The 144,179-nt window shown below is 43.2% G+C and overlaps 1 protein-coding gene across 1 annotated transcript; it reads left to right on the top strand.

The window, feature by feature from the left end:
• The first annotated feature begins 81,222 nt into the window (after positions 1-81,222).
• Positions 81,223-143,069, top strand: LOC117411196 (cathepsin B-like). The gene is made up of 10 exons (XM_034018475.3): positions 81,223-81,399; positions 105,698-105,824; positions 115,515-115,600; positions 127,051-127,165; positions 130,484-130,599; positions 130,844-130,929; positions 136,463-136,609; positions 140,877-140,993; positions 141,463-141,591; positions 142,322-143,069. Exons 2-10 carry the CDS (start codon positions 105,699-105,701, stop codon positions 142,417-142,419), a joined length of 1,020 nt encoding a protein of 339 aa, XP_033874366.1. The 5' UTR covers positions 81,223-81,399; position 105,698; the 3' UTR covers positions 142,420-143,069.
• Positions 143,070-144,179: the final 1,110 nt, after the last annotated feature.

Here is a 144,179-nt window from a genome sequence, read left to right as displayed (position 1 = left end):
CGGGAGCTGATGCCAAGGCATCCTCATACCCCTCAGCCAATCGGACTGCTGCCTCTAGCGTGGTGGGTCGATGCCTGGTGACCCAGTTCTGGGTGTCCGGCCCCAGCACCTTCACGAACTGCTCTATGGCAATCAGCTCGGTAATCTTTTCTGCATCGTTGGTGCCGGGGCAGAGCCACCGGGTCACATGATCCACTAGTTGCTGGGCCACCACGCGGGGTCGCAGTCCTGGGGGGCGCTGGTACTCCCGGAACCGGCGGCGGTGTGTCTCCTCTGTGATGTCCAGCCGCTGGAGAATGGCCTGCTTCACCTGGTCGTACACCAGGGCTTGCTCATGTGTCAAGGCTTGGTAGGCTGCCTGGGCCTCTCCGATCAAATTGGGGCCCAACTGGGTAGCCCACCACTCCCGAGGCCACTGAGCTGCTGTTGCCTGCCTTTCAAAGGCAACTAAGTAAGCCTCAGGGTCATCCTCCAGCGACATCTTCACTACCATTACCCTTGGTAGGGGTACTGCTGGTTGAACCACCGGTTCCCTCCCCCGATTGGCCTCCAGGAACAAGCCATGCATCCTTTCCATCATGGCCGTCAATGATTCCTGATGCCTCCGCTCCTGCGCCTCCAACAGCGCTGCCAATGCGGTTGGGTCCATTTATAATCCCTCTTCTTGACACCAAGTGTGATCAGGTGCAGTGGTGCAGTAAATAAATCCAGTCCACACAATCCTTTTCTCCCAAAACAGTCTGTGGACTTTAATAATAATATAAATAATAACAACGAACACAAAATAAGTCCACCCCTTTACCAGCGATGGTATTGGGGGGTACACGGCAGCTTTTCTAAAAATAAACAAAAACGGGACTTTGTCCGTCCCCGCGTTCTCTGTGCGCGCAGTGCTCTCACTCCAGAGAAGCGTGGTGCCGTGAGTGGTGCTGTGCTGTGCTGTGCTGTGCAGTGCAGTGCAAGGACGTGCTCTTTATAAATCGCCGGTCCGCGGCTCACTCCTCCTCTGCAACACAAAACACACGTAATCCAAAATCATAAAAACAATACAGGCTCCGGCCGTTTGCATTTCATTCTCAGCGCAAGGGGAGGTTTTGACATAGCTGCTTCCCCTTTGTACCCAGCAAACTCCTCCCTGCAGCCAACGCGTCGCCATGATTTCTCCAATAGAGGGCTGCCCCGCAGCTGACTGCAATGGAATCGTCCTGAGTACTTGCAGCTATGCGCCCCTCCTAATATGGTCACCTTCCGGTTTCCACCTACCACCGAGGTGGCAGATCTAGGAGGCAGCTTACCTTCCCCCTTACACAGCGCCCTTTTGCAGCAACGATCCTTTCTCTCTCTATCACAGACCCTCACAATTCTCTGTGTAAAAAAGTGCCTCCTATTTTCTCTTCTGAATGCCCCTTTATCTAATCTCCATTTGTGACCCCTGGTCCTTGTTTCTTTTTTCAGGTCAAAAAGTCCCCTGGGTCGACATTGTCTATACCTTTTAGGATTTTGAATGCTTGAATCAGATCACCGAGTAGTCTTCTTTGTTCAAGACTGAATAGATTCAATTCTTTTAGCCTGTCTGCATACGACATGCCTTTTAAACCCAGGATAATTCTGGTTGCTCTTCTTTGCACTCTTTCTAGAGCAGCAATATCCTTTTTGTAACGAGGTGACCAGAACTGAACACAATATTCTAGGTGAGGTCTTACTAATGCATTGTAAATTCAACACTTCTCACAATATATCTGAGCATCTTGTTGGCCTTTTTTTTATAGCTTCCCCACATTGTCTAGATGAAGACATTTCTGAGTCAACATAAACTCCTAGGCCTTTTTCATAGATTCCTTCTTCAATTTCAGTATCTCCCATATGATATTTATAATGCACATTTTTATTGCCTGCGTGCAGTACTTTTCTCTATTAAATGTCATTTGCCATATGTCTGCCCAGTTCTGAATGCTGTCTAGATAATTCTGAATGACCTTTGCTGCTGCAACAGTGTTTGCCACTCCTCCTATTTTTGTGTCGTCTGCAAATTGAACAGGTTTGCTTATTATACCAGAATCTAAGTCATTAATGCAGATCAGGAATAGCAGAGGACCTAATACTGATCCCTGTGGTACTCCACTGGTTACCTCGCACCATTTTGAGGTTTCTCCTCTAATCAGTACTTTCTGTTTTCTACATGTTAACCACTCCCTAATCCATGTGCATGCATTTCCTTGAATCCCTACTGCGTTCAGTTTGAGAATTAATCTTTTATGCGGGACTTTGTCAAAAGCTTTCTGGAAATCTAAATAAACCATGTTGTATGCTTTGCAATTATCCATTGTCGATGTTGCATCCTCAAAAAAATCAAGCAGGTTAGTTAGACATGATCTCCCTTTCCTAAAACCATGCTGACTGTCTCCCAGGATATTGTTACCATATAGGTAATTTTCCATTTTAGATCTTATTATAGTTTCCATAAGTTTACATATAATAGAAGTAAGGCTTATTGGTCTGTAGTTACCTGGTTCGGTTTTGTTTCCCTTTTTGTGGATCGTTATTTGCAATTTTCCAGTCTGTCGGTACAACCCGTGTCAAGAGACTGTTGCATGATCTTGGTTAGCAGTTTGTAAATAACTTCTTTCATTTTGCTCTGTGAGCACTTTGTTTTGTGTTTAAAATATTTATTTTATTTTTCTATTATTTAAATAAACTGCGTCTTTATTTTGAATCTGCAGTACTAGTGTAAGTTTCCTTTTTGCTTCTGACCTGATGTCACCGCACAGCCACCCTGTCACACTGCCAAATGCAGACACCGAGCAAAATAATCTGTTATACAATGACATTCGAAATGCGTGTAGCAAAGGAGAAGCCATACTAATGGGGGATTTCAACTTCCCCCATATAAAATGGGAGAACCCGGTGGGGAGCGCGACAGACAAAATTGAAATGGTGGAAATGACAAATGACTGCTTCCTAACGCAATTTGTCAAATAACAAAGACAGAATAATTTGACAAAATAACAAAGACAGAATAACTAAAACAGAGGTCAGAGAGCCATTGGCAAACTCAGACCACAACATGGTCTCATTGGAAGTGATTTTTAAAACCCAAAAAGTAATGACTAAAGCTAAGGTTTGCAATTTTAGAAAAGCAAACTATGAAGGTATGAAACAGAGACTAACAGAAGTAGATTGGAGTAAAATAGAGAAAACATCCACAGAAAAAGGATGGCTGTTTTTTAAAAAATGTATTACCAGAGGCGCAAAACATTTACATCCCAAAAGTAGACAAATCTAAATCTAAACCAAAATGGTTTAATAGATCAATTAAAAAAAAAAATTCAGCGACAAAAGCACTTTACAGAGTGTTTAAAGGGACCAAAAACAAAGTACACAGAAAGAGTACTTGGAAATGCAAACGCAAGTCAAAAAGGAAGTTAGAAAGGCCAAGAGAGAGATAGAAATGAACATTGCTAAGGGGGCTAAAACCAATTCCAAAATGTTTTTCCAATATTATAACATCAAGAGAACATTCAAAGAGAAGGTTGCATGTCAAATGGCAAAATCATAGATGAAGAAAAAGAAATAGCAAATATATTAAATGATTACTTTTCACAGGTTTTTACAAAGGAGGACACGGACAACATGACCCACATGTCGACCTGTTCCTATCCGGTTTTAAATAACTTTAGCATAACAGAGGCAGAAGTGTTAAAGGGACTAGGAGCTCTTAAAATAAACAAATCCCCTGGGCCGGATGAGATCCTCCCAATAGTACTCAAAGAAATGAAAGAAGTTATTTACAAACTGCTAACCAAGATCATGCAACAGTCTCTTGACACAGGGGTTGTACTGACAGACTGAAAAATTGCAAACGTAATAACGATCCACAAAAAGGGAGACAAAACCGAACCAGATAACTACAGACCAATAAGCCTGACTTCTATTATATGTAAACTTATAGAAACTATAATAAGATCCAAATTGGAAAATTACCTATATGGTAACAGTATCCTGGGAGACAGTCAGCATGGTTTTAGGAAAGGGATATAGTGTCTAACTAACCTGCTTGATTTTTTGTTCCTTTCATTCTATGATGTTGGTTTTGATCATCTAAATTTTGAAGTGGCTCAAATTTGTTGGATGTGTTGATTTCTGGTGGTTGTGTTTGACGAAGTTTCTTTTTTTCCCTGCTTCTGCCTACCTGAACCCAGCTGTTTTGACCAACTTCCATCTCCCTGGTGGCTTTCAGACTGCTAGGGGTGCTGACTTCCATGTATTGCATGAATTGTGGATGTGCCAGCTCCTCAAGCTCCTGTTGCTGTCTCATTTCCTGCAGCTCAATTTTTAGCATACTTACTAGTTTAAGTCCTGGATCGTGCAGCACTTTACACACACTTGGTTGAGGTCTGCATTAGTAGAGTCATGCGGCAAATGCATAACGGAGGCAGCACCTGTATTGAAAACTGGAAGTGGGTGGCAAAGAAAGCCATGGAAGATGCCCCTCGAATCAGTGATATCATGGGGCAAGTTCAGCATGGAAGAGGGGGTCTTGGTCTCAGTTTCAGCTCCTCCTACATGGCACAAGGCAGCCCCAGCTCAATGGAGGAAGCTGGTAGTCAATGAGGTGCAAAAACCGGAGGAGAGGATGAGGTGCATAAAGGCCGTTTCCCAGGCCAAGCAGGGAGAATGGATGAGATGGGAGAGTGTGGAACAACACAAGATTGGCTGGCAAGACCTATGGTCAATGGAACAGAGCAGGATCAGTTTCCTCATCAGGTCAACGTATGATGCTCTCCCATCACCACAGAACCTAAACCTCTGGGTAGGAGAGGATCCCTCATGTCCTTTGTGTTCATCACCTGCAACATTAAGGCACATTTTGACAGTATGTAAGGTGGCTCTTAGCCAAGGACGGTTTGACCAGGTGCTATGATGTTTGGCCTTAGCATTGGAAGACATGTGTAACATGACCAATAAGTTGCCACCAGTTCCATCAAAACGTTACACACAAAAAAAGACAACATTCCTCTGCCAGGAGAGCAACCACCAAGAAAAGGTGTTAAAACCAAGCCTCGCCCAGGACAACTGGAAGCTGCTAGAGACTGAAATGCTGGCAGATGTTGGTCAACGGCTTATTTTTCCACCTGAGATTGCCACCACTAACCTTCTACCAGATATTGTCTTGTGGTTTGGATCAGCACGCCCTGTTCACCTGGTAGAGTTAACAGTGCCATGGGAGGATGCTGTAGATGAGGCGCATGAGAGGAAGAAACTGCGGTATGCTCAACTAGCCACTGAAGTGGAACAGTTTACCCAGTGGAGGTGGGTTGTCGAGGATTTGTGGCACACTCTACAACACAGTTCCTCAGAGACGTCGGATTCAGTGGCCAAGAGTTGCGTCGCACAGTGAAGAACTTATCTGAAGCAGTAGAGAGGAGCAGCAACTGGCTGTGGTTGAGAAGGAAAGATTCTGGCTGGGGATCTCAAGCAAAATAGAAACGCTGATTACAGGTAAGTAAGCTGGGCTGAGTTGAGTGGGGGACGGAGGGGGGTGATGCTGGGATGCTAGAATCACCGTCGAGCCCTCTTGAGGTGTCGTGGGCTAGTCGACGAAACACTGAGGATGGAAGGTGCCCACTTGAAGACCCCAGAGATGTACCCTACTTAGCTCAATCCAGACGGTTGTCATGCTGATGCGCTGGGGAGACCGCACTATGGTTGATCCCCGGAGCCAGCATCGCAGCCGTTGTGTGTGCTGATGCGCTAGGGAGGAATAAGCTGATCCCTGGAGCCAGCATTACACTTCAGCCATCAACACCAGACAGAAGGATATCTACATCATCGTATGGAAGGAAGCGCAAATGGACAGACACACATATGGATCACATTAGTTTACTGTGAAGCTATGTCTTAGTTGGTGCTTATCTTGGCGAGAGCCGAGTTCAGATCAGCATGAAGTTTTAATGTCCATAATGTCAAAGTGAAAAATAAAATCTACAAAATGTTCTAAATTATTTACAAATATAAAACAGAAAATAATTGATTGCATAAGTATTCACCCCCTTTGCTATGACACACCTAAATAAGCTCTGGTGCAACCAATTGCCTTTAGAAGTCAATTAGAAGTTAATTAGTTGAATGGAGTCCACCTGTGTGCAATTAAGGTGTTTCACCTGATTTCAGGTTAAATACACCTGTCTCTGGGAGATCCCACAGTTGGTTAGTACATTTCCTGACAAAAACTACATTATGAAGACGAAGGAACATTCAAAGCAAATCTGGAACAAGGTTCCTCAAAAGCACCAATCAGGGGTAGGATATAAGAACATTTCCAAGGCATTGAATATCCCCCGGAGCACAGTAAAGTCCATTATTAAGAAATGGAGAGAATATGGCTCAACTGTGAATCTGTCTGGAACAGGCCGTCCTCAAAAACTGAGTATCCGGGCGAGAAGGGCACTAGTCAGGGAGGCCACCAAGAGGCCTATGGCAACTCTAAAGGAGTTACAGTCTTCCACGGCTGAGCTGGGAGACACTGCATACGGCAACAATAGCCCGGGTGCTTCACAAAACTGGTCTTTATGGGAAGGTGGCAAAAAGAAAGCCATTGTTGAAAAAAACTCACATCAAATCTCGGCTAGAGTTTGCCAGAAGGCATGTGGGAGACTCTGAGACCAAGTGGAAGAAGATTCTATGGTCTGATGAGACCAAAATAGAGCTTTTTGGCCTCAACGCTAAGCGCTATGTTTGGCGCAAGCCTAACACCGCACATCATCCTGAGAACACCATCATGCTATGGGGATGCTTCTCTGCGTCAGGGCCTGGAAAGCTTGTGAAGATAGAGGGCAAAATGGATGCAGCAAAGTACAGAGAAATCCTGGAGGAAAACCTGCTGAAGTCTGCAAGAGACCTGGGACGTGGGAGAAGATTCATCATCCAGCAGGACAATGACCCCAAACATACAGCCAAAGCCACACTGGAGTGGCTTAAAAACAAAAAGGTCAATGTCCTGGAGTGGCACAGTTAAAGCCCGGACCTCAATCCAATTGAGAATATGTTGAAAGAGTTGAAAATTGCTGTTCACCAAAGGTCCCCATCCAACTTGACGGAGCTTGAGCAATTTTGCAAAGAAGAATGGTCAAAAATTGCAGTGTCCAGATGTGCAAAGCTGGTAGAGACTTATCCAAATAGACTTATGGCTGTAATTGCTACCAAAGGTGCCTCTAGCAATATTGACTCAAGGGGGTGAATACTTATGCAATCAATTATTTTCTGTTTTGTATTTGTAATTAATTTAGAACAATTTGTAGATTTTATTTTTCACTTTGACATTATGGACTTTTTTTGTGTTGATCAGTGGCAAAAACTCCTAATTAAATCCATTTTGCTTCCATGTTGTAACACAATAAAATGTGGAAAAGTTCAAGGGGGGGTGAATACTTTTGAGAGCCACTGTACATTTGCTTTTGTAATTTCTATATATTGTGTATATAAATCAGTGGTCATGAACCCAAAATAAACTTTTCTTAACTTTAATATAGTGTTTCAAACATATATTAACTAAATAAAAGGTCTTCATGAATTTATATAACAAACATGCACATACTGTACAGTGCTAAAGTGTACATACTGTAACAGTTACATACCTGCTGTTTTTATGTATTTATTGTTAAAAATGCAGCATTGTAGTATACTTGTGGAAATTTAACTTACCTATCAAAGTTGTTTTTAGGCTTCTTGTTAATTACAGAAAAGTATGGCAGTATCCCACTACACTTTTTATCAGACATTACTATCAGTGGTGTAGTGGTAAATGAAAGTATATAATAGGTAAAATAAAGAAGGAACAGAATGCATTGTACATTCAACAAAAACAATGTGAGAGGAGGTTCCAGATGGTCACGCATCGCCACATCTTCCAGTCTGTCCGGCCGAGCGATTGGTTTACAACAGTGGACTTGAAGGACACGTATTTTCACGTTCCTATCCGTCCAGCGCACAGGAAATATCTCTGCTTGGCCTTTCAGAGGAGCATATTCAAGTTTTTTGTGCTGCCTTTTGGCCTCTCCTTAGCCCACCACACCTTTTCCAAGTGCTTGGATGCAATCCTAGCTCCTTTGCGGCTGCAAGGGATCAGGGTGTTGAACTACTTGGAAGAGGAGCAGTGGCCCACACGGTGACAGTGACAAACCATCTAGCGAGACTGGGTCTCACGCTCAACGAGGCCAAGAGTCAATAAATACCGGTGCAGTGTACGGTCTTCTTGGGTCTCCAGCTGGATTCTCTCCCCATGCGAGCTTATCTGTCATAGAGGCTATTCAAAACTGTCTGGCCCTGTTTCAATAGGGGTCTACAGTGCAGCTAATGTTGTGTCAAAAACTATTGGTTCTGATGGTCGCAAAGATGTAGTGATGGGGGTGATACACAGCTGTAAAATGGTGACGACAGACGCATCCAACCTGGGTTGGGGTGCAGTCTGGGCAGGCAGAGGAGTCAGCGGGTCCTGGACAGGCCAGTAGACATCCCTGCACATAAACACGCTGGAGCTCCGAGCGGTGCACCTTGTGCTCCAGCATTTCCTTCCTGTGCTCCATAACAGATATGCCCTTGTGCGCACCGACAACATGTCAGTAGTGGCGTACGTGAACCACCAGGGTGGGCTTCGGTCCCCGGGGTTACACCGCGAAGCCTTTCGGCTGCAGATCTGGGCACAGAAGCATTTATTGTCCCTCCTGTGAGGAAAAATTGATGAAACCTGAAAAACAATATTAGTGAAGCCAAAAATATGTTTATTGGTGTAATACAAGAATAGAACTATTTGAAGAAAGCAAAGACAAATGCTCTGGGCCACAGCGGATGGAATCTGTGCAACAGACAATGGCTGCAATCACTTTTTAATAACATAGAACACTCCCCTATAATGACATCATTTGAGACCCTTCCCCACCTAAACCTGTGTACGTGGCCAGTCGCCAAGCCTCACAAACATTCCTCTAGTCTCTTATCTCTGAGATTCTCCCATCCACCCATGCAACCAAAGCAGAGCAGAACAGAGACCCTTTCCACAAATGCCCATAAATGGTCATATTTGCTGTCTCTCTAACCGAACTGTAATTTATTGAGACAGACCCTGCATTTCAAAATATCCCACCTAAACTCTGTGCTCAATATCTCTCCATTGAATGTACCATACATCCCAAATATTAATATGGCCTATCAAAGCTTCTGTCCTAGGTTGTCTAGATGCATTCTAGATCTTACCCGTCTTCGAATACCTGCCATCGATAGGTTTATTAAATCAATAATTCCTATAATCAACAACTTCCTGAGATAAGGTTCTTTGTGCGTTTGTTATTACAAAAATAGTTAAACTCAAAGTCATAGCACCCTTAAACAGATAATCCCAGTATGTTTTCTTGTACAGAAATTCCATATTTCCTTCATGTATCAATTCATCAATTTTGTCTTGATGAGAGTCCACTTTAACCTGTATTTCTGCTAAATGTACCTTTATCCCTTCTTCCTCTCCCAGTAGTTGTTTCAATCTATCAGTGATTTCTGGAAAGGGATTTACTTGAAGCTTATTGAAATCATAGGTGTCAGCAGCATGAATCATCATTCTCTTTGGCATAGAGGGAAAAATCATATTTTCCATGTACAGATGTTTAACAGGTGTAACACAAAAAGAAGCATTCTTAATCATACAAACTTGATTGTCTATTACATAGTTCTTCAGATTAGTAGTAAAACAATATTTACCATTACCTTGGTAAGCATAATTCAATACTGAACCATAATTCATTCTTTGGACAGTTCTAATACAATTACCTTCCGTAGAGTTAACATGTGTATTAGAAGATGATATAATACATCCTGGCAGAAATGCATTCACATTCACCACTGAACAAGTGCACAGATATTGATCCTTCTTAATCACACAACAATCCAATCGTTCCACCTGTACCATGGTACCATCATTTTTCCTTATTATTTCTGGTGGCATCTGAGTGTGTGTATATAAGATCCCATCTCTCGAGAATCTAATATTCTGAACCATTTCAACTTTACCATGCTGTGACGGGGATGTAATAGGGTCCCACTGTAATCCGCCCTCCCGATCTCGTGTGGCGTTGCATAGGGCAGCCCGAAGTCGGGGCGAACGACCTGAAAACGATCATACTGGGAGTTCTGGTGTGGTGGGTCGTTTTGCCCTGACGCGGAACCACACGGTCGCCGGGCTCACTTTCTGCAATCAGCTGTGCTGTGTTCGCCGGTTGGCTGAGGCGGGGGCATTAGCTGATTGCAGAGGCGGGGTTGGGCAGTATTTAGGCTGCGCGGTTTCTGCATTCGGGCTCTCTGTCCTGGGTTAGCAACAGGAGTTCGGAAGGAACCAACTGCAGACACAGCGCCACCACCACTAACGTGGCCGTCTAAAGAACGGCAGCTACTCTCCTTTGGAGCACTACTTTATTATTGTGTGGGACTGGTTTATTTACTCTTTTTATTTTTAACCCGGTTTTACCATAGTTGGTACTACCGGGGGTTGTTGTGTTTGTTTGCAATACCTGCTACTCTGCCTGGGTGCCGACTGTGGTTTTGGCCCTGCTGTTTTTTTTAATAAACCTCTACTCAGTTGCCAGGTGGCACTGAGGTTTGCCCACAAGTTTCCTGTGTGTGTGACGTCCTTTCTGGTCCTCCCAAAGACAACTCCCACTACCCTCTAACACATGCACATCAGATTAATTAAAAACAGGGAGGGACAAGAAAACTATGGATTGATTAGATCCATGTTCAATAGGTATAGTTTCTGCTAAAGTTGTATGGTAGTGGCAGCGGATCACAAGGACCATTATCTCTCCATTGTGTGCACACTCACTTTTTAAGGATATGTTCTGCTGGGTAGCACCTTAAACCACCCCCTGCTGTAATTATCTTGACACACCAGTGAGTTTGATTTTTCACACTTGGGCAAAAACATAACTTAATATTCACCTCAGGTTCAGCTATTTGTGATATAGCTCCATTTGAATAATAAAAATATGTCATTGCAGTTGCAAAGTAAAGGTTAGGTACAGCTGTTTCACATAAAGTCATATCTTTAGACAATTGCTGTATTTTGTCACAACCATTGCTCCAAGCATCACTGTGTGGTCCAGTGGTTAAAGAAAAGGGCTTGTAACCTGGAGGTCCCCAGTTCAAATCCCACCTCAGCCACTCACTCATTGTGTGACCCTGAGCAAGTCACTTAACCTCCTTGTGCTCCGTCTTTCGGGTGAGACGTAATTGTAAGTGACTCTGCAGCTGATGCATAGTTCACACACCCTAGTCTCTGTAAGTCGCCTTGGATAAAGACGTCTGCTAAATAAACAAATAATAACACTATGTAACACAATTTTTGTTCCTGGGTAGTAAGTGTTATTTCCTAATTGCTTATGTCTCAAAAGTATAGAAAATGGCTATTATTCCCCACAAACTTTGCTTTTGTGACCAGGACAGTGATATTTTGAAATGTACCTATTTCCAATGAGAAAACGGGCAAATTTGTGTCTTTTCGTTCACATAAAGTCAGAAAAAAACAACATATGAATCCAAATTAACATGTATTTATACTAAAGTAATACAAAAATGACTACAAAAGATTTAGAAGTGAGTAGTTTTTCAAGATTTACGATTATACTGTAAATCACTTTCACGAATCAGCCCCCAAATGTAGTCTCCCATCATGTTCTCGTTATACTGTCCTTGGTAGCGGCGTTCAAAGTCCAGTATATCTTGGTGGAAGCGCTCGCCTTGCTCCTCCCATGTTCTCCTTGAATTTATCAAGATGAGCATCAAGGATATGGACTTTGAGGGACATCCTACAGCCCATTGTGCCGTAGTTCTTCACCAGAGTCTCAACCAGCTCCACATAGTTTTCGGCCTTGTGATTGCCCAGGAAGCCCCGAACCACTGCGACAAAGCTGTTCCAAGCCACTTTCTCCTTACTAGTGAGCTTCTTGGGGAATTCATTGCACTCCAGGATCTTCTTTATCTGTGGTCCGTCGAAGACACCGGCTTTGACCTTTGCCTCAGACAGCTTAGGGAAGAAGTCTTGAAGGTACTTGAAGGCTGCCGACTCCTTATCTAGAGCTCTGACAAATTGTTTCATAAGGCCCAATTTGATGTGCAGTGGTGGCATCAGCACCTTCCGGGGGTCCACCAGTGGCTCCCACTTGACGTTGTTCCTCCCCACAGAGAACTCGGTCCGCTGTGGCCAGTCCCGCCTGTGGTAGTGCGCCTTGGTGTCCCTGCTGTCCCAAAGGCAAAGATAGCAGGGAAACTTGGTAAAACCGCCTTGGAGACCCATCAGGAATGCCACCATTTTGAAGTCTCCTATGACCTTGATGCCATCTCAGAAAAATGCAGATATGTATCCACTCAGGCAGCTGGAACTAAACTGAACTGGTGGGCTTAAGGCCCCTGTACTTATACTACTATTTATATTACTGGAAAGTTCTAGAAAGTTCTAAAAGTTACTCCAAGTTTACTCAGCACTGAATCTATCTGGAATGTTCTGGAAAATAGGTAAATTTCAAAATATCACTGTCCTGGTCACAAAAGCAAAGTTTGTGGGGAATAATAGCCATTTTCTATACTTTTGAGGCATAAGCAATTAGGAAATAACACTTACTACCCAGGAACCAAAAAAAAAAAAAAATTGTTACACGGTGTAATAATCACGTAACACTGACTGGCATTACTGTACTTGCCATATGCTATCCTATCATATCACATGCTTGCTTAGCTGAACTTTGTTTGATGTAATTCATCAGCGTTGTCACAATTAATTCACTAGCATTTATCATATGGATCTGTTGTTTAATTACATTTCTAATGAAACTATCCTGATCTTTCATTCCTGTTCCCAATATCTCTTTTAATTTTATCTTTTAACTTCTTCAATCTGAAATGTATTATACAAAGAATTTCCCGAACCAAACATTCCCGTAATGTCACCTAGTGGTTCTCTCTTCTTTCTTTGACCTTGATGTTGCTCCTTGACAAACATGCCTTGGGTTCGAGTATTATATTCTTTTAACTGTCTCTGAATCAAGTCATTGTATACACCTGTATCAACAAAAAAACTTTCACACAGTTTCTGATGTCCATTGTTCCATGAGGTGAAGTCCAACACCACTGGAATTCGAATCCATAATACTTGATCAATTAGTGATCACTCATTTCCCAGGATTCCCAGGAAACAAAGTAGTATCCACATTCTCATTTACCTGCGAAGACAAATGCAGTATCAATTCTTTGTTAACATCTTTCACCCCTATACCTTTCCTCTTCATCTGGATGATGTCTGCCCACATAATGCAGTCTGTGCGAGAGAAGAAATGTTTGCTTTTTTTTTCAATGATCTGTTTCATCATAATAATTATGATTATTAATTTGTAAGATCTCTATTGAAACATACAAAGTGCAAATCTCCCTTTGTCTCAACACAAACAAATATCTTTTTGTAATTAGAACATCACCCATTGAAAAATTAAACTACAATTGGCAATGCTTTTCCTGAATTATTTCATTGCATTTCCAAGAACCACCACCGTCAGTGTATAACATGTATTGTATACCCACATGAAAAACTTTTTTTTTTCACCAAACCGCTTTGTATTTCAAACACAGTACTTTTATTTCACAGGCCTTTCCAGTTCAAATGTCTTATTTTCTTGGTATGCCTTTCAACTGATCTACATGAAACCTCTAGTCTCACTTTGTATACAGTACTTCCACAGGTATCTGCTACAAAGTATAGTCCTTTCCAATTTAACAAAGGTAATTTTTGTTCATAATTCTTGACCATCACTTGTTTTCCAATTTGGAACTGCATTTCTTTCATAGTTCTGTCGTAGTACATTTCTTTCCCTCCTGCTCCCCCTCCTCTGATCTCTCTATCTCTGTTCCTCTGGAATCTACCACACTCTCTCCCTCTTCCTCCGCTAAGAACCTTGGAGTCATCCTGGACCCCTGCCTCTCTTATTCCCAGCACATCTCCACTCTGGCACGCACTTGCCGATTCTTCCTGAGCAACATCCGAAGAATCCGACCCTTCCTCACCAACTATGCTACCCAGCTCCTGGTCCAGGCCCTGGTACTCTCCCACCTAGACTACTGCAACTTCCTCCTGGCTGGCCTCCCTGCGTCCGCCACCCGTCCGCTCCAGCTCATCCAGAACTCTGCTGCCCGCCTGGTGTTCTCTCTGCCTCGCTTCGCCCACGCTACTCCACTACTCCGCTCGCTCCACTGGCTCCCGATCACCGCTCGCATCCAGTTCAAGACTCTTGTACTAGCCTACAGATGCCTTGACCAGACTGCACCCAGCTACCTCCAGACCCTCATCTCTCCCTACACCCCCACTCGACCTCTCCGCTCCGCCTGCACTAGAAGACTGGCTCTACCTCCGCTACGCTCCCCTGCCTCCCGAGCCCGTTCCTTCTCCACAGTGGTGGAATGACCTTCCTACAGATGTCAGGACTGCCCAGTCCCTGACCACATTCCGGCGCCTCCTTAAGACTCACCTCTTCAAACAGCACCTGTAGAACTCCTCTGTTGTATCCTGGGACACTATCACCCTTCATTTAAATATGCTTTATTTTGCTCTTATCTGCCCCCTATTTTACTACATTTAATCCTGTACTTCAGAATATTGTAATCTGCCAAGTGTTTAACCTGTAGTATTTTGTACTTAATCATATCCTGATGTAACTATCACTATTTAATCATATCCTGATGTAACTTTCACTATTATCTGCTGTATTATTGAATTGTGGTTTGTCACACTTGAAAAAAGTTATTGTATTTCTTGCTCTTATTGTATGACTTGTATTGTAACACTTGAATGTATTTGTATTTGATAAGGGCGTCTGCTAAGAAATAAATAATAATAATAATAATAATAATAGTACATCTTGTTCTGCTGTTGAGATAATCCTATGCATTTAGCTGTGTCTGCATAAATTTGAGGTAGTATCCTTTGCATTCTCTCTACATTCCACCCCTCTATCACAGGTCTACAAACCTCTAACCATAAATGTTCTGATAATCTCATTAGTCTACCAGTCATAATTTCATATGACTGGTCGTTTTATCCTGAACCCCCCTGATCATCATCAGAATAGCAGGTAAATGCCTAACCCGATAAGAACCTTGTTCTAATACCATTTTTTTATTGCCATTTTCAAAGTGCGATTTCCTCTCTCAACATTCCCAGAACTTTGAGGATGATGCACTATGTGTAATAGATGTTGTATACCTAGCAAGTTCATCAGTTCCCTGTGTACATGCCCCACAAAGTGTGTACCCCTATCACTCTCTACTGATAAGGGAAGACCCCATCTGCAATATATCTGTTCCCACATTACTCTTGCTGTTGTAGCAGCTGTACTGTTTTTAATTGGAAACATTTCAATCCACTTTGAGAATGTATCAATCACCACCAGTATGTATTGGTACCCCCCTTGTCCTTTAGGAAATGGCCCTACATAATCAATTTGTAAATTGGTCCATGGACCTTCAGATAAACAAACAGATTTCAGCTTTCCTTTTTTCTTAACTGGTGAAGGATTTATTTGTAGACACACCACGCAGTTAACACAATAATGTTCTACATCACTTCTCATCCCTGGCCACCAAAACATACAATGTACTTGCTCAAAAGTTTTCTCAAAAGCCATATGCCCCCCCTGGTTGTGGGCAAAATATAGAATATCAGTCCACAACCCACTAGGTGGTACCCATAAAGGACCCTCTAGAGAGGAGTATACTAGTACACCATTGTTAACAATCAGATGCTGGCGATAGTCAGCATAAGGACCAGTAGGAGATTTATCCTTATTCTGAATATACCCCACAATCTGTTGGTCTTGTTGCTGAGCCGTTTTAAGATCTACTGGAGTGAGAGGTTGGAGCACATCTATAGGAGACGTTGGAGTGTTTTGTTAATTCCCCGGAATATAAACATTACCATTTATAGCAGCTTGTCTTGTTGACAGATCTACTGTACAATTACCCTGTGCTTGTGGAGAAACATTAGATTTCTGATGCGCTTTAACCTTTACAATGGCTACCTTAGCCCCTGGATCCCTCTTCTGCATTAAGAACCATATTGCTTTTAATGGTCCTTCTTGTGCTAGAGGTTGACCATCAGCACTCACATATCCCCTTTTATGCCAAATTTGAAGATTCTCAGTGAGAGAATTCACTACAAAGGCTGAATCAGAATAGATGTTCAGGCTCATAGAGGGAAAGAGTGTAAGAGTTTGTAAGACAGCCACAATTTCTGCTTTTTGTGCTGAATAAAGAGATGGACTCTGATAAAGGTAGTTATCCTCTTCAGTATGGATCGCAAACCCTGTTCTGTACTGTCCCTCTTCCCAGAATCGTGAACCATCTACATAAACATCAAGAGCATTCTCAATAGGGGACACCATAAACACTGCATCAGGTGACCGGACTACTTCCTCATCACATACATGTGGCGTACCTTCATAAAGAAGTGCCTGCGGTAACATAGTATCAGGTTTATACAAAACCCAAATATTTTTGCTACTCAAATCCAAAGTCCACCTTGCAAGTCGTGCATTTGAAACCCCTTTTACTCTACCATTCAACAACATCTGTATGGGGGGGTGTGGTGTGTGTACAATGAGTTCATTAAACCCATAAATGTATTCAAAATGTTTTGCAGCCCAGCACAACGCTAGCAAGTGTCTTGTACACGCATCATAAGTTTGCTCTACAGGAGACAAAAGTCTGGATGCATAGGCCACTGGACGCAATTGCATCTGCACTTTCTGAAGAAGAACAGATGAAATGGCAAGTTCTGTAGCTGTCGTTTGAATAATAAAAACACTTGCGCTGTCTGGATTGCGTAGTGCCAGAGCACTAATGAGAGCCTTTTTTAAAGTTTCAAACGCAGCCTGGTGTCTGTTTTCCCAATCTATGCAGTCCTTCCCTGTCTTTACACCCTTCAGTAAATCATACAAAGGTTTGGCTATCTCTGCAAAACCCTCTATGAACTCCCTACAGAAGCCCACTAGCCCCAGAAATGATCTTAGTGCGGTAACTGATACTGGTACTGGTGATCTGCGTATTATCTCTATTTTATGAGGATCAGGTGTTCGACCCCCCTCACCAATCTTGATTACCAGAAAAGTGACCTCCTTTTTCACAAACTGAGCTTTCTTAGGGTTTAACTTAAGCCCTGCTTTTTCCAACAACAACAACAACTCCTCCAATAGTTGTAAGTGTTCCTCCTCAGTTTCGGTTTGCAATAATAGATCATCTACATACTGCAACAAACACTGTGGTTTTGAAAATGCAGACAATATTGACACCAGAGCCTGATGAAAGTGTGCTGGGGAATTTGCATATCCCTGTGGCATAAATGCCCAACAATATTGCTGACCACCAACCGTGAAAGCAAACTTGTACTGGCTATCAGGATGCACAGGTATGGACCAACATCCATTAGATATGTCCAATGCTGTGTAAACCTTCGCCGTGGAAGATAATGCAGCCATTACATCAGGTGCTGAGGCAACTATCGGTGCACAGATGGTAGTGTATTTGTTCAATACCCTGTAATCAATAGTTAATCTCCTTGAACCATCTGGTTTCCGGACTGGACATATAGGAGCATTAACAGGAGATAAACAAGGTTTGATCACACCTTGATGGAGAAGTGAGTCAATGGTAGTTTGTATGTGTGAGATCGCCTCTCTTGGGTAATTATACTGGTGCTGAGGAGGTGGATCCTTGCCCTGCACTACAATCTGTATGTTGTGAGAGCCCATGTTTCCACAATCTAGTTTGTGTGTTGCAAAAACTGCTTGTCTTTGCTGCAGTATAATGGAAAGATTTAAATTGTCACTCTGTAACAATGTGTCTAAATCATATCTCTCAACCTGCTTAATTGCAAACACTGCGTATGCATCTGATACATATGCTGTTTACCCAGTGGTCCCACTAGTATCCTGCCATGTATATCTGTTGCAATAATCATTATGTTTCCCCATTATGTCAGAACCCAATATGTTCCTGCCATCCCCTGTGGGACTCATCCATACTTTCTCTTTAAATTTATCATTGCCAATTTAAAATGATAACAACGAGGTTTTTGTTCCCAAATATACTTTACCATTGAACCCCTCAAGTGCAATAGTATCTTCTCCTTTATCAGGAGGTGACGGCTCCATTGTCTACTAACCATGTGTTACAGTGGCCTCCTACTGTAACTTTGACAACTGGGCGGCCCCACTCATCCCTACTCAATGGCGCCACTGGCTTGATTGAGGCCAAACATCCCTATGCAGAGGCAACCCCTTTGGGTGCCCCTTTTGCTTCCAACTTCAACATCTGCTCCTTCAAATCTTGAAGTTGTTTAGCCAGTTCTTTGTAAGGACTAAACTGCCCATTCTTTTCCCTCCTTTTCACACAAAACTTAGCTGTATGTCCCTTTTGCTCACAAAAGTGACATTTTACATCATCCATATTAAAAGGCGGAGGTCTTTCTCCTTTGTGCTCCTTTACTTGTCTGATTGAATCGCCGATACAGGCTTCTTTTTACTGCCAATGCCTGTCGGGGCACGAGCATTAAAAAGATGTGTCAATGCGTCCAACGCATTATCATAATCTGCAGTTGTTGGCAGTTGAGCTACCAGCTGTGCTCTAAAAGGGCCTGACTGATTAATCAACAGAGACACTAGTGCCTGATCATTTTTCTGTGGATTAGCAATGCCACTATAGGTCTTGTACGCATTAAACAATCTAGAGGCATAGAGAGCAGGATGCTCTCCTTCTTGTAACACAATCAAAATGATTTTATTCCAATCTGTAGTTCTACACCCCATCAAAGTAATTAAATCATCTTTCCTGTTTGCGTCTCTAATTTGTTTACGCCTCCGTGCTACTGGAGCCATCGGTGCAGAAGGCCCCACCCTTACGTTAACTTCCCCACTGTTATACCAATTCCACTCTTCCTCTACGAGGCTGAGCTCATCCCCATTCTCCTCGCCCTGATCTGAGTCATCATCTGTGTCGTCCTCCGTCATACCCTGTGGTAGAGAAACGCCCACAGCTGCAATGTGTCCCTCAATCAAACACATTTGCTGTTTAAGTTTATCAATCACGGTACTATCCCATCTGCTCTGAGAAGAAGGTGTATTGACACACTTTCTCACTAAACAATCATAAGCATTTTGCACTTTCTGCAACTGCTCTTTCAAATCCCTATTTTCCATCTTAATCACTTGCAATTGCTCTCCAATAACTCCTCTCTCCTTACGCATTTGAAGCTGGAAGTCAGCGGCCAGCGCCCCTTGCGACTCCAGACGCGCAACACTACTCGCCATACTTTTCACTTGCTCTTTCTCAAACTCATTACTATTTTTTAACTTACCTGCATTGTCCTGACATAAAGTCATTTTTTTCTGTAGTACTTTCACCATACCCTGTTGTCCTAATAAAACAGCAGCCAATCTGCCTTTTTTTGATTTAGGTACCCTTTCTTAGGTACCCTTTCACTAGTTTCAAACTGTTCTTTGCCCCATGTAATAGGGTCTTTCTGCCTTTCTATACCTTCAAACGGGTCTTCTCTCGGCCCATGCTTTGCAATGAACTGCTCCACAAGTTCATCCATTTTACACATTCTTACTACAGCATTCACCCAGCAGTTCACAGTAGTGCTTGTTGTAACAGCGACTCCCTGGACTAATGGCTGCTTAAAAACATAGAGAAACAAGAGCCCTACCTTACCCAATTAAGTTAGGGATTTACAGGTAAACAAGTTCTAAAAGAAAAACAATACAGCCAGAATACCCAATTTCGTCTGGGGTTACAGTAAATTAAACCAATAGCATTTACATAGTCTAGTTGCATCAAAAAGAAAAAGATACTATCAGAATACTCAACGTACGTCTTGAGGTTACAGTAAATTAAAAATCAAGTTTCCAGTCGGTACTTCTCGATTAAAACTAAGAGGAAAATAAAACAAAAATCAAGATCCGTAACAGATAACTACAATCCATCCCACTCAATGTATACTGCAAGTCAAGAGTATTATCAATCTCCAATAATCTATTTAATCAGGCATAAATGAAGTGATCAGTTTCAAAATATCCTGGTCAGTTTTTATCAATTTCCTATTTTTGTGTTCTTTTAAACGATAAGAATCTGCCTAACTTTCCCTTGTATTACGTCTTACGATCGACGTAAACATGTGCATTTGTTTACTTAAAACGGTACCATCCCGATTTCTCTCCCTTTGTAATCCAGAAAAACACTTTTAAACACACTTTGTAAGCCAGAAAAACAATTTTAAATACACTCACCATTAATAGTATTTTTCAGAAGTAGAAAACACTTGGACATGATAGAATGACTCCCGACCATGTGACACTCCACGACCCCCCTCTCATCAGATGAGGAATCTCGAGTCTGCCCGCAGCTTTCTGTTTCGTTCTCGATATCCCGACGAGCCACCAATTGTAGGGAAAAATTAATGAAACCTGAAAAACAATATTAGTGAAGCCAAAAATATGTTAATTGGTATAATACAATAATAGAAGTATTTGAAGAAAGCAGAGACAAATGCTCTGGGTCACAGCAGATGGAATCTGTGCCACAGACAATGGCTGCAATCACTTTTTAATAACATAGAACACTCCCCTATAATGGCATCATTTGAGACACTGCGAACCCAAACCTGTATATGTGGCCAGTCGCCAAGCCTCTCCTACATTCCTTTGCATCTGTAGATTCTTTGAGATTCTCCCATCCCCTCATGCAATCAAGCAGAGCAGAACAGAGACTCTTTCCAAAAATGCCCATAAATGGTCATATTTGCTGTGCCTGCATTCCAAAATACCCCACCTAAACTTCACAAATATCAATATGGACTATCAAATTTCCTTACACTCCGGGCTGTTTACCGAGGGACGTCACCCGTTAGAATGGCAACTCCACCCTCAGGTGGTGCAGTGCATTTGGGATCGTTTCGGGGAAACCCAGGTCGATCTCTTTGCCTCGGCAGAGATGACTCACTGCCCCCTGTGGTTCTCCCTTCACAGTTGCGGAGGTCCACTAGGCGTAGACGTCCTAGCCAACAAATGGCCCAAAGCACTTTATACACTTTCCCACTGCTCCCTGCCTTTCTGGAAAAGGTCAGGAGAGAGACAGCGACAGTTCTTCTGGTGGCCCCCAGATGGCCCAGGAGAATCTGGTTTTCAGACCTTTGCCAGCTGCTGCACAGCCAGCCCTGGGAGATCCCGCTGCACAAGGCACCCTCTGGCACCCAGAACCGGGCAGACCAGCTATGGATCTGGCCCCTGAACAGGACCATCTGTCCGCCTGAGGGCTCTCAGATGCAGTAGTTAGTACAATGCAGAATGCTAGGGCATCCTCCACAAGAACATTATATGCTTATAAATTGAGGTATTTTCAGAAATGGTGCATGGCCAGGGGCCATGACCCTATTTACTGCCCCATAGTGATTATTTTACAGTTTCTGCAAAATCTGCTAGAGGTGGGCAGGTCCCCCTCTATGCTGAAAGTGTACTTGGCAGCTATATCTGCATGCCACGTCTTGGGAGCCCATATTCTGGCGATCTGGTTTCTAAAGGGTGCTCAGCGACTGCGTTCCCCTAGAAGGGACGATCTTGCTGAGTGGAGTTTAGACGTGGTACTGGAGGCTCTTACTAAGGCCCCATTTGAGCCTATACATTCCATAGAGCTGAAATATCTCTCTATGAAGGCAGCCTTTTTATTGGCCATGACCTCCACTAAGTGGGTCAGTGAGCTGCAGGCTCTGTCTGTGCACAGTTCCTGTATGCACGTCTGGGATAATGGAAACAGGCTATCGTTACACACAAATCCTGTGTTCCTACCCAAGGTGATTGCGGTTTTCCACTTGAATTAGAGTTAGTGAGTTGAGTTAGTGGAATTAGAGGCTTTCCATCCCCTTCCCTTTGATTTGAAGGAGGATAGTAAACTGGATTCTCTCCACCCCTGTGCATATTTTGTGTTGTATGTTGTATGAGGCGTGTTATTGTTGGTGTAGGTATTGGTACACAGAGTGTGGGTTATGTAGCACAGGTGATGTAAAGTGTATAATTGTATTTAAGCATAGGGATTGCACAATCTCTCCACGTGCAGATTAAAATGGATTAAGATTTCCATTACACGAGAGTAGATGTTAAAACTTCATGCTGATTTGAACTCGGCTCTCACCAAGATAAGCACCAACTGAGACGTAGCTTTACAGTAAACTAATGTGATCCATATGTGTCTCCATCCATTTACGTTTCCTTCCATATGATGATGTAGATATCCTTCTGTCTGGTGTTGATGGCTGAAGTGTAATGCTGGCTCCAGGGATCATCTTATTTTGCCTCCCTGGCGCATCAGCACACACAACGGCTGCGATGCTGGCTCTGGGGATCAACCACAGTGCGGCCTCCCCAGCGCATCAGCATGACAACCGTCTAGATTGAGCTAAGAAGGGTACATCTCTGGGGTCTTCAAGTGGGCCCCTTCCATCCTCAGTGTTTCGTCGACAAGCCCACAACACCTTAAGAGGGCTCGACGGTGATTCTGGCGTCCCAGCATCACCCCCCTCTATCCCCCACTCAACTCACCCCAGCTTACTTACCTGTACATTAGCGTTTATTTCTTTCTATTGTGCTTGAGATCCTCAGCCAGAATTTTTCCGTCTCCCACAGCCAGTTGCTGCTCCTCTCCAGCTTCTTCACTGTGTGACGCAACTCTTGGCCACTGAATCCGATGTCTCTGAGAAACCGGGTTGTAGAGTGTGCCACAAATCCTCGACAACCCACCTCCACTGGGTAAACCCGGACTCTCCATCCTCGCTGTTCCGCTTCAGTGGCTAGTTGAGCATACCGCAGTTTCTTCCTCTCATACGCCTCATCTACAGCATCCTCCCATGGCACTGTTAACTCTACCAGTTGAACAAGGCGTGCTGATCCAGACCACAAGACAATATCTGGTCGAAAGTTAGTGGTGGCAATCTCAGGTGGAAAAATAAGCTGTTGACCAACATCTGCCAGCATTTTCCAGTCTCTAGCAGCTTCCAGTTGTCCTGGGCTTGGTTTTTAACACCTTTTCTTGGTGATTGCTCTCCTGGGCGGAGGAATGTTGTCTTTTGTGTGTAATGTTTTGATGGAACAGGTGACAACTTATTGGTCATGTTACGGTTGTCTTCCAATGCTAAGGCCAAACATCGCAGCACCTGGTTATGGCGCCAAGTAAATCGTCCTTGGCTAAGAGCCACCTTACATCCTGTCAAAATGTGCCTTAATGTTGCAGGTGATGAACACAAAGGACATGAGGAATCCTCTCCTACCCAGAGGTTTAGGTTCTGTGGTGATGGGAGAACATCATACGTTGACCTGATGAGGAAACTGATCCTGCTCTGTTCCATTGACCATAGGTCTTGCCAGCCAATCTTGCGTTGTTCCACACTCTCCCATCTCATTCATTCTCCCTGCTTGGCCTGGGAAATGGCCTTTATGCACCTCATCCTCTCCTCCTGCTTTTGCACCTCGTTGACTACCAGCTTCCTCCATTGAGCTGGGGCTGCCTTGTGCCATGTAGGAGGAGCTGAACTGAGACCAAGACCCCCTCTTCCATGTTGAACTTGCCCCATGGTATCACCAATTCGAAGGGCAGCCTTTGCATCTTCCACAGCTTTTTTGCCACCCACTTTCTTCCAGTTTTCAACACAGGTGCTGCCTCGCGTGACTCTACTAATGTCATTTCCAGTCTGACCTTGGCACACTTAAACTCCTCAGTTAGAGCGGATGCTGGTAGCTGCAGTATTCCTTTAACATAAAGTCCCACTCTGCTGAGGCAGCGTGGAACTCCCAACCATTTCCTGATGTATGACCTGATTAAAGCTTCCAGCTTCTCTACTGTTGTCAAAGAAACCTCGTACACAGTCAGTGGCCACAGCAACCTCGGCAGTAAACCAAACTGAAAGCACCAGAGTTTTAGTTTGCCTGGTAGAGCGCAGCTGTCTATGCTCTTCAACCCTTCCACTGCTTGTTGTCTAACTTCTCCCACACGAACTGTGTCCTTTAGATCCCCGTCGTACCATCTCCCAAGACTCTTCACTAGTCCTTGGTACACGGGATATAAACGGGTCTGTGTAACACGAGTGTTTAAAATGTATATTTGTATTTAGGCACAAGGATGGCACAGCACTTCACGTGCAAGTTAAATGTAATATGTGAGCACGGGGAATTGCACTTTATTGATTCACGTGCAGTTGTACCGCGACTCCAATTGAATGATTGATTAGCAGTCGAGTCTCGGTACAACTGCATATATAGATGCACATTTCATTCAGTCGGGGTTGGGTGTTCGGTGAGTGGAGAACGGGTGTGGAGAAGAGTAAACTAAAATAAAATAAAGTAAAGTAAATTGATAGTGGTTTCACTCACCGTGTTTGTGTGTCTGTCCATGTCCGTTTGTCTGTATAGTCTGTTTTGTTTATCTGTTTTATTTTGGCCTCAAGTGCCGTGTGCTGTGTTTTGTTGTTTCAAACCTTTTATTTTCTGTTCTGTTATTAAATGCTGAGCGAAAGCATTCGCTCAGCTTCACCAAACCCCAAGTCTCCGTTGTTTATTTCCTGGCTCTGGTCTGACACCACCCACTCCGGCCGTCTTTGTGACATGTGGTGTCCAGAAGAGGGATCAACAGCGCCTCCAGGACTCAGGTGAGAGCAGGAACCTCAATTTGTTGTTAAAAAAAAAAAAAAAAACACAATAAAATGGAAGGCTGGAACTGGAGAGACGGCTGCAGTGAACTGGAGGATCTCCTCGGCAGGTTGGAGGACCAAGGCTGGTGCCTTGCCTGCGGGGTGTATGGGCACACGGTGGCTGTCTGCCCCTCCCAGGAAGAGGAGGAAGAACAAGCCCAAATGAGGAAGGTGAGGAGAAGGAGGCAGAGAGGGGGAAAAGTGAGGAGGAAGCAGAGGGAGCCAAGGTGGTGCACCATGTGCATTGCCTATGGGCATGAGGACGAGGACTGCCCAGAGCAGGAGCCAGGGGAGGAGGAGCCCGAACGTCCTACGCCTGAGTGGGAGGAGCCCGAACGTCCTACGCCTGAGTGGGAGGAGCCCGAACGTCCTACGCCTGAGTGGGAGGAGCCCGAACATCCTACGCCTGAGTAGGAGGAGCCCGAACGTCCTACGCCTGAGTGGGAGGAGCCCGAACGTCCTACGCCTGAGTGGGAGGAGCCCGAACGTCCTACACCTGAATGGGAGGAGTCGGTGCATCCACAGCCCAAGAGGGAGGAGTCGGTGCGTCCACAGCCCAAAAGGGAGGAGTCGGTGCATCCACGGCCCAAGAAGAGGAAGGTAGAGTGTCCACAGTCTCCACCAGCAGAGGGTGAATGCCTGCTGGGTCCCTGTCCACCAGCAGAGGGTGAATGCCTGCTGGGTCCCTGTCCACCAGCAGAGGGTGAATGCCTGCTGGGTCCCTGTCCACCAGCAGAGGGTGAAGGCCTGCTGGGTCCCCCACCAGCAGAGGATGAATGCCTGCTGGTCTCCCCTTCCGAGGCAGAGCCGCACCAGTCCCCTGCAAGAGAGGGAGGGCCGCACCAGTCCCCTGAAATGAGGGTAGACTACACGCCGCTCCCACCTCCGCCGCCAGGAGACTACACGCCGCTCCCACCTCCACTGGCAGGAGCAGAGCAGCAGGAGCTGCCTCTGCCTCCGCCACCTTCACCGGCAGGAGACTACACACCTCCGCCACCTCCACCGGCAGGAGCAGAGCAGCAGGAGCTGCCTCTGCCTCCGCCAACCCCACCAGCAGAGGAGGAATGCCTGCTGGTATCACTTCCCCCACCAGCAGAGGATGAATGCCTGCTGGTAACACTTCCCCAACCAGCAGAGGATGAATTCCTGCTGGTATCACTTCCCCCACCGTCACGAGGAGAGGAGCAGGAGCTGCCTCTCCCTTCACCAGAATAACCAGGACTAGATGCTGGCGGTCCTCAGCAGCCCTTGCATAGGCTGCTGAGGAAAGCATGGGGAAGAACCGCCCGGCCGCAGAGGTCGAGAAGAGGGCCAACACCGGCACCCCAGCTTGTCCTGACTCCCTGCCTCGCTTTGCCCAAGGATGCCTGCCTCGCTTCGCCCAAGGATGCCTGCCTCGCTTCGCCCAAGGATGCCTGCCTCGCTTCGCCCAAGGATGCTTGCCACGCTTCGCCCAAGGATGCCTGTCTGGCATCACCTGGGGCTGCCAGCCGCTCCGCATCGCCTGGGGCTGCCAGCCGCTCCACACAGGGTGCAGGGTGCGAGGGAGAAGTGGAGCTCCCGCTGCCGCCTCTATGGCCAGGGGCTCCCCTCCCAAGTTTGCCTTCCGAGGGTCCGCTGCTGCTGCCGTTGCCTCCCGAGGGTCCGCTGCTGCTGCCGTCGCCTCCCGAGGGTCCGCTGCTGCTGCCGTCGCCTCCCGAGGGTCCGCTGCTGCTGCTGTCGCCTCCCGAGGGTCCGCTGCTGCTGCCGTCGCCTCCCGGGGGTCCGCTGCTGCTGCCGTCGCCTCCCGGGGGTCCGCTGCTGCTGCCGTCGCCTCCCGGGGGTCCGCTGCTGCTGCCGTCACCTCCCGAGGGTCCGCTGCTGCTGCCGTCGCCTCCTGAGGGTCCGCTGCTGCTGCCGTCGCCTCCCGAGGGTCCGCTGCCGTCGCCTGGGGTCGCCAGGGATCCTGCTTCGCCTGGGGTCGTCGAGGGTCCTGCATCGCCTGGGGTCGCCGGGGCCTCTGCTTTGCCTCGGGTCGCTACACTGTGGCCGGAGCTCCATGAAGGGGAGCTGCCGGCCATGAAGAAAGGTGGGGAGGTCAGGAGACCAGCTTCCCCAGCCGCATTTCCGTGGCAGGAAACACGGTGGCCGGAGCCCCACGGAGGGGAGCTGGCGGCCACAAAGAAGGGGGGGGGAGGTCAGGAGACCAACTCCCCCCGCAGCAGTTTCGCTGCCGGAAATTGGGTGGCCGGAGCCCCACGGAGGGGAACTGCTGGCCATGAAAAAGGGGGGGGGAGGTCAGGAGACCAGCTCCCCCAGCTGCACTTTCGCGGCAGGAGATAGTGTGGCTGAAGCCCCGGAAGAGGGAGCTGCCAGCCACGAAGAATTGGGGTGTGCCAGACATTCCACCATGGCCACCCCCAGAAACAACTTGCTTCCCCCTCTTCCGGGACTTTGGGACTGAGGGGGGCCATTGAGGCCATGTGTGCGTTGCACAAGGGGGGGGTATATGTGGCAAAGTGCCCCCCTGTGTATGTTATATGTTACGTGTTGTGTGTAAATGTTGGTGTATAGTCCTTGGTACACGGGATATAAACGGGTCTGTGTAACACGAGTGTTTAAAATGTATATTTGTATTTAGGCACGAGGATGGCACAGCACTTCACGTGCAAGTTAAATGTAATATGTGAGCACGGGGAATTGCACTTTATTGATTCACGTGCAGTTGTACCGCGACTCCAATTGAATGATTGATTAGCAGTCGAGTCTCAGTACAACTGCATATATAGATGCACATTTCATTCAGTCGGGGTTGGGTGTTCGGTGAGTGGAGAACGGGTGTGGAGAAGAGTAAACTAAAATAAAATAAAGTAAAGTAAATTGATAGTGGTTTCACTCACCGTGTTTGTGTGTCTGTCCGTGTCCGTTTGTCTGTATAGTCTGTTTTGTTTATCTGTTTTATTTTGGCCTCAAGTGCCGTGTGCTGTGTTTTGTTGTTTCAAACCTTTTATTTTCTGTTCTGTTATTAAATGCTGAGCGAAAGCATTTGCTCAGCTTCACCAAACCCCAAGTCTCCGTTGTTTATTTCCTGGCTCTGGTCTGACACCACCCACTCCGGCCGTCTTTGTGACACCCGCATTGCCATGGTAACTATTATTTTACCCGCACAGCTTGCCGTGGAGTGTGTATATTTTCGTTTCTTTGCTTGCAGTTTAGAAGTAAAAAATAATATAAGCGTGACTTCCACCGGGACCCAGCTCAGCTGGCCCCGCGGTTGAGCGGCTTCTGCAGGCTTGTTTCAGCCCGCCTACTCGGTGCGCTGTTTAAAAGCAGTTACACGTGCTGCCGTGGTGACTGCTATCTTACCCTCACAACCTTGCTGTTGTGTGTGTGTATATGTGTTTTTTCTTTACTGCCTTGCAGTTTTAAAAATAAAATGTAGTATGATATCCACTGGGACCCAGCTCTGCTGTGTCCCGCTGTTGAGTTGAATCCGCCGGCTTGTTTCAGCCCGCCTACTCGGTCTGCTAAGAAATAAATAATAATAATAATAATAATAATAATAATAATGCTTGGTCACCGATGCTTCGGTGCACCATTACTGTATTCTACCTCACTCAGTGTCCTCGGTGCGTTTGCACCCTTGGTGCCTGAGTGCTTCAATACATGGCTGAGATGTATGCGGCGCTGGGAGCCCCTGGCCATGCAGCAGACTCAAGCCTTGCTGTGGCCCAAGCTCAGCTGATAACCCCGGCCCCAGAGCTGACCCCACCTGCTCCGGTGGTTGCCCCGGATGTTACGGAACCTGATTTCAGCTTTGCTGAGGAGGACCATGATGTGATTATGTCGCGGCCTCCTTCCTTCAAAAGCAGACCCTACCTCCCCGGACCAGCAGTTGAGGAATTGATGCAACGCTCCCATCGAGAACGCAAGGCGTCTCGGCAGGTAGAGAATGAGACGCGGGCGTCTGCCGTACTCGCCAGGCTGTCTGGCAGGGTGAATGGTTTATCACACTGGACTGAAAGAACGCGGATTCCATGTTCCTATTCGTCCAGCGCACAGGAGGTATCTCTGCTTCGCCTTGCAAGAGAGCGTTCTGAGTTTTTTGTGCTGTGATTCAACCTCTCCTTGGTTGCCATCCTAGCTCCCTTGCGGCTGCAAGTGATCAGGATGATGAATTAGCTGAACGACTGGTTGATCTGCCCAGTCGCAGGAAGGAGCAGTGGCCCACACAGTGCAAGCCTACCTGTCGGACGACAGAGTAGCTGCCATTTGCAACCGTCTGGCCCTGTTCAACAAGGGTTCACAGTACAATTGGTGTTGTGTTAAAAACTATTGGGTCTGATGGCCTCGGCTTCATCACCCACCCAACTATGGTTACTCCACAAGCGCCCGATCCAAGTGTGGATCAGTGCCTTCGGCTGCACCCCAAGCGTGACAGACACTGTCAGATGACTGACTGTCTCGCCTATACTGGGAAGCCCTATGCTGGTGGAGGCAAGCTTCTCATCTGAGCGAAGGCGCAAGCATAGGCGTGATACACAACTGTAAATTGGTGATGATAGACGCACACAACTCTGGTTGGGGGGTGATCTGGGCAGGTAGAGGAGTTCGCAGACCCTGGTTGGATCGCTGCACATAAATGTGTGGGAGCTGAGAGCAGCCCACGAGTGGCCCAAAGCGTTTTTGTACACTTTCTCGCCTATACCAATGCTCCTGGCTTTTCTAGAAAAAGTCAGGTTAGAGAAAGCATCAGTTTTCCTAGTGGCTCCCAAGTGGCTCCCAAGTGGCCCAGGAGAATGTGTCAGCTGTTGCATAGCCAGCCCTGGGACATTCCACTTCGTTTGGATCTCCTCAGTCAGACGAAAGGCTCTCTTTGGCACCTGGAACCAGGCAGGTTCCAGTTATGGGTCTGGCCTCTGTAAGGGACCGCTGGATAGCCCTAGGGCTATCGGACACGGTTGTGGGTACGATGCAGAGCACTAGGGGGCGGACTCCACTAGGTCTTGTATACCTATAAGTGGAAGTATTTTTAAGCTTGGTGTCTGGCTAGGAACCATGACCCCATCACTTGCCTATACCAGTCATAACGCAGTTCGTGCAAGAACTGCTTGATGCTGGAAGATCACCTTCCACCTTGAAGGTGTATTTAGCGGCTATCTCTGCTTGCCATGCCCCTGTAGATTCTATGTCTCCGGGTGCGCATTTTTGGCTTCCCATTTCCTGAAAAGACACAGCGATTACACCCTCCTAGGAGGACTGTTCTCCTTGAATGGAGCCTTGATTTTGTACTAAAGGCTCTCACGAAGGCCCCGTTTGAGCCCTTAAACTCCATAGAGCTGAAGTACCTATCTATGAAGACAGCCTTCCTCTTAGCTATCAGCTCCATTAAGCGGATCAGTGAGCTGCAGGCGCTGTCTGTGCACAGCTGCAGGCATTGAGATGTTACGTGCTTAGGACAAGAGCGCTGCGTCAATCTGACCAGCTGTTTGTCTGTCACGGAACACAGACCCTAGGACAGCCCCTCTCTAAGCAGCGTCTGTCACACTGGATTGAGGACACAGTCTCGACTGCGTATAATGGTGCTGGCTTGCCCCACCTGGTAGGGTAGCCGCACACTCAACTAGAGGGTTGGCTACATCTTAGGCCCTTTTCAAAGGTGCCTTGATATTTGTACTGCAGCCAGCTGGGCTACGCCGCATACTTTCTACAGGTTCTACCATATTAATGTGGTAGACCCTGCCTTGCCTTCTGTAGGCACAAGGGTCCTTGAGGGTGTAAATTCACACCGCTAACCTCTGGGTTAGGCAGTGCTTGTGCGTCCCTCATAGGCTGCCGTTCCTTCTCCCTCGTGACAGCTCTGGTATACATTATCCTATACATAATGTTTGGTGGTCGTCCTCGAATTGAAAGGGAACATTAGGTTACTTACCGTAACCCTGGTTCCCTGAAAGAGAAGATGACCACCAACCATGAGGTCGCTTCAGTCGCCCTCACGGGTTTGATGGAAAAAGAGGGAGTTCTTCCTGTGAGTGACGGTTTTATACCCTCGGTGGGCGGGACCGAGTGTGTCATCCCAGGAAGGGGCCTTTGGCAGCTCTGGTATAGAGAGCTCAGCAATACCTACCTCAAGGGCAGGAATATCCCATACATAATGTTTGGTGGTCGTCTTCTCTTTCAGGGAACCAGGGTTATGGTAAGTAATCTAACGTTTGCCTGTGCGTATGGAGGATCGAGACTTTACGACTGGACTTTTTGGGAGAGAGAGCTGGTGTCCTGCCTTTTCTGCACCACCGCTGGAAACCCAGCACACCATCGCTACATTGTTGTCAGAAGTGGAGGCGAGGCAGATACCCTGACACTCACTTGGAAACTGGCAGGGGAGAGTGTAGAAATGCAAAACTAGACTCGCCCAAATTAATGGCATGGGCGAACCAGATTCGCCCAGCATCGATTTTGAAACTAGACTCCCCTGGGCTAGTCTGAAATTCAGTGAAAACAGTTGAAAAAACAGGTTTTGCCCAGTCATTTATGAGATAAACACGCAGTGAACTCCGTACTTTTTTAATAATGCACCAAAAATACACAACGTAACATTGAAAGAGTAAGTTGAAAAGCATGTAATTTGAAAAGTTATAGCATTAAATTGCTATAACTTAACTTTTATAGCTATAAAAAGGCAACAGTGCAAATTATTGTGCACTGTTCCAAAACAATGGCTTAAGTCCGGATATAATAAACACAGTATAAACACACACAAAGACACACACACGATCACAAGTCCAGAGTGAGTGCTAACGTGCAAGTGGTGAAATACAATTTATTTGTGTACAGTTGTGAAGTGTTGTCCAGGTTGGTACTGGCCGTCTGTGACAGGGTAGCGTTGCAGACCCAGGTGGTATTGGCAAGCAAGGAGACTGAGAGACAAGGAAGCTGTATTTAAGCACTGCTTTGCAGTTTAAAAAACAAATATAAATAAAAAGTTGAACAAAAACAAAAATAAAAGGTCAAACAAAAACAAATCTTGTACACAATAAACAATTACAAAATAACTGGCACAGGCCAGAACAAAATCCCCAAACATAGGCTGGGCATTAGCCTTCACTATAGTTTTTCCAAAAATAAAATACAGCACAAACACTCACCCAAAACTCCTCTACGAAACAAAGGATTTTCCCCTTTTTTATACCATGTGGCTGGAGCCTAATTATCAATTATTCAATTAGCTCAGGGCCGCCAAATTTGGCCCGTGGTCGTACTTGATTTGGCCCGCGGAAGGGTACCAATACAAATTAATTTTGAATAAAGCACATTAAAAAAAAAATAGTTTCTGGTTTGGAAGTATATAACACAAAAATGCTATTTGCTTGCTTCTGCTTTGAAAATGGACAACAAAAAAAAAAATTAAGTGTTTTTTTGTGAATGAGTGAGGTTTGTGATGAGTGAATCTTAACATAGCACACGTGTTTACAATAGCAGACGCAGTCAATGAGTTTTAACAGGGCGTACCTGAACTTTTATTTCAGCAGGTAAACAATATATACACAAAATAAACAGTACACAAAACAAAACCTAGTTCCGTTTTGGAACGCAGTGCTCTCTTTTTTCTTAATTTATTTATTTTCTCACTCTCAAACTTCTTGTAGCTTTTTGTTTTCTTATAACCACCAAGCCTCTCAATAGAATTTCTCTGACTGCTAATGTCACGTATTGTCAGAGTGTGCAAGATCGCGCTGCGCATATGTGCATTGTGAGCGAGAGTACGATAGTTTCAAAATGGACAGTGGTTGGTCAAAAAAAAAAAGGGGAGTACAGAAAAGAGGCAATTTCAAGACAAATGGGGTGAGAGCTATTTTTTTACCGAAGTTAAAGAAAGAGCAGTTTGTTTAATATGCCAAGAAGGCGTTGCTGTAAGGAGTATAATATTAGACGACATTACGAAACAAAACATGCATCGTCATACTGCAAATATACAGGCCTCGCACGAAATGAGACAGCAAGTGAACTGAAAAAGAAGTTACGTGTCCAACAAGATGTGCTTACAAGGGGATCACAAGTACAGGAAAATGTCACCCGTGTGGCATTGCCGAGTTAATTTGCAAGAGCGGTAAACCGCTTGCCACGGGCGAATTTGTGAAAGAATGCCTAACATTGGCTGCCAAAAATATATGCCCAGCAAAGAAAGATCTCTTCTCAAACATAAGCCTATCAGAAACACTGTCACTCGGTGCATTGAAGACATGTCCCATGACATTTCACAACAGGTGTGTAGAAAAGCTAAAGATTTTTCAGAGTTGTCTCTTGCTCTTGACGAGAGCACTGATATATCCGGTACTGCGCAGCTTTTGATTTTCTTAAGGGGCATTAATGAAAAATTTAAAGTGACACAAGAATTGGCTGGGATGCAGAGCCTTCGTGGGCATACAAAGGGAGTTGATTTGTTTGAATGCGTGGCACAGGTAATTGATGAGTATGGACTGGCATGGGAAAAGATGGCTGGAATTACCACTGATGGGGCACCGGCAATGGTTGGCAGCAGGAGTGGACTTGCCACTTTAGTCAGTCAAAAAGTGGAAGAAAGCGGTGGTAAAGTTGTCAGATATCACTGCATTTTGTGCAAAATCAATGGGATTAAAGGAGGTGATGCAAGCAGTCATTAAAATGGTGAATTTCATCAGATCAAAAGCACTGAATCACCGGCAGTTCTGAGCGATGTTGGAGGAAGTGGATGCGGAATATGGAGATGGGCTTTGTCACCAGGAAATTCGGTGGTTAAGTCGTGGCAAAGTGCTCAAGTGATTTTTTGACCTCCGAGTAGAAATAAAACATTTCATAGAAGAGAAGGGGGGTGATGTTCAGCTATTTTTGGACGAAAAATGGCTTTGGGATCTCGCTTTCTTGGTCGACATCACCAGTCTCCTTAATACACTGAATTTACAGTTGCAGGGAAAAGAGCATCTTGTGTATCAACTGTATGACAACATTAAGGCCTTTGAAAAGAAACTGCAGCTTCCTGAACGTCAACTAAAAGCTGGCAATCTCGTTCACTTTTCAAGCCTTAAAGAAGTGCATACTGGTACAAACAGCGCTGCAAGTGAAAAAAATGCAGAGTATGCAGTATTCGTCAGAGACCTGTTGGAGGAATTTCAAAGCCGTTTTTCAGATTTTAGTGCAAGTGAAAATGATTTTTCATTATTTTCCCATCCATTTTGTTCCAAAGTGGACGATGTGCCAGAAGAACTTCAAATGCAGCTCATTGATTTGCAGTGTGACTCGGTTTTAAAAGAAAAATACAGCACTGTTCCACTCCAATACTTCAACAAATATGTTGATTCAGACAAATACCCAGCCATAAGAAAGCACACTCAGAGGATGTTCTCTCTTTTTGGAAGTACCTAAATATGCGTACAAACGTTTAGTTTGATGAAACTGAACAAGTCTCGACTCAGAGGGAGCCTTGACGATTCCCACTTGCAGGATGTGTTGCACTTGTCCATAAACCAACTGAGTCCAGACGTGGAGAAAATCATGAGGTCGAAGGAACAGTTTCATACATCTCACTGACAGGTATGTATCACTATGTGACAGGATTGAAAGGAGTCCCTGTCGTAATTCGCCCTCCCGACCACCGGCAGCGCTGTGTAGGGTTGACCGATTGGGTCAGGAGGGTGAACTCTGACCATACAGGAAGTTCCGGGTCAGGAGGCCATCTTGGACCAAGGTGGAACCATGTGGCCGTCAGGTCCCATCATTGCAATCAGCTGTGCTGTTCTCGTCGATTGGCTGACGTGGGGCAGCGTGCTGATTGCAGGGGTGGGAGTATTTAAGCAGTATGGTTTTGCCATTTGGCTCCTTGTCCTAAACTGAAAACACGCGCTGTGCTTTGTTGTTTTGTTTTTATCAAACTGCTGTAATTCACAGAAGCTTGAAACTTTGGGAAACTTTGGTGGATTTCCGCAGTGAGGAAAGCCCAGGACAAGCCAGTAATCTGTGGAAGGGAGCCAAGAGGCGGTGGGAGGGAACCCACTGCAGTAGCACAGAGAAACCCAGTGCTTCCTTTGTTGTTGTTTTGTAACGAGACATTTTTGTTTATTCTTTTTATTTGAAACCTGAGTTTACCATTGCTGGTATTCCAGGTGGTTTTCTTGTTTATTTTCTGCAATGCTGGACTGTTCTATTTTTTGTTTGTTAAAATAAAATCCTGCCTGTTACCATTGATGGTACAGGGCTCCAAGAACTAAACGACACTTCCGGCTCCTGTGTGCTGTCATTTCTGGTCCTTCCCTAAAGCTCCACCCACTACCCTCCCACACACTATTAAAATGAAATACTTATTTTTATAGTTATAACAATAGTGCTACTTATATTAAAATTCTGATGCTGATCGTGTTTTTCTTAATACCGGTATATGTAGTTTACATAGTAAAATAAAAACTTCATAAGAAATTATATAGTTGCTGTAATAGGATGAAGGTGGATAGATCCCTAGAAAAGTTGTGACGTGATCATTGTACATTACATGAGTGAAACGTAACCTCAGTTAACAATGAGACTTTCATTAAAAAAAAAAACTACCATGTTACACAGCTTGGTTCTCTCTAAACTGGTTGGATTTATTATTAATTTTAAAACTTTTTTTTTTTTTGATTAGCAATGGGAAGTGTCAGACGTGCTCTGTGCAATGTTTTACAACTACTGGTTTCAAGCATGGTAAGTGTTTTAGAATGCCCTGTGAAAAGTTTGGAGATAAGAGGAGTGACAGTGAGTAATGGAGTGTGAATAATTGTATATTTTACTTTGTTAACGAGCTCCCCAGGATTTAAAAAGCTGGAGCAGCAAAGAAAGCAGCAACGTCAGTAAGAGCTGGGACTGAGGCCCAGCATCACAGCACTAACTGCAGCCACTAGGAATACGGCTAAAAGACATTGGGGATTATATGTATATCTGTTATTTGTATCTTTATTATTTAAGTATCTTGCAGAGTTTATATTGATGCAAAAGCTTAATGGAGTAAATATATAACCTTACACCTGCCAAAGACAGTAGTAGTAATCCAATGTTATTGGTCTGAGCAAGTTCGAAAAGTGTTTGGCCCTCCGGCTTCAGTCTAACCTGATAAATGTCCCACAAGGTATTAAAGTTTGGGCACCCTTGAATTAGCTCCAGCCACATTCTCACATGTATTTTTGGCAGGGATACGAAAATTAACCCCATCCCTGCCAACAACCACCAAATCACCACGTAACAATATTATTATTTACAGACAGGGCCCTGCACTGCCACACCGTCTAATAAACAAACAAGTATAATACTATGTAACACAATTTTTGTTCCTGGGTAGTAAGTGTTATTTCCTAATTGCTTATGCCTCAAAAGTATAGAAAATGGCTATTATTCCCCACAAACTTTGCTTTTGTGACCAGGACAGTGATATTTTGAAATTTACCTATTTCCAATGAGAAAACGGGCGAATTTGTGTATTTCCGTTCACATAAAGTCAGAAAAAACAACATATGAATCCAAATTAACATGTATTTATACTAAAGTAATACAAAAATGGCTACAAAAGATTTAGAAGTGAGTAGTTTTTCGAGATTTACAATTATACTGTAAATCACTTTCACGAATCAGCCCCCAAATGTAGTCTCCCATCATGTTCTCGTTATACTGTCCTTGGTAGCGGCGTTCAAAGTCCAGTATATCCTGGTGGAAGCGCTCGCCTTGCTCCTCCGAGTACGCTCCCATGTTCTCCTTGAATTTATCAAGATGAGCATCAAGGATATGGACTTTGAGGGACATCCTACAGCCCATTGTGCCGTAGTTCTTCACCAGAGTCTCAACCAGCTCCACATAGTTTTCGGCCTTGTGATTGCCCAGGAAGCCCCGAACCACTGCGACAAAGCTGTTCCAAGCCACTTTATCCTTACTAGTGAGCTTCTTGGGGAATTCATTGCACTCCAGGATCTTCTTTATCTGTGGTCCGACGAAGACACCGGCTTTGACCTTTGCCTCAGACAGCTTAGGGAAGAAGTCTTGAAGGTACTTGAAGGCTGCCGACTCCTTATCTAGAGCTCTGACAGATTGTTTCATAAGGCCCAATTTGATGTGCAGTGGTGGCATCAGCACCTTCCGGGGGTCCACCAGTGGCTCCCACTTGACGTTGTTCCTCCCCACAGAGAACTCGGTCCGCTGTGGCCAGTCCCGCCTGTGGTAGGGCGCCTTGGTGTCCCTGCTGTCCCAAAGGCAAAGATAGCAGGGAAACTTGGTAAAACCGCCTTGGAGACCCATCAGGAATGCCACCATTTTGAAGTCTCAAAATGCGTCTGCTGGATGCTTGCAGCCTCTTGATGCCATCTCAGAAAAATGCAGATATGAATCCACTTAGGCAGCTGGAACTAAACTGAACTGGTGGGCTTAAGGCCCCTGTATTTATACTACTATTTATATTACTGGAAAGTTCTAGAAAGTTCTAGAAGTTACTCCAAGTTTACTCAGCACTGAATCTATCTGGAATGTTCTGGAAAATAGGTCAATTTCAAAATATCACTGTCCTGGTCACAAAAGCAAAGTTTGTGGGGAATAATAGCCATTTTCTATACTTTTGAGGCATAAGCAATTAGGAAATAACACTTACTACCCAGGAACCAAAATTTTTTTTTGTTACATGGTGTAATTAGACACGACAAAACAAACAAACACTAAACACTCATGGTACAATTATAGTTCTCCTTTAGTAGTTCGCTCGCAACCATAACAAAGGAAAAGATTGCTTAGCCAAGTCCCCTTTTCTCCTCCAATTCGCGTTTACCACATTGCTTCCCTTCTTCCTCCAGTCGGGGGCACTCTGTTCCCTTTACATGGCGCCCTAACAGGTCAGGAGGGAGATTTATAACCAAGATTCATTCTTTCTCTGTCACATGTGTTTATAAATGCCTGCTGGAAATACATATAAAACAGAAGAAAAGTGCAACACTCAGAATGTAAAGGACACCATTTTATTAATTGTTACATAAAAAAAGAAAAAAATTAGCTTTGCCTTCATCAGAGTACAAGCAACTTAAGAAAAAATACAAACAATTCAAACATCAATCAATTACATAATTGCATAATTACAAATTTACAAAAATATGTGTGCTCATCATGAAAGAGTACGTATTTATATAAGCATATGTTCCCTTTCAATTTAAAGACGACCACCAATGACATTACGTATGGGATATGTCTGCCCATTGGGTAGGTATTGCTGAGCTCTCTATACCAGAGCTGCCGATAGGCCCCTTCCTGGGATGATGCACTTGGTCTCACCCATCGAGGGGATAAAACTATCATCCAAAGGAAGCCATTTCTATTTTTCCTTCTCAAGATGGTAAGGTAAGACCTCTATGTCTAGCTGAGTGTGTTGATAGAAAACAGCTTCTCGAGTCGAACTGAGTCGATTGTATTCCCCTTGCATTCGTGCTGAAAGCTGGCTCGCCGCTTTCCCAGAATCAACAAATTTGAAAAGACAGAGCCTTTTGCCTTTCTGTCTTTCAGCTGCCTCCTCGCTTACGTGGTAGGCCGTTCTTTGTTATTTGTCTGTCGTGTGTGAGCGACTGCCTGTGCAGTGGTTGTCTATTTCTTCCTGAGAGTACACAGTTCCTCCACGGGGCTAGGCCTCGCCGTATCCCCGCTGTTGAGTGACTGTTCCAGCCATGTTCTCCTCCACTGGGCTAGGCCTTGCCGCATCCCTGCTATTGAGTAGACCTCGCTGGCTGCGTAGGCCCACCCACCTCGGTTTGCAGTTTAGAAATAAAAAATAATAGAAGCGTGATTCTTCCACTAGGACCCAGCTCTGCTGTGCCCCGCTGTTGAGTGGCTTCTGCCGGCTTGTTTCAGCCTGCCTACTTGGCACGCTGGTTTAAAAAAAAAAAAATTCTTTACTGCCTTGCAGTTTAAAAAGAGAGTAGAAGCAGTGTGATATCCACCGGGACCCAGCTCTGCTGCACCCCGCTGTTGAGTTGAGCATACTCGGTGGGCTGGAAAAACAAAACAAAATCAGTTACCCGCATTGCCGTGGTGAATGTTATTTTTACCCAGACAGCTTGCTGTGGGGTGTGTGTGTGCATTCGTTTCTTTACTGCCTTGCAGTTAGAAATAAATAAATAATAAGCGTGATTCTTCCACCGGGACCCACCTCTGCTGTGTCCCGCTGTTGAGTTGCATTCGCCAGCTTGTTTCAGTCCGCCTACTCGGCACGCTGGTTTAAAAAAAAAAAAAGCAGTTACACGCTGTGACAAGCTGGCTTTAGTGGTTACGTCAGACCTGAAAAGAGTACACAGACAGATGGTAGTTGGTGGTGAATCTGAGATGCTGCTGCGCGCAGTGTTTTATTAACACACAGAAAATAAAAAGGTTGAACAAAACAGAAGACAGGACACAGCACTTTACGCCAAAATAAACAGACAAACAAAATGGACTAACACTTAAACAAACGATGGACTATCAGACAAACAAACACGGTAAGTAAAAATAAACAAACAAGCATCGTGCTGGTCCTACCAGCACGCAATAGCAATTTGATCTTTAGCAAGTTGATCTTTAACTTTATTTTACTTTCCTCCTCTCTCACATTCTCTACTCACCGAACACCCAACCCCGAGTGAGTGAAACATGCATCTACATATACTGTTGTGCCGGAATTCAATTACTAATTAATTATTCACTTGAATCCCAGCACGTGAATTAATTCTGTGCAACCCCGTGCTCACATATTAAATACTTTAAATGCACGTGAAGTGCAATCCCCATGCCTAAATACAATTATACATTTTAAATAACTTGTGCTACACACACCCATTTATATCCTGTGCAGCCATATCTATACACCAACATTAACACACCACATGCAACATATAACATAGAAATGCACACAGGGGCGGGGCACATTGCCATACACGTGCTGCTGTGGTGACTGTATTTTACCCTCATAACTTTGCTGTTGTGTGTGTGTATATGTGTTTTTTCTTTAGTGCCTTGCAATTTAAAAAGAAAAAGTAGCAGCAGCATGATTCCTCCACCGGGTCCCACTGTTGAGTTGAATCAGCCGGCTTGTTTCAGCTCGCCTACTCGGCCCGCATGGTCACTCGCCTGACATGGTGAATGTGTTTCTCCCATAGCTGAATTGCTGTGTGTGTAAGCCTCTATGTTTTCCTATTACTGCCTTTGCAGTTATATAAAAAAAAAGCTCCTTGAGCCTGTGCTCCACTCTGGCATACGCTATGCGCTGCCATGTTGTGTGACTGCACACGGCCCAGAACCAGGTTATCGTCATTGTGCACCGTGGTGCAGCACTGTGCGCTACCTTGTACTGCTCTCCTAATTGCCTACCGCAGCCACTCAAGTCTGTGTATCCACCCCGGTATATGCTATGCGCTACCCTGGGTTGTGTTGACTTCACACGGTTAAGCCTAGGCACCTCTCAGTGCTTCAGTGCCCTCAGTGTTTAGATGCTCCTTGCCTCGGTGCTTAGCACCACAGCATGTCAATAACACCTGCACTCGGTGCCCTGATCCTTTGGTGAACCAGTACTGTATTCTACCTCACTCAGTGTCCCCGGTGCTTCTGCACCCTTGGTGCCTGAGTCCTTCGATACACAGGTCTACACCCTCTGGTGTTTAAACAACACCCTTGGGGCTGTGCAGACATCAAGCATGGCTAAAGTCCACGCTTGCACGTCCTGCACAACGTCCCCTGCTAGCACGGCTGAGCACGGCGTTAGGAGCCCCAGGCCAGGCAGCAGGCTCAAGCCCTTGCTCTGGCCCCAGCTCAGCCGATAACGCCGGCCCCGGAGCTGACCCCGCCTGCATCGGTGGTTGCCCCAGATGTTACAGAACCGGATTTCAGGATTGCTGAGGTGGACCATGATGCAATTCTATCGCGGCCTCATGGGAAGGTGGCTCCTTCCTTCAAAAGCAGCCCCTACCTCCCCTGACCATTCCTTTGGACCAGCAGTTGAGGAATTGCTGCAGCGCTCTCACTGAGAACGCAAGGCGTCTTGGCAGGTAGCCTCAATGCTCCCCTCCTGTACTCTGGTATGGGAGAGAACGAGACACTGGCGTCCACCGTACTCACCAGGCTGATTGGCCGGGCGAATGGTTTATCACACTGGACCGAAAGAACGCGGATTCCATGTTCCTATTCGTCCAGCATACAGGAAGTATCTCCGCTTCGCCTTACAGGGGAGTGTTTTTGAGTTTTACATGCTGTTATTCGGCCTATCCTTAGCCCCCCGCACATTTTCAAAGTGCATGGATGCCATCCTAGCTCCCTTGCGGCTGCAAGTGATCAGGGTGATGAACTACCTGGGCGGTTGATCTGCCCCAGTTGTAGGAAGGAGCAGTGGCCCACAGCGATTTGTGATGAAGCATCTGTTTATGCTGGATCTCATCCTCAACGATGCCAGAGCCAATTAATACCGGTGTAAAGTACGGTCTACTTGAGTCTCCGGCTGGATTCCCTTACGATGCAAGCCTACCTGTCGGACGACAGAGTAGCTGCCATTCGCAACTGTCATTCGCAACTGTCTGGCCCTGTTCAACAAGGGTTCACAGTACAATTGGTGTTGTATTAAAAACTATTGGGTCTGATGGCCGCGGCTTCATCACCACCCAAGTAGGGTTACTCCACATGCGCCCGATCCAAGTGTGGCTCAGTCCAAGTGTGATCCAAGTGTGGCCTTCGACTGCACCCCAAGTGCGACAGACCGTCAGTTGACTGTGTCTCGCCTATACTGAGAAGCTATACGCTGGTGGAGGCAAGCCTCTCACCTGAGCAAAGGCATAAGGATTGGAGTGATACACAACTGTCAATTGGTGATAACAGACGCACCCAACCCTGGTTCGGGGGGCGGTCTGGGCAGGCAGAGGAGTTCACGGACCCTGGTTGGATCGCTGGACATCCCTGCACATAAATGTGTGGGAGCTGAGAGCAGCACACGAGTGGCCCAAAGCGTTTTTGTACACTTTCCCGCCTATACCGCTTTAACTCTTCCTACAGGTACCTCTCCACTGTAGATCACTTCCCTGCAAGGAACTATGACCTGTGGTGCCGTGACGGGGCACATCTAAGTGATGACCATGGAATGCCCATCTTTGCCCAGCTGATCTGGTGTGCAGCTTACTTTCAGCTGAAAGTTCCACAGGGGATCAAGACCACCCCTGCTGCACCCAGACGTGCAATCCGCAGAGTGACCCCACGGCTGGTGGTGAGAGGTTCACCAGCTGCACCACCACAGAGACGAGATCCTTACTCATGGGCTGAGGTGACAAGAGGACAGAGTAAGAAGACATTGAATAGTAATTGCAGCCGGTTCCACTCTGTAAGTATAACATACATTTTAAAAAATTCTTTGCACTAAGAAGACATCAGTTGAAATGTTGTTAATTTTAATTAATCTTTTTAACCCATACCACATGCTAAAATAAATTAATTGATTGGATTACTGTGTAATATTTTTTTATAATAAAAACATTAATGTTAACTTGTAATACAAAAGTTAAACTGCACACATTTGTTTCATCGAAACTAAAAATCCAATACTTAACAATAACAGGAAATATATTTTATCATCCTTTAATTCTACAGCTTTTACATTTGTTGTGCTATTTGTTTTTCTTGTTATATTTTTCATGGTAAATGCCATCAATAAAAATGCTTATCAGTAATATATTTTTATTGTCTTTTTTATATAATTAAAAGTGTGTCTGATATAAATCTCACTTTTATAAAGTGTGTTATATCTATTTTTTGTTTTTACCATCGAGTTATGATTTTCGTCCACTTTCAGGATGTGAATGATGGCAATGTTTGCCGGATCCTTGACGTAGATGTCGTGTGCTACCCTAAGGCATACAGGCCAGGTCAGAGAGAGGTGACAGAGCAGGAGAGAGGGGAGAGAAAGGGAAAGGAGAAGGGAAAGAGAAAGGAGAAAAAGATAAGTGTGACAGTTCAGAGAATGTCAGGTAGATGTGAAAGGATAGTAGCAGGTAAGATGGCAAGGAGAGGTGAGATAGGACGGACAGGACGTGAGGCAGGAGACAGAGAAGGTGAGTCAGGATGGAGAGGAAGTGAGGCAGGAAGGAGAGGTGAGGCAGGATGCAGAGAAGGTGAGGCAGGATGGAGAGGAAGTGAGACAGGAAGGAGAGGTGAGGCAGGAGGCAGAGGAGAGGCAGGATGGAGAGGAAGTGAGGCAGAAAGGAGAGGTGAGGCAGGACAGAGAGGTGAGGCAGGACGGAAAGGTGCAGGACGGAGGTCAGGCAGCACAGAGAGGAGGTGAGGCAGGACAAAGAGGTGAGGCAGGATGGAGAGGGAGGCAGGAAGGAGAGGTGGGGCAGGATGCAGAGAAGGTGAGGCAGGATAGAGAGGAAGTGATGCAGGAAGGAGAGGTGAGTCAGGAGGCCGAGAAGGTGAGGCAGGATGGAGGAAGTAAGGTAGGAAGGAGAGGTGAGGCAGGATGGAGAGGGAGGCAGGAAGGAGATGTGAGGCAGTACAGTGAGGTGAGGCAGCATGGAGAGGAGGTGAGGCAGGGTGGAGAGGAGGTGAGGCAGGAGGCAGAGAAGACGAGGGAGGACAGAGGAGATGTGGCAGGACGGAGAGGTGAGGCAGGACAAAGAGGAGGTGATGCAGGAGAGAGAGGTGAGGCAGGAGAGAGAGGTGAGGCATGATGTGGAGATGGTAAAACAAACTATAATCCAGATTTTTGTTCTAGACTTTGTCTGAAACTAAAAGGAGGCAGTGGTATTAAACATAAGAAATGTAAAGGAAAGAAAAATAATTTGGATTACAAACAAATAGCAAATGCAATACATTACTGTGGCAAAGTGGCTGCTGATTAAGACCGGATGCAGAGGTGATGCAGTGCAGAAACAATCACACATGAAAAATGTAATCCAATTTGGAAATGTTATTTTTTTATTATTACACAAATCCTGGTCTGGCGAGCAAAAAATAATCCTCCGGCAATACACCTCTGGTGTAACGCTTGGCAGGAAAATAATAACAATGATTTGTAAACAAAACAAATAATAACACGTTATCCGCTCCCACAATACTACTAACACAAATCACCAGTCCGAGTGCGTGCAGTAGGGCTCAAGGTGGGTGATAACAAATAACAGTGACTGTGGTGTTGTTGTTCCGGGTAGTGCTGGCCCAAGGCGACAGCTCTGGAGACATGTTAGATGAATGTCTAGTGAATTTACAAACAAAAGACAATTACTAACAGTGTGACAAACAAACAAAACACTCACAAATATTTCTCGTTTCTTTTTGGGAACTCTCCCGGTCCTTCCAGTTCCGTATGTCTCTGAAGCCCAAGCGAAGGGACTGATTATGAGTCTCCGTCCCCTTTTTATCCTGTCACGCATGACCCCTTGGTAAACTAATGCAGCTGCCTTACAATCAGCGGCTGCTACATTGTTTACCTTCCGGGTCAATACGTTCTTGCAACAGAGACTCACCTTCTTCCAGACTGGCCAACTCCCCGACCCGGGAAAGAACTGTCAGTCCAGCCCATCAAAAGAACTCTGTCGTCGCTGCTTAGCACCCTCACAGGTCGGGAGGGAGATTTACAACCAGACTCATTATATTTCTGTACCAATTACATAAAGGAAACTACTGATATAGGCATAAATAACATGGAATTTTGGAAATCAGTAGTAAAATCTATGAACTGACCACACACATGACCTGCAGCTTCCAGAAGGAGTCAGGTACTGCTGTCTAGAATATGGGAAGAAAATAGAAACAACATACACACACTTGCAGAGCAGGTGAATATCTTAAAATAATACAGACAATGTTAGTGCACTAGTACATTTTGAAATTGATACAAATGTTTTATCTTACGAAAAAACTGAAGAGAAATGTCAAAGAAACCAAAAAGGTAAAAGAAAAATTTATAAAAAAGACTTTGATAGTGATGAGTGGGTCACAGAACCAGTGTTAAAAATATATATTTTGTGTTTAAACATAGATAGTAGCTCGGACTCATTTGGTTTTGTCTGTAGTTTAGAGACATGTCAGTTACAGGTAAATGCAGCACATACAGGTTTTACTTTCACAGAAAACAAAAAGAGTACCCTTAAAAACTGACAGCACATAAGAAAAGTAATATTCATGACTGCAATCAAATTAAACATAGTCACAATCTAGTTAAAGAATTAAGCTCTTCAAAAATAAGTAGAGGTGTACAAACAGAGGTAGAAGATAAAAGAGAAAAATCACTTTCTGAGGCATTTGATGTTGTTGAGTTAAACTCTTTTATAGCTGTACCAAGTTTTAAAAACAGTACCGCAACACAGGAATCAACCGACTATGATCGCATTAACACTGATCTGGACAGCGAGCATAATGTTGTTGACTCTGAATTCTGAATAATACTTTATATTAACAGGAACAAGAACAGTTGACTCTGAAACTGTTCTTGTTCCTGTTAATATAAAGTCATCCCACTGGATACTTATTGCAATCAACAAGAGGCATGATGCAAACAAGGCGAAATGTACAGCATTAAAAATATGTATAATGGACTTAAAAAGTATGAAAAGGAAATTCAAAATATACTTCTCTCATTCACCATGCAATACGCCTTATTCAAGCAACGGCCTTGTTTGGTTGAAAACGAGGCTTGGTGTGCGAGCAACTGTCATGGCCGCCACAGCTACTGATAATATCACTATGTGGACGAAATCTTTAATATGTGTTCCTCAAATAAAAGTTGAAGAAATTGATAATTGAGCAGATAATAATGCGAGGATTCCAAAAAAACATACAGCAGAAAGGGTACAGCAATTGGATTGAGGGTTATATTCATGAAGTAGAAGGTAAATTAGCAAGCGTATTTGTGATCGGAAAGTGAATAAGCTACTAACCTATACTAGATTCGTAAAATATGTTTAGATCTCTCAGTTTTAGTTAGAGAATGTTTACTTTAATTAATTTTGATGTTGATATCAAGCCTCTGTATTGTTTTATGTTTATTGGTTTGGTATAAGCATGTGTTAATTGTTTTCTAAATACAGTTAGGAGGCAGGAGAATGGCTGTAGCGTTAGAGCTAAGGCGTTCCGGTCAATGAAAAAGATTGAGTCACTTTACAGGGTTCACGTAACACCATATCCGAAAACCTAGGCTTGGTTTGTTTCTCCAAGCTTAGTTCTGTTCAGTTATTAATCCCTGTGGAAGGGTGTGTGTATTCACTGACACAGGAGACAGAAGTTGTAGTCGAAACACCGCACAGGTGCTCAGTTTTATTTTGTTTAATGATCTGTACTGATTTTTCTTAGCCCGCAGAGGGCGCTGTTGTCCATGGTCTGGCTACCAACTATGGTATCCAGAACCTACGGGAATACCACGTCAGGGTACACAGTACAGTTCAGGTGCACTCGCAGGTGCTCAAAAATAATGAAAACGAAAAGGCAAAAAGAAAAAGGGAAAATAAAACACAGTAATCAAAACTACAAAAATGGTGCTGCACTTTGCAGCGTGAATTTCCCCAGTCACCGCTACCCGTAAGTCTGAGTTGATTTCAGTGTTGGCTTTCTGAGCATTTAATATATATATATTATATATTATTCACTATTATTCGCTTTGCCTCGGCATCGCGTTCTATCCGCGCTGGCCTCTCCACCGCCCGTCTTTCTTACAGTACTGTGAAAAAGTCTGATTTTCTGCATTTTTGCATATTTTTGACACTGAATGTTATCAGATCTTCAACCAAAACCTAATATTAGATAAACGGGACCCTGAGTGAACAAATAACACAAAAATGGGATACATATTTCATTTATTTATTAAAGAAAGTTATCAAACACCCAATGCCCCCGTGTGAAAAAGTAATCGTCCCCTTAGACTCAATAACTGGTTACGCCACCTTTAGCAGCAATAACTGCAACCAAACGCTTCCTGTAGTTATTGATTAGTCTCTCACAGCGCCTTGGAGGAATTGTGGCCCACTCCTCCATGCAGAACTGCTTCAAATCAGTGACATTTGTGGGTTTTCGAGCATGAACTGCTCGTTTCAGGTCCTGCCACAACATCTCAATGGGGTTTAGGTCTAGACTTTGACTAGGCCATTCCAAAACTTTAAATTTCTTGTTCTTCAACCATTCTGATGTAGACTTGCTTGTGTGTTTCGGATCATTGTCTTGCTGCATGACCCTGCTGCACTTCAACTTCAGCTCATGGATGGATGGCCTGAGATTCTCCTGTAGAATTCTCTGATACAGAGCAGAATTCATGGTTCCTTCAATGATGGCAAGGCGTCCAGGTCCTGATGCAGCAAAGCATCCCCAAACCATGACACTACCACCACCATGCTTGACCGTTGGTATGAGGTTCTTACTGTGGAATGCAGTGTTTGGTTTTCGCAGACATAATGGGGCCCATGTCGGCCAAAAAGTGCCGCTTTTGACTCATCTGTCCATAGAACATTGTTCGAGAACTCTTGAGGATCATCTAGTTGCTTTTTGGCAAACTTGAGACAAGCACTCATGTTCTTCTTAGTGAGCAATGGTTTCCGCCTTGCTACTCTGCCATGAATCCCATTTTTGCCCAGTGTCTTTCTGATGGTGGAGTCATGAACACTGACCTTAGCAGAGGTGAGAGAGGCCTGTAGATCCCTGGATGTTGTTCTAGGGTTCTTTGTGACTTCCTGGACGATTTTACGCCTTGTTCTTGGAGAGATTTTAGCAGGACGGCCACTCCTGGGAAGATTCACTACTGTCCCAAACTTTCTCCATTTGGACAATATGGCTCTGACTGTGGTTCGGTGGAGCCCCAGAGCCTTAGAAATGGCTTTGTAACCCTTTCCAGACTGATAGGCATCAACAACTTTTTTCCGGAGGTCTTCAGGAATTTCTTTTGTTCGTGGCATGATGTGCCTCTAGAACCTGTGTGCTGACAACTTCACTCTGATTGTAAGGGCCAAAGTTAGTCAGATTTATATTGGGCAGGGCTGGCCCAAATCAGGCCTGGTTGTTAACCAAAGTACTCAAACAGCTGACCCTAATTATCCCTTTAATTGGGTTGAGTTAACTAGGGGGGTGTGGCAATGTGCCCCGCCCCTGTGTGCATATTATGTGTTGTATGTTGCGTGCGTGTGTTAATGTTGGTGTATAGATTGGTACACGGGATATAAACGGGTCTGTGTGTCACGTGTGATTTAAAAAGGTAGATTTGTATTTAGGCAAGAGGAGGGCACAAATCACTTCACGTGCTGGTTAAATGTAATATGTGAGCACGGGGTTGCACAGAATTAATTCACGTGCTGGGATTCAAGTGAATAATTAATTAGTAATTGAATCCCAGCACAACAGTATATATATAGATGCACATTTCATTCAGTCGGGGTTGGGTGTTCGAGAGTGGAGAACGGGTGAGGAGAAGGAGGAAAGTAGTAAAGTGAAATAATCTAGAAGTGTTTGTACTCACCATGTTTGTTTGTCTCTCCGTGCACCGTTTGTTAAGTGTTTAGTACGTTTTGTTTGTCTATTTATTTTGGCGCAAGTGCCGTGTCCTGTTTTGTGTTTAAAACCTTTTATTTTCTGTTCTGTTTATTAAATGCTGAGCGAAAGCATTCGCTCAGCTTCACCAAACCACACCTCTCTGTCTGTTTATTTCCTGCTTCTGGTCTGACGCCACCCACTCCGGCCGTCTTTGTGACACGTGGTGTCCTGCTTGGGATCTACAGCGCCTCCAGGACTCAGGCCAGAGCAGGAACCGCATATTTGGATTAAAAAAAACAACAAAAAAACAACAACAAAAAAAAAAATGGCAGAAGACGCCATCAAACTGCGGGACTGGATTCTGGAAAATGCTGGGTTGTAGGCCCAGCCTATACCAGTAGCCGTCCGGTTCCTGCGGTTGATGGACAGCGAGCGATGGGAGGCGTATGCGAGGGAACAGACCGTAAGCACCTGGGAGGAAGGTGTGGAGTTGGTCCTCAGCTACCTGGAGGCGGTCATAACTACAACAGCCCAGGTAACAGGTCCACCAGCAGAGGAAGAATGCCTGCTGTCCCCATCTCCACCAGCAGAGGAAGAATGCCTGCTGGTTTTGCCTCCACAGGCCAAGCGGGAGGAGCCTGAGCGTCCACAGCCCAAGCGGGAGGAGCCTGAGCGTCCACAGCCCAAGCGGGAGGAGCCTGAGCGTCCACAGCCCAAGTGGGAGGAGCTTGAGCATCCACAGCCCAAGCGGGAGGAGCCTGAGCGTCCACAGCCCAAGCGGGAGGAGCCCGAACGTCCTACGCCTGAGTGGGAGGAGCCCGAACGTCCTACGCCTGAGTGGGAGGAGCCCGAACGTCCTACGCCTGAGTGGGGGGAGCCCGAACGTCCACAGCCCAAAAGGGAGGAGTCGGTGCATCCACAGCCCAAAAGGGAGGAGTCGGTGCGTCTATAGCCCGAAGAGAGGGAAGTCGGGGCTTCCACAGCCCTAGGACCCAAGCTGCCAGCAGAGGGAGAATACCTACTGGTTCCACCTCCACCAGCAGAAGAACAATGCCTGCTGTCCCCATCCACACCAGCAGAGGAAGCATGCCTGTTGGTTCACCTGCTGCTGCCATCCCGAGAGCTAAAGGGGGAGGAGCCATCGCTGCCGTCCCAAGAGCCAGAAGGGGAGGAGTTACAGGCTCAACCCCCTGAATTTTTCTGGGGGGGAGAAGGGCAGGATGCTGGTGTCCCCCAGCAGCCTCTATTTATGCTGCTGAAGGGAGCACGGCGCACACCAGCCCAGCCGCCACAGCAGAGGGAGCCAGCACCGCCACAGCCTCCCTCTGAGTGGCCAGCATCAGCCCCATGGCCTCTGCCTCCACCGCAAGGAGCAGAGCAGCAGGAGCTGCCTCCGCCACCTCCACCGCTTCCTCCACTAGGAGCAGAGAAGCAGGAGCTGCCTCTGCCTCCACCACCGCCAGGAGCAGAGGAGCAGGAGATGCCTCTGCCTCCGCCACCACCACCGCAAGGAGCAGAGCAGCAGGAGCTGCCTCTGCCTCCACCACCGCCAGGAGCAGAGGAGCAGGAGATGCCTCTGCCTCCGCCACCACCACCGCAAGGAGCAGAGCAGCAGGAGCTGCCTCTGCCACTTCCAGGAGCAGAGGAGCAGGAGCTGCCTCTGCCTCCGCCACCACCACCGCCAGGAGCAGAGGAGCAGGAGCTACCTCTGCCACTTCCAGGAGCAGAGGAGCAGGAGCTGCCTCTGCCTCCGCCACTGCCAGAAGCAGAACAGCAGGAGCTGTCTCTGCTTCCCGTACCTCCACCACAGGGAGTACGGTGGCCGGAGCCCCAGAAAGGGGAGCTGTCAGCCACGAAGAAGGGGGAGGAGGTCTGGAGACCACCAACCCTAGCAGCAGTTTCGCTGCCGGAGATCGTGGGGGAGGTCCGGAGACCTGCTCCCACTGCAGCTTCTTCGCTGCCGGCAGTACTGTGGTCGGAGCCCCACCAAAGGGAGCTACCGGCTACGAAGAAAGGGGGAGAGGTCAGGAGACCAGCATCCCCCGCAGCAATTTCGCTGCAGGAGTGGACCAGAATGCTGTCAGCCGTGCCACTACCGGCAGGGGTGCTGACAGCATTGCCAGCCATGGGCCCACTGAAGCCTCCCTTCCCAGCCCGAGACTTTGTCCTGGACTGCTGGATTTTTAAGGGGAGAGGTGGCCGTTGAGGCCATGTGTGCTTTGCACAGGGGGGGGGGGGTATATGTGGCAATGTGCCCCGCCCCTGTGTGCATATTATGTGTTGTATGTTGCGTGCGTGTGTTAATGTTGGTGTATAGATTGGTACACGGGACATAAACGGGTCTGTGTTTCACGTGTGATTTAAAAAGGTAGATTTGTATTTAGGCACGAGGAGGGCACAAATCACTTCACGTGCTGGTTAAATGTAATATGTGAGCACGGGGTTGCACAGAATTAATTCATGTGCTGGGATTCAAGTGAATAATTAATTAGTAATTGAATCCCAGCACAACAGTATATATAGATGCACATTTCATTCAGTCGGGGTTGGGTGTTCGAAAGTGGAGAACGGGTGAGGAGAAGGAGGAAAGTAGTAAAGTGAAGTGTTTGTACTCACCGTGTTTGTTTGTCTCTCCGTGTACCGTTTGTTAAGTGTTTAGTACGTTTTGTTTGTCTATTTATTTTGGCGCAAGTGCCGTGTCCTGTTTTGTGTTTAAAACCTTTTATTTTCTGTTCTGTTTATTAAATGCTGAGCGAAAGCATTCGCTCAGCTTCACCAAACCACACCTCTCTGTCTGTTTATTTCCTGCTTCTGGTCTGACGCCACCCACTCCGGCCATCTTTGTGACAGGGGGGCAATAACTTTTTCACACCTAAATAAATGAAAGAAGAACAAAACTTTGGTGTCATTTTTTCTCTAAGACTCCCTCTATATACTACTACAACCCACAAAAAAATCTGACCAAATACAATGTGAAAAATGTGCAAAAATGCAGAAAATCAGACAGGGGGCAAATACTTTTCCCCTAGTCGGGACAGGCACTACAGACTACAGCGGTAGACCACACCCTTGTGGCTCCGGTCAGGCCTCTCGTGAGCTAGCACAGCCAAAGCAGCCCTGAAACATCCAGGCAGCTTTCAACCCACCTCTACACTCTCCCACAGCTCCAATTCTGACAACTGTGCACCGACGACACCTGGGTGCAAAAAACATTCTCACCGGTTACACCCTTCAATTCCGGTTAGCCCTTTGCGGTCCTATATCGGACCTGGTCCGACATCGCAATTTTCCCTTTCCGGTCCAATGTCGGACCCTGCCCAACATCATCAAAAAGACGCAAAAAACAGGTCTCTAGTCATTTTTTCTCTGGAAAAAGCAGAGAAAATCATTCAATGGCCAAGTGAGACCGATACGAGTCGAAAGAAGCCGAACAAAAAAAAAAAAAAAGGGGGGAGTATCTCATGAATACTGATAGACCCGACACCACATAGATAACACGGACATACACAAACAAGATAGCTGCTTCCGCATCCAGCGCTCAGAGAATATCACAGACATTTGCAGAGCTTTTTGAGATGTTATAGTAAAAAATTATTACAAGTTATCTGAAAAATATAGCAAACAAGGGGTGGGGCGGTGCTGGAGATGCAGTACTGAGTGTCCTGTTGATATGTAGTGCCTTTTAAACCTGTTTTACTGTGAAAAAAATACTTTTAAACAGCGCGTCTAAAATAAACTGCGCGTGTGAAAATAAATTGGACCTGACGCGCCTGACACGCGCTGAATAAATGGACCGCAAAGGGTTAAACCGCTCCCCCCCCCCCCTTTTCGGGGAGTGGTGGTAACTGCAGTGAATGACTTCGCTCAGTCTTCAGCTCTGAATGTGGAAATACAAGCATTGCTCAGCAAGCATGCCATTCAGCAAGTAGACCCTGCTTCGATCGAGCAAGGGTTCTATTCAAAATACTTCCTAGTGCCCAAGAAAGACAACGTGCTCCGTCCTATTCTAGATCTGCGAATACTGAACAAATACCTACGGGTGTTATCGTTCAAGATGTTTACCCACTGGCACATCATCCAGTCTGTCCGTCACGGCGACTGGTTTACCACCTTGGACCTAACAGATGTGTACTTTCACGTCCCCATCTGTCCGGGTCACAGGAAGTATTTGTGTTTCGCCTTTCAGGGCAAGGCATACAAATTCCGTGTCCTTCCATTCGGCCTGTCACCAGCTCCGCAAACCTTTTTGAAGTGTATGGATGCCATTTTGCCTCCATTGCGGACTCAAGGCGTCCGACTGCTGAACTATCTGGACGACTGGCTCGTCTGCACGCAGTCGAAGGAGCGGTTGGCACAGCACACAATGATGGTCACAGGCCATCTTCAGCGACTAGGTCTGAAGGTGAATTCAGAGAAGAGTCGCCTCGTGCCAAGCCAACAGACCGAATTTTTAGGTCTGCATCTGGACCCTATCGACACAAAGAGTTGTCTCGATGGAGCGGCGTCTCTCCCTATTCAGGTTGAGAGAAACAGTGAGCATGGCACTGTGTCAGCTCATGCTGGGGTTGATGGCTGCCACCTCGTAAGCCCTTCCCTTGGGCTTACTACACCAGAGACCTCTACAGGCCTGGTTCCTTCGAACATCCGCCAGGGCGTACGCTTGGGTCCTATCTTCCGGAGGGAAGTGATCACCACAGATGCTTCCAAAAAAGGTTGGGGAGCAGTCTGGAACGGGACAGGGACATCCCGTTCCAGACTGTGGTCAGGACCTTGGAGGTCAGCCCACATCAATACTCTGGAGCTCAGAGCGGTGGACCTCGCCCTGCGGCATTTGTTGCCAGTGCTTTTAGGCAAGCATGTGTTCGTGCGGTCAGACAACACCACGGTAGTGGCGTATATTAACCGCCAGGGCAGCTTACAGTCCCCCGGTCTTCACCGGATGGTAAAATGGTTGTTGCTATGGGCACAACCATGACTAACCTCCCTTCGAGCAGTTCATCTACCGGGCAGAGTCAACCACGCAGCGGATCTCCTAGCCAGAGGAGGTCCCCTTGCGGGCGAATGGCGCCTTCACCCTCGGGTGGTAGAGCACATTTGGGAGTGGTTCGGCACAGCACGAGTGGATCTCTTCGCCTTGTGAGAGTCCACGCATCCATCCTGTACTCGCTTTCGCAGGAGACGGATCTAGAGTCTCCATGCGTCCAAATCCGGCCTTCTTGCCCAAGGTCATATCCCCATTTCATGTGAACCAGTCAGTGTAGTTGATGGCGTTCCATTCTTCCCCCTTCTCTTCCCCAGAGGAAGAACGGTTACACGTGCTCTGCCCGGCATTACGGTGTTATATCGACCGTACGAGGAGCGTGAGGCAAACAGAACAGTTGTTCGTAAGCCATGGTTCTAGGACTCTGGGTCAGTCGTTGTCTAAACAACGCCTTTTCCATTGGATAGTGGATGCTATTAAATTAGCATATGAATCTGCAGGCCTTCCGCCACCAGTGCAGCTGAAGGCTCATTCCACTAGGGGGATGGCGACATCCTGGGCCCTCTTCAGAGGGGTGCCCATGTCTGACATTTGCGCTGCAGCCAGCTGGGCTACACCGCATACTTTTACGAGGTTCTACCGGTTAAACGTATTGGATTCGTCTGCTCCGTCATTTGGAGCATCTGTGTTACACTCTATGACGCTACAGGATGCGGACATATAGAGTAATTTTACAATATGGTGTTGACTATTCCACCTTAGGACAGGGGTCATTGCAAGCATAGACGCTGAGGCACTGCTCCGCATATGCCTAGATGGGTTGCCTACGCAGTTGCGTTATGACATAAGTCTATCCTACTGCTGAGAATCCTCCCTCACTACGGCTTGGGTACACTGTTCCCATACTTGATGGTTATTTTCGAATTGAAAGGGAATGATAGGTTGCAGATGCAACCCCGGTTCCCTGAAAGAGAAAATAACCATCAAGCCGCGAGGTCGCTCCGGAAGCCTTCACAACCTGAAGCAAAAGAGGATGTGGATCTCTGCTCGCTACATATTGTAAGCCACCGGGGGGGGCTTACACGTCAGCTTGCGCAAAGGCCTATCGGCAGCTTTGCTATAAAGCTCAGCCAATTCCTACTGACTGACGGCGATATTCCATACTTGATGGTTATTTTCTCTTTCAGGGAACCGTTTTTTTTAATCGTTTTTTTCTAGTTCTCACAGTGTTTTGTTTTTTAAGACATCATGGATCTAATCTTCATCAGTGTTATACTTGATCCTGTGCAAATATTGTTTTATATATATTTTTAGAATTCCCTGAAGAACGGGGCTGTTGAGAGCCGAGGACTTCTGGAGATTTCCTCAAATTAGAAATTAGTTTTTTTCTCCCCCCAGTGCTGTTAACAGTAGTCTAGTTAGCTTAAAATTCAATTTACAAATTAAAGCACAAATAGGAAAATGAAGGGGAAGTGGCTGTTTAAACTAGACACCTGACATAAAAAGTAGTGTTGCTATTACAGTGACGTAAATCTTAAGTAAGTAACTTTATTTTCTGTACTCCCAGTGTGTCTACATTACATTGCCTGTGCTGAGCCGTTTTGAAAACCGGAAGTAATCATCTTATTGTTGCTTATTGTTGCTAGCTTCACGGAACTACTAATTTTCATGCATATTGGTGGGGTTTTGGTTTTGCCCCCTGTGACAGGCTGGCTTTAGTGGTGACCTCAGACCAGAAATGAACACACAGCACTGCGAGTGAAAATAATGAATGAAAGCGCTGTTGCGAAGTTTATTATAATTAAAAGGTTTAAACAGAAAACAGAAGACAGGACACGGCACTTTACACCAAAATAAATAGGCAAACAAAACGGACTAACACTTAACAAACGGTGGACGGACAGACACAGTGAGTTTAAATAAACAAACAAGTATCGTGCTGGTCCTACCAGCACGCAATAGCAATTGTTATCTTTTTATTGCTCCTTCTCTCTCTCCTGTTCTCCACTCACCGAACACACAACTCCAAGTGAGTGAAACGTTCATCTATATATACTTTTGTACCGGGATTCAATTACTAATTAATTATTCACTTGAATCCCAGCACGTGAATTAATTATGTGCAACCCCGTGCTCACATATTAAATACTTTAAATGCACGTGAAGTGAAGTGCAATCCCTGTGTCTAAATACAATTAACATTTTAAATATTCGTGTTCATTACCCACATTATATCCCGTGTACCAACTACAATACACCAACATTAACACACGCAACATACAACATATAACACACAAATGCACACAGGGACGGGGCATATTGCCACACACCCCTTTTGAGCTGGTTGTGAAATCAACTTTAAACAGGACCTTTGTTCAAACCTTCACTCAGATATAATGTGTGTGTGTGGGGGTTAAGGGCGAAACCAGGTGTAGTATCGAATTCAGTTCCCCATAGAATTCAGTGCCCCTGCTAATTGTGTGCATGTGCAGAGCTATCTTTTTCCAGTCACTACACATGCTCTTTGATTTTGTCAAAGCGGGTTCACGGTGATTCAGCAGCTACTGTGGAAACGCGCAGCGGCTGCCATCGATCAGCAGCTCCTGAGATAAACATGCAGTGAACTCCATAAAATAATGCACCAAAAATACACAACGTAACATTGAAAGAGTAAGTTGAAAAGCACGGAAGTTGAAAAATTATCGCATTCAATCGACAAGGCAGCAATGCAAATTATTATTATTATTATTATTATTATTATTATTATTATTGTAATATCTCAGTTTTCTAAATAAATGGCCACAGCTGGCAATCCTATAAAACGTTAGCTTCTGTGAGTTCTGTGAAGCTAGGAACAATAAACAACAATAAGATGATTACTTCCGGTTTTCAAAACGGCTCAGCGCAGGCAAAGTAACAAAATAAAAGTCCCTTATCCAGCACAAAAAATATAGTTTATGTACACATAGAAAGTGGGGTGCAATGTAATGTAAGACACACTGGGGGTACAGAAAATAAAGTTACTTACTTAAGATTTACATCACTGTAATAGCAACACTACTTTTTATGTCAGGTGTCTACTTTAAACAGCCATTTTCCCTTCATTTTCAGGTGCTGGGCACACTCAAGACACACTCCTGATAAAACTAACGATTGTGCATCCATGAAAGTGGGGTGGAATATAATGTAGACACACTGGAGGTACAGAAAATAAAGATGACACCACACTGAAATTCAATTACCTGTGCTTTAATTTGTAAAGTGAATTTTAAGCTAACTAGACTGCTGTTAACAGCACTGGGGGGGAGAAAGAACCTCATTTCTAATTTGAGGAAATCTCCAGAAGTCCTCGGCTCTCAACAGCCCCGTTCTTCAGGGCATTCTAAAAATATATATATAAAAAAATATTTGCACAGGATCAAGTATAACACTGAAGAAGATCAGATCCATGATGTCCTAAAAAACAGCCATTGAAAAAAACTAAGCACTTGAAAAATTAATTTTGAGATATGGAATACAGAGGAACATAACTTTTGATTAATTTAAAATTGAGAGGAACGGCAGTTCCTCGTACAAGTTAGAAAAACCTGTTTGAAACTACCGAGAGTCTCTATACAGCACAAAAAGTTTTCACCATGTTGCAGCGGCAAAACTAAATCACTTAGAATTACCATCTTTACCAGTATCAAAAGTCTAAAACTTTCTTACATCAAATGTGAAAAAAACGTACATACCTCTTATACACAATGAGATATAAGTCGTCAAAAAAACGAAGGTAAAATTATTTTTCTTCTTCTTCTTCTTCTTCTTCTTCTTCTTCTTCTTCTTCTTCTTCTTCTTCGTCTACTTTTTAAGGGTGTGTAGCGACTATTCAAACAGAAAAGCTAAATAACTGGACATCTACCAATCATGTGATTCCACATGTTGGTCAACGTCAAAACAAACCAGGGTAGGTGGGCTCCCGAGTGGCGCATCCAGTAAAAGCACATCACGAGTTTGAGTCCAAGCTATTCCACAGCCGACCGAGGACGGGAGCTCCCAGGGGGTGGCGCTCAATTGGCCGAGCGTCGCCCGGAGGGAGGGAGGGTTAGGTCAGACAGGGTGTCCTCAGCTCACCGCGCACCAGCGACCCCTGTAGTCTAGCCAGGCGCCTGCGGGTTTGCCTGTAAGCTGCCGAGAACTGCGTTGTCCTCCGACGCTGTAGCTCTTCGGTGGCTGCATGGTGTAAAAAGGGGTCGGCTGACGGCACACGCGTCGGAGGACAGTGTGTGTTCGTCTTCACCCTCCCGAGTCAGTGCAGGGGTGGTAGCGGTGAGCTGAGCTTAATAAAATAATTGGCCATTCCAAATTGGGAGAAAATAATAAAAAATAATTGGCAACGACTAAATTATTTTAAAAAACCCAACAAACCAGGGTATGCAAGCAGTTTGATATCCACACCATTTATATTAAACAATTTATTTATGTTTTAAAACAGCACATATTGTAGGGAAAAAAAAAATACCATGGTTTGAACTTGCAACATGACATTCTTGAGAGCACACACCTTAGCCCACTGCACCACTGCACAGTTGTTGAAATGCATTCATTTTTTAAGCTTACATCCAAGCCTGACCAGCTTTCGCTGAAAACCTGAAGGTTCTGCTCGGTTCTAGAAATTTTCGATTTCCTGTTTGAAAATTTCTAGTTTCATAAGAACATAAGAACATAAGAAAGTTTACAAACGAGAGGAGGCCATTCAGCCCATCTTGCTTGTTTGGTTGTTATAGCTTATTGATCCCAGAATCTCATCAAGCAGCTTCTTGAAGGATCCCAGGGTGCAGCTTCAACAACATTACTGAGGAGTTGGTTCCATACCCTAACAATTCTCTGTGTAAATAAGTGCCTCCTATTTTCTGTTCTGAATGCCCCTATATCTAATCTCCATTTGTGACCCCTGGTCCTTGTTTCTTTTTTCAGGTCAAAAAAGTCCCCTGGGTTGACATTGTCTATACCTTTTAGGATTTTGAATGTTTGAATCAGATCGCCGCGTAGTCTTTGTTCAGGACTGAATAGATTAAATTCTTTTAAACCCGGGATAATTCTGGTTGCTCTTCTTTGCACTCTTTCTAGAGCAGCAATATCCTTTTTTGTAACGAGGTGACCAGAACTGAACACAATATTCTAGGTGAGGTCTTACTAATGCATTGTAAAGTTTTAACATTACTTCCCTTGATTTAAATTCAACACTTTTCACAATATATCCGAGCATCTTGTTGGCCTTTTTTATAGCTTCCCCACATTGTCTAGATGAAGACATTTCTGAGTCAACATAAACCTCTAGGTCTTTTTCATAGATTCCTTCTTCAATTTCAGTATCTCCCATATGATATTTATAATGCACATTTTTATTGCCTGCATGCAATACTTTACACTTTTCTCTATTAAATGTAATTTGCCATGTGTCTGCCCAGTTCTGAATGCTGTCTAGATAATTTTGAATGACCTTTGCTGCTGCAACAGTGTTTGCCACTCCTCCTACTTTTGTGTCATCTGCAAATTTAACGAGTTTGCTTACTATACCAGAATCTAAATCATTAATGTAGATTAGGAATAGCAGAGGACCTAATACTGATCCCTGTGGTACACCACTGGTTACCTCACTCCATTTTGAGGTTTCTCCTCTAATCAGTACTTTCTGTTTTCTACATGTTAACCACTCCCTAATCCATGTGCATGCATTTCCTTGAATCCCTACTGCATTCAAAGCTTTCTGGAAATCTAAATAAACCATGTCGTATGCTTTGCAATTATCAATTGTCGATGTTGCATCCTCAAAAAAATCAAACAGGTTAGTTAGACACGATCTCCCTTTCCTAAAACCATGCTGACTGTCTCCCAGGATATTGTTTCCATATAGGTAATGTTCCTGTTTGTTTGGTAGATACCATAGAATGGAATTGTACACAAGAGTGGCATGTAGCTTCCTTGTTAAATCTCTGATCTCTGATAAATTGTAGTTCCTCATTTAATTAAAAATAAATAAAGGAATAGTTTATTTGGTAGAAATAAATTATTTAAACAAATTCATAGAGGAATAAATACATTTAGAAATAAATATTTTGAAAGAAATAAATGTAGAAATGAATACATGTTTATATTATAAATGTATAAATACATTAATAAATAGCAAGCTAGAAAACTACATCTCATATTAATTGATTTGGCTGATGCGTTTATCCACAGCAATTGATATTTATATACCTATGTAACAGGGGATACCTGGACTGGCCGTCGGACGTATGCACGATGCTGCAGGAAGAGGGCGGCTGTCCCCAGGAATCCGCCTGTCAGTCATAGCAGTGACACAGAGAGGTGGGAAAGAGGGTGTGTGGGCTTTCCCTCTCTCCGAGTGGCTGGGGGGCGGGCTCATGGGGATTGCTCGGCTTATAAACGGATACTTCGTTGTTCCCTCAGGTCTGCCCTTTTTAGATGAATGAGCCACCGGAGGCGCTACGGACGGAGCGGGGCTGGAAGAGAGCCGCCAAATAATTACAAATAAAATACAAAGAAAAGAATATTGTGTAGTGGGGAAATGAATGGGCAGACCCCAGGGTTTGTATAGGAAAGTGAGGGAACACTGGTGAGTGTAGGACGGAGTCCCGGGCCGTGCGGGTAGCGACAGTTGGGGAATCAGCTGCAAAGTGCAGCACCTTTATTTTGTAGATTTTGGTTAACAGTATTTATTTTTGTTTTTCTTTGTGCCTTCTGTTTTTGTCTATTATTTAATGCACCTGCGTGTGCGCTAAATACCTATACCATCGTTGGTAGCAACGGTATCACAGTGCCACCTTGTGGCTGTAAATAAATCCTGCACCAGAGTGAGGTCTAGAAACCCAGTTTTCTGTCTCCTGTGTCAGTGATTTTCCCCCACCCTTCCACAACCTATATAAAAAGTTTCATGTAAATATATATATTGCAAGTAATATATATATATATATATATATATATATATATATATATATATATATATATATATATATATATAGTACCAGTCAAAAGTTTGAGTATACTTGCTGGAAACTAGGTTTTTTTCATAATTGACAATGTTTTACGTCGTATACGTTTCTGTAAATACTTGAAAATGAAAACACATGTTACAATATACAAAACAAAACATAAGGAGTATCAAAGCAATGTTCAAGAAAATTGAAAATTGTCTCTAAATCTTGGATTCCTCAAAATAGCCACCCTTTGCCTTTATAACAGCCTCACGAACACGAAAGTTTCAGCAGGAAATCACCCGACATATCTTCCCAGCTCTTCTGCAGCAATTCCCAGAGATGTAGGGCACTTGTGGGTAGCTTTGCTTTGACTCTTCTGTCCAGTTCGTCCCATACAAGTTCTATGGGATTGAGGTCTGGAGACTGGGCAGGCCAGGTCATTAGATTGATTTGTCCTTCACTTTCCTTCTTCGCCAGATAGTTCTTGCACAACTTTGAGGTGTGTTTCGGGTCATTATCTTGCTGAAGAATGAAGGACTCCCCAACTAGCCGTGATCCTGATGGAATGGCATGCCTCTGAAGTATGCTATGATAGCCATGGTGGTTGAGCTTGCCATGGACTTGGTAAAGATCACCAACTCTGTCACCAGCAAAGCAACCCCAGACCACGACACTGCCTCCTCCATGCTTGACAGTGGGAACCACACATGCAGAACTCATGCGCTCACCCTCTCTGCGTCTTACAAATATTCGGCGGTTGGACCCAAATATTTCAAATTTTGACTCATCGGTCCATAAGACCAACTTCCACTCCTCAAACGTCCAGTTTCTGTGTTTTTTTGGCCCAGGCAAGTCTCTTCCTCTTATTCTGCACTCTTAACAATGGTTTCTTTGCAGCAATTCTTCCAGTTGGGTCAGCTTCACGCAATCTCTTCTTAACAGTTGATGTTGAAACATCTTTACTTCTAGTAGCATTTAGCTGAGCTTGTATTTCAGGGGCAGCTAATCGCCGGTTTTGCAGACTTGTGACTCAAATTGACTTGTTCTCTGATTCTGAGGTCACCCTTGGCCTGCCTGACCTTGTTCGGTCCTCGAGTGCCAGTTTCTTCAAATCGTTTGATGGTCTTGGCCACAGCACTTACAGACACTTGAAAAGTTCCTGTGATTTGTCTTAAAGATTGGCCTTCATTTCTTAAAGTAATTACAGTCTTTTTTCTTTGCTTAACTGAGCGTATTTTGCCATTTTCTGCTCCCTTACATTCAGGAATGACAAACTTGTGCCTATGCTACCTATATTTATAGTGATCATGGACCCTCACCTGTTAACAATTGGTGACAAAAGGCTAATTAGGTAACATCCTAGTTAACTTGAAGAACATCTAACAAAGACACTTTTATAAACATTTCAGACTTTTAACTGACTTGGGCATCAGACTGAAATCCCCTTCCCCTTGAAATTGACAAGATTTACATTTTCATTTACAAATAAAATTTTTGAATGCAATTCACTTATGATTATCAGCTTATATAAGTATGCGTATCATATAATGAAATATTAAGTGTTTATAGACAAGTTTACACAGTTAAAAGCATAGATAATCATGAAAAACCTGGTTTCAAGCAGGCGTACTCAAACTTTTGACTGGTACTATATATATATATATATATATATATATATATATATATATATATATATATATATATATATATATATATATATGCTTCTATTGCAAGTTGGCTAAAATTAATAGTGCATCAAAGAAAGTCACGAGGTTGAAACATTTAATGGTAGCTACTGAGTCAACATTTACATTGTAACTTTTAAAACAATCTTTTAAAGTGTAACAAACAAGGGTCATTTAAATGTGTTGGCTGAAAAAGTAACAAGCAGACAAAACTGATTAAAACAAAACAAGTTTGAATGACAAATTTGGCAACACTGTCGAGTTTTGTAAACATTTAAAACTTAGGCTATGTTCATACAGTAATTAAACGGACTGTGTTGTATAGCGTTATGCTGACTTTGATAAACAAAATGTTAAAACCAAGGTTAAGTGCAAGTGACAAAACTGAAACTTTGTGTTTTTCTTTACACACACTAAATTATATATGACGTTTTAAACCACATAACATCGTGCTACTTGAGCGAATCAATCTATACAAATTAATCTGAACAGGAACAGGAAAAACAAGAAGAAATCGTATGCGACTTTTTATCCATCTAGCGTGTTGTGGGCACGCAAGCACGCTCACTCACACACACATACACACACACACACACTCACACACACACACACACACACACACAATTATCTGGCCCGTGAGCAGAAAACAAGTTTGTCTTCGTGGTGTACAAATTTGTCCATATGCAGAAACTGCTTGGTCTGCATCTACAGAGTTTGGTGGAATTAACAAAAAACAGTATGCAATTTTTGCCATGTTTCGGAATCTAATTTCGTACCTCACCCAGAAATCAACAATATTGACATTTTTCATGGTAGGCAGTCAAATACATGATTTCCTTGAAATTCGTGAAATCGTGAATTTTCTGTGGCCTTATACAACGAGACACTAGTGATCTGTCGCTTGCATACCGACTGTATAAATGGGTAATTTTATGTCACAATTGTACGTGTGTCTGCTAAAAAAAATATATATAATAATAATATGCGTGTTTAGTTGGTACTTCGATGGGAGACTGCCTGGCAATACCAGGTACTTTAAACTTTTCTTTGAAGTTTTACTTGTATAATTAACAAATAGTAGATTAAACAGCAAGAATGAGCTGATTTACTTTTAATGTATTGAAATGGACCGCAAAGGGTATTAATCACTATTGAAATAATTGCATAAGAAGTTATAAATATATTTATTTCACGCCTCCACCCGCTGTTTTAATTGCATTTGGATCATTCCAGACACCACCTGATACGTGAGCGCAACAAACTGAGCAATGCATTGAACATTAATACATTTTAAAAACAAAACATCAAAGTCACAGCATGCATTATATTCGGGCCGGGACATTTCAATTTAATGAGAATAAGCAGAGTGTGACATTAACAGAAGTGACATTAAATTTGACTGTATTATGGCTATGTCTGTCTTCTTTTCATGCATTTACCTTTAAAACACGAGACTGAATTTGGATTGTTATTCACCAGCTTCTTATTCGCCCAGCTTCTTATTTGCAAGCTTTTAAGTGTGTAAATGTATTTGTCTACGTTGAAGAAGTAACCTTGCATTTAAAGGGTTAAATCACTTTGGGCCGCCGATTTCTCTGCAGGTACCTGAAGAGGGGCAACCCTCCTGCAAGCCCCACTTAAGAACATAAGAACATAAGAAAGTTTACAAATGAGAGGAGGCCATTCAGCCCATCTTGCTCAATTGGTTGTTAGTAGCTTATTGATCCCAGAATCTCATCAAGCAGCTTCTTGAAGGATCCCAGGGTGTCAGCTTCAACAACATTACTGGGGAGTTGGTTCCAGACCCTCACAATTCTCTGTGTAAAAAAGTGCCTCCTATTTTCTGTTCTGAATGCCCCTTTATTGAACAATGGGTACATTTGGTACATATGCCAATCGCTCAGCTTCTTATTCACTCTTTATGTATCTATGTTGAATAAGTAGCCTTGCATTTAACGGGTTAAATCGCGCCGCTGATTTGTCTGCAGGTACCTGGCGAGGGGCACCTCTGTGTAGTTCTGTGTAGGACCTAGGCTCGATTTACCATCTCCAGGCTGACTCCAGAGAACAGTGGTAAGAAGACAAGATCGAGGTCCCAAGGTCTTTTACTTCCTGCTGTGAACCTGATGATCCTGCCCTCAGTTAAGCTCCTCCAGGGAAAACACTCCAAATAAAAAAGGTACCGTGCGGTTATTCCAGGCGGACTACAGTTTGGCTCTCAGTGAAACTGCACAGCGTCTTTTCCACAGGCTGTGAGTTCGTGCCCAGTCTGGGTCGTTTTTAGACCGTCCCTAACCAAGGGTAAGTATCGGGTGTAAGATGGTGTAAGATGCACTGGTCACAGTCTCGCTGCAACGCCTCGCCGTCCAAGCTTGGTGTTCAAGTCTATAATATTTATTGGTCACAGCAAAGTAGATTGCGTGCTCCACACAGTATTCCAACAGGTGAGTTGACACAGTCCTTATTACTCAGTACTTTATATTCCACTGGTGACTACAACACATAACAATAAAAGTGTTCCAGAAGCTTCTGGCTGAACAATAATAAAACTAGTCCACCCCTCCAGGGTTGCTTTGGAAATGAAACGATAGTAATCCCTCCAACAATCACTGAATACTCTTCTTTGTCCAATATTAATTGCACTTGTCTTTCTCCACTCCAACACACGACTGTTTCCACTCCAGTCTACTCTCCCATTAGGACTGTTTCACTTCCTTATACACCCCAGCTCCCAGTATAATCAATCACCTGACTATACCCAAGCGGATCCTGGGAAATGAAGTCCCTACTCTCACAGCCCTAATATGGATAATGGTTCCTTTTAGCTTTTGGTTTCAAGGAGAGGATATCAGGTTCCCCACGTTTCTGATATCCTTTCCTTGCCCCAAAGCCTGACCATTCATCACACATCCTTCCCCTCAGCTCAAACCTACAAGGTCGAGTGGCCTTTCTACCCCAACAATGTACCCTGATAATCCATCTGCACTGGCATTTTTAGATCCACTACGGTGTTCTATCGTGTATTTATATTGTTGCAGGGCCAAGAACCACCTGGTCACTTTCTCATTTTTTTCTTTATTTTCTTTCATGCACTTTAGGGGTGAATGGTCCGTTACCAGGGTGAACTCCCAGCCCAACGTAGTATTTGAGGGTTTCTACGGCCCATTTTACCGCTAAACACTCCTTCTCTACCACTGCATATCGGGATTCTCTAGGTAAGAGCTTACAGCTAAGGTACATTACTGGATGCTCTTCTCCTTCGAATATTTGAGAAAGGACAGCCCCCACGCCTACTTCAGACACATCTGTTTGAATAATAAAACGTTGGTTAAAATCGGGTACTTTCAAAATTGGGTCATTGCACAGTATCTCTATGATTTTTGTAAACGCTTTATTCGCTGACTCAGACCACTTTATTTTATTGGGGCGGATTTCTTTGTTAGGTCTGAGAGTGGTGCTGCTATCGCCGAAAACTCAGGAACAAAGGTGATAATAGCCAGCTAACCCAAGGAATGCCCTGACCTGTTTCTTACACTGGGGAATTGGCCATTTCTTTTTGCCTCAATCTTACTTATTTGAGGTTTTATAAACCCTCCTCCTACCACATAGCCTAAATATTTCGCCTTTGTTAATCCCATATAACACTTCTCTGGATTGGCCGTGAGCCCTGCTTCTCTAAGAGCCTGTAGCACCTTATTGACTCTTGGTAAATGTTCCTCCCAGTTTTCAGAAAAAATTACAATGTCGTCAATATAAGCTGATGCATAATCTCTGTGGGGTCTTAACACCTTGTCCATGAGTCTTTGGAATGAAGCAGGGGCTCAGTGTAACCCAAACTGCATTACCCTATACTGAAATAGGCTAATGGCATGGGAAAAGCAGTTTTTTTCTTTGGCTTGTGGTGTCAAGGGAATTTGCCAATACCCTTTTGTCAAATCAAGGGTAGTCAGGAATTTCGCCTTCCATAACCGTTCAATCAATTCATCAGCCCAAGGCATTGGGTAGGAGTCAAATTTGGACACCAAGTTGAGTTGTCAGAAGTCATTACAAAATGTCCAGCTCCCGTTGGGTTTGGCGACCAATTATGATGGGACTATTCCAGGAGCTGGTAGATTCCTCAATGACTCCCAACTTCAACCTGGCTTCCAACTCTTTTATGACATCTATCCTTTTTGCCTAGGGAACATGATAGGGTCGTACTCTTACCCTTACCCCTGGGGAAGTAACGATGTTGTGTTGAATGACGTGTATGGCCCGGTATCTCTGAGAAGACATCTCTATTCACTTGGACAAACTGATTTACTTCCTATCTCTGGTGAGGGTCTAAGTCCGCCCCAATGTTTACTGTCTTTCTCTGGTTATCAGATACGAGACTCTGTGTGGGTTCCTCCCTCGGACTACTGGGAAGAACCGCCACCCCTTCAACTTCTACCGTCTCACAGTCTACCCAGGGTTTTAACAAATGAATGTGATATATTTGTTCTACTGGGTTGGTGCACTTTATAGTTCACCGGTCCCATGGCATGAATTGTTTCCCTGCCACTGAGTGAACAATTTAGTCGTGGGGGTGGGTACCAACACCATGACTCGGTCACCAGGCTTAAAAGACAGTGTCCGCGGTGTTTTATTATAATTATGAGCCTGTCGGCCTTGGGCCTTTTCCAAATGCTCTCAGACTATAGGGGTAACCTTATCTATTCGGTCCTGCATTTGGATTACATACTCTACCATATTTTTTCATAAAATATATATTTTGGAAGGTTGGTTTTCCCAAGTTTCGTTAGCTATATCGAGAATTCCCCGGGGTTATCGGCCATACAGGAGTTCAAAGGGGGAGAACCCGGTGGAAGCCTGGTGAACTTCATGCACTACAAACATTAAATATGGTAAGAGTAAGTCCCAATCCCTCCCATCAGTCCCTATTACCTTTCGAAGCATCACTTTTAAGGTTTTGTTGAATCTCTTGGCTAACCCATCTGTTTGAGAATGATAAATGTCCGAATTGGACTGATACGAAGAGCAGTGCATAAATCTTTCATTACACGATTAACAAAAGGAGTTCCTTGGTCAGTGAGGATTTCCTTTGGGATCCCCACTCTAGAGAAGACCTGAACCAACTCCTTGATTATAGTTTTGGAGGCCGTGTTTCTCAAAGGAATAGCCCCGGGGTATCGAGTAGCATAGTCTAATATTACAAAAACATATTCATGTACCCGTGCTGACTTAGATAACGGACCCACTAAGTTCATGGCAATACTTTGAAAAGGTACATCAATAATAGACATAGGTTGTAACAGAGCTCGTAAGTGTGGCTGGGGACTGGCTCATTGACAAGTCGGACAAGACCGACAATAATGATCTACAGCTTTTATAATGCCTGGCCAAAAAAACCTCTGTAAGATCCGATCCAACGTTTTTTCTGTGCCTAAATGTGCCCCAAACAAATGACTATGGGCCAGTTTTAACACCTGATTTACCTCCGTATACCACTCTCTGCTCTCAGTATCTGGTTCTGTTTCGGTGGGACATTCCCCTGTTTAGTTTAAAATATCAGTTTCCGAACATTGTGTGCTAACCCCTTTCTGAGCCTTTTTTTCTGTACCTCCCACTAAGACCTGATCAGTGGGTCAGCCCCTCTGTTTGTCTAACCTTCTCTGTTGATGGGTTTTCAGGGGTTTAATTGGGTCACATAGCTCGCTCTCAGAAAATGGGAATACTGCGATCAGGCTCTCAGGTGGCCCCAACTGGGCCTTATGTTTATTCTTTGGTTTATCCAATTTCCCGTCAATTTTTACCAGGGTCGAAAACCCGGGATAGTCTGTACCTGGAATTACCCTGTGGGGCAACCGGGGGACCACTCCCACCCTCATTTCATTCTCTACACCCTTATAGGCCAATCTAATGAGGGACGTGGGGTAATATTTTATGTCCCCATGGATACAGGTAATTCCAGTTCTGAGACTATATTCTAATTGAGAGGTATTGCAATAATCTGGCGTTACCAAAGTAATGGTGCTACCCGAATCAATAAGAGCTTCTGTCTGTATCCCATCTATCTGTACAGTCACCAGATATGGATATTGACCCTCGGCTAACCCAGCAACCACGATACTCCCACAAAAGAAGGTATTACCCAGGTCACATTGCATCGGTTCAGAGGCATCGGGACAATTTTTTGCAATGTGTCCAAGTTGGGAACACTTGTGACACCTGTATTGGGGATAATTAATGGGCTCTCCCCCAACCCTTAATTCACCTTGGCCCTGGTCTATAAACTGTCCCTTCATGGTATTACCACGCTCTTCAACCCCCTTCTTTGGCAACAGTTTCTTGGGCCAGAAACAGGTGGAGTTCGAGCCAACTCTTCTGCAGCGAGTTGTCGTTCCACCAACGACACAAAGTCGTCAATAGTGGAGGGGTCATTCTGGCCAATCCACTTTCTCAAAAAGGTGCCCGCATGGCCCGCATATAGCGATCCATGACTATCAATTCAATTATGTGATGTCCATTGTTGATGTCGGGTCCAAACCACCGATGTGCTAAATGGAAAAAGTCGAACATCTGCGACCTGGGAGCCATAACTGGATTGAATGTCCAATCGTGATATTTTCGAGCTGGTACCACCGTCGTTACTCCGGTGCGAGCTAGAATCTTGGCTTTGAGCTTCTCATATGTCTCCGCATCTGTGGCGGAGTGTCCCGCCCCTATTTATTATTATTTGTATTTTTGTTTGCGGCGCGGGTAAAATCGCCGCGTCTTTTATTATTATATTTAAAAACCCCGTGAGGATGCATGGCTGATCAGCTACTGATTATTTAACTAGCTGACAGTCATGCATCCTTACCAAACGCGTGCAGACTCTGGCCGAGGGATAATAAGATAATTACCAACTAGTTAATCCCTCGGCCAGAGTATATAAACCTGCAGCTCTCTGCACTTGTTGTTGGGTGTACAGAGGAGAGTACGGGGAGCGGAGAGAGCGAGCAACATTCAAAAACAATTGCTAAAATGTGCTGGATTGTCCAGCACGACACTTACTTGTTTGTTTGTTTATTCGTTTGGCCCTCATGCCCTTTTGTTTTGTGTTTTGTTGTTTTGTTTAAATCTTGTTTTTGTTTTGTTTATTAAATACGCTGAGTGCACGAGCATTCAGCTTCACCTGCCCATCCACTGTTTTTGTGTCAGTAACTTCCTGGTCCGTGACGTCATCACACTCACCACTGCCAGCCAGACTGTCACAGCATCCTTTAGCGGTAAGTCATAGTATGCCTTTTGAGCATCTCCGATAAAGAAAGGGGCCAGAATTCCGGCCCACTTTTCGGGAGGCCATCCTTCTCTACTGGCTGTTGTTTCAAAAGTGAAGAGGAACGCCTATATGTCATCTGCTACCGACATCTTATTCAACACTTACGTCGACCTGACAGTGTTGTGGGTCAGGCTCCTGGCGGCCCCTTCCTCCAAGCTTCTCATAATGGCAAGCCTTTCTTCTCTGGCTTCCATTAATAAAGCTTTGTGTTCTCTGTTCGTCTCTTGCTGCACTCTAGTGAGCTCTTGTCGCACTGCAGTCGCAGTCACTAGTGCACGAACTAGGGCGTGATTGTCCGCCATCTTTGAATGCTGAGGTATTCGCTCTCTCTGGCTATCAAAGCTGTGGGTAGCTTTAATGACATCAGTTTGGCATCCCACCGCTGCCACCATATGTGAACTATTTGTTCTTCTTGAAAAATGTGGTAGCCAACTGACGGACGGAGAGAGCACTCAGGACAACAGAACGTAAAGTTAAAGAGCAAAGTTTTATTAAAAAATAATCTAATATTAGGTTTTAGCTGAAGATCTGATAAGATTCAGTGTCAAAAATATGCAAAAATGCAGAAAATCAGACGGGGCAAATACTTTTTCACGGCACTTTTTTGACACGCCCCCACATGGGCTGCGCCACGTCGGTTGAGAACCGCTGGTCTAGCTGTATTAAGACATGCAACCTGCAGCAAAGGTACAAGATGCAACAATTCATCAAAGAACCAAAAGATAGTCAGCACAACAAATGGGGTTAAAAATGTCAAAAAAGATAATAGTTTGCATTGGTTAGCACTGCTAAAGACTCGGGTAAGCAATTTAAAAAACAAATGTTCCAATGTGTCCTGTGATGTGCCTGAGAGAGTCACCAGATCTGTGCAGCAGTTTCCTCTTTAAACAGCTGTAATTACCCCCTCACTTAGTTACTGGATTTGTTGTCAGATTGCATTTTTCATTTGTGGTAGAGCGTGTGATTTATTTCATACAGTTCCCTTTCTTAGTTGCTGTTAGGTAATAGAATGTGTTTTCGCAACAAAAGATGATCATGACAGCTACAGGCAGAGTGGAAAGATGTTACTGCAGAATAAAAGGAGAAGTGACTCAGCACTTTCATATTGTCACAGAAATCAGCACACAAACCAAACCAAGACTCACAAAAGGGCTGGCAAAGTTGACCTTTCAGTGAGGAATGCATATACAGTGCCTATCGTAAGTATTCACCCTCCTTGGACGTTTGTTGTGTTACAACCTGAAATCTTGATGCATTTAAATGGGATTTTTTTTCCCTTTGACTTACACAGCCTACTCAACACTTTGAAGAGGCAAGAACTGTGGGACCTTACAGAGACAGGTGAACCACTTTTATTGCACACAGATGGACTCCATTTAACTTATTGTGTGAATTCTGAAGGCAATTGGTTGCACCTGAGCTTATTTATGAGTGTCATAGCAAAGGGGATGAATACTTAACTAATGAAGACTTTTCAGGTTTTTATTTTTAATTGATTTGTTTTTTCACCCCCCCCCCTCCATTTTTTCACACAAAGTGTTGAGTAGGTTGTGGAAATCAAAGGAAAAAAAAAAATCTCATTTATTAAATGCATCAAGATTTCAGGTTGTAACACAACAAACTGTGAAAACGTCCAAGGGGGGTGAATACTTACTATAGGCACTGTACCTTACCTAAAATGTATTCTCTTATTTGTGATTCTTAAAAAAAGGAGTCTAATTTTCAAAGCATTACCACCAGTCTTTAAAGACTCCTTTAAAAAAAAAAAAAAGAACATGTGATGTTTATGGTAATTGTAGCTAACAAAATAATTCCATGAATATGATCTGTTTTGCACTCCAATTAGCTAGAGGTCTGAATTTTGAAAGATATGTGATATGTTATAGCAAACATGTATTTGCATTTTAAAACATGCTATCTGTTACTTCTTTAGGTTAAAATAAGATTATTTTTTCTGCCTTTTACTAAAAAATATGTTATACTTGCACTTCCTGGGTCATTTCACCTCAGTAATGTCTTCTGGGTCATAGTATTTTACTGACAGTCAGTCAATTTGGAGAGCAACTGATTGGTTTTGACAGAAAATAAGTCATTGAAGGGGTGGGGAAAATATCGCCCTCCAGGTGAAATGACCAAGCAAGTACAGTACTATGTGAAAGCATTGATATCAAACAGAGGTTTCTTTAACCAAGTAGTACCAGATAGCATCTTTAAAATAAATATACATGTTTACAATTTAAAAAAAAAAGAACTAGACATTTGAGACATGTATAAGGATGGAAGTGCTCAACAGGTACACACAGTCACAGACTAGTATAGGCACCCTACACTTCATATGAAATAGAAAACATGTTAAATACAAGCATTTAGCGAACATTAGCCACTAATTAATATGATTGCGACAGGAAGTATGTGATGTACTCAGACTAGGAAATTGATACAGGACTGTGGGTTGATGCGCTGTGTGTGTATTTATTATTCAAAACACTTTTACACAGAACAGCTCACCGAGCAAAATAAAAGTTTAAACAAACAAACAAAAAAAAGGCTCGCTCACACACAAAAATACCTCCACCAAACAAGTACCGCGCTGGTCCTTCCAGCACGATCAGCAATGATTACTTTTTTCTCCCATTTCTCTTTCACTCACATTCCTCTTACTTGAACACCCACTTCATTCAGTAAATACTGCAGGTTTTTATCTGCATGACCATCTCCAAATTAACACTTATTAATCTGGAAATAATTTGGAAATGGTCACATTCTGCATGAGATTATGCATGAGATATAACCCCATCCATGCTGCCAAAGAAAACAAACAAAAACACTTGTTTTAAATAAACATAAAATATATTTTAAATTATAACAGTACATCCCCACAAATGTTAAATACATCCCAAAATAATACATTAATTCACAAGCACTTTAAAAGTATTGACATCTTTAAATTACAAGTCTGTAAAAATGACACAGAACTCATTTGAAAATATATTCCATTACACAATAACTAAGCTGCATAATAAAGTCAATAGCAAGTAAAATAGGTCATTATTTCAAATATCTGTTGAAGAAGAACATTTTAGCTACACAGCAGATGATGGTCAAGACAAACGAGTAAAATTCACATTTGAGAAAAGCACTTGTAATCAAGGTCGGAGCAATAATCAAGTATCACAGAAGACATTCAACTGAAATGCTTGAAAACAGTGGACATCCAAAAAGAATTACTGGTACAACAAATAGGAGAATCGTCTGAGCAGCTAAAAAAATCCAAGATTAACAGTCAAGAAGCATCTGGCATAATAGTGCATGAAAGAACTGTACAAAGGACACGGAACACAGAAGAGTTGTATACATGTAGACCTTAAAAGAAAATTCATTAAAAAAGCTGTCTTAAATAAGCCAAGAAATATGAATAGGATGATTTCATCGCCCTCTTTTTCCAACTCCTCCTTTCCCTAAAAAATAGGTGAACTGGAGTCCACAGGGTCCTTGCTACCAAATACAATACAAGTATATGTGTATATATGAGAGGTGTTTTTAATATGTAACACCAGCTCCATTTGATTATATTAAGGTGGGTCCAAAAATATATGTCCCTCTTAGCCGCATATTATGTTACCTTTTCAGTGTGTTGTCAATGGGTAAGTTTAACTTCATATACAAATATGTGTTAACAAAGTATTTGACAAAGACTGCCTCTGAATAAGCATACAGTGGTCAGTTCAATTAGTTTCATTTAAATTCAAGCTATAACGAACATGCTAAATATAATAGCCTTGTATTAACTGGTACCATGCTTGGACCAAGCTTGACCTCTCTCTCAGTTTCTAAAAATTGACCTGCACAACAGGTTTCAGACACCCTGTTTAATTAATATGAAACTCCACTGTAAGCACTTTTACAAATTCACCGCATGAAGTAATTTTTTGGCCAATTCAAGAGACACCTGGACCGGTATCTTCAGATAATACAAAAAAACGCTTACATCCTAATTTTTATAACTCAGCTCCCATTATTTTCTTATAATATAATGAGATACATTCTCCTGTCTTTCTTAAAGCACCTTCCATTGATGATCATTCAAGGTTGGCAAATCCCGCTTTTAAGAGCCAACACCGAATCCTGCTTTGAGGTGCCAAAGACTAAGCTTTATTTTTTGAAGGTCTAATGCCCTTCCAGAATTCTATTGTGTGTCTGAGACAAACATTTAATTCTTTAACTTTTAAATTCTTCCGTTTCCCTGTAAATAAGTACCTCTGTTTATTACTGCAGTAAAATCTTTATACAAACTAAACATGAATATTCTTTGGTTTGATTTATATAGTTGGAGAAACTGAACTAATTCTTAAATCGATTAAATGAAATGAACATTATCGCAAATGTGTCAACAATATGGTTGCAATACTGTCAACGCCATGCTTCTGTTATAATAAACTTTTACTATGTTCCTTCAGCAGTTTATCTTTAAATGGCATTATAAGATGTATTTCTAATTAAGTTACTTCAGTATAACAGTTGCTTCTAGAAATTGTAATATTATTTTACTCCATTGATAAATCTTTCAAGATTTTAATGGAAGGTCCAGTTATTTATATCTAAATACAGGCTAGCATTAATATACCAGAATGCCATAGTGCTACAGTGACTGAACTAAGTCTGACCTTCTTCACTGTTCATACAAAATCCAGTCAAAGCAGGTTTTAAGACAACCTTTGGTTTTTGCCAATTTTAGGGTTGATTAATATGAAACACTATTGTAAGCATTTTTCAATACTCATTATTTCAAACCAATATCTAACTTAACGAATTAACACATCCTACACTTTCCATTCCCATCTCTTCCTGCCAGGTTCTAATTCATTTCTGTTATATGTAGAAAAATCATTATTGTAAGATAAACTCCTATCTTCTGTTATCCGAAAGGTATTTCCGTTCGTTAATATTAACGAGATCGCTCATTATAGAGACGATCTTGGGTTTTAAATCGGTGACCATCAAAAATCCCCGCTTCATCAGCCAAAACCAATGAGTCATTTTCAACACTGCTTTTACTACAAGCAGGTGAGAATGAGGTTACAACATTAGTTGAATTCCTTCATTAAGTTTACTGTTAGAGTTACAGTTCATACTTTAAATGATTTTATAACATGTAGTTCTAATTCAGATACGTCAATATAGCAATCTCTTATAAACTGCAATTCTATTTTACTTCATTTTAATAAGCAGCAAATGCAACCTTGAATATTAAAACTTAGGACTGCTCATACATTTATTAATGTTATTACATTAGGTTTCTTATTTATTTAAATACTTTTGCTTTTTCTTACTATAATCAAACCTAGTTTGATTGCTTCTAGCATACTAACTGTACTCCATAGATTCTACCATTCTGCTCTCGCTGGATCAGAATGTTTTGAGACTCTGAGTCTAATTAAAAAAGATGCTTTTGCCTGATAAGAGGTTTGGAACGTTTAGCAGGTCAGTATGACTATCAATGCAATGATCTTCTTCTCACAGGCATTACACAGATCTGCTAATAATATTTTCTAATGTTTGTATATTCTTTAAAACACATTACAGTCATTACAATATTTGTTGCAGTTTCACAAATGTTCAGTCTGTATCCCAAAGATCAACCTGCTTCCAGTAGCTGTGACAGTCTTGGGTCAGTTTCTGCTCTCAGTGAGTCAGTTTCTGCTCACAGGTGTGGATGACAGTCTTTAAAAGTCTGATATCTGCAAAAACTTAAATCTTGTTAACTGGGCTCCCATCTCTGCATTTTCATTCCCATCTTCAGTGGGCAAACACATTTTAACTGAATCTGGGTCCATCAAAGAACCACACACCCTTGCAACCGAGGCCTTCCATGCAAAAGGATCTAATGACTTATAGCTCAAAAGGGACACTCAAGAGATTCGAAACCTCAACGCTTCGGAGTTCGGTGGCCCAATGTCGAATTTTCACCCTGTGCACGTCCTGCAGGTGGAATCTGCCCCCGCAGGACAAACACACTCTGTGTGTCAAGTGCCTGGGCATAGAACGTGCCTCTGCTGCCTTGGCAGACAGGGCGTTCTGTCCTATTTGCACCGGATCCAAGGAAAAAACCTTGCACAATAGAATGGTGCAATTCTCAGGCGAGATCTCAGGTCTCCCCTCTCTGCCAGCCCTTGAGCCCAGCGCACAGTATACCTTGAGCGCAGGCTCCAGCCCGTTCATCCCGCAACCACTCTAGATCCCCCTCGAGGGGTAGAAAGAGAATGAGGAATGCAGATCAAGCAAGGGACATTGCCGAGTTAAAGGGCCAGATGGCAGAAATACTCGAACACTTAAGCAGGCAGCAGACAGCAGGCTCCCTCTGCGCCTACCCCAGCTCCACCACCAGCACCTGCCCCGGAGCAGACTCTGGCTTTGCCGGTGGTCACTCCAGATGTCCCCGAGCAGGACGCGGTGATGAGAGAGGAGGAACAGGACACGCTTTCTATAGCGGCTTCCTGGGATGAGGAGTCCTTCCTACGGGGAGAGACTCAAGACCCAGACCTGACCCAGGTAATGAGGGCATCTGAGGCAGCCTCTGCCCCAGCCTCAGCAGCCCCAGCAGGGGCCCTGAAGGCTTGCGCCTCAGACCCACCTGTTCGCACAACGCCACCTGCAATATTGGCGCAATTGCACCTCAGACTCTTCGGGCTACACACTGTAATTCCACTTGGGACCTCCTCCCTTTCGAAGGATCATGGTCACATCCGTGAATGACCCTCTCCAGATCTTGGCCCTCAAACAAGAAGTAGAAACACTACTTCATAAACAAGCCAACCGTCTCGTAGAACCCACCTCTCAAAGAGAGGGGTTCTACTCTAGATACTTCTAAGTGCCAAAGAAGGACGGCGGGTTTTGCCCCATCCTAGACCTGAGACATTTCAACGGGTTCTTGAGGGACAGGAGGTTCCAGATGGTCACACATCGCCACATCCTCCAGTCTGTCCAGCCGGGAGACAACAGTGGACCTGAAGAACACGTATTTTCACATTCCTATCCATCCAGGGCACAGGAAATATCTCCGCTTTGCCTTTCAGGGAAGCATCTTCGAGCTTTCAGTGCTGCCATTCGGCCTCTCTTTTCAAAGTGCATGGACGCAATTCTAGCTACCTTGTGGCTGCAAGGGATTAGGGAGATTAACTACCTGGACGATTTGTTAATTTGTTCCCAGTCCCAGGAGGGAGCAGTGGCCCACACAGCGATTGTGACGGAGCATATGTCGAGGCTGGGTCTCACCCTCAACGATGCGAAAAGCCAATTGATACTGGTGCAGAGTAATACTGACCCAGATGGTAAATGGCGTGGCATCCGAGGATTGGTCATGTGCTCGTTAACCTAGGGGTCATGAGCGAGGGTATAAATAGGGGATAGTGTAAGTGATCTGTTCCTTTGGAAATGGTTAGAACAAACCTAGAAGGAGTATCCTGTGTTGCTAAAAACGTGAGTGTTGTGTTTTAGTCTGAGTAAAAATTGTTTGCTACTAAAGATCCGGAGCTGTCGCTATTCAGCCAGCATTAAACCCAGACACCAACACTTTCCCTTTTATTCATGGAGAACTGTCTTGCACCATGAGCACTAATAATCACTAATAATTATTATTTTTTTGTTCCTGGGTAGTAAGTGTTATTTCCTAATTGCTAATGCCTCAAAAGTATAGAAAATGGCTATTATTCCCCACAAACTTTGCTTTTGTGACCAGGACAGTGATATTTTGAAATTGACCTATTTTCCAGAACATTCCAGATAGATTCAGTGCTGTAATATAGTAATATAAATAGTAGTATAAATACAGGGGCCTTAAGCCCACCAGTTCAGTTTAGTTCCAGCTGCCTAAGTGGATACATATCTGCATTTTTCTGAGATGGCATCAAGGTCATAGGAGACTTCAAAATGGTGGCATTCCTGATGGGTCTCCAAGGCAGTTTTACCAAGTTTCCCTGCTATCTTTGCCTTTGGGACAGCAGGGACACCAAGGTGCACTAGATAAGGAGTCGGCAGCCTTCAAGTACCTTCAAGACTTCTTCCCTAAGCTGTCTGAGGCAAAGGTCAAAGCCGGTGTCTTTGTCGGACTACAGATAAAGAAGATCCTGGAGTGCAATGAATTCCCCAAGAAGCTCACTAGTAAGGAGAAAGCGGCTTGGAACAGCTTTGTCGCAGTGGTTCGGGGCTTCCTGGGCAATCACAAGGCCGAAAACTATGTGGAGCTGGTTGAGACTCTGGTGAAGAACTACGGCACAATGGGCTGTAGGATGTCCCTCAAAGTCCATATCCTTGATGCTCATCTTGATAAATTGAAGGAGAACATGGGAGCGTACTCGGAGGAGCAAGGCGAGCGCTTCCACCAGGATATACTGGACTTTGAACGCCGCTACCAAGGACAGTATAACGAGAACATGATGGGAGACTACATTTGGGGGCTGATTCGTGAAAGTGATTTACAGTATAATCGTAAATCTCGAAAAACTACTCACTTCTAAATCTTTTGTAGTCATTTGTGTATTACTTTAGTATAAATACATGTTAATTTGGATTCATATGTTGTTTTTTTCTGACTTTATGTGAATGAAAAGACACAAATTCGCCCGTTTTCTCATTGGAAATAGGTAAATTTCAAAATATCACTGTCCTGGTCACAAAAGCAAAGTTTGTGGGGAATAATAGCCATTTTCTATACTTTTGAGGCATAAGCAATTAGGAAATAACACTTACTACCCAGGAACAAAAATTGTGTTACATACAGGTGTTCGCCATAAGGCTCTGGACATTGTATAATAAATCAATAAACATCCTTGCACCTGAAAAATCATTGTCTGTGTGTTCTTGTATCCACTCTGCGCTGCACGCACCTGTAATCAATCACCACTTTGCCACAGGACTGCAGAGGGAATAAGATGAGATTGAATTTTTCAGGCTGGTTTCATGGTGCAGAGCATCAGAGTGAAAGTCAAATCACTGTGTCTTGTTTTAGAAATGATATCTGGTGCATCATGCAAATCACAACAATTTACTATTGTGGAGTTTTAAGTGAGCCTTTACTGTGGCTTAGCTTTTGATCTGAAGAACTGAACTTTAATATTTTAAACAGAAGAAAATGCCCAATAGTCAAGCCCCAAACACAGTCTAACCAATAAGGACTTGCCACAGGAAACTAACATATTTTCTTTGTTTAAAACATAAAAACCATGACTCCATGAGTCACATTTTGCTCAGTTATACAGTATCTTCTAAGACTGCTTTGGTCCTGATGCGAGAAGAAAACAACAAAAGGCAGTACCGCTCAGGAAGTGTAATATTGACTGTGACATTGCTTTAGTTGATTTTCTGAACGTATTGCTGTGTGATTAATTATTATTATTATTTATTATTTGTTTATTTAGCAGACGCCTTTATCCAAGGCGACTTACAGAGACTAGGGTGTGTGAACTATGCATCAGCTGCAGAGTCACTTACAATTACATCTCACCCGAAAGACAGAGCACAAGGAGGTTAAGTGACTTGCTCAGGGTCACACAATGAGTCAGTGGTTGAGGTGGGATTTGAACCGGGGACCTTCTGGTTACAAGCCCGTTTCTTTAACCACTGGACCCCACATTAAATTCTATTGTTTTGAATAAATTCCTCATTCACTCTATGTAACAAACAGGGTCTATGAACTTTAGATTAAGCATAAGAGTTTATTGTAATAATCTGGTGTTGTTTTCAGAGAGCAATATCGAGAAAAGGTTTATATATTTAATAAATGTGATTATTATTTTAATAATTGGAACCCTGAAATACCACCAAGATCCATTTAAGAATAACAATATCAAACAATACTACTTACACCTTGCTCATTTGAATTTACGAAACAGGAGTCATTGCTTAAAATGATCATCCATAACTATTCAACACTCATTTTGAAATACCTGCTGTGACACTGTCAAAGTTCAAAAGGGCTTGTTGTGCCTGTCTAATGCAGTTTTCAGGGGTTCTGTACACAAAAACATGTTGTAGCAGGGCGGTAGAGTGCTCGTCCTCTGCCAGGAATAATTAATAAACTTGTGCAGAAGGTGGCCATCTCCCGAATTAATTAGGTGATTTAATTTGTTGCTAATCGGGAGATGGTCACCTGCATAAAAGCATGCAGCTCGCTGCACTCGGGGTGGGTGTTAGAGAGGAGACAGCGAGCAGGGAGAGTGAAAGCGAAACTAAAAAGACATAGGAACAGTGAAGGCAATCTGCCCAGCCTGACCTGTGTTGTGTTATATTATTTTGTGTTCGTGATTTGTTTTATTTAAACCTTTTATTTTCGCTCTGTGAGTAAGTCTTTTTGTTAAAACCTTTTATTTTATTTTTTGCTTAATAAAAACTGCACCGCTGCGTCTTTATTATTTGAAAACTGCAGTGCCTGGTGTCAGTTTATTTAGTTCCTGCTTCTGGCCTGACATCAGACGACTCAGCCATTCCTGTCACACATGTATATACAGTTTGGTTCAGGGACAAAGAAAAGTTGGGTTTTATTTAAAAATAAACAAAAGTATACATTTATAAATGTTTCAAATTAAACGTCTCTTACAAATTAACTTACTCCACACAGGCTTTCACTCCACACAGGCTTTCACTCCACACAGGCTTTCACTTCACCCAGGCTTTCACTCCACACAGGCTTTCACTCCACACAGGCTTTCACTTCACACAGGCTTTCACTCCACACAGGCTTTCACGTCACACAGGCTTTCACTTCACCCAGGCTTTCACTCCACACAGGCTTTCACTTCACACAGGCTTTCACTTCACCCAGGCTTTCACTCCACACAGGCTTTCACGTCACACAGGCTTTCACTCCACACAGGCTTTCACGTCACACAGGCTTTCACTTCACACAGGCTTTCACTTCACACAGGATTTCACTTCTCACAGGATTTCACTTCACACATTCTCCTACACACTCTCCAACCAAGCACAATTAATTAATCAATCACTACCTGGCTACATTCTACACTTTTCTCCCAGTCACTTACACAATCAAACAATTAAACAATCAACAAATCACACTAACATTTACACAATCAAGCAATGCCATCACCATGTAAACCACCAAACTAACACCCACATGTGCATCCCCATGTGCAGAGCCTATGCTCTTGTGGAGAATAACCAAGACTTTTAAAGCAATCAGTATTTCTGCTAAGAAATAAGAAATAAATAATAATTAGCATTTACAACACAATCACTGGTTCCCTTTATAGAAGATCTTTTTTGCTCCTCAGTTTTAAATATTTGGGATATGCAGATTTTTAAAGTACCATGCACAGTAAAACTTTGATTATCCAAACCCCTTTATCTGAACACCTGTTATCCCAATAGCTGGCCTGTCCTGTTGTGTGCTGTGCTCCTCTGTCCTATTGTCATAGAAAATGTCCTATTTAGCCTTCAATCTCTGGTGTGTACAGAACTGTACAGTACTGTACTGTCTTTGAATCATCATTTAGGAGGTTACTTGAGTGGGAAAGTCATATAAACAATTTCACAGTGTAATTTGAGTATTTAAAAAAAAAAAAAAAAACTCATCCCATTTCTTATACTGTGGATACATGGCTGGCTAGCACTAACCTACCTAATGTTACTTTAGTACAGTAGTCCAAGACTACTGCTATTAGGGTCTGTGACATCAGTTAATTTATTTAGAAAGTTTATACCTCTGTATCCTGGTACCTACTGAAATAATTATCTGATTGCAGCTGGACCATTGGAGTAAAACTGCCTCACATCACAAGATTAATTGGCACTAGGTCCATACATGTTTTTATTAAACTTTTCTACTTATTACATTTTAAACTGCATTCATCTTTTTACAGTAGTTGAATCTGCACAATTTCTTGCAATGTCAAATTTAGCCCAAAATTGGGTACCCCAATCACCAAACACACCTGCCCTCTGAAATTGGTGTTATTATGGGTCGCACGAATGATGCAGAGGCAAGCAGCTATTCATCACGCGCCCTGGGCCACATGATTTCTCACGTGAGCGCATGATCGACTGCTTGATTTCTCACGTGATCTCATGATCGACTGAGCTTTTAATAAAGGAAAAATCAAAACAGCAAGAGACAAAAGCAACAGAAACGGCAAGACTGTGTTGGTGTCAGTTTACATACAAAGGTAACTGAAAATTATACTGCTTTACTGGTTTAAATTACCTCACCTGCCTACCGTAGCTAATGGTACTGTGTGTCGGCTAATTCGGACTACTAAACAGCAGAGGTCGAGTGAAACAAAATCCAGAGTTGGTCAAAACTAGCCAAATAAGTCTGATTGTGTGTATGCCGTTGGTATTCATTAATCTTAATCATGACTTTTTTTTTTTTTAAAGACCTACTATACCGCGCTGAGCTGCTTTAGGTTGGTTTTAATTTTGTTAAATCTATCTGACAAGCAGTAAAAACTCCTTTTGTTCCATAGATTGGTATAAATGTGCATTTGGTAAGGCTTTTTCAGGTATATTCCATTTCTCATAAAACCCCTTTCTTCTGTCGAGCGTTTACCATATGTGCTTCTGTTCAGTTTTATTTTATTCAGTAATGTGTGCACTTGAGTAAAGCCAGATGGATCAATAACTGACAGTTTGCTTTATTCTATTGTTAACTATTTCTAATAACACACACACACACAAAATAAAAAATAAAAAATAAAAAATAAAATAATAATAATAATCCAGGGTTTACCAAGCAGCAGAAGCTAAATCTCCGTCGCTTCAGTTCCACGCTTTCATTCGAAGGTTTGTTATTTAATTAAACACAGGTCTTCTTGTTTTACATTTTAAAGGAATTAGTTGTTGTGCTGAAGTACTGTGGCGACCTGTGTCCTTTATTGATTCCTGTGTGTTGTGAGAGAGACAGGGTCTTGCTAATACTATGTTGCCTTTCCACTGAAAACAGACGTTACATTCCTTATTTAAGATCCGTTCGTATTTACAGATACGTAGCCTATGTTATTTTGTTAGTCAATATATGAAAGACGTCTACAAAACTAATGCTGTTAAATTATAACGTTATTGAGTCATGTATTAGAAAATAGTTGTTTTTTTTTGTACAGTAAAGTAATATTTTTTCAAACTAGTTTAATTAGTTGATTTGTTCGGTTATTCAAAGTGTTTCTGTTAACGTTTTACAAGAGTTGTGTAACAACTATCTTTTGCTGCTTCAGCTCTTAAACAAACCACTAACATTTTCAAAAATAGGAATTTTAATATTTTGAACGATACCATTTTAAACTTTTGTTACTGCAGGGGGTGCATATTTTCATGAAAACTTTGTAACGTCAATAAATGAAGCCGCAAAATAGTATGGGATGCATTTTCTGACAGGGGTGTAAAATTTGATATACAGCAACGTCAAAAAATGGGGGGGGGAGACTACAAAATAGATAAACCCCTTGCGGGCAGCAGTGTGGAGTAGTGGTTAGGGCTCTGGACTCTTGACCGGAGGGTCGTTGGTTCAATCCCAGGTGGGGACACTGCTGCTGTACCCTTGAGCAAGGTACTTTACCTAGATTGATCCAGTAAAAACCCAACTGTATAAATGGGCAATTGTATGTAAAAATAATGTGATCTCTGTATAATGTGAAATAATGTATAATGTGATACCTTGTAACAATTGTAAGTCGCCCTGGATAAGGGCGTCTGCTAAGAAATAAGTAATAATAATAATAATATACAGTTTGCAGGAAATAATAAAAAGATGTTTAACAGCAGTCTGAAGTATTTTGTTTAGTTTGAGAAAGTGGGTATTTATTTTCAACAGACTACTTGGGTACACTACAAATCATTTGAAAGTTTCAAGAAATAAAATGTAAGTATTAATTAATATGTTGAAGATGGAAGCCCACTTTTTTTATTAAATATGTTAACAAGCGCTTGCATGTATGTGAAGATCAAAACCTAGAGTTTACAGTAACATATGATCTGTGTTATATATAATCAGCTACAAAATACAAATTTCATTCGCTGGCCTACATAGCTACATGTAAATGATGTGTGCATACACAACCAACCAATTTACAGATACTTGCAGATTTGTATTTTCAGTGCATTATATGCTGCATTTTTAAATGAAATAGCAGTACCTAACCAAATGTGTTTTTACATCCATTTAGAAGATTTCACTGACTTGTTCAAATTAACTATTTTCACGATTTCTGTGACAATCGTATCCTTAATCATAATGGACCTCCTTTAATGTATTGTCCACGTAACTTCTGGCTCACGATATACAGGAAAGTCAAGACAACTAAAATATGATTTAGCCTACAGTAGTTTCTTGCTGGATATTATCATTTTCTGATTAAGTACTGTATATTTGGAGATCGGCTATATTAGGCCACTACAGATTTATTCATGTGTTTTAAAAACTTCATACAGATTACTCCTTTTTAATGGCATTGTAACATTTTACACCATGGACCTTGGAGTGTAACATGACTGACAGTTTAGCTTGTGTGGTAAAACTAACATTCAGAAATTAACTAAAGCAAAACAAAAACCTTGTTAGTAAGCAATACATACTGTACAAAAATAAATGTTCAAACAACAAAGTGTGATATGATGGCTAAAGTTTAGAACTTAAACTTAAAACTTTGAATACCGTATTGATTACAACTGAAAGTTTTATACAACTTCCTTGTTCAGAATTTGCATATTTTATATTATCAAAATGAGAGACGGCTCTTGTAATCTGAACTGCCAAAGTAACAAATGAAAACAGTTTGAGGTGTGAAGTTGCAGAACATGTCAGTTGTTTTGGCTGCTCCCCTGCCCTCCAGCTTGTGACCACATTGTAAACAATCGGCTTGCCAGGTTTTCCACTCGGCCTGTAAATGGAAGGGAAGGGGAGAGGGGGAGGGTTGTCCTGCATATCTGCTTGTCTGTCTGCACAGGCAGCGACCGAAAAAACCTTTGTGGTTACAGTACTTGCCAGTTTTTAGTCTAATGAATTCCATCAAATTTAATGTGTAGACTACTCTTTTGCATTAAATACAGAAACAAACAACTGTACTCCTCCGAGGTTATGTGCTGTAGACTGGACCCCTTGTAGGTTATGTGCTGTAGACTGGCTCAGGTTCTCGAAGTCTGCAGTCCTGTTTTTGATTACAGAAAAAATGAAAAAGCAAACCCATAAAAAATGGCTCGTTTGCTCTCCAACCAATCTGCATTAAATGCACCTAAATCTACACGGTTTAGAGTTGAAGTTTTAGTGTTTAAATTTAAATTCAGATTACATAAGTTATTTGTTTTGCAAACAAACATTTAGCCTAATGTGTCTGACCAGTTATTGCCAGCAAGCAGTGGGTGGGGTTGCAATTTATTTATTTTTAAGATGGAGAAACATTCAGCCATTTATGGTAAATCGTTATTTTACCTGTATTTCATTCATAACTATAGCATTTCTAAATTAACTGTATACTATATTTTTGGCTTGTGATTAGTTTTGCAGGATAGGTACAGGTAGTGGACAAAAATGGAAACACATGGGTAAATGAGGGACACCAAGTTTATTGAAAGCAAGGGCTTCCACACAGGTGTGGCTCATGCGTTAATTAAGCAAATAACATCCCAGCATGCTTAGGGTCATGTATAAAAATGCTGGACAGGCCTGGTTGCCTATAATAGCTAGCATGGCTGCAAGAGGAGACCTCAGTGACTTTGAAAGAGGGGTGATTGTTGGGGCGCGTTTTGGCAGGAGCTTCAGTGACCAAGACAGCTCAACTTGCTGATGTTTCACGAGCAATGGTGTCTAAGGTGATGTCGGCATGGAACTCCGAGGGAAAGACATCATCCGCAAAGGGCAATAGTGGTCGGAAGTGCATACTCCAGGATCGTGATATCCGTGCATTAATTCGAAGTGCAAGGCAAAACAGGTAAGCAACTGCAGATCAATTGACTGCAAATTTCAACCTGGGGCACAAGCGGCCAGTTTCATCAAAAACGGTCCGCCGAGAACTCCACAGAGCGGGATAACATAGTGGCCCAACGCCCTATTAAGTGACTTTACATTGGTGTTTCCATTTTTTTTTTTTTTTTTTTTTGTCCACTACCTGTACATCATGGTTGCCTCAATTACTCTCAACTCAAACTTTGCCTATTGTTATAAGAAGCAGTTAAGCATGGTTGGACTTGGAAATGTATGTACTTAACCTATTTAGAAAAACAATCTGGAATTCTTAATTTTGTAAGGGTACAATATGCTTTTACCACAGTTCTCAGACTGTAGCTCATGGTGACGAACGGCATGATTTCTGGTAAACTTGAAGTGAGTCTGTTTACTCTGTCTTCTGATAGGAAGGAATTGCTTGTATAGGTCGAGCCTGTCTGTCAAGGTGCCGTAACCCATTCAATAGTTGGTTCCACAAATGGAGAATTAGAGAATGGTGACTGTGTGTGATTATCACCTCTACTGATTTTCTTTGAAACCCCAAGCCTATAGTCTGACCAGCAGACATGTAGAGTGGAAGTCTGGTTTCATGGAAGTTTTGGCACAAATTATCCTCCATAATAACCTGCTTGGAATGGTGACTGTTAAATAAAACTTAGTTTTGCCTAAGTCTGTTGCAGTTCTTAATTGGCCTCATCAAGGTGCTGGTGTAATGCAAGCTTGCTGTATATCACAAGCAGCATCCATTACGTGTACGTAAACATGTTTTTTTATTTAAAGTCATGATTTAGTGTTCTACATAACGTGTGGTGGGGTGTGTTTTTTTTTTTTTTTTTTAATTTAGTAGTCGCCAATAAATGTTACCCTGTTCTTTCTACAAATTTGAAATGTCCAATTGTATTTAGGCTCAGCCCACCGCTACCAGCACTTCAGTCTTCTAGGTGGCAGCAATAAGCCTCATTATTTGCCTTAAGCAGCAATATTAAAGATATTTTCTTTTAGATGTTTCTGGTGCCAGACCAGCGTCTGACAATATGGCAAAGCAGTTATCAATCTGATGTTTCTTTTGCTAAGCAGTTAGCATCTTCTGACTGTACATGTACAGTAGTCTCTGCGACACCTCCTAAAGGAAACACACTTTGGGTGAAACTGATTTTTCCCAGTATAAATGCTCCAGCTAAAGGAACAGGAACTTTGCTTAAAAGGACACCTATTCAATTCATTCACAACGGATACAGTACTGTTTTGTAACCTGATCAGTGTTGCCAAGTCTCACGAGAAAAAAAACAACACTGCCTTTCAAAACAAGCGCAACCCATGTTAGAGTGTGGGTGTTTATGCAAATTCCGACCTGCAACTCTCAAATTCCAACCGCGACTCTCTTATAATAAGCGGACTTGGCAACTGTCAACCTGATAACTCACGGGGCTCTCTTAGCCGGAGACTACTGTACTACAGTGACCAAAGCAGTAGTAATGCAGAAAAACAAACCAAAAATATGTTCTTATAACTGACTGGAAGATGAAGTACCTGTGGCTTGTTTATCGAGAGAACAAGATGTACTGTAGTGTATGTGAAAGCTGCTGGTCAAAAAAATGCATATACACGCAGATGTACAGATTTAAGTATCTTTGCTTAAAAGACAGACACGGCGATGCTGTTATTGGAATGCAGAAAAAAGATGACAAAGCGCTTAGATGAAGGCAACAAACACTACTTAGAATCACGTCTTGTTGTTGTAACATCTGGTATTTAACAATTTTCATGGGTGAAAGTGCTCGGTCTGTAGATGGAATTCCATCAAAATGGCCTCTCCCAGGTCCATTCCTATGATATGTGTAGAAATGCTTAAATCTGGGTGGGGTGGGTGGGAGGGGAGGTGGTGGTGGAGGAGGAAAACCTGTAATGTGTTTGCACGTACTTGTGACCTTTTAGTATATTTTTTACTAAATTTGATTGAGACCATAGACACCTAACCCATAGAGCACAGGGGAGGCAAACCGATATTTAGCCACTCTACTTTTTTTTTTGCTCCATGTAAACACACTATTCTATGTTTTTGTTATGGTTTTGTCTATAAACGGTACAAAATGTAAAAAAAGTGACCCACCATAGTCCGCTCTGCACTGTTTACAACGGCTAACATTGGCAGCGGTGTGACTGCAACAGAAGATGCTGGACAGTTTAGATACTACAAAAAATGATTGATTAAATGTAGGCTAGGTAATTTGTTTTATTCTCGCTAGTAATTAAATTATATTCAGATGAATATATATATATATATAATATATATATATAATGTGTATTTTTTTTCTTTTTTTAAAACCAAGGGTGTTTGTAGGTTTGTGTTGCCCAAGGGTTTTGGAGAGGAAGGGAAGGAGGGAGGTGTGGTAGAGGGTGTTTTTTTTTTTTTTTGAGGAGGCAGAGGTGCTTCTCGGGGTGATAGGAATAGTCCAACAGCTTAGGACTGAAAGGAGAGATAGTAAAGGGTTCCCTGAGGTAGCGTGGCTGACCTGAGGTCGGGAGTTTTTGATTAGATGGAGATTGATGTTTTTGATTAGATGGAGATTGATGTTGGCTTTGGCTACACCCTTATCCAGGGCAACTTACAATTGTTACAAGATATCACATTATTTTACATACAATTACCCATTTATACAGTTGGGTTTTTACTGGAGCAATCTAGGTAAAGTATCTTGCTCAAGGGTACATCAGCAGTGTCCCCTACCTGGGATTGGACCCACAACCCTCTGGTCAAGAGTCCAGAGCCCTAAGCACTACTCCATGATTATAGATTTGTATCGAGTTCTGGTGCTGTTGTGTTCTACTGTATTCCAGTATACTGCAGTTTTGATAGCTAGGCTGACTGAGAAATATGTCCGGGTTTGGTCTGCGGAAAAGATGGTAACACTAAATTCAGTAAATTTTCAGTAAAATCATTTTTTAAATGAAACATGCTTGCCACAACTTCTGTTTCTTTTCAAGACTGCACGTGTAAGAACTACAAAATGGAACACAAGTGCAGATAGAGCAACTTACTCAATTATTTCATTAGCTAGAACCCTTTTAAAGATGTATTAACTTTAACAACCAAATGCAATGTCAAAACCCTTGTAAAACACTGGCATTGTTAAACCTGTTAGTCCTTTTTCTTGGCAATCTTGCATTCTCAGTTTTAAATTTCACCTGTAAATTTAAAACTGATTGCAAAATTCATCCTTTCACTCAACTTAAATATACTTCTACTGTTTTGAATCGCACAATTTCTTTTAAATGCAGACTTTGTTTATAGCTCCCAAATGTAATTTGGTCCCAAATTTGTACACACTTTTGTGTGCAATGTCTGTCACAAAAAAATGCATGCATACACACTACGAGTGAGTGAGTGAGATAGATATTGCACATAAGTGTGCAGAACTTAGGTACCAAATTACATTTGGGAGCTATAAACAAACTCAAATATAAGCAAAGTCTTCATTCAAAAGAAATTGAGTACACAGCAGGCTAAACTATGGAAGAATGCAGTAAACAGTTTTAATAGTAAATACAAGCTAAATGTAATTTTACCTTGCAATGTAACAGAAGCATGCTCTTCTTTTGTCTTGGCTACCCCGCAACCCATTTACTTATGATTTCCATTATACGACAGCAGATGTTAAAACTTCATGCTGATTTGAACTCTGCTTTCGCCAAGATAAGCACCAACTAAGACTAAGTAGGGTACATCTCTGTTGTCTTCAAGTGGGCACCTTCCATCCTCCTATGGCACTGTTAACTCTACCAGGTGAACAAGATGTGCTGATCTAGACCACAAGACAATATCTGGTCAAAGGTTAGTGGTGGCAATCTCAGGTGGAAAAATAAGCTGTTCACCAACATCTGCCAGCATTTTCCAGTCTCTAGCAGCTTCCAGTTGTCCTGGGCGAGGATTAGTTTTAACACCTTTTCTTGGTGGTTGCTTTCTTGGGCGGAGGAATGTTGTCTTTTCTGTGTGTAATGTTTTGATGGAACTGGTGTCAACTTATTGGTCATGTTACGCTTGTCTTCCAATGCTAAGGCCAAACATCGCAGCACCTGGTCATGGCGCCAAGTAAACCGTCCTTGTCTAAGAGCCACCTTACATCCTTTCAAAATGTGCCTTAATGTTGCAGGTGATGAACACAAAGGACATGAGGGATCCTCTCCTACCCAGAGGTTTATGTTCTGTGGTGATGGGAGAACATCATATCTTGATGAGGAAACTGATCCTGCTCTGTTCCATTGACCATAGGTCTTGCCAGCCAATCTTGCGTTGTTCCACACTCTCCCATCTCATCCATTCTCCCTGCTTGGCCTGGGAGATGGCTTTTGCGCACCTCGGCCTCTCCTCCTGCTTTTGTACCTCATTGACTACCAGCTTCCTCCGTTGAGCTGGGGCTGCCTTCCAGGCTGTCACGAGGTCTTTCCCTTGTTGCCAGCTGCACTATTCACAGCAGTCACTGGACTTATCCAGATCGTCATGCTTTCCATTACACGAGAGTAGATGTTAAAACCTCATGCTGATTTGGCTCTCCTTGTCGACTAGTCCACGACACCTCAAGAGGGCTTGATGGTGATTCTGGCGTCCCAGCATCACCCCCCTCCGTCCCCTACTCAACTCCTAATGTATTTCTGATTGATTTCTTAATTGATTTATTTTGTCGATTACACGATTTCTACCCCCGTCCGCTGAAACGTCTGAGAGCATAGCACCGGGGCAACTGAGAGACAGAAAAGTTAAGATGTAGTTAAACAATTTGAGAAACAACTACACCTATGTTTTAAATGCAGTTTTACAGTTTGATATAGCTGGAACAAGAAGTTAACAAAAGGTGTTTTTTTTTTTTAAATTGCACCTACTACATGGGAAAAATCAATGTCTGGAAATTGCTAGAAAACAGCAGCTAATGTAACTTAAACTGGTATTAACTCCATTCCATAATGGTGCAGCAGTACAGCGTCCCTTCAGTAAATTACGCTACATTCAAAGACCAGAACGTAAAATGTCTGCAAACACACTACAACAGTAAATGGTTATTTATTTTAATGGGCATCTGTAGCCTAACATGTGGTACAACTGTTTTTTTTTTTTTTTGTTAAATAACCAAAAAGACAATGCAAACTGGTAAAACCAGCACTTTTCAGGCTGCTAATGTAGCCAGCTGTAAATACTTTGGGGGTTCTCATGCTTGAAAAAAACTTGATTTGTACCTGAAATTTGTTTTGTTTGTTCTTTCTTGATTTAGATTTTGGAAAAATGTACCTTTTTTTTCCCCAAAACTATTTATTCATTAAATTATACCCGATTTTTGAATTTGAAAAATTTTTACCCGTTAAATCAGAACCCCTAATTACTTAAATGAAAAAATACAAACATTTGTTAATCAGATTTATTCTGCTTATTTTTTGCAATTGTAAAGGGGTACTGCAGCTGATAGACTTCAGACAGAAGGGGTACAGTTTTAGTAAACGGTTGAAAACAATAGGTTATGGATGTAACCCCGGTTCCCTGAAAGAGAAGATGACCAACAACCAATACTTCTGGGATATGCCTGCCACAGGTCGGGTATTTACTGAGCATTTTATGTCGGAACTGCTAGTAGGCCCTTCCAGGGAGCGACGTCCTCGGTCCCGCCTACCGAGTCGCTCCTTGGAGATCATGTTCTCTTTTGCATCGAACCTGCAAATGGTTGTCTTCTCTTGCAGGGAATCGGGGTTACATCAGTAATCATTCCCTTTCAATTCGAAGATGACCAACAACCAACACTTTTGGGAAAGTATATCAAAATGAGGGAGTGTGAGCTGAGATGGCAGATGAGGGACGTATTGCTACCACCAACTAATGTTTGTGGTATGAATGTGCAGCCTCAAGGACCCTTGTGCCTAATGAAGGTATAGAGCAGGGGTGTACAATTCCGGTCCTGGAGGGCCGGATCCCTCCTGGCTTTTGTTCCAACTGTGTTCTAAATGACTTAATTAGTCCAATAATTGGTAATAATTGGTCCAATTAAGTAATTTAGGGCAAGGTTGGAACAAAAGCCAGGAGGGACACTGGCCCTCCAGGACCGGAATTGTGCACCCCTGGTATAGAGGGATCTACCACATATATTTAAGTCGGTAGAACCTGGAGAATGTATGCGGAGTAGCCCAGCTAGTCGCAGTACAAATTTTGGTCAATGAGGCTCCCATGACAGCCACTCCTCTGGTAGAGGGTGCGGTCACCATTGCAGGTGGGGGTAGGCTGGCATTGGTATATGCAGTCAAAACTGTGTCCCCAATCCAGTAGGACAATCGCTGCTTCGAGAGGGCTTGACCCAGGGTCCTTTCACCATGACAGACGAAGAGCTGGTCAGACTGACTCAATGCTATTGACCTATCCACATAACATCTCCATGCCCAAACCGGGCAGAGGGAATTCAGAAGGAGGGGGATGGAAAGAAAGCCTCTAGTTCCACTGATTTGATTCAAGTGAAAAGCCGTAACCACCATAGGGAGGAAAGCAGGATTCATGCGTAACGACACTCTGTTTCCATCATCCCAAACACGCATACAGGAGCTATGCACTGACGGAGCCTGTAGCTCACTAACCCGCTTAGTGGCGGTGATGGCTAATCAAAAGGCTGTTTTCATAGAGATTTCAACTCTATGGAATATATAGGCTCAAACAGGGCCTTAGTGAGAGCCTCCAATGCCACGTCTAGACTCCACTCTGGGAGGACATCCTTTCTAGGAAGACGTAACCTCTGAATGTCCTTTGGAAAACAGGTCGCCAGTGGGGACATGGCATGCAGATATGGCTCCTAGGTACACTTTCAGCGTAGAGGGGGATCTACCCTCCTCTAACAAGTCTTTTAGAAATGGTAAAATGATTGCTATGGGCAGTAAATGGGGTCATAATCTCTGTCCATACACCAATTTTGGAAATACCTCCACTTATAGGCGTACAACAACCTTGTGGAGGGGTCCTAACATTCTGCAGTGTACTGACAACTGCATCTGAGAGCCCTAAGGTGGGCAGATGGTCCAGTTCAGGTTCTGTGTTCCAGAGAGTGCCACTCGTCTGACCCTGAGGAGATCCATGCCCAGCGGGATCTCCTAGGGCTGGCTTTGCAGCAGGTGGCATAGGTTTGCAAACCAGATTCTCCTGGGCCATCTGGAGGCCACCAGGAGAACGGTTATCTCTTCTCTCTGAACTTTCTCTAGGAAGGCCGGGAGCAACGGTATTGGCGGGAATGCGTACAAGAACGTCCTGAATCACTTGTGCGCTAGGGCGTCGATGCCTAGTGGACCGCCGCAGCGGTGGAGGGAGAACCATAGGAGACAGTGAGTTATCTCTGCAGTGGCAAAGAGATGGACTCTGGCCCTCCCAAACCATTCCCAAATGCGCTCTACCGTGTGAGGGTGGAGTTGCCATTCTGACATGTGAGGACCCTCCCTCGAGAGGAGGTCTGCCGCCCAATTCGCTACTCCAGGGAGATGAACAGCCTGGAGGGACAACAGATTCCTTTTTGCCCAGGTCAATAACCAGAAGGCTATGCAGTGCAGCCCCGGGGACTGAAGCCCTTCCTGGCAGTTGACATATGCTACTACAGACATGTTGTCTGTGCGGAGAAGGACATGTCTCCTCTGGAGCACTGGAAAGCAATACTGGAGAACAAGGTAGCCGGAAGGCATTGAGCCATGCTTGAATCTGGCACATGTGGAGTAACCCTAGCTGGATGGCTGAAGCTGCGGCCATCATACCCAGTAGTTTCTGGCACAGCACCAATTGTACTGTGGATCCCTGTTGAAACAGGGTTAGACAGTTGTAAACGGCGGCCACTCTGTCATCTGACAGATAGGCTCACATTGTAAGGGAATCCAGCTGGAGACTTAAGTAAACCCTACTTTGCACCGGTATTAATTGGTTTTTGGCCTCGTTGAGGGTGAGACCCGGTCTTGCCAGATGCTCCGTCATGATTGCTGTGTGGGCCACTGCTCCTTCCTGCGACTGGGAACAAATCAACCAGTCATCCAGGTAATTCAACACCCTGATTCCTTGCCGCTGCAAGGGGGTTAGGATGGCATCCACTCACTTTCCGAATGTGCGGGTTGCTAAGGAGAGGCCGAATGGCAGCACAGAAAACTTGAACGCTTCCCTGAAAGGTGAAGCGGAGATATTTCCTGTGTGCGGGATGAACAGGGACATGAAAATATGCGTCCTTTTAAATCTACAGTGGTAAACCCGTTGCCCTGCCGGATGGACTGGAGGATGTGGCTGTGTGACCATCTGGAACCTTCTCTCCCTCAAGAACCTGTAGAAGTGTCTCGGGTCTAGGATGTGGCGAAGGCCGCCATACTCTTTTGGCACTAGAAAGTACCTTGAGTAGAACCCCTGCTCTTGAGAGGTGTGTTCTATGAGGCAGATGGCTTGTTTAAGAAGTAATATTTTTACTTCTTGTCTGAGGGTCTAGAGCTGGAGAGGGTCGCTCACGGATGTAACCGTAATCCCTCGAAAGGGAGAAGGTCCCATGCGTAACTGCAGAGCGTAACCTGTGTGTGGTGGCGAGTCTGAGGTGCAATTGTGCCAGTATTGCAGCTGGTGTTGTGAGAAGGGGTGGGTCTCAGGCTGCAAGCCTTCAGGGCACCTGCTGAGGCTGGGGTGGAGGTTGCCTAGGGTGGCTTCATTGGAACTGCCTCCTGAAGCGCTGGGGCCCTACGTCCGGCGTTCCCCCGTCCTTGCACGTGACCACAGATATTCGCCACCATGGAAGCCTGAAGGCGATCCCTGAGGTTGCCTCACAGCGCAGTTGGGATCGGAACCATCTGTGTCACGGGCGGACGCCAGCGTCTCATCCTCTCCCATACCGGAGCACGGGAAGGGAGCATTGCAGGCACCTGTGGAGACACTACCTGCTCTTGGTGTGAGCGTTGTAGGATTTCCTCTACTGCTGGCCCTAAAGTATGGCCAGGTGAGGTAGGCGTGACTTCTCTGCATCTGGGACCCTGGCCTGTGACAGCCAAAGCTGTCTGCGCGACACTACCAGACCTGCCAGGCTTCTGGCCAGGGCTTGCCCTTGGAAGCCTGAAATTTGCTGCAGCGTACCTGACACCAAGCACAACTCCGAAGCTACTGGTTCAGGAAGGGGCGGCAATTGCAAAATGCCTTCTAGGTAGGCCGAGAGGAGACCTGCCGTGTTGACCAGGTGCGTTACTTGCGCTTTGGCTGTGTATGCTTTAAGGTGGACCTCTGTTATCCTTGCATTGGCCCTTAGAGCATGTAGGGCAATATAGGCTGTTGACATGCAGGGTCCTTTAGAAAAAAACTCCAACTGGAGGTGCTTGCACCAGGGCCGCAATGGTAGAATCCACAGGCGGGAGTTGCGCTAGGCCCAGCGCCCCTGCACCATCCAAGGAGGCCAGCGGGGCTGCGTGTTTATAGGCACTCTGCTCCTAGGCCAGTCGGTACCAAGAAGACCTGTACTTCCTCCAGAAAATCTGGGAACACTGGGAAGGGTTGGGGGGTCGAAGCCTACGGTGCTGTTCAGGCGCTGCCTTCCAGGGAACCTGGAGGAATTTGGAGGCTCGCTCCATAAGCGCTCGAACTGAGCTCGAAGGAGGGGTAACACCAGTTTCTGAGGTAATCTTGGAGCTGGGGCCCGTCTCCTGGGTTATCTCTTGGACCACTGTCTCTTGCTGTGCGAAGGATTCCCCATCCCAGAAAGCTGTGATCGAAATCGCATCCTGTGCCTCTTCGCTCGTCGCTGGTAACCTGAGCTGGTACCGGAGCAGGGGGCCAGGTACTCCAGAATTTGAGCCATCTGGCTCTTCAGTTCTGAGATGTTCTTAGCCTGCTTTGATGTCTCTCCCATTTTTACTGCTCCTTGATGGAGATAGTGAGCGGCTGGAGCCTGGGTATGCTCTGCAACGGGCTCGAAGGCAGGTGGAGGAGAGGGGAGGATGGGGCTCCAAACGCTGCAGAGGGCTCAGCTGAGCTGGCCGAGGAAGCCACACCCGTAAACTCTGTGAGCCTCCAGCACAGGGTCTGAGGCTGGGATGCTGCGAAGATTGAGCATAACCTCTCGTCTCAAGGCAGAGGAGGTGTGCTGCATTCCCAGACACCTGACACAGAGGTGTTTGTCCTGTGGGGGAAGCATCCCTCTGCAGGATGTGCAAGGGTGGAACCTTCACATCTCAATGTGCCAGGGCAAAGCACTAATGCACGGAGCACCTGAGCACTAAGGGTGCCTAAGCACTGATGCACTAAGGCCTTGAGGTACCGAGGGCACCAAAGTACAGAGTGTCCAAACTCTAAGGCACCAAGGGTACTGATGCAGGGAGTGTTTTGAGCATTGATGCAGGAGTGTCTAAGCATCGAGGCTCTAAGCACCAAGGGCAGTGAGGGCGCAGAGCGTCAAGCACAGAGAGTGCCGAAGAATGGAGCACCGGGGCATAAGCACAGAGGTTACTGGGCCAGGTGTCTAGTCTGTGCAGTCACACAACCAGAGCCGCGCATAGCTTACAGCGGAGTGGAGCACAGCCTACAGACAGTATACACAAAAAAGAGAGAAAGGTGTGTGTGTGTAATATATATATATATATATATATATATATATATATATATATATACATATACATATGCAAGGCACTATATTCACCCCCCTTGGACACATTTTGTACAACCTGGAATTAAAATGGATTTAATTAGGATTTTTTGTCACTGATCTACACAATATAGTCCATAATGTCGAAGTGGGGGAAAAAAATCTACATATTTTTCAAAATTATTTACAAATAAAAAACTGAAAAGTCTTGATTTGCATAAGTATTCACCCCCTTTGCCGTGACACTCCTAAATAAGCTCTGGTGCAACCAATGGCCTTCAGAAGTCACATAATTAGTTGAATGGAGTCCACCTGTGTGCAAGTAAAGTGTCACGTGATCTCAGATTAAATACACCTGTTTCTGGAAGGCCCCAGTTTGTTAGAGCATATCTAAACAAACAGCATCATGATGACCAAGGAGCTTTCAAAACAAGTCCTGGATAAAGTTCTGGAGAAGCACCAATCAGGGTTGGGTTATAAAAAAATATCCCAAACTTTGAACATCCCCTGGAGCACCGTTAAATCCATTATTAAAAAATGGAAAGAATATGGCACAGCCGCGACTCTGCCTAGAGAAGGCCGTCCACCAAAACTCAGTGACCAGGTAAGGAGGGCATTAGTCAGAGAAGCAACCAAGAGGCCAGTGGTAACTCTGAAGGAGCTGGAGAGATCCACAGCTGAGATGGGAGAAACCGTCCATGGGACAACTATAACCCGGACGCTCCACAAAGCTGGGCTTTATGGAAGAGTGGCGAGAAGAAAGCCATTGCTGAAAAAAACCCATATCAAGTCCCGTTTGGATTTTGCCAAAAGGCATGTGGGAGACACAGCAAACATGTGGAAAAAGGTTCTCTGGTCTGATGAGACCAAAATTGAACTTTTTGGCCTTAGCACAAAACGCTATGTGTGGCGCAAAGCCATCACTACTTATCACCCTGAGGCATGGTGGTGGCAGCATCATGTTATGGGGATGCTTTTCATCAGCAGGGACTGGGAAAAAGGTCAGGATTGAGGGCAAGATGGATGGAGCCAAATACAGGGAAATTCTAGTGGAAAACCTGTTTCAGTCTGCAAGAGACCTGGGACTGGGGCGGAGGTTCACCATCCAGCAGGACAATGACCCTAAACACACAGCCAAAGCTACACTGGAGTGGTTTAAAAACCAAGAACCTGAATGGTCCAGGCAAAGCCCAGACCTCAGTCTGATTGAGAATCTGCGGCAAGACTTAAATTGCTGTTCACCAAAGGTCCCCATCCAACTTGACAGAGCTTGAGCAATTTTGCCAAGAAGAATGGGCAAAAATTGCAGGAGCCAGATGTGCAAAGCTGGTAGAGACTTACCCAAAAAGACTCACAGCTGTAATTGCTGCCAAAGGTGCTTCTACCAAGTATTGACTCGGGAGTGAATACTTATGCAACCAACAAATGTCTTTTTTTTTTGTTGTTTAATTAACTTTTGTGTCGTAATAAAAAATATTTTGCACCTTTCAAAGTGTTGAGTATGTTGTGTAAATCAAATGGTACAAATCCCAATTAAATCCATTTTAATTCCAGGTTGTAACACTACAAAATGTGGAAAAGTCCAAGGGGGGTGAATACTTATGCAAGGCACTGTGTATATGTGTATATATGTATATGTGTGTATATATATATATATATATATATATATATATATATATATATATATATATATATATATTACACATACACACGGTGCCTATAGTAAGTATTCAACCCCTTTGGATGTTTTCACAATTGAATTACGACCTGAAATTTTGATGCATTTAAATGGGATTTTTTTTTTTTTCCTTTTGAATTACACAATCTACTCAACACTTTGAAGAGGCAAGAGAATTTTTATTGTGGAACAGTTAATGAAAAATAAAACAAATGTCTTGCTTAGATAACTATTCACCCCCCTGAGTCAATACTTGGTACTTGGTGCAATATTCGCCCATTCTTCTTGGCAAAATTGTTCAAGCTCTGTCAAGTTGGATGGGGATCATTCAAGTCTTGCCACAGATTCTCAATCAGATTCAAGTCCGGGCTTTGACTGGGCCACTCTAGGACATTCACTTTCTTGTTTTTAAGCCACGCCAGTGTTGCATTGGCTGTGTGCTTGGGGTCATTGTCCTGCTGAAGGGTGAATCTCCGTCCCAGTCTTAGGTCTTTTGCAGACTGAAGCAGGTTTTCCTCAGGGATTTGCCTGTATTTAGCTCCACCCATTTTGCCCAAACCCTGACAAGCTCCACAGTCCCTGCTGATGAAAAGCATCCCCAGAGCATGATGCTGCCAGCACCATGCTTCACAGTAGGGATGCGGTTACCTAGGTGATGTGCTGTGTTGGGTTTGTGCCAGGCATAGCGCTTTGCATTTAGGCCAAATAGTTCAATTTTTGTTACGTCGGACTACATAATCTTTTGCCACATCTTTTCAGAATCTCCCACATACCCTTTTGCAATTCCAAGCAGGATTTTACATGGGCTTTTTTCAGAAATGGCTTCCTTCTTCCCACTCTTCCATACAGGCCAGATTTGTGGAGTACCTGAGCTGTTGTTGACACATGGACAGTTTCTTCCATCTCAGCCATGGAACGCCATGGTCTTTCAGAGTTGTCATTGGCCTCTTGCTGGCTTCTCTGAGCAATGCCCTTCTTACCCGGCTGCGCAGTTTGGAGGGACGGCCTGCTCTAAGCAGATTCTGGGTGGCGCCGTATACCTTCCACTTAATGATAGACTTGACTGTGCTCCAAGGGATATTCAATGCCTTTGAAATATTTTTATACCCCTCCCGTGATCTGTGCCTTTCCCGGAGTTGTTTTGAAAGCTCCTTGGTCTTCATGGTAGTATCTTTGCTTTGAATGCACTACCCAACTGTGGGACCTTACAGAGACAGGTGTATTTAATCTGAAATCATGTGAACCACTTTTATTGCACACCAATGAACCAGTGATTTAAGAGGTGGAATTCGTGGTTTAATGCAGTGAGTTACCATGCAAAGAATATACAGTACTACCAGCAATTTGCTTGACGAGCTTGAAATCACACCAGACACACAGTCTTTGCTTAAAATCCGTGATCTTTTAAAACAAAGGGACATTGCTGACCAAGTGAAATTTGTGGCTGAAAATGCAAGCAGGTTCGTGTAGCTTCTGACTTGGTTTGAAAGTCAGAAGGTTTCTATCCACCAAGCATACAACAAGGTGATTGATCTGATAAGCTGGGTCGAGGATATGCCATCGCAACAACTTTCAGGCTGCCAAGCCGAAAACCGCCGCAGACAAGTGTTCCAATCAGTCGCAGCAAAGTTAAATCAATACTACAAGTACGACCAGTTAAAGCCACCTCGATTTAAACAGCCTGTTGCCTACTTTTTAAACGCTGTTTGCATTTTTGACTCGTCAGGCATTTATTCTGTGCTTTGACGCCAATTTACTTTAAAGCAATACCTGGATGGCAGAAAGAGCATGACTACTAACGTACTGCTTACTTGAATTATGTCAAAGAATTGCAGATGCCAGTAAAAGTGACTGAGCTTTGGGACTCGATTTCCATGTCTCTACAAGTTGGCAAAGCACTGCCTTACAATTCCGGTGAATTCAGTGGATGCCGAACGTGCCATATCAATGTATGGTCAAGTAGTCACACCCCAGAGACTGAGGATGTCAGCTGCAACTGCTGGTGGTGCTGCATGCTGACATTTAACAAATAAGATGGCGCGTTTTATGAAGGTAAGCATACATGTGTATTCCTGAGCTTTGGAGGTAATATATATATATATATATATATATATATATATATATATATATATATATATAATTATAGTATACATTGTTTTCTATATTGTATAAATACAGCCGTGAAATATCCGCAAATTTTGCTATTTATGCCGTGGTAGACCCACGAAAAATTAAATTTCTCTGCGATTTAAGTAGACCCCTACATATTATAGAAGCTGCTTTGGTGGATTAACTGTGTTATTGTTTTGTCATGGTGTACGAATAAATCCTTGTTTAAAACAAACTGAATAGTCTCAATTCCAATATATTAACCTCAGGGTGGAACTTGAATCGAGGGAAATAGTCTACTGTTTGTTATTACATATACATCTGATGTTTTCAGAGGATTGCATCACAAAGGATTTTATGTACTGTAATGAATTGTAATTATTAAATTACATTTAATGGCGGTCCTACAGATATCTATTTAGAAATAGCTACTCTGTACTAAGGGTGTGCCGATTCACACGATGAACCGTGATATTTTTCTTGACGATACAGTGACCCCTGTTAAGATACACCTTTTTTTTAGATAAAGCAAAATTTAAAGCTAACAAACATGAGCATACTTTAATTTGTGTCTACATTGATAAGAGAATGTTATTTAATAGCATGTACTCTAGCAGCCTCACCTACCATCACTGTTAAGGGTGTTTTTTGCCGTCCGCTAGCAGAAGAGCGAAAGTTGGTAATCTCATCAGGATGACTGCTAAATTCGACTTGCTCTGGCAGGTTTAAAATCCGGTGTGGACTCGCCTCATGCTCTTGAAAGAGTCACACTGTGTATAAAATGTGTAAGGATCGAATTTGCAGGGCTTCAGACTGGGACTAAAATGGTTGCGAATGCAAAAAGAAAATTATTTTTAAACTGCCTCTCCCTTTTTTAAAAGCATGTGTCAATATTTATGAATGCGCTATGAGGTCATTCTGTAAGGGGGGGGGGGGGGGGAAACGCATTTAATAAATTGAAGTGTGAGAAGGACAGTAACAAATACACTAATAACAATTTCATAGAATACAAATACTTGTAAGTGCATTCCGAACTGGGCAGACACATGGCAAATGACATTTAATAGAGGAGTGTAAAGTACTGCACACAGGCAATAAAAATGTGCATTATAAATACCATATGGGAGATACTGAAATTGAAGAAGGAATCTATGAAAGACCTAGGAGTTTATGTTGACTCAGAAATGTCTTCATCTAGACAATGTGGGGAAGATATGATAAAAAAGGCCAACAAAATGCTTGGATACATAGTGAAAAGTGTTGAATTTAAATCAAGGGAAGTAATGTTAAAACTTTACAATGCATTAGTAAGACCTCATCTAGAATATTGTGTTCAGTTCTGGTCACCTCACTACAAAAAGGATGTTGCTGCTCTAGAAAGAAGAGCGACCAGAATTATTCCAGGTTTAAAAGGCATGTAATATGCAGACAGGCTAAAAGAATTGAATCTATTCAATCTTGAACAAAGCAGACTATGCGGCGATCCGATTCAAGCATTCAGAATTCTAAAAGGTATTGACAGTGCTGACCCAAGGGACTTTTTTGACCTGAAAAAAGAAACAAGGCCCAGGGGTCACAAATGGAGATTAGATAAAGGGGCATTCAGAACAGAAAATAGGAGGCACTTTTTTACACAGAGAACTGTGAGGGTCTGGAACCAACTCCCCAGTAATGTTGTTGAAGCTGACACCCTGGGATCCTTCAAGACGCTGCTTGATGAGATTCTGGGATCAATAAGCTACTAACAACCAAACAAGCAAGATGGGCCGAATGGCCTCCTGTCGTTTGTAAACTTTATGTTCTTATAATAAAGGTTTGTACTTGCGCTCTCACCATTCACATATAATCATCATGCAGCTGTTTTTTTTTCTTTTCATGCGATGCAGTTAGCCTTTCTAATACATAACTACATTAATGCATTTATTAAAAATCAAACTAATCTAAATAATGTCCTCTTAAGTCTAGTACTTCACATTCGCTCCAGTGTGTACTGAAGCTGGATTTACTGGCAGTTGAAACAAGAGCGGGTCAGGTAGACCCGATAGGCTACAGACAGTAAAATGTCAGTGATTATACAAAGAAACTGAGTGGTAGGAATTTCTGTCGATCAACCCACGGTTACTACGAATGTCTGTGATGAATCAAGAAAGCGGTTGGATGTAATTTAACAATAGAAACATTTATATTTATCTCTAACGCATTTACATTACATTAGACCAATGCGAGAAGTGAATAGTAAGTTTATTTGGGGACATTATTTGCCTGGGGACACAGTACCTCATCCGGGGACTGTCCCCGGAAAACAGGGACGTATGGTCACCCTAGTTTATACGTGATCTTCCAAGCTAAACAATATGTTATCAATCTCAATTTGACGCTATTCAAATTAACTCAGAAATGGGGCAATGATCAAATTCTCTGCATTTGAGGCAACTCATTTGAGTTGCACATTTCAACAAACAAAATAAATTTCTTGCACACCCTAAAACAGGAAGTTATATTCTATTCCTAGAACAATTTATCCACTAACTTGACAGCATTTGCTACAGTTAATTTCTCGAGTCATAAAATGTTTAATTTTTGATATGTTTAATACTTATCGATTTTTCAACAAAGGAGTCAATCTACTTAGCAGCTTCTCCCATCTCTCTTGGTCTGATGTTCCACCGAAGGAAAAGGAGGCAGTACTTTGCTTGTTGTAGGCATTGTATTGCGTCGGCTCGCAGCAAGATAATAGTTATTTTCAAAGGGAGGTAGGTCCTGATCTCCAACAAGATATTTGGCTTGTCGGAAGGTTTCCAACTGGAATGGGTTCTGTTGATCAGACATACTGACTGTTTAAAGAATATGTCTGGGTTATTCCACCGCAAAACATGTGGGTCTTGGGTGTTTAGAATATTTCACTGAAACAGCACAAGTCCTCTTAATTACGTACCCTTCTGATTTTACAAGTCACCTGGATTATCTCAGCGCAAATGTACTTGGAAAAGTTATTTAAGTTTATTTAAACAACCTTGGCTAGAATTCTGGTACGGGATGCAGGTCTCGGAATCAGAATGGCTGTTGGTTTCTCTTCAGTTCCTTTCTGTGTGAGTTGGTTCCAAGCCATTTGCGACGGGGTCCTTCGTGGGTCCTTGCAATCATCCCATTTCCTGGTTAGCGTTTACTGTAGAGAGCAGAGCCCCCTTTAGAGTTGGTCGGCCTTCTCAGGACGTGATTGTAACCATTTTCGTATCTGACTCTGACACTAAAAGGCCACCTGGTAGTGGGAGTAACATCACACAACATGCTTAAACACATATTAATTTGTCTCTGGCCACTCCTTGGCCTTGCCCACAGCTCGTGATTGATAGTTCACTCGCATTTCCTTTGTCTTGTCAACTTGATTGATCAGTTATCCTAGCTCAGAACTGGCTTTTATCAGTCCAGCAGGGATCATGATCTGATGAAGGCCATTTACTCGGCTATCAAGAGCCGATCTGAAGAGGATTTTTTACACTCGGCTTCACAAAGCTGCATTTGTCTACTTTGACCAAGGGATGGAGGGGAGGAGAGAAAAACATTAACTTGCAACTTTCTCAAACAAGTTTAAACAGTGTATATTACATCCGGCAGTAACCTGATTTTGACTGTACTGTCCGCTACAACGTAACAGAGTTGACCAGTAGCATGGCTGACATACAGTGGCTCTCAAAAGTATTCACCCCCCCTTGGACTTTTCCACATTTTATTGTGTTGCAACATGGAATCAAAATGGATTTAATTAGGAGTTTTTGCCACTGATCAACACAAAAAAAGTCCATAATGTCAAAGTGAAAAATAAAATCTACAAATTGTTCTGAATTAATTACAAATACAAAACAGAAAATAATTAATTGCATAAGTATTCACCCCCTTGAATATTTGGTAGAGGCACCTTTGGCAGCAATTACAGCCATGAGTCTATTTGGATAAGTCTCTACGAGCTTTGCATATCTGGACACTGCAATTTTTGCCCATTCTTCTTTGCAAAATTGCTCAAGCTCTGTCAAGTTGGATGGGGACCTTTGGTGAACAGCAATTTTCAACTCTTTCCACATATTCCCAATTGGATTGAGGTCCGGGCTTTGACTGGGCCACTCAAGGACATTGACCTTTTTGTTTTTAAGCCACTCCAGTGTGGCTTTGGCTGTATGTTTGGGGTCATTGTCCTGCTGGATGATGAATCTGCTCCCAAGTCCCAGGTCTCTTGCAGACTTCAGCAGGTTTTCCTCCAGGATTTCTCTGTACTTTGCTGCATCCATTTTGCCCTCTATCTTCACGAGCTTTCCAGGCCCTGATGCAGAGAAGCATCCCCATAGCATGATGCTGCCACCACCATGCTTCACGGTACGGATGGTGTTCTCAGGATGATGTGCGGTGTTAGGCTTGCGCCAAACATAGCGCTTAGCGTTAAGGCCAAAAAGCTCTATTTTGGTCTCATCAGACCATAGAATCTTCTTCCACTTGGTCTCAGAGTCTCCCACATGCCTTCTGACAAACTCTAGCCGAGATTTGATTTTTTTTCAAAAATGGCTTTCAGCAAAGCCATTTTTTCAACAATGGCTTTCTTTTTGCCACTCTCCCATAAAGGCCAGTTTTGTGAAGCACCTGGGCTATTGTTGCCATATGCACAGTGTCTCCCAGCTCAGCCGTGGAAGACTGTAACTCCTTTAGAGTTGCCATAGGCCTCTTGGTGGCCTCCCTGACTAGTGCCCTTCTCGCCCGGATACTCAGTTTTTGAGGACGGCCTGTTCTAGACAGATTCACAGTTGTGCCATATTCTCCATTTCTTAATAATGGACTTTACTGTGCTCCAGGGGATATTAAGTGCCTTGGAAATGTTCTTATATCCTACCCCTGATTGGTGCTTTTGAAGAACCTTATTCCGGATTTGCTTTGAATGTTTCTTCGTCTTCATGATGTAGTTTTTGTTAGGAAATGTACTAACCAACTGTGGGACCTCCCAGAGACCGTTGTATTTAACCTGAAATCATGTGAAACACCTTAATTGCACACAGGTGGACTCCATTCAACTAATTATGTGACTTCTAAAGACAATTGGTTGCACCAGAGCTTATTTAGGTGTGTCATAGCAAAGGGGGTGAATACTTATGCAATCAATTATTTTCTGTTTTATATTTGTAATTAATTTAGAACAATTTGTATATTTTATTTTTCACTTTGACATTATGGACTTTTTTTGTTGATCAGTGGCAAAAACTCCTAATTAAATCCATTTTGATTCCATGTTGTAACACAATAAAATGTGGAAAAGTCCAAGGGGGATGAATACTTTTGAGAGCCACTGCATATAACAAAATTTGGCCTTTATGTTTCATGAGGTAAACAGATTGGGAGCATGGTGTGCTTCTGGTAAAGGGCTTCATGGGGTTTATAACACCAATTATATTTTTTTCTGAAAAATTTTAGTCTTCCGATTTTTACTTCATGTAACATGGCTGACACGTATAAAGTACCCTACATGCCCCAAGACAAGTTAGCTTTTAAAAAATATGAACAATTGCTTAGACATGCTTGCAGGTGTTTTCATGTATCTTCTTCCTTGGCAAGGTCACATGCCTGAAGATCATGTGATTTGTGGCATAATCCATTATTTTGCAGGGGGAGTTCTCCTCAGGGTTGATGGTGGATTTAGGGACAGTATTAAATATCTTAATTTATGTTACACAGTATTATTGAATGTGTAAATGTATAGTTGAGAAACCATGCACTGAGTTGTTTTCTGTTAATGGTAAAATGGTATCAATTTATTAGGATTTAGTGGGTTTTTTCTTAATGGATTTAGTAAAGATGAATGGGAACATTGCTAAATGCAACATTTTGCTTAAAAATAAACTTGATTTTCATGTTAAATGCTTTTATAGTGTATTTTTTACAAAGCATGTGAAATATGAGTTGCATAATACTTTATTATGCATCCAATTAGTTTGAGTAAAATCAGTTGTTTTAGCCAAAATATGGCCTTGGGACTCAAAAAGCACTCTAATGGTAGAATTGCCCGTTTTAATGCATTGTCTAACAAATGAAAAACCTGCCCCAGGTGCTAAGGTTCTTGGGATTTTTGTGTTTTGAGTCCTTCCTCTCTCCCTCTGTCTCTCTAGCATGTGGCGTCTAGTTGCCTTGCTCTGCCTCCTCTCGGTGTTCGCCAGAGCACATACACTGCCTCACCTCCCACCTCTGTCACATGAGCTTGTCAACTACATCAACAAGGCCAATACCACCTGGAAGGTAAGTTTGTTTAATCTGTCACTTCGAGCACTACTTTGGTTCTTGATCAGAGATCCCAGGGGAGACTAGCAGGGAGATATATAGATGGTTCAGACCCTAAAGTGCATAGTCCGTTGTCACAGATGGTTCTGGCACGTCCCTTTTGTGCTATAAGTCATTAGATCCTTTTGCATGGAAGGCCTTGGGTTGCAAGGGTGTGCAGTTCTATGATGGACCCAGATTCAGTTAAAATGTTTTTGCCCACTGATGATGGGAATGGGAATGTAGAGATGGAAGCTCTGCTAACAAGATTTAAGTTTTTGCAGGTATCAGGCTTTTAAAGAGTCACCTGTGGTGGCTTTGACAAACTCACTGAGCAGAAACTGATCATACTGTAAGATTGGCACATTTGGGTAAACTGGAATGTGAAGAAGGTATTCCTGCTAGACGTATCCAGATATTTTGCAGGTATCAAGTGGAGGCTATTGTCCCTCATACCTGTGATGTGAAAAGATGGTTATCTCGTCCTGTAGTGGCCTTCACAGAACCACTCAGAGCTGAACCAGAGAGAGAAGTTGAATCCTGCTGGAGCAGGGCTGACTTGCTTGACATCAATGGGAGAATCCAAGATGTTGAAGTACCCTACTTATAACTGTATTATGTTATATTCTTTGTGTTAGTTTACAGTAATATACTGTGATGTACCTTGTTATTAATCAACTGTATTGTTGTTTAAAATATTCTTTGTAACCAGTAACAATGTTATTAGTGGAACTGGATGGAATCTGTGTAGAAGGTTCATTACTGGGAAATCATGCTAGCATGCTGAAAGCTTGGAGCCTCTCTCTTATCAAGAGGTAGGATCTCTAAAATAAACATAAAGCCTCTCTGGCGTTCCAAACCAGTGGAGCAAAGGAGAGCAAATTGTATAAAAATAGCAAAAAGTGCAGGGACAGTTAGGATTGAATTAAAATAAATAATGATTTGTGATTTTACTGTAAGGTAGAACAATAGGAAGTGTATTAGCAGAAAGTTTATAAGAATTTGGAACAAAGAGAATATTAACTTAAAGGAAAAACTTCATTCAAAGCATAATAGTACCAGTCTGTAGCAAGCATATAGTAGGCTTGCCAAAAAGAAGGTTATTTAATCTTGGTAACCCTTGCTTGTTTGCAGTACCAGACGGGGGGTAATTGAATGAACTTTTTGGTAACTCATGCGAGTTTTAATGTTTGGGGGGGGGTTTGAAATCCAAGGTTGTTTATAATGAGTGATCTTTTACATGTAAGAAATACCTTCTGTACCAGGAAAGAATAACATCAATTCAAAAGTTCACCTTACATATTTCGGAGATGTAGGAGAGATGGACTAGGGGATGATGGCTAATTAATTTTATGGAGGGAGTTGCCGGATGTTTTGAGAATGTTGTTGACTTGAGAGACTGGAGCTGTTAAGGCTGATTAATGTTTAAGACTTAATTGAAACTTCTGACATAAGAAGAGAGGCAAAAACTCTATAAAAACCAAGGTAAAATCTTAGTCAAGTATCACCAACTTGCTAACTACAAGTTGTGTGATCCATGCTCTGAAGATCTCTGATCGAGCTGTTTGGGTCGTGTTCAGAAGTCTTTGCTTTTGAAGACAGTTCCTGTCCTTAACTTATACTCTACACTTCCATATATAATTGGGTAAGAACTATTTGGAATATATATCTCTCCTATATTGATGCATTGCTACAAGGTATATGACTTATGTTATAGTCTATGAGAGTGTTTTTAATGGATGTTTTAGGAATTAGCGGTGGGCGTCTTTAGTTTTATGCATGCGTAGCCTTAGAGCAAAACAAGTTGTAATCGTACAATGTATTTGAAGTATTAATGCTAATAACTGTTAAGGTACTGGACTGCCCAGATTGTCTGTCAGCTGGGATTCGACGTAGTCTGTAACTACTAAATCCATTTTTAGTAGTTAATAAACCGACGGAGTACTAATACTGCTCCGATTCGTTAAAACCTCAAATCGAATGAGTCTGTGTGAATTTTTTGATTATTAAAAGTCATCTGGATACGTTGCAAGCCCAGCGCACGAACAATCCACTTACAGGAGTCTGAAACATCTTAATGTCCTCCTGAACGTCTCCCCTGAGTTTAAGATTGGGCTTAGAGTGTATATATATATATATATATATTATTTATTTCTTAGAAGACGCCCTTATCCAGGGCGACTTACAGTTGTTACAAGATGTCACATTATTTTTACATACAATTACCCATTTATACAGTTGGGTTTTTACTGGAGCAATCTAGGTAAAGTACCTTGCTCAAGGGTACAGCAGCAGCGTCCCCCACCGGGGATTGAACCCACGACCCTCCGGTCAAGAGTCCAGAGCCCTAACCACTACTCCACACTGCTGCTATATATACAGCTCTGGAAAAAATTGAGACCACTGCAAAATTATCAGTTTCTCTGGTTTTACTATTTATAGGTATGTGTTTGGGCAAAATGAACATTTTTGTTTTATTCTATAAACTACTGACAACATTTCTCCCAAATACCAAATAAAAATATTGTCATTTAGAGCATTTATTTGCAGAAAATGACAACTGGTCAAAATAACAAAAAAGATGCAGTGTTGTCAGACCTCGAATAATGCAAAGAAAATAAGTTCATATTCATTTTTAAACAACACAATACTAATGTTTTAACTTAGGAAGAGTTCAGAAATCAATATTTGGTGGAATAACCCTGATTTTCAAGCACAGCTTTCATGCGTCTTGGCATGCTCTCCACCAGTCTTTCACATTGATGTTGGGTGACTTTATGCCACTCCTGGCGCAAAAATTCAAGCAGCTCGGCTTTGTTTGATGGCTTGTGACCATCCCATCTTCCTCTTGATCACATTCCAGAGGTTTTCAATGGGGTTCAGGTCTGGAGATTGGGCTGGCCATGACAGGGTCTTGATCTGGTGGTCCTCCATCCACACCTTGATTGACCTGGCTGTGTGGCATGGAGCATTGTCCTGCTGGAAAAACCAATCCTCAGAGTTGGGGAACATTGTCAGAGCAGAAGGAAGCAAGTTTTCATAAAAAGTCACCCAACATCAATGTGAAAGACTGGTGGAAAGCATGCCAAGACGCATGAAAGCTGTGCTTGAAAATCAGGGTTATTCCACCAAATATTGATTTCTGAACTCTTCCTAAGTTAAAACATTAGTATTGTGTTTAAAAATGAATATGAACTTATTTTCTTTGCATTATTCGAGGTCTGACAACACTGCATCTTTTTTGTTATTTTGACCAGTTGTCATTTTCTGCAAATAAATGCTCTAAATGACAATATTTTTATTTGGTATTTGGGAGAAATGTTGTCAGTAGTTTATAGAATAAAACAAAAATGTTCATTTTACCCAAACACATACCTATAAATAGTAAAACCAGAGAAACTGAAAATTTTCTTAATTTTTCCCAGAGTTTATATATATATATATATATATATATATATATATATATATATATATATATAAATAAAGAGTACATGCAAACCTGACACCGTGTACTGGCTTGCAGTGTGATGCCTTTAGACCACTTGTAATCAAGAATAATCACAAAGACCCATTCAAGTTTGAACGATTCAGAGCATTATTAGTACTCCTTTTGGTTTATTAAATGCTTAAAAATGGATCGAGTGGTTATAGACCACATCGGATCCCAGCTGATAAGCAATCTGGGAGGTCCAGTACCTTGTACAAACTGAACAGCTTTAATACTTCAAACAATTGTGATTGTAAAATATTTTGCCCTTGGGCTAGACATGCGAAATGCTAATAAACAGCCACCACTAAAATTCCTAAAGCATCTAATAGGTCACTCTCTAAAGCTAAAATATAATTCCTAACCCTATAGCAATGCTTCAATAAGTGAGATATAAATTCAAGATTATATTCTAGTATTGGCCAGAAACACAATTGCTTTAAGGATTTTTCCAATTCCAACGCCATTGAAAAGAACCCAGCAAGGACTGGACATGGAAATACTATACATTGATAACAGCATATAACGATAGGTTACAAATGCAACCCCGGTTCCCTGAAAGCGAAAATAACCATCAAGTAGGGGATATTGCCGTCGGGCAGCAGGGATTGGCTGAGCTTTATAGCAAAACTGCTGATAGGCCTCTGCGCGAGCTGCCACGTAAGCCCGCCCCCCCCGGGAGCTTACTATACGCAGTGCGCAGAGACTCTCTTCCTCTTTTGCTCTTCAGGCCGTGAAGGCTTCCGGAGCGACCTCGCGGCTTGATGGTTATTTTCTCTTTCAGGGAACCGGGGTTGCATTCGCAACCTATCATTCCCTTTCAAGTCGAAAATAACCATCAAGTATGGGAACAGTGTACCCAAGCTGTCGCAAGGGAGGATTCTCGGCAGTAGGACAGACTTGCTTCATAACGGAATTGCGTAGGCAACACATCTACGCGTATGCGGAACCGCGCCTCAGCGTCTATGCTCGCAATGATACCTGTCCTAAGGTAGAATAATCAACACCATATCGTGACAATACTCAATATGATCGCCAACTAGGGCGTCATAGAGTGTAACACGGATGCTCCGAATGACTGAGCAGAGGATTCCAGTACATTTAAACGGTAGAATCTCATAAAAGTATGTGGTGTAGCCCAACTGGCTGCAGCGCAAATGTCAGACACCGGCACCCCTCTGAAGAGGGCCCAGGATGTCGCCATACCCCTAGTGGAATGTGCCTTCAACTGCCCTAGTGGCGGAAGGCCTGCAGATTCATATGCTAATTTAATAGCATCCACTATCCAATGGAAAAGATGTTGTTTAGACAACGGCTGACCCAAAGTCCTAGAACCATGGCATATGAACAGCTGTTCTGTTTGCCTCACAGTCATTGTACGGTCAATATAACACCTCAATGCCCGCACGGGGCAGAGCATGTGTAACCGTTCTTCCTCTGGGGAAGAAAAAGGAGGAGGATGGAATGCCATCAACTCGACTGGTTGGTTCATATGAAACGGGGATATGACCTTGGGTAAAAAGGCCGGATTTGGATGCATGGAGACCTTAGAACCGTCTCCTGCGAAACGAGTACATGATGAATGCACTGAAAGTGCATGTAACTCGCCCACGCGTTTTGCTGATACCACTGATGGCAAGAACGCAGTTTTCATAGACATGAGCTTCATATCCACGCTGTGGAGAGGCTCGAACGGTGCCTTGGTAAGGGCTTCTAACACCACGTCAAGGCTCCATGACGGTAAACTGGTCATCCTTGGAGGCTGCAAACGTCTTGCGCCCTTCAGGAACTGAGATGCCAGAAAATGGCAACCTGGTGATAAACCGTCAATGCGTACATGGCAAGCCGATATGGCGGCTAAATACACCTTAAGTGTAGAGGGAGATTTCCCTTCATCTAACAGTTTCTGTAGAAACTGTAATATCACTGCCATAGGGCAGGATATTGGGTCATGGCCCTCCGCCAGACACCAATCTTGAAACAACTGCCACTTGTACGTATACTGCGACCTAGTAGAGGGCGCTCTAGCACTCTGGTCGAAATCACCGCCGTCGAGAGCCCTAAGGCTGACAGGCGCTCCCGTTCAGGGGCCAAGCCCATAGCTGCATGAGCTTGGGGTTCGGGTGCCAAAGCCCTCCTTGGGCCTGAGACAATAGGTCCGCTCGCAGGGGAAGCTCCCTCGGGTGACCGTGCAGCAACTGCACCAGGCTTGGGAACCATATCCTCCGAGGCCACCAAGGAGCGATCAGGATCACTGTCACTTGCTCTACCCTGACCTTCTCTAAGAAGGCGAGGAGCATCGGAATCGGTGGAAACGCATATAGGAGCCCTGGCGGCCACTCATGAGCCAGTGCATCGACTCCTAGGGGGCTGTCGAGGTCCTTCACCGAGAACCATAGGAGGCAGTGTGTGGTCTCTCGCTAAGCGATCTACTTGCGCTATGCCGAACCATTCCCAAACGCGCCCTACCACCTGAGGGTGGAGACGCCATTCCCCCACAAGAGGGCCTTCTCTGGATAGGAGATCCGCTGCATAATTGACTCTGCCCAGTAGGTGAACTGCACGCAGAGAGGTCAAACGCGGTTGTGTCCATAGCAACATCCGTGTTCCCATCCGGTGAAGGCGAGGAGACCGTAGGCCGCCCTGGCGGTTGGTATACACCACAACCGTGGTGTTGGCTGACCGCACTAACACGTGCTTGCCTAGAAGCACTGGCAAAGTGCCGGAGGGCGAGGTCCACTGCTCTGAGTTCCAGAGCATTGATGTGGGCTGACCTCCAGGGTCCTGACCACACTCCGCGGGTCCCTGAGCCGTTCCAGACTGCTCCCCAACCTTGGTTGGAAGCGTCGGTCGTGATAACTTCCCTTCGGAAGATAGGACCCAAGCGTATGCCCTGGCGGATGTTCGACTGAACTTTCCACCAGCGCAGCGCTTCCCAGCAGGTTTGGGATACTGTCAACCTGCAGTGTTTGTCTCTCCGCGGATGCAAGGCAAAGGCATTGAACCAGGCCTGCAGAGGTCTCTGGTGTAATAAGCCCAAGGGAAGGGCTTGCGAGGCGGCAGCCATCAACCCCAGCATGCGCTGACACAGCTCCATGCTGACTGTTTCTCTCAACCTGAATAGGGAGAGACACCGCTCCATCGAGGCAACTCTTTGTGTCGACAGGGTTGCTTCCATGGACACTGAGTCCAGATGCAGACCCAAGAATTCGGTCTGTTGGCTCGGCACGAGGCGGCTGTTTTCTGAATTGACCTTCAGACCTAGCCGCTGAAGATGGTCTGTAACCATCACTGTGTGCTGTGCCAACTGCTCCTTCGACTGCGTGCAGACGAGCCAGTCATCCAAATAGTTCAGCAGTCGGACGCCTTGAGCCCGCAAGGGAGCTAGAATGGCATCCATACACTTCGAAAAGGTTCGAGGAACTAGTGACAGGCCGAATGGAAGGACACGAAACTCATATACCCTGCTCTGAAATGCGAAACGCAGATACTTCCTGTGACCCGGGCAGATGGGAACGTGAAAGTACGCATCCGTCAGGTCCACGGTGGTGAACCAGTCGCCGTGTCAGACTGACTGGATGATGTGCCTGTGCGTAAGCATCCTGAACGATAACACCCGCAGGTATTAGTTCAGTACTCGCAGATCTAAAATAGGGCGTAGCCCGTCGTCTTTCTTGGGCACCAGGAAGTATTTGGAATAGAACCCCTGGTCGATCGAAGCAGGGTCTACTTGCTGAATGGCATGCTTCCTGAGCAATGCTTGTATTTCCACATTCAGAGCTGAAGACTGAGCGAAATCCTTCACTGCAGTTACCACCACTCCCTGGAAGTTTTAACCGGAACTGAAGGGTGTACCCGGTGAATAGTTTTGCGCACCCAGATGTCGTCGGTGCAGTGTTGTAACCAGTGAGAATGTTTGTTTGTTTTTTGCACCCAGGTGTCGTCGGTGCACATTTGTCAGAACTGGAGCTGTGGGACAGTGTAGGGGTGGGTTAACAGCTGCCTGGAGTTTTCAGGGCTGTTTCGGCTGCGCTCGTTCGTGAGGGACCTAGCCAGAGCCACGAGGGCGTGGCCTGCCACCTCTTCTAGAGCGCCACCCTCCGCGCTGCGTTCTTACAAACCCAGGTTGGCCGCGCGCTGATGGACCTGAAGGGGAGGTCTTACTACCCCGTGGTTGCGCCTGCTGCTGTGGCGGTGTCCTGCACCACTGGTGTTCCTGAGGCCGCTTCGGCTGGAACGGCTTATTTGGCCACATTTTCGCCATTTGCTGCGACGCCTCCCGCGCCTTGGCGGAGCGTTGCAGCATCTCTTCCACCACCGGGCCAAATGTGTGCCCCGGTGTGATTGGGGCATCCAGCAACGGGGCCTTGTCAGGTTCCTGCACTCTCACCTGCGAGAGCCAGAGCTGCCTTCTGGCCACCACCAGAGATGCGATGCTCCTGCCCTGAGCCCGGGCATTGAGCTGGGCCAGCTTTACCAGCAGCTGACCGACTGTCCCCAACTCGCTTCTGAGGGCCGCAGAAGAGCACTCAGGCAGGTCTCTAATGAGTGCCGCTTGATACTGTCAAATGTGGCCAGCTTGCTGACAGTCTGACCGCCTCTGTGGCCGCAGCGTATCCCTTTTTTAAATGTACCTGTGTGGTCCTGCACGGATTATTGGGGCATGCAGGATCCTTTGTCAGCCCCGATAACCCAGCTTCACTTGCCCCTTGCATGCTAAAGGCCGAGGCCTTGCAAGAAGTCGCAGGGGCAGAGGTCGGAGCCCCCCAGGTGGACTGCACCTCCTTAACAAAGTCTGGGAATGCCGGAAGCTTCCTGGACTGATGGGGCTGAAGGCGACTCAAACAAGGAACGCCGTGGTAGTTCCGCCATAGGCCACTCGATGCCCAAGTGGCGGGTTGCGCTCTCCACCACAGACCACGTCGGGTCATCGGTATCCAGCACCTCGAGCTCGATGTCCTGCTCGGAGGCTACCTCAGCCTCTATACTCTCCCCTTCCAGGATGTCAGATGCGTCTCTGGAAACCGCATCGACATCCCACGCCCCTTGGGATTGCACTGGAGGGGCGACGACTGGTGCAGGTTGTGGAGGGGCCACTGGCTGGCTAGCAATGGGCCCAGCCGGTTGTTCTGGGACTCAGGGCACCACATTTGCTAGGGACATGAGGATGACTGCTGCCCTATCATAACCTCCATGAATTGAGACATTTTGGAGGTTAGCTCCGCCACCTCCGACCTGTCTCTGTATCGCTTGTCCCGACGAGGGGAACCTCGCTTCCATCGAGGCGATCTGGAGTGCGACCTAGACTCCTGACGGGGGCATACCCTATGCTAGTGCTGGTACAGTGTCTGATGCTGAGTTAAATACTTACCTTAGGTGTGCTTAAGGGAGTATGTGCTTGGTGGTCGTCTTCCTAATAGTGAAAAAAGGGAATTTTTATTTTAGTGACTGTAAGGGGCAGGCCGTACAGCTACCACGCGGTAGGGTTGGAACACACCACAGTTGATTATATATATATAGAGACTGCAGAGCAGGCTCCACACACGGTCTAGCGAGAGGCAAGACCGAGGCTGCAATGCACGCGTGGCCAAAGGCCAACGCAATGCGCGTCCTAACAATATATATAAAACAAATATATAATTTATTACAAAAAACCCAAAACACAACAATAATAATTATGAATTAATTATAGTATTAAGGAAAGACCACGAGAGTAAACAAAAACGCGATGCCGAAGCAAAGCGTGAAGGAATATATAATGTAATATAAATAATATACAAATATATAAACCAAAATAATAATACTATAAAGAGTGCAACTGAAATAAACTCGGAGAAGGGGCAAAAACCAGCTTCTCAAGCCTAAGCTTAATGAGTACAGTCAGTCGACAAGCTTTAATGACCTACCGCTACCGATGCTGAAGACAAAAGAGGAAGTGAGTCTCTGCGCGCTGCGTATAATAAGCTCCTAGGGGGGCGGGCTTACGTGGCAGCTCGCGCAGAGGCCTATCGGCAGCTTTGCTATAAAGCTCAGCCAATCCCTACTGCCTGACGGCAATATCCTATACTTGATGGTTATTGTCGACTTGAAAGGGAACTATTCTTTTTATTTGTACTGTGCAGTTTCATGGTGTATTCATGGAAATGCCTCTTGCAGCTAACTCCCTGTCCCTCTCTTTCCAGGCCAGACACAATTTCCCTAATGCTGACCTGAGCTATGTTAAGAAGCTCTGTGGAACCTTCCTCAATGGCCCCAAGCTTCCTGTAATGTAAGTGTGAAGGTAATTTTGAGGGTTAAAAGATTTTCTGAATTTAAGACCGTTTCTGGACTCTAGACAATGCTAAAGCAATAAAATATAATATCGAAGAGCTCTTGTCAGTCTGGTCCAGTCGGCTTGCTGATTTCTTGCTTAGGTAGCATCTTTGTTTGCACCCCTCTAATCTGCTACAGTTTTGTTAGGAGTTGGCATCTTAGCCCATGAATTGAATGGAAAGGCAAGAGCTGGACTTGAACTGCAAACCATACGGTTCAAAGATGAAGTTCTTACAATTCAACCAAAGAGCAAGCTCTGTAGTCATGAGATTAATACATGTCTTATGCTGATGACTGTATTAACTCCTCAGCTGTTAGGAAGAGATCCTTTACAACTTGATTCAAATGAACAGTTAGATGTGTGTATCCCTTGTGACTAATATAGTATACCGTCGCAGACAAAAGTATTGGTACACTACACTTAATATAAGATCATTCAAGAAAACATGTTAAATACACGAATGAAATGAACATTAGCTGCTAATTAATATGAACAATTTCTGGTAGTTTTAACTAACAATCTTTTTATAAAAATAAACAGTTAAGCAATTTAAAATATTTGTTCATGACAAATGTATTGGCACCTTTGCATTTAAGTCTGTAAAAATGTAATGGAACTAAATTAAGAATATATTAATTGATTGAAAACCATTACACAGTAATGATGCTGCATTATAAAGTCAATAGCCAAACAAGAGGTAATTATTTCCAACATCTGTTGAACATTTTGGCAACACAGCAGATGATGGTCAAGACAAAGGATTTGGATACATGGTTGAGACAAGCACTTGTAGTAAACAACAACAAAGGAAATGGCTTGAAGTAGATGTCCAAAGAAACTTATGGGTACAGAAGCTAGGAGAATCATCCTAAAAAAAAAAAAAAAATTCCAGGGTTAATCGCCAAGGATAAAGATTAAGAAGCATCTGGCATAATAGTGCATGAAAGAACTGTACAAAGGCATCTGACCACAGAAAAGTTGTATACACATAGACTTTGCAGCAACCACTTAAAAAAAAAACAATAAATAAATAAAATAAAACAAAACCGTGTAAAATTTGCCAAGAAATGGTCTAATTAGAGTAACTTTTTTTTTTCCCCCAAAAAGGACCACAGTATGTTTGGAGGGAAAAAAAAGGGAAAACTTTCCATGATAACCTTGTACCTACAGTTAAACACAGAGGTGGTTCGAGCATGATATGGAGGTGTTGCAGCAGTTCAGGGACTGTAGACATTCATGTGATTTGAAGATTTGTAGAATGTTTTGATACATAGCTGCATTCATTCAAACTACAATGATACCATCTACTTGTAGGCTGATTGGCCGACGATTTATCTTCCAATACGGCTCCAGTCACTGTGGAATTCTTGAAGAAAATGACAAAGTTCTGGAATGGCCTTCGCAATCGCCAATCTCAATCCAAAAGAAATGCTTTGGACTGATCTGAAAAAGCTGTAGCCAAGCATTGTGTATCCAGACTCCACCGAGTAATCTGGGCGTTCGTGTCCCTCATTGTGTTTAGCCACTTAAGAGGAGCGTGATCTGTGACAAGAGTGAAGGACCGCCCCAGGAGATAATATCAAAGAGAGTTCGTGGCCCATTTAAAGGCCAGGCACTCCTTCTCAATAACTGAGTAGTTGCGCTCCCTCTGAGCCATTTTCCTGCTAATGTATAGCATGGGGTGTTCTACCCCATCGATCTTCCTGGGACAAGACTGCCCCCAGAACGACATTCGAGGCGTCTGTCTGGAGGATGAATTCCCTGTCGAAATCTGGTGAAACTAGTGCAGGGGCTTGGCAAAGTATCCGCTTTATCGTGTCAAACGCTCCCTGACACTCATCTGACCATTTTACAGCGTTTGGGGCGCTCTTCTTAGTGAGGTCAGTCAAGGGGCTAACAATGGTGGAAAACTCGGGGATAAAACGGCGATAATAGCCTGCCAGCCCCAAAAGTGACCTCACTTGAGCCTTGGTTCGCGGGACCGGAGTGTCCACCAAGGCCTGGACCTTGGAAGCCACTTGTTTCACCCGACCATTACCCATGCTAAAGCCAAGATATTGAGTCTCTTGTTTGAAAAACGCGTATTTGCCTAGGTTGACTGTTAGCCCCGCCTCCCTCAGAGACTGCAGGACAGCCGCCAATCTATCAAGGTGCTCCTTCCAGGTAGAGCTAAAAATAACCACGTCATCAATATACGCTGCCGCATACTGATGATAGGGACATAACACCTTGTCCATCAGTCTCTGGAAGGTAGCTGGGGCCCCATGCAAACCGAAGGGCATGGTCTTGAAATGAAACAAGCCATCCGGGGTAGCAAATGCGGTTTTCTCCTTGGAGCTGGGTGTTAACGGGATCTGCCAATATCCCTTTGTCAGGTCCAGAGTGGACAAGAACCTCGTCTTACCCAGTCTGTCGAGGAGCTCATCCACTCGAGGCATGGGGTACGCATCGAACTTAGAGATAGCATTCACCTTTCTAAAGTTCACACAGAAACGAGTGGAGCCGTCCTTCTTGGGTACCATTACCACGGGACTACACCACTCGCTCTGGGAAGGCTGCACTACTCCCAGCTCGAGCATACTGGCCACTTCCCGCCGACTTTCCGGGATCCGGTAAGGCCTCTGACGCACCCGAACACCTGGCGGAGTAATAATGGCATGTTCAATAATGTCAGTTCTACCGGGCAACTCAGAAAAAACATCACTGAATTCCTCAATTAATTGACCCAGCTCCTGTTTCTGACGGGGAAGTAACTGTTTCCCCATCGAAATCTTAGTTGTTTGACCAGATGGCCTCAGGACCAAAATCCTCCTCTGGGCTATCATTAGCAATAAACAGGGCTTCTCTGTCTCTCCAGGGTTTTAACAAATTTACATTATAAATTTGGAGTGGTTTTCGATGGTCGGCCTGCCTGATTTCATAATTCACTCTCCCTATAGCCCGAACCACCTCATAAGGCCCCTGCCACTTGGCAAACAACTTAGATTGGGCTGTGGGAAGGAGCAGCAGTACCTTATCTCCAGGTCGAAAAGTCAGAATTTGTGCTTTTTGATTGTACTGCTGCTGCTGCTGATGCTGAGCATTGCGCAGGTTCTCTTGAGCCAAACGACCGACTAATTCTAAGTGATCTCTTACCAGTAGTACGTATTTAACTACATTTTTAGAAGTAGAGGTTTGGTCCTCCTACCCTTCTCGCACGAGATTGAGAATGCCTTGGGGTTGTCTCCCATACAGCAGCTCAAACGGGGAGAACCCCGTTGAACTCTGTGGCACCTCTCTCACTTCGAACATCAGGAAGGGGAGGAGTTTTGCCCAATGTTTTTGTTCCTGGTTCACAAATCGCCTCAGCATCTGCTTCAGGGTCTGATTAAACCTTTCCACCAGGCCATCTGTCTGCGGATGGTACACAGAGGTCATGATGGGACGGATTTTCAAAATTTTGTACACTTCCTTGAGGGTATCGGACATGAAGTTGGTTCCCTGATCCGTCAGAATCTCTTTGGGCACCCCTACTCTAGCAATAATCTTAACTAGTTCTTTAGCAATGACGACGGCACTAGTGGAGCGCAGTGGCACCGCCTCTGGGTATCGAGTAACATAATCCACCATTACCAGAATGTGCGTATATCCAGAGTCGGCGGGATGCACTGGGCCCACTATGTCCATTGCTATGCGATCGAAGGGAGTACAAACCAGGGGCAGTGGGACCAGCGGGGCCGGGCGAACCCGCCCCGGCGCTACTCTCTGGCAATCGGGACACTCCGCTACATATTTCCTCACATCCACGTGGAGTCCCATCCAATAAAACCGGGCCAGTATTCGTTCCAAGGTCTTTTCCCGCCCCAGGTGGCCAGAAAAGGGAATATCATGTGCCAACCACATGACCTCCCGGCGGAAAGACCCCGGAACCAATAATTGGGTTACAGGCTGTCCTGTGCCCGGGGCTTGGGATACCCTATACAGCAAATGCCCCATCACGATGAAGTGAGGAAATGTGAGCGGCCCGCAGCCTTCAACTTCCTTCCCCTCGACAGACCGAACCCGCCCCGGATGTGCACCAGAGTGGGGTCATTACTTTGCTCCCACTCTAGGTCCACACCCCGGTCCCAGAATTGCGAGCCGAGCGGGGCCTCAGTAGCTTCTGCTCTAGGGATCTCAGTAACCCAATCCCGCTGGTCACACTGGACACCCACCCCCTTCTGTGTTCGTTTGACAGGCAAAGCAGACTCACCCACCAATCCCCAGCCTTGTCTCATTAATGCCCCCTCAAGTTTCTCAGCCCTCCGCTCTCTTTTAGTTTTATGGGGCCGGAACCTGGAAGTAAATATGTCGGGCTGCAAGGGGAAGATCCGGCCAGTTGGATCCCCCGTTGCGACCACCCCTTCTACAATAGGTGGCCGAGCCGCATTGACCTTAACTTCCATATAGTAAGGCCAATCTCGACCCAAAATTACTGGGTATGGCACCTTTTTAGCGACGGCCACGACTACGTGGCACTTCTGACTTTCCACAGTCATTCTTCTTTATTGGTCGGATACACCTTGGTTTCTCAAAGAATACACGAGATGGTCACAGACCCCTGTGGCCGCCAGGGCGTACCCTCCAAGAGAGCAGACTGAATTATAGTGTGACTACACCCTGAGTCCACTAATGCGTGGGTACTCATATTACCAACAACTACATTAATAATGCAAGGCCCCTCCCTTCCCCTGTACTCACCACCCTCTGCGCCCGGACATCGCAAGGCCACGTCACACTCCATTGCGGTGGGACAGAATCTCGCGATGTGACCCACCTCGTGGCACCGGAAGCAGGTAGGGGAAGGCAACGCTGTGGGAGATGGCTGCTTGTCCCTTGGTCCACCACTGGGGGGGGGGGGTACAGGGATTCTCTCTGGCCCAGCTGGGAGCTAACCTCGGTCTCCACTTTGGAGTCGAGGTGCTCAAAGGGACAGGGAAAACTGAAGGCCTCGCTGCAGTCCTTGGGTGCGCTGGTGAAGGTCGATGCTTCACTGGGACCACTAGGGGCTGGACTGGGGTCCACCCAAAGCAGTGAATCCTCGAAGGCCTCCGCCAGCTCGACGGCCTTGTGCATCGTCTCGGGACTGTGGCGAGCGACCCAGGCTCGAGTCTCCGGTTCCAACACCTCCAGGAACTGGTCAACCCCCACAGACTCCATGATTTGTTGGGTGGTCCGTTCAGTGGGACGCAGCCAGTGGGGCAGGGAACCCGGCCGCTTGTAGGTCCGGAAACGCCGGCAATGTTTTTCCGGGGTGATATTGAGGCGCCGGAGGATAGCTGCCTTCACTTGGGGGTAATCCTCCGCTGCCACATTGCTCAGGGCCCGGTATGCTGCCTGCACCTCACCAGTCAGACAGGGGGCGAGTTGTGCCGCCCAACATCTGGCTGGCCACCCTGACACTGTAGCCACCCGCTCAAACGTTGTCAGGAAGGCCTCCGGGTCATATTCTGAGGTCATCTTTTGCAGCCGGATTTTGGGCGTCGGCTGCGCTGGTCCAGCTGCTGCGGCCGGGAACTGGGCTTGGGCTTGGGCCTGGGCCACTACCAGGTTCTGAATGGCCAGACACATGGCCGCCATCTTGTCAGCCATCGCAGTCATATGGGCTGAACGCTCAGCATCCCTCTGAGCATCCCGTTCTTCCCGACGCCGCTCTACACCGTCCAAGACGGCTGATCCTCCAAGACGGCTTGCAGGGTGTGCCGGTCCATGCTCATCCCACTTCTGACACCACCTTGTGGGAGGGTAGTGGGTGGAGCTTTAGAGAAGGACCAGAAATGACAGCACACAGGAGCCGGAAGTGTCGTTTAGTTCTTGGAGCCCTGTACCATCAATGGTAACAGGCAGGATTTTATTTTAACAAACAAAAATAGAACAGTCCAGCATTGCAGAAAATAAACAAAAAAAACACCTGTAATACCAGCAATGGTAAACTCAGGTTTCAAATAAAAAGAATAAACAAAAACGTCTCGTTACAAAGCAACAATAAAGGAAGCACTGGGTTTCTCCGTGCTACTGCAGTGGGTTTCCTCTCACCGCCTCTTGGCTCCCTTCCACGGATTACTGGCTTGTCCTGGGCTTTCTTCACTGCGGCAATCCACCAAAGTTTCAAGCTTCTGTGAATTACAGCAGTTTTGATAAAAACAAAACAACAAAGCACAGCGTGTGTTTTCAGTTCAGGACAGGGAGCCGAATGGCAAAACCATACTGCTTAAATACTGCCAAGTCCCACCCCTGCAATCAGCACGCTGCCTCACGTCAGCCAATCGACGAGAACAGCACAGCTGATTGCAATAATGGGACCTGACGGCCACATGGTTCCACCTTGGTCCAAGATGGCCACCTGACCCGGAACTTCCTGTATGGTCAGAGTTCAGCCTCCTGACCCAATCACGGTCAACCCTACACAGCGCTGCCGGTGGTCGGGAGGGCGAATTACGACAGGAACTCCTTTGAATCCTGTCACACACACTAAAAGCATCTAAGTTTGAGCTGGAGAGATATTTGGAGGAAGCACATACAGATTCAAAAAGGCAGGAACCTATGTCAATTCCGTCAGACATCCCACCTATCAATCCACCAGAATACCAAATGGAGGACTGTGCACCTAAGTGGAAAGAAGTAGAGCAAGCTGTGAAAAAAGCAAGGGCTTCATCATCTCCAGGGCCTAATGGAGTTCCGTACAGTGTACAAATGTGCTTCAGGAGTTCTACGAATCCTATGGAAATGGATGAAAGTGGCATGGGAAAAACAGGTTGTACCAAGAGCATGGCGCTGAGCAGGTGGAGTCTTTATACCTAAAGAAAAAGATTCTACAAGCATCAGTCAGTTTCGCCCTATTTCCCTATTAAACGTAGAAGGCAAGATTTTCTTCAGCATTATTGCTCAGAGATTGTCAACTTACCTATTAAAGAACTGCTTCATTGACACTTCAATACAAAAAGCGGGCATTCCAGGTTTCCCAGGATGCTTAGAACACATCAATGTGATCTGGCAACAAATTCAATCAGCTAAAAAGGAGAGGAAGGAGCTCAGTGCCACATGAACTTCTTTGGGAAGCATTTAATTTTTCAGTGTACCGATGACAATAACAAATTTAGTGAAAGCCTACTTTGGAGATTTGCAATTTAGTTTTTCAACTTCAGAATTCAGCACTACATGGCAATGCCTAGAAGTTGGAATAATGGCAGGATGCACCATTTCTCCACTGGCAATGGCAATGGAAGTAATCATTAGGGCATCAAAATGGGTAGTGGGAGGAGAGCGCTTGGCTTCTGGAATGCAACTACCACCAATTCGAGCATACATGGATGACATGTCAACCATGACTACAACAGTAGCCTGCAGTAATCGGTTATTGGGAAAATTAATTAATAACATTGAATGGGCACGAATGCAATTCAAGCCTACTAAATCAAGGAGCATCTCTATAATTAAAGGTAAAGTAGTAGATAAAATGTTCTTCATTAATGGTGAGGCAATACCAACAGTATCTGAGAAGCCAGTGAAGAGTCTTGGGAAATGGTACGATAGGTATCTAAAGGACACAGTTCGTGTGGGAGAAGTTAGACAACAAGCAGTGGAAGGGTTGAAGAGCATAGACAGCAGCGCTTTACCAGGCAAACTAAAACTGCTTTCAGTTTGGTCTACTGCTGACGTTGCTGTGGCCACTGACTGTGTACGAGGTTTCTTTGACAACAGTAGAGAAGCTGGAAGTTTTAATCAGTTCACACATCAGGAAATGGTTGGGACTTCAGCAGAGTGGGACTTTATGGTAAAGGAATACTGCAGCTACCAGTCTCCGCTCTAACCGAGGAGTTTAAGTGCGCCAAGGTCTAACTGGAAAGGACATTAGTAGAGTCACGCGACAGATGCGTAAGGGAGGCAGCACCTGTGTTGAAAATTGGAATTGGTGATATCATGGGGCAAGTTCAGCATGGAAGAGGGGGTCTTGGTCTCAATTCAGCTCCTCCTACATGGCACAAGGCAGCCCCATCTTAACGGAGGAAGCTGGTAGTCAATGAGGTGCAAAAGCAGTAGGAGAGGATGAGGTGTATAAAGGCCATTTCCCAGGCAAAGCAGGGAGAATGGATGAGATGGGAGAGTGTGGAACAACGCAAGATTGGCTGGCAAGACCTATGGTCAATGGAACAGAGCAGGATTAGTTTCCTCATGAGGTCAACATATGATGTTCTCCCATCACCACAGAACCTAAACCTCTGGGTAGGAGAGGATCCCTCATGTCCTTTGTGTTCATCACCTGCAACATTAAGGCACATTTTGACAGGATGTAAGGTGGCTCTTAGCCAAGGACGGTTTACTTGGCGCCATGACCAGGTGCTGCGATGTTTGGCCTTAGCACTGGAAGACAAGCGTAACATGACCAATAAGTTGCCACCTGTTCCATCAAAACATTACACACAAAAGACAACATTCCTCCGCCCAAGAGAGCAACCACCAAGAAAAGGTGTTAAAACCAATCCTTGCCCAGGACAACTGGAAGCTGCTAGAGACTGGAAAATGCTGGCAGATGTTGGTCAACGGCTTATCTTTCCACCTGAGATTGCTACCATTAACCTTCGACCAGATATTGTCTTGTGGTCTGGATCAGCACGCCTTGTTCACCTGGTAGAGTTAACAGTGCCATGGGAGGATGCTGTAGATGAGGCGTATGAGAGGAAGAAACTGCGGTATGCTCAGCTAGCCACTGAAGCGGAACAGCGAGGATGGAGAGTTCGGGTTTACCCAGTGGAAGTGGGTTGTCTAGGATTTGTGGCACACTCTTCAACCCGGTTTCTCAGAGACGTCGGATTCAGTGACCAAGAGTTGCGTCGCACAGTGAAGAACTTATCTGAAGCAGCAGAGAAGAGCAGCAACTGGCTGTGGTTGAGACAGAAAGATTCTGGCTGGGGATCTCAAGCACAATAGTAAGAAAGAAACGCTGATGTACAGGTAAGTAAGCTGGGCTGAGTTGAGTGGGGGACGGAGGGGGGGTGATGCTGGGATGCCAGAATCACCGTCAAGCCCTCTTGAGGTGTCGTGGGCTAGTCGACGAAACACCGAGGTTGGAAGGTGCCCACTTGAAGACCCCAGAGATGTACCCTACTTAGCTCAATCCAGACGGTTGTCATGCTGATGCGCTGGGGAGACCGCACTATGGTTGATCCCTGGAGCCAGCATCGCAGCCGTTGTGTGTGCTGATGCGCTAGGGAGGAATAAGCTGATCTCTGGAGCCAGCATTACACTTCAGCCATCAACACCAGACAGAAGGATATCTACATCATCGTATGGAAGGAAGCGCAAACGGACAGAGACACATATGGATCACATTAGTTTACTGTGAAGCTATGTCTTAGTTAGTGCTTATCTTGGCGAGAACCAAGTTCAAATCAGCATGAAGTTTTAACATCTACTCTCATGTAATGGAAATCTTGAACATTGCGCTACCTCTTAATTTCTCAAAGGCATCATCACTGTGTTTCCTGGAAAGGATATCGGTCATGAAGTGTACGCTCTTTTCCACATCAGCTAGAGATATTTTTGGACATTGTATAGATGTATTCGTTTCCTCCATTTGGCCCATTACATCAACTAGTAATTGCAATGTGGAAAAACAGGAAAATGTCTGCAAATATTTAAAAAATACACTGCTCTTTGTTCCGTTGTCTTCAGTCATTTTCTGAAAAATCAATCAGAAATTCGATCACTTTTATAGTTTGTCAGAACGGATTTCACACTCTTAATCCACATTGTCCATCTTGTTTGGTGCAATCCTTGATGCCTTGCCCTGTCCATCTGTGTGCTTATATGATTCAAGCCATGCCAATCTCTTGGGTGATTTCCTTTATCAGCACTAAGTCCTTCACCAGGTTCAAAACGCCTCAACAAGCAGGCACATATTAAGCGCATCCTGAAATGCCAGACTCGGTGTGCATTACGGTGCACAAACATGGCTCGACCCTGGGTTTCTTTAACGCGGGTCTGCAAACCAGATACACACCTTGACGTGTTGGCAGCCCCATTGTAGCATCATCCGTGAAATACCTAACCTCAGTAATGCTTCATAAGTACTGATAAAAGCATCTCCTGAATTTGTGCTTTCGATCCATAAAACCGTGCAAAATCTTTACAGCTCTCCAGTGCATTGTTCACGTATCACAGGCAAAAGCTTAGTTACTCAATTTTCAAAACATCTGCCGTTTCATCAACCACAACAGAATGTGTGTGTGTGTGTGTGTGTGTGTGTGTCCCCCTTCTTTCACATTGGCAACAATTGCTCAGAAGACCTTGTGGGCCATGATGTGCAGAATATCATTTTGAATGTCATGCGACAACCATTTGAATTTCTTTTCTCTTTTGAACCACTGCTTCAGTGTAATGTTATCCTATCTCCAGAGATTAAGTAGCTGAATTAAATTCGAATTTAAGTCACTATGGCCACGAACCGCGAAACCATTGTCGAGCTAGATAGGCAGTGCTTGTAAAATGACTTAATTTTTGATGTTGCTTCCCAGTGGCACATGTTTTTTCGTGATTTTGAAACCTCGGTTTCCTTTCTCCAGTTGGCAAAATCTACTGAGATGAAGGCTTGTTTGTTCTTTGTTGAAAAGCTAAACATATTCTGCTTCTCGCACAAAGAACAAAATTTACAAAACTTTTTTTCCCTTCATCAAAGATGGGCCAGTTTTTTTAAAATCCATTCCTCTCAAATGTCTTTTTTTCCCCATGGTACCTTTTTTTTTTTTTTTTTTTTTTAATTTAATGGGTGTGCATCTGAGGTAGCAGCAGGATAATTCTGTAGGCCTACTTTGTTTTTGAATCCTCGCGAATCAGAAACACACTAGCGCTAGTGCATGGAAGAGACTGGCCTGGTTCATTTGAGTCATTAGCTTTTTCGCAGAGGTTCACAAGTTATCCACTTACCTATATCTTCTGGATAATTGAAATAACTTAAGGAAGCTTTAACTTAACTTCTATATAAAAAAAAAAAAATAATAATAATAATCGCATGATCATGCTGCCCACACTGTTGCGTGCCTTCATAGGAGTATTATGGTATCGCTGTGTTGCTACAACTATTAGTACAATAGCATGTACTCCATGTACATAGGCTTTACATTTGGGGGGAGGGGAGGTATTTATTTTAAGGTGTCCCCTTAACATAAATATTGGAGGGGAAAATGCTCTTTTGCCTCTGCTAACTTACGTGTGACTTGGATATAGTTTTGCTTATTTATGCATGGCTGTTTATTATGAGATTCTGCATGCTGTGGATGAAAGTCCTGGTTAACTTTTTTTCTTGATATTGACCGCTGTAATGTTTTATTATATCTGTTGGCTGATTTCTCTCACAAGCTCTCTACGTAATCTGTTCTTCGTCTCTGCAGGGTGGAGTACGCTGGCGATGTCAAACTACCCGATAGCTTTGACCCCAGGGAGCAGTGGCCCAACTGCCCAACAATCCAGGAGATCCGAGACCAGGGCTCTTGTGGCTCTTGCTGGGTAAGGGACTCCCTTCAAGCTGCTGTCAGCATTTCTAGAGTGTTGCTGTGTGTGGTGTTTTTTTTTTCTTGCTCTACAAAAGACTCCAATGTATATTAGACAGTGTTATGTTGCCGGCAGCAAGTAACAATCTGCTGAAAATACAAATCTACTCTGTTTCTGGCAACTTCAGTTAGTTGTGTGTGGAAACCTGCATAGAACAAATAAACAATTGTTGATAGAAATCATGGAATCGTTTTGTTTAACAAAATTTTTTGACTCATCAAAGTAGCCACCTTTTGCAGATATAACAGCCGAACACACTCGTGGCATTCTTTCTACAATGGAAATCAAATATTGTTCGGAAAGTTCTTACCAACACTGTTGCAGAAGTTCCCACAAATGTGTTGCACTTGTAGGTTGCTTTGCTTTCACCCTTCTGTCCAGTTCATCCCAAACCAGCTCGATGGGGTTTAAGTCTGGAGACTGTGCTGGCCATTCCATGATTTGAAGCCTACCGTCTTGTTCTTTTCTTCTAAGCTAGTTCTGACATAGCCTGGAGGTATGTTTTGGGTCATTATCTTGCTGTAGGATGAACCCCTGACCAACTAGGCGTATACCAGAGGGTATTGCATGGCGCTGCAAAATGCTGTGGTAGCAGTTTTGGTTCAGGGTGCCACTCACTCTGTGCAAGTCGCCGACTCTGGATCCAGCAAAAGAGCCCCAGACCATCACGCTTCCTCCTCCATGTTTGACAGTTGGTGTCACACACCGAGGAACCATCCTTTCGCCTACTCGACGGCGTACAAAAACCCTGCGTGATGAACCGAAGATTTCAAATTTTGATTCATCGGTCCATAAGACCTTCTTCCAGTCTTCAGTAGTCCACTGGCGGTGCTTCATGGCCCAGGCAAGCCTCTTTTTCTTATTTTGCCATCTTAGCAATGGCTTTCTTACTGCCACTCGACCTGTCAAACCTGCAGCTCGAAGTCTTCTCTTCACAGTTGAAACTGAGACTTGCTTACTTCGACCAGTGTTAAGCTGTGCTTGAAGCTGTTGTCCTCTGAGCTGCCTATCACGTAAGCTGTTGACTCTCAGAAACTTGTCTTCTGATTCTGTTGTGGCTTTGGGTCTGCCAGACCTCTTCCTGTCAGAGTTTCCTCCAGTTTCCAAGTGCCTTTTGATGGTGTAGGAAACTGTACTCACTGACACCTTGGCTTTCTTTGCAATTTCTCTAAAGGAAAGACCTACACTTTTAAGGGTTATAATGGTCTGTCTGTCTTCCTTTGTTAATTGCCTTTTTCTCACCATTATGAGAGCAATATACTACTTCCTGCAGTACAATACTTTCCAAATAATGCTTAAGAGGGTGTAGTAACACAGTCTGTTCCAACACTGCTTTTATACAGACAGAGGGTTTGTAAGTAATCAACAAAAGTTGTGACACCTGTAGGAATTGTTAGCATCAACTTTCAAGGCTTAATTTACTTCCATTGCTGCAGAACAGCTGTAAGTTGTTAACCCATTACTTGTTCCCTGAAAAAGGCCTTTTTGTATAACTCTGAAATGTACATTATTTTTCAGTTTTTGGTAACCTAAACTTTTTTTTTAACCTCTGGCAGTTTACCGCTTACCTTTGTACCATTTCAGATTATTCACTGGACTTGAACTGCTTAAATTTCAATAAAAACTGGAAAAATGGGGGTGTTCTAAAACTTTTGACCGGTAGTGTACATGGGAATTTGCTGCTGTGGATGTTTGGGTTGTTCAAAGCAGTGATGGACCTGCAAATTTTAAAAAACATATCTTGAGATGCTTCATTTGTGATGTACCTGGTGGAATACTGTATGTAAGCCTGTTTACATTACGATGGACGGTGAATTGCTTTAAGATATTTACAGCTGTGGTGAGTGGGTGATGCATGTCATGACAACCTGGTTTTATATATTTAGTATTTTTGAAAAGACACTTCTCTGCAAAGTATCATTTAGTGACAAGTATAGAAAAAAGAGCTAAATATTTAAAAATCGAGTTTTTAGAATAGGAGAGACTTGGACATGTTGAGTGCTTAACAAATGGAGACAAAGGAAGAAACTGTTTGGACTGTTTTAAGATCATGCAACAGTCTCCACATAAAGGGAGACAACACCGAACCAGGTAACTACAGACCAAGCAGCAGTGTGGAGTAGTGGTTAGGGCTCTGGACTCTTGACCGGAGGGTTGTGGGTTCAGTCCCAGGTGGGGGACACTGCTGCTGTACCCTTGAGCAAGGTACGTTTACCTAGATTGCTCCAGTAAAATAAAAACTGTATAAATGGGTAATTTATATGAAAAAATAATGTAATTGTATGTAAAAATAATGTGATATCTTGTAACAATTGTAAGTCACCCTGGATAAAAAGCCTGACTTCTATTATATGGAAACTTATGGAAACTATAATAAGATCGAAAATGGAAAATTACCTATTTTATTTCTTAGCAGATGCTCTTATCCAGGTCGACTTACAATTGTTACAAGATATCACATTATTTTTACATACAATTACCCATTTATACATTTGGGTTTTTACTAGAGCAATTTAGGTAAAGTACCTTGCTCAAGAGTACAGCAGCAGTGTCCCCCACCTGGGATTGAACCCACGACCCTTAGGAAAGCGAGATCATGTCTAACTAACCTGCTTGATTTTTTTTGAGGACGCAACATTGACAATGGATAATTGCAACGCATACAACATGGTTTATTTAGATTTCCAGAAAGCTTTTGACAAAGTCCTGCATGAAAGATTACTTCTCAAATTAAATGCAGTAGGGATGCAAGGAAATGCATGCACATGGATTAGGGAATGGTTAACATATAGAAAACAAAGTACTGATTTAGAGGAGAAACCTCAAAATGGAGTGAGATAACCAGTGGAGTAACACAGGGATCTGTACTGGGTCCTCTACTCTTCCTAATGTACGTTGTTGACTTAGATTCTGGTATAGTAAGCAAACTTGTTAAATTTGCAGACGATACAAAAAATAGGAGGAGTGGTAAACACCGTTTCAGCAGCAAAGGTCATTCAGAATGATCTAGACAGCATTCAGAACTGGGCAGACACATGGCAAATTACATTAAATACAGAAAGTGTAAGGTACTGCAGGCAATAAAAATTCCCGTTATAAATACCATATGGGAGATACTGAAATTGAAGGAATCTATGAAAAAGACCTAGGAGTGCGTTGGATAGCACTGATTTCAGGGTTACGGTGTTAAGAATCTGGTCACAGCTGTAGCCGTCTCACCTCCAATGTTTGTTTCTTTAGGTCCTCTCTCATTGGTTCTCTCCTTTCTGGTAGGCTTTTGGTGCTGCTGAGGCAATCTCTGACCGCTTCTGTGTTCAGTCTAATGGAAAGGTCAGCATTGAGATCTCTACAGAGGATCTGCTCTCCTGCTGTGACACGTGTGGAATGGGGTAAGGCGTTAGGAGGAGTCAGTGGTAATGGCAACCTGGAAAGATTTTGGAGATGCAAGGGGAACACCAAGAGGATTTGCTTTCCATAGGGGATGTGACTGGGAGCCCAGGGGGATAACAGCCTTGTATTGACTGCTGTACAGTCTCCAAGTTGTCTTTTGGTCTTGCTCGTGGTAAAAATGTAGTTTGATGGGTCTCTTCCGTAATTCAAATGCAGGAAGTGTTAAGTTTCTCTCTGTTGCAGGTGTAATGGGGGGTATCCCTCTGCAGCCTGGAGCTTCTGGACTGAGGAAGGACTGGTGTCTGGTGGGTTATACGACTCTCATTTGGGTGAGTAGCGAACGGGGAAAACTCTCTCTATGTATTGGGACCATCCCTTTTAATGGAGGACATCATTAGCTGGTTTGCATAATCACATAAGTGTTCACCTGTTCTTTTAGTCTGCTAGACAAAACCAAGAGGACTGACTGTCTTTTTGTAGCTAAAAGAAATATGCATCTTTCTTTAACTGATAATGCTGTATGATAATATAAATGAGCTTTTATGTGTTAATGTTCTAAATGATGATCGTTTGACTGCTCTGAAAGGGACAGGCCCAGGGTAAGACTGGAGTCGAGTCTTTCACATGCCAAGGTTGTGTCGCAGAGTTGAGTCACCTATCTTGCTCGAATTAGATTAATTTTACAGGGCATTGGCAATCTACAAGTAAAAAGAAAAGAGAATTTCAATTAAAAATACAAAATTGAGATGCACAATAATGTGGTCATACTTGCCCCACTGATGTTCACCATTTAAAGGTCCACATTTTCTGCCTTGCGTTTTGTTTCTCTATTTTCAGTGAATTCACGATTCCTTGGTCTATTTATAACCAGATTTTGTTATTGACCATAAAAAGGCCCTTTTACCTATGCTCAATTGGGTTCGATGTACAGTAATGGATACCACAAAACAAAAGAATGCATTTAACCATTTATTTACAATTTTACTGATGGCAATCCTGAGTTGTAATGACTCGAGTCACTGACTCGACTTGGAATCAAGTTGCAATTTTTTGTGACTCGACTTGCAAGCAAAGACTCGACTTCCTGATCAAAAGATGTGACTCGTCATGCAAAAAAGTCTCCATCTGACTTGAGTGATTGTCTTTTATGATAAAATCAATAACAAACTTAGTTAATTTAATACATGCAGCCCCTCTCTAACACACACAGTCATCTTGTCATTTTGCATATAAATAGGTTCCTGCCATGGTTGTTAAGACCATTGCTAAGGAAATAGAAAACACCTTTCTAGCCTTTTGCACCGTTCTGTGATCATAACGTCACAAGCAGCAGGGAGCCCGGCAATCAAAATCTGTAGGCGGGAAGCGAAGACAGATTTCTGATCAGATTTCTGATCAAAATCCTGAGAAATAATGATTTTTGAGTTTTGTCACAGACACAAAAAAAAAAAAAAAAACATGGAGAGTATACAAAGTACCTGCAGTGGTGGAGTTAGCTTTTAATAATTATACGGTTGACTGGGAGAGAAACAAGCAGACTGCATCCTGCCAGCACTGTAAAGCAACAATATGAATAAACTGCATTCAAAACATAGCACCGGTAACTGCCACTAGTTTATACCGGTAGGTTTTTAGTTTAATGGCTAAAATGAGAATCTGAATTAATTAAAAACTCAGATACGATGCAACAGCTGTTTTTTTTTCCAAAATGAGTAGGTAGTTGATTTTATATTTGATATTAAAAAAAAATAATAATAAAATAATGCCTGGGCAAATTAAACAACACGGCAGAAAAAGCACTGATTAGGAGTTATTTTTCAGGCTTTGTTAGCACACAAAGGTAATGAATGTATGGAAAACGTTTAACTAGAGTTGCCAGCAACTTTACGACTTCCAGTATCAAACACTTTAGCAAATAGTGCAGAATGCATACATGGGTTACTATGTGTTCCATACTAACCATGACCCTATCTGCACTCTCGCAGGAGTTTTTTTCTTTAGGAGAGGTCAAAGGTCACAGGCAGTGACATTTTTTGATAGAGCATACATGGGTTACTATATGTATTCCATAGTAACCATGGCCCTATCTGCACTAAGGAGTTTATTAGCCAGTTTTGTAAGTTGATGTCATCCAACATGTCCGCCATTTTTTTTTATTGTAGCAACTTCCCTTTGAAAATATTTAAAGACAACCATATTAGGATCATGTGTGCCAATATTTGGTTCAATCGGACTAGCGGTTTGGGAGAAGATCGTTGTAGTTTGTGATTGACGTCTGTACCGTGTGACTGACGTCATGCAGCATGGCTGCCATACCACATAACCTATCGGCTTCTTACGAACACCAGTTAATCTCAGACTATCCCTCAACAACTATACTAAACTTTAAGCACTCTGGAATAAGTGGTTTTCGAAAGACACATTTTTACATTTAGGCAAATTATTTTTTTTCAATCCAATATTGTGGCCAAACCATGTGACCTATGACATGTTCAATTAACATTTACCAGCTTCCCATAAGCATCTACCATCCTACCGAATTTCATCAGTTTTCAAGCAACTTTTAGCAGAAAGAAGAATCATCCCAGCAATAACAATAGGCTTCCCAGTCCTATGGGCCTGGAAGCCTTGAGTAAAATGTTGCTTAGTGAAAGCTTAAAGTAAATAATTTGGGAGGTATATGGTGCTCACTATTCTCTTTTTATTTAATGTATGTATGCATGGTTGAATGTATTTTATCTGTTTATTTATGGACACCATATCTCTTAAGGGAGTTTGGTGCTATGTAGCTATTTTATAGATTTCCCTTTTAATCCAATTCTGCATAAAATATTGTTTACAGTACACATTTGTTAAGCTAATGTAAATTTAATAAAAACTACAAACATTTGGAAGTTTACCTAAACTAATATTAGGTAGTCAAAGGTCAGTGCTAATCGGGGTCTGTGAAACTAGAGGTTTGTTTTAAAGACTTTAAGGCTTTAAAACGTGTTTTTTTTTTTTTTTTTTTTTGCTTTCTTTCTGGTCACATCTTTATACTTTAACATACATATACACATAAAACTTTAAAGCTTGTGTATATGTATATTAAAGTACAAGACATGACCGGAGAGAAATTTAAAAAGATTAATTTGTTTTTGTATATTTCAGTACAGTGTTTTGTGCTTTTTGTGAAACAGTATCTGTTACTTTTACAAATGTCTAGTTAACATTTAATGGAAAAGTCACTCCATAGCTCAGCTTACACTAAGAGGAGAGATACGTAGTGCATATTCTATGTTACCTGTGAATTATATAAAACTGAATTATATAAAATTTTGTCTCGGTTTCTTTTATTTTTCTATTAGTCTCCTGTGTTAAAACCTTGAAGTAATATCTCAACATGAAATTAAATGCCACCAAATTTCCTTTCATTTGGTTAATGTATCTGAAACAAAACCATATAAGGGAGTGTCAGTGTTGAATTGAGAAAATATTTAGATATGTTTTTTGTTTTGTGGTATCATTTATTACTAAATATCCAACCCAATTTAGCACAGAGAAAGGGGTCTATACAGTGGCAAACCTGTGCTCATAAATAGATCAAGGAATCAAATTCACTAAAATGGAAAAACGAAAACAAAGCAGAAACGGTGGACTTGTAATGGTGAACATAAGTGGGGCAAGTATGACAACATTATTGTGCATCCTAATTTTGTATTTAACTGATTTTTTTTATGTATAGATTGCTAATCTCCATGTGACCCAGATGGCTGCAGGGGTGACGTCAGACCTGAAACCAAAACAAGGAAATGGCAGGGCAAACTGAGATGCTACGGCTCTCAGTATTTTATTAAACAAACAAAAGTAAATGTTTTAACAAAACACTCAACAAAAGGGCACATTGGCCAAACAAATAAACAATACCAAATAAGTATCGTGCGGGTACAGACCCAGCGCGCTTAGTAGTTGTCACTTCTCTTATTTTACCTCCTTACTCCACTCTCAAACACACTCAACCCGTTGCAGCCAAAGCTGCAGGTTCTTATAGTGGTGACCGAGAGATTAACTAGCTGTTAATTATATTGTTAACCCCTCGGTCACATTCTGCACGGGTTCACTAAAGATGCGAGACTGTCAGCCAATTCAACAATTACTAGCCGACAGTCACGCAGTCTCGCAAGGTGTGTGTGTGTGTGTGTGTGTGTGTGTGTGTATGTGTATATATATATATATATATATATATATACACACACACACACATAAATCATAATACAAATAATAAAGAAAGGGGCGGGACACTCCGCCACACTCCTGTAAAACTAATCTGATTTAAATCAAGATATCTTGAACTAATGACTCAAAGTGACTCGGCTTTACTCGAAGTGACTCGAGCTTTTACTCCCCAATGACTCGACTCAACTGGAGTCCCAGTTTTGGTGACTCGTTACACCTCTGTGGCAACCTGAGATCAGATACCTTAACCATATGAAAGGAAATTGTTGCATTTCATTTCTCTATTTCAGATCTTGCTTCTAGGCCTTAAAGCATAGCAGTTACAAAGGAAAGCAGTCCAAGTAATGCAACTGAGGCGAAACCAGAGTTTTAAAACCATTGATACTCGCACATACATGCTCCAGTTCAAAATCAATAAACTAAACCTAATTTACTTAATATTACAGAAAGAAATGTACCTTTTTAAAAGGATAAGAGTTTAGAATAATGCATGTTACACAATTTTTGTTATTTTCAGATAAAGGGTTCACAAATAAGTTTAGAAAATAGCAAAAATATTTCACACAGAACACATTGCACCATAAACCCTTTTAAGCACCTGTACTTGGCACAATAACATCCCAGTTTGTCTAAATAAGTCATGTAGTTAATGTGCAAACATACAGTAATATTAAGAGGTCAATTGTGTTTTGAATAACCCTACTGATGTAAACTGCTGGTATTGTAGCTGCTGTTTCATAAAAGCATACAAAATACAACAGCAGCACAAACGAACAGATTTTTTTTTTTGTTTAACCAGTGTAATAACTGATCTGTTCACCCACTGACAAAATCCACAGACCACTTCTTAAATGCATTGAAAACAACACTGTTCTGTCCTGAACCTCCTTTCAACTGGCAGTGTTGATTGTGCCTAGTCCCAAAATCATGCTGCTGTGGTCTGGTCTGCCCATTTTTGTTTTTTATGAATTTATTCTTTAAAAAAGCAAAAACAAATTAACCAAACTAACTCTAAAACATCTATCCAGCATGCAAATCATGATGTATTAAGTTAATCAAAACGCATCTAGAGCCGATTTAACTCAATTCAGGAATTCTGGAAAACACAGGTGACTGTGCAACACCTTCCTTGATCATCTGTACCATGTGCTGCCATGTCAGTGGTTGTAAAAGGCTACAGGAATGTAAAAAAATAAATACAATTGTTAAAGCTCCAGAGGGTTGTTTTGTGTATTCATTTCTTGTATGGTGCAAAGACCAAAGACGATTTCCGTTATTTTAGACACAGTTTATTTTAGTTTGGCATTTCTCAGTGCTGGCAGGATGCATACTGCTTGCTTATTTCTCTCCCTGTCTACCCCATAGTACTCTTGATTAAACTTCCATGGTGCTGATGCTCTTCTCTGTGTTGTCACGTGTTCCTCTCACTCAGAGGCAGGGCTTGTACGCATCGAGTGGAGACTTTTGGGCCGGGACTCGTCGAGTCTTTTCTTCCAGGGAGTTGAGTCATTTGATGACAATGAGTCGAGTCACCAAAGACTGCGACTCGAGGCCTGTTATTACAACTCTGGACAGGCCCCAGGCTGACTGCACATGTCGGTCAAGCTTGTACCTTTATTCATTGATTTGCTTGTCTCTTCTCCCCAGGTTGTCGCCCATACTCAATCCCTCCCTGTGAGCACCATGTAAATGGCTCCCGGCCCCCTTGCACTGGTGAAGAAGGAGACACCCCCAAGTGTGTGCAGCAGTGTGAGGAAGGATACAGCCCCTCCTACAAGCAAGACAAGCATTACGGTGAGGAGGGGGAGGGCTACCGTCCCATTTTCAGACTGACCTTAAAGATGGCAAAGTGTTCCAGAGTTTTCACTCCAACTTAATAGAAACAAATAAAAAGTAATCCTTGATTTTCTTTAACACAATAGGTCAACTCTCAACCCAGCAAAAAGAGCCTCCTATGAAAACAGTAACAGCAAACAGTGATGACTTTATCAAGCACTAATAATAAAACTGCTGATTTTATAAGAAACCAGATATCAATCATTGCGGCCAAATCCGAGGACTCAAATTCAGATACTGACACTGCTACTTCCTTGTCGTGCTACACCAAAACACTGTTGATTCTTTTTCTTTATCGAGCCAACTAGATTTAACTAATTTAGTTATTAAGGCAAAACCTACTACATGTTCATTAGACCCAATTCCTACTAAACTGTTGAAATAAATAATATCTAGGATTGATTTTGCTATTCTAAATATCAGAAGTTAACTTTTTAAAGGCGTAGTGAGGTATTTGCTACCTGCCTGGAAAGTAGGTAGCAAAATGGTCTTATTCGGTAGTGGTTTATTCGACTAAATTTTTATATATAAAAATAATTTTAAAAATAAACACCTACCTACTGTTTTAAATAGACTGAATATCCCAAACTATCACAAAGTAGGCCTGTATTTTAAACAGAAAGTATTTATTGAAACCACCTTGTGTGCAACGAAGTAATGGAACTAATGCAATTCCTTGTGGAAATGTATTTTGTTTTATCCTTAAGTTATACAAGAATGCAACCATCCAAGCATTTGATATGCCATCAGTATGGTTAACCAGGTTATGTTTTAATCTGTGCAAATTAAGTGGTATGAAATTATTCTCTGTCTTCAGTTATTGACTGAGATTTCGGTAACTAACAAATTATGCACATCTAAAAATAAATAAATAAATAAATAAATGTGTGCCACAATATCTTTGAATCCTGCATTGTATGACCTTATAAATTATAAGGTTACAATCACAACCAAGCTGTTTTTGAAAAGGAAAGCTAATTCCAGCATGGTACCGCTACATTTAAAAGATTCATGCAATGTGTTATACTAACTGGTTTGTTCATAAATATGTGTGCTCGCACCCTGCCTTTTTAACTGCACATTTAAATGGTGTACAATTTTGAAGAAATTAACTAAGAAGTAATAACAGAATAAGGGATATCAACCAAGATTTAAAAAAGACACGCTGGGTTCATTTTATTAAAGTGGCATTAATTAGCTATGTGTGTTATAGTTTGTATAACATTTGTTTGTTAAGCACACATTTCACTAGTTAAACAGGAGAAGTACACAAGGTAGTGATAATCTAAAAAGAAAATTGATAAATGAATGCACCTCAAGATTTGTATTTTATTTATTATTTGTACTTCTAAAACAAGGAAGCCATTACTTGGATCATGGTAACGTTATAGCTAGCTATTTGCTCCTGTGTTGTGTGTGTGTGTGTGTGTCGTAGTCAGAATTTTGATAAAGTAATAATTATCCACCTGTTTTCATTTTTAGCATGTGTGAAGCCAGGGTTAACATTATAACAAAACCGGAGCAGCCATTTTCCGTGACAGATTAAATTTGCATTTTATAGACCCTGGCTAAACTTAATATCCTGTTGGGTCATTGTCTGTTATCTTATAAAATTAACAGTTATTTAATTTTACTTTGGTCTGTAAAATAAACTTCATACCTTTTGAAATTGTATCCATGTTGTTCTGGTACTGTAGGTATTTGTACTACACTGTCCAATACGATTTGCATTGTGTGCAGGATGACAGAGGTCATCCCGCACACAATCCCGCTTCACGAAATCGAATACCGGTAATTATGTACATGTTCACTCTGGGTCGGTATAAACTACAGCGTAAGGTATCAGTAATGCTACTGCATAATAAAAAACTAGTAGCAAATTAAAATTTTTGGGTAGCACCCTATCTTGGTTTAAATCCTATCTTTCAAATAGGTTCCAATATGTTCAAATTGAGTTACGTGTGGCGTCACGCAGGGCTCTGTTCTTGGCAGAGCCGTCTTCACTGGTCTATCTGAGACCCGGCCCGTACCAAATGTTTTTTTTTTTTCAGGTGCAAAATTGTCACGCAAAACTTTGTTTACTCAGTAATACACAAACTGTTGATTTTACTATTAGAGGCTCTCTTTGTTACTACAAATCATTGTTTATAATTCCTGTTGCGTGGATTGGCTTCCCCCAGTAGCACATGACATGGCTTGCAGAGCGCAGCAGCAGACACGTGACCAATATCGAGGGTGTTTTAGATCATTCTTAAGTCTGAGTAATGGATTTCATTTATGTAGGACATGAAAGAAAAACGAATTCCATGAACAAAAGCTCACAGAAAAATGCAAGTCTGCGATGTGGGAATAATTTGTTGTTATTTTGGACAAAGAAGGAAAACAAGTTTTGCAAAACAAATTGTACATCTCATTTCCATTTGCTCTTGTGTTAAGTTTATAATAAAATCATGCATTTATGAGTGATTTTCAGATAATGTATTTATCTTTTGTGTCTTTTACACAAACGTATTGTATATTTCATTTTACAGTCCTCTGTGTAGGTTCATGATGGAATAAACACTGTCCTGTAGTTCAGCCAGATTCTCCAGGTTGACTGGAAAAACACTGCTTTAATACTGTACCTAGTCAGTGCATATATTAAGCTGGGGAAAGAAAGCGTTCCACTGTTTTTTTGGGCCGGGTTGGATCCAGGTCTAATAATAAGAATTTGACATTGGGTCGGGTAAATTATTGTCGGGTTCATTTCATTTGGACCAGTGAAGACCTCTAGTTCTTGGATCAGTCTTGTTTTCCCTGTATATGCTCCCCCTGGGTGATGTTCGTAGACACAGGGTAAACTTTCACTTTTGCTGATGAGACAATTGTATCTATCTCTGAAACCAGGTGGTTCCACATCTGCAAATACCTTAACTACCTGTCTCGCTGATATTAATGAATGTCAACACATTTTCTACTGTTAGATTCTGATAATACGTCCTCATTTTGGGGTCAAGAAATTGAGAGAGGGTAAAACAATGTGCCTCTATAGTCGACGGCTACCCCATTCAGTATTCCAAACCGTGTTGTCCAGATTGCAGCTTGTGCAAAACGCTGCTGCCAGAATCCTAATGAAAACAAGAAAATGTGACCATATTACGCTAATATTGGCATCCCTACGCTGGCTCTCAATACAATTGTAAATCATACAATTAGTCCTGCTTTTAACCTAATAAAGCTTTAAATTTGTGAACTCCATCCTACCGGAGTGACATTTATTTCTTAGCAGACGCCCTTATCCAGGGCAACTTACAATTGTTACAAGGTATCACATTATTTTTACATACAATTACATTATTTTTTATACTTTTTACATACAATTACCCATTAATACAGTTGGGTTGTTACTGGATCAATCTAGGTAAAGTACCTTGCTCAAGGGTACAGCAGCAGCGTCCCCCACCTGGGATTGAACCCACGACCCTCTGGTCAGGAGTCCAGAGCCCTAACCACTTCTCCACACTGCTTATTCGTCCCATATGTTCAGGGTCGGCCACTCTGATCTCAGGATGTTGGGTATCTCCCTGTTCCAAAAATAAAAAAACAGAGGTGGTAGAGCATTCAGTTATAGGGCCCCTAAACTGTGAAATGAATTGCCAGCCTCTGTAAGAGGCACCAACTGTCGCAGCTTTTAAAACTAGACTGAAGACAGATTTTTATAGTTTCATATACATGACTACTACTATTGCCTTTTTTATTTTAATACTATTGCTTTTTTATTGTGTGTTTTATTATTTTATTTACTAATTTGTTGGTCTGCTTCTAATGCGTACTGCTCTGTACATTTTCATGTTTTGTCCATGTGAAGCACTCTGTGGAAACTTGTTGCAAAGGGCGCTATACTAAAAAGATTTGATTGAGATTTTTTTTGTAAATCTGAACTCCACCCTTTCTTCTAAATGTTACAATAGTACCCTTTTTACCTGAAGCCTTTATTTTTTTTTAAATGCATTGTAGACTTCAGAAATTTATACCATATTTTGTAAAACAACTTTTTTTTGTTTTTGTTTTGTAGTATCCGCAATATCCAGCTTGTGGCACTAAATACCCATTTATCCAATCGGAAGTGATTTCTCACCCCCCCTATACACAGTTTTATTTCAAATAAAGAATAACCTGTTAGTCATTTGAATAAATGTATAGGTGTAGGCATGTGCAGATGAATAGTTAAGTGTCTGTTTTGCAGGGGTGAAGTCCTATGGCGTGCCCCCTTTGGAGAAGCAGATCATGACAGAGCTCTATAAGAATGGACCAGTAGAGGGTGCTTTTACAGTCTATGAGGATTTCCTCATGTACAAGACAGGTAAGTCCTGATACACTTCCATTAGATAATCCATCTGTCCTGAATTGAAAAAGTTCATTCTCCTTTGTAGCTAGCTGTGCTAACATGGTCTGAAGTTAAGTTCCTAATTCAAGAGAGAGGGGTGTTTTGAACCCTTAAGCATTGGTTCACCACAGTCCCAGCAAAAAAACATTTTAAAGTTTTCATTCTGGTCTTGACGTTGGCTAGGATTACAGTGAATTGAAATAGTTACAAGCTGCTGTGGTTCAAGTGTCCACACAGGTTTAAAGGTTTAAACATAAATCAAATCTGTACACTCTTCCTGTGTACCCTTTCTGGTGTCTTCTGCACAACATTTTGCTTGCAATGTGAGGTATCCAAGGCACAGCATGCTGAATACATGCAGTACATTAATGATGAAAGTGGCAAGCTGTAAGGAACCTCAGACTTGCATGTTGTGTTAATGTGTTTGTGATCCTGTCTCTTGCAGGAGTGTACCAGCATGTGAGTGGTGAGGCTGTTGGTGGTCACGCTATCAAGATCCTGGGCTGGGGGGTGGAGGGAGGCACCCCGTACTGGCTAGCAGCCAATTCCTGGAACACTGACTGGGGTGAAAACGGTAAGAGTCCCTGTTGGAATAGGTTGTGCAAGTCTTTTATTTTCTAACTATAAATCCCCTGCATAGGGGTATATAGTGGAAGTGGTCATATATATGTATGTGTCACAATTAATACATTTTTGGCATCTATCTGGAGAAATGGCTTATCCAAATGTCATGAAATTTATCAGTATTTAGTTTCAGTATATGATACCCATGTACCAAAATGCATCATCATGCCCCAATAATTTAATTGTTTTTGGGTAGGAAAGCAGTTTCTCTACTGCTGCTGTCATGTAAATGTCCCATTTGGATTTCTGCTGTTTTAACCCCTGTATCAACAGGTGTCCAGGCACCAGCAGGTTTAAAATTTGATATCACTTATCATACTGAACTTATCAAGCATTGTGAAGGGCTTAAGCTTAGAACAAACTATAGATTCTACAGTTTTTTTGTTTTTTTGTTTTTTTTTTATTTATAGAATGGACACAAATGTTCATTGTCATTGGCTTATGGGTATCCAGAATAAGGGAATAAAGAATATGGGCATACAGTTTTGCACTGTGGCTGAGTTGGGAACATTAATTTAACTTCATTCTTTTATTGTATATATTTAAAGAGAAAACAAACACAAATTTTGTAGTTGCTGCTGTAGTCATTTCTCCAGTTAATCGGTGCTACCTTGGTGAAATGCTGCCACTCATACTGTGTGGTGGTTTTATTTTATTTATTTTTTATTTTTTTCTTTCAGGGTTCTTTAAGATTCTACGTGGAGAGGATCACTGTGGCATCGAATCGGACATTGTTGCTGGCATGCCTAAGATCTCATCCTCTTCCAACAGGTTTTAAACAGGAAGTCAACAGAACATCACCCTCTGTGTGGGGGAGTAGATTGTTCCCAATCCTGCTGTGAGCGTGGTCTTTAATATATGGCTCAGATGCTTGTTTAGCTGAAAACTGCTTCAAATATTAATGAGAAAGTATATAATTCACATTTAAGGTTTTTAATATATTTTTTTTTAATCACTATTCTATTCATTTAAAAAAAAATCACAAGTATGATTTACAACTGTAATGTAAATTGACAGATGCTAAAAATTGATAGGTTGCAGTGACTTCATGGAAGATTAAAATCTTAAATGTAACACTATTGTGTAAGTTGAGCTGTGAACAGGATCAGTAGTAGATCGATCAATCAACCAGAGAAATGCATGAGGTGGTCTAGAGCAGATTTTTTTTTTTTTAAGTGCTTCCACATTATGATCAGTTATTGTAAATGTTATGTATTGACCCAGTCGATCAACTTGAGTGTGAAAATATCAGAATCGGTGAGGGCACCTGACATGGAGATGCTACTGATGCTAGTTTTACTGTAGTAAACTAAATTAAATTTGAAAAAAAAAAGTTTTAATGTAAAAGGATGTTCTTCTCTGGATTTTAGCCAGACTGGATTATGTTTTAAATTCAGTTTGTTTCTTTTAATAAAGATTTTCTGTTAATTCCAATTGTGGGTTTGTTTATTAAGTGATTGGGAGAACAATACATCATTTTAGGATAAACCATTGTATCATAAACAAAAACATTGACTGTACTGGACCTATAATACATCTAATACCCAAGACCTAATATACTAGATTATGTGTCCTAATTGTTGCATTGGAACTCCTTTTCAAAAGAGGATAACCTTTAGAGTAAAGTGTTAGAGTAAACTTTGTTAACTGTTAACCAGTTTCTCTTTTACTAAAAATGAAACGTCCACCTTTTCAGATAGTTGATTTATTACTGTGGTCTCTGACAAATCCAGTCTTTTCAATGAAATCATTCATTTAGAGGAAAGGTTAGGATAGTATTGTAAGTGGTTCCTAACCTTTTTAAATGTAAGGACCACCTTGGTGTTTGGATTTTTTCCCATGGACCACTTGCCACGCAGTTTTTCACAACAGTATTTTGAAACTAATTTGTATGTGTATATGTATAAGTACATGTAGAAAGTAACAGATTTATGTAATGTACCGAATGAGATTCCTGGGCTTGAATCTTCACTACCAGGTCAGCATGGAATGTTGTTGTTTTGCGCATTGAAAGTTGCTGACAAAGTTCCTGTTTCTTTTGTTTAAAATTGTTTATTTTTTTCTCATTCTGAATGCTTTGTAGATAAATGGCATCTCAATGTCGCATTTTTAAGAGTTTGTTTGACAAAACCTCCTGACAAATAATGCACTGGGGTTTGGGTCATTTTGGTTAAATATGACTCTGTCAAGAACAGACTTTACACATTATTTCCAGAAGTAGTGTTAATAGAATTTCCTTTAGGCATATAGTCTTGTGAGATATTAAACTTGGCTGAATAAACCCATATAATAACATGGAGCTGAAATCGATCATTCACACTACGGTACAGGTCACAAGTCAAGCTACAAATATAGCCTCTTTTGTTTCACATTAACTTCTGTTACTGCAGCTAACCTCTCCAAAAACATACTGAGATAATGGTATACTGTATCCTTGGCAAGGCTGTAGCACATATAGTATATTGTTTAAAATGAAAAGTATTAAAACTGTGGTTTTAATGTTTTTTTTCTTTTTTTTTAGTTATTCATACCGAGAGG

The sequence above is a fragment of the Acipenser ruthenus genome, chromosome 6 (genome assembly GCF_902713425.1).
Source record: "Acipenser ruthenus chromosome 6, fAciRut3.2 maternal haplotype, whole genome shotgun sequence".
In the NCBI taxonomy this organism is placed as follows: Eukaryota; Metazoa; Chordata; class Actinopteri; order Acipenseriformes; family Acipenseridae; genus Acipenser; species Acipenser ruthenus.
Note: the sequence above shows the minus strand (reverse complement) of the source record. Positions and strands in the feature narration are given on the sequence as shown.

Bases quoted from the DNA above. Each gene is read 5' to 3' on its own strand.
- LOC117411196 (XM_034018475.3), top strand. From the start codon at position 105,699: ATGTGGCGTCTAGTTGCCTTGCTCTGCCTCCTCTCGGTGTTCGCCAGA. The intron at 115,601-127,050 runs GTAAGTGTGAAG...TCGTCTCTGCAG, and splicing joins GGCCCCAAGCTTCCTGTAAT to GGTGGAGTACGCTGGCGATG. The intron at 140,994-141,462 runs GTAAGTCCTGAT...TGTCTCTTGCAG, and splicing joins TTTCCTCATGTACAAGACAG to GAGTGTACCAGCATGTGAGT.